General features: G+C 41.0%; 1 protein-coding gene and 2 long non-coding RNA genes across 17 annotated transcripts; 1 reads left to right on the forward strand and 2 right to left on the reverse strand.

Annotated features, from left to right (window-relative positions):
• Positions 1 to 2,285: 2,285 nt before the first annotated feature.
• Positions 2,286 to 96,416, reverse strand: MARK3 (microtubule affinity regulating kinase 3). Of its 15 annotated transcripts, none has more exons than XM_079130084.1 (20): positions 95,792 to 96,415; positions 95,396 to 95,631; positions 76,582 to 76,773; positions 61,151 to 61,204; positions 49,312 to 49,383; positions 45,168 to 45,216; positions 42,742 to 42,807; positions 38,138 to 38,208; positions 30,729 to 30,785; positions 28,223 to 28,459; positions 27,931 to 28,050; positions 27,366 to 27,465; positions 26,935 to 27,047; positions 26,273 to 26,378; positions 21,182 to 21,399; positions 16,540 to 16,643; positions 9,561 to 9,818; positions 6,285 to 6,311; positions 4,935 to 4,979; positions 2,286 to 2,824 (listed from the first exon to the last, which is right to left on the reverse strand). In XM_079130084.1, exons 2-20 carry the CDS (start codon positions 95,606 to 95,608, stop codon positions 2,479 to 2,481), a joined length of 2,448 nt encoding a protein of 815 aa, XP_078986210.1. In that variant the 5' UTR covers positions 95,609 to 95,631; positions 95,792 to 96,415; the 3' UTR covers positions 2,286 to 2,478. The 15 variants fall into 15 exon arrangements, with proteins under 15 accessions (XP_078986210.1, XP_078986201.1, XP_078986212.1 ...); XM_079130075.1 differs by having other exon boundaries at positions 26,273 to 26,426; positions 95,792 to 96,414; XM_079130086.1 differs by lacking the exon at positions 95,396 to 95,631 and having other exon boundaries at positions 26,273 to 26,426; positions 95,792 to 96,416.
• Positions 52,426 to 60,680, forward strand: LOC306655552. The gene is made up of 2 exons (XR_013762289.1): positions 52,426 to 60,172; positions 60,276 to 60,680. It is a non-coding gene; the product is annotated as an uncharacterized lncRNA (long non-coding RNA).
• A 4,603-nt stretch (positions 96,417 to 101,019) lies between the features above and the next one.
• On the reverse strand, positions 101,020 to 105,113 carry LOC306655557. Its single transcript, XR_013762293.1, has 2 exons — positions 104,359 to 105,113; positions 101,020 to 101,226 (listed from the first exon to the last, which is right to left on the reverse strand). It is a non-coding gene; the product is annotated as an uncharacterized lncRNA (long non-coding RNA).
• Positions 105,114 to 119,164: the final 14,051 nt, after the last annotated feature.

Genomic DNA, 119,164 nt, shown 5'->3' on the forward strand with positions numbered 1-119,164 from the left:
AGACTTCAAGCTACAGACAGCTGAGGACTCCTCATGTGAGCAGCAACACAGTGAAATGCAGCCACAATGACAAGCAACCCAAAGGATGGGAACATCTGTGTGCACGTAGGAGTGGCCACTGCACCAGGGCACGTGGTGAACTCACTTCCTTCAAGTCTGACTTCCAGTGTTCCACTCGCCCTGTGAATGGTAAAGTGGAAAACCATTCCAAAGGAGCCCATTTCTCCAAGTGTCTGCAGGGTGGCTGCGCGCAAGTCTCAGGGGGCCAGCCCCACAGCGGTGGGCTTCAGAGCAGCTCAGAAGCCTCTGCCCTGAGGAAGTGATTTGTGGCTGCCTGCTCAGAGAAAGGACAGGGGCCAAAAAGGATTCCAAGGGGTGCAGACTGCATGTGGACCTCCAAAAGAGGCCCATTGTGCCTGGACAGTCAGCGGGATACAAACACCCACCAGGCCATGGTGGACAGTCCTCGCTCAGAGTGCTGAGCTGTTGCTGAACTTCACTGGGAGGGGGTTAGCATTCTCCATTAAGCAGGTCAGACAGGTCTGGAGAGGTGAGTGACACTCTTCACTGCGAGGTCATGGGCAAGTGGCCGGCCAGCCCAGCCCCTTCTCCCCATCAGCCTGCAGAAGCCCTGGGCGTTCCTGGTTGCATCACACACTTGCCCTGCTGCGCTGAGGTTCCTCCCTCCCTCCAGAGTCTCCCATCAACTTCCCCCTTGAACTCACAGCAGCACCCTTCTAGCTGCTCAGATCAAAACCCACACTGGCACCCGCCTGCTTCCCCTCACTGACTTCAGATCCAATCCGAGGGAAATGCAGTTGTCTCTTATTTCAAAGCATAACCAGGACCCAGCAAGCGTCTGCAGCGGGCCCATGCTTGCCTGGACCAGCATGACCTCCCGCCCGTGTTACTGCCAACAACCTCCGCAGGGCTTTCCTGGCTCCTCCTTGCCTCCCCTACGATGAATTCCAAACATAGCTCTGGATGAGCAGTCCTTCATCACCGAAGGTGTGCCACTCTTGCTGGATCCCCAGAAGCTCCCACGCAAAGGCATCTACAATGGTGCACAAAGCCTAGTGACGTCTTGATCTTGTCCCCACATCTCAGATCTGCCCCAGGAGGGTTCTTGCTATCAGGTTCTGCAGTGCTCTTGCCTCCTCCTGGACAAGCTGCTGTTCAAGAAGCCCTGTACCCACCCAAGTCAGCCTGAACGCTACGCCCTCAAGAACCTGACCTGTGCTATGGGGTCCGTCCTGGCATTTCTGTTTTACACTAGGTAACTCATTACTTCTTGTTGGTTGACCAGCTGTTGGAATGTATGTTGTAGCTCAACAGGGGTCTGTTTTCTGTTCACTGACGTGCCTTGGCCAGGGCAGACAAGACCTATGACTGAAGAGTCGCCCAGACTTTCATACTCCTGGTAATGACAATCCCAGGATCTGAAACAGCACCCTGATCAATGTGACAATTTAAAGCATCAAACTAAGTGACAAGTTCACTACCTCCTTTCCATAACCATGTAGGTGATGTAAAAAGCCGTAGGTCTGCTCGTGTGTTATTCACAGGAAGGAGAGAGGAACATCATACACTGCACAACAATCAACCCAGAGGTGCCTAGGCCTGGCATCTCTTCACCCTGAGGCCTGAGCTGCCCACCACCTCTGATGCCCCTCCCTCCTCAGCGCACTAGGAGGACTGGGGAGAAAAAGAGACTCAATGCCAGGATCCACACTGAGGACACGGTGGCCCTGAGCCTGCAAACCTGCTCCTTTGCTTTTATCCTACTTGGTGATGGAGGCAAGAAAAGTGCTTTTAGGGGCTGCCTTAGTCTAAGTCTTAAATACAGCATTCGGAGACAGAGCAAGATTTACTGAGAAAAAGTGAATTTTTAATTATCTTGTGAATCTACTTAGAAAAACACACACAAGCAATGTTCACAACTATAAATTTAAACCTTTTGCACTAAAAAAAAAAACAAAACAAAAAAAAAAAAACCACAAACAACAAACACAAAACCACAGGCATGAACTGTAAACCTGTATTAATTATCAACTAGTTTTAAGGTTAACTCTTAGCAGTAATTCAGTATTTTCCTCCTTGGCAATTGTAATGTTTTAGCACCAAATGATCTCCCACAGAGGTACTAGTCACAAGCTGGCTGCCAGTGTAAGGAGATGTTTCCACACACGCTCCTTGCACACACACCTTCCACTCACACCAACAAGGAGACACGTGCAGGTGGTGTCACACGCTGACTCCAGGGCAATGGAAACAAGACAGAGGCACAGGGTCACACGACTTTAATGTAGTGCATTCGTAGAAAAGGCCAGCTTCTGCTCCCAGGCGTGCGCTTGTCCTCAGACTTTAATGTCATGATTTAGATGCAGACGTTATTGCCTAAATATTACTCTATACATTTCCATCAGTGTTCAGGAAAACACTTGAAATTGCTACTTAATTTACACCATAATGACTGGGTTACAGCTTTAGCTCATTGGCAATTTTGGAAGCAATATTTTTGAAAGCTATGGATGTCCCTGATATCCGCTTGAACCGGACCCCGTTCAGAGAGAGTCTCGGCAGCTTACACACCTCCATCTCCCACTGCACCATGTTCTCCGCGTGCCCGTCGCCCTGGACACAGAAGAGCAGGAAGCGCTCCCTCTGCTCGTAGTCACAGTTATTGGCATCCAGCACTTTGCGGATTTCCCGCATCATGTCGCTGGGATCCATGGAGCTAGTGGTTTTCATGCTCCAGGTGAAGCGGAGGGAGCGAGGTTTTGCTTCTTTGTTCTCATCCTTTGGCTCCGCATGGACGTTGCGACTGAAATGCACAGGGGCAGGGTTACTTTCAGCCGCACAGGAAGTGAGCCCTTTTCTCTTCAGTGAGCTCATCACCACCACCTCCAACGCAGCATGACGACCGACCTCTACCTCTTCCCTTTGCAGACTTGCATCTGCTAAGACATGTTTGTCTCTTCCCACCACTCCCAACCAAGAGCCACAGCACGAAAATCTACCTGGCTGAAAAATCTTCACCGGCCACCTCTACTGACTAAAATCAAGAGAGTAATTTACTAAGCAGAGTCCTTGGAAGTCAGCACAGTGAAGACAGAGCCTAGGCCTGGGCCTGGGCGGTCCTGGTGGCCAGCCTCTGCTTGCTAATCTAGTCCTACTCACCACGACTGTAGCAGCAACAGGTACTCAGGATTACTTGGGGACTCCATGCCTATAGCTCAAATCACTCTTCCCTACAAACAGCCCCAGATGCAGAGTGAACAGCCAGGCTGGTCCTCCTCATGGTCACCTCCACTTCAATGTTTTTTTATTTTCTTTATTTTGCTAAACTACCAATTTCATAGTTAAAAACAAAACAAAACCCCAAACCAAACATTTGGTGGCATGTGCCTGTGAAGTCCCAGCTACTGGGAGGCTGAGGCAGGAGGGTCACCTGAGCTCTGAGTTCCACATCAGCCAGGGCACTACAGAGAGATCCTGTCTCATTGCCCCAAAAAAGAAAAAAGGAAGACTTCTTACAACTGGAATAGATGGGAAAATGAAAAATTTCAGCTCCGATGTGCCACACTGGAATGATCTACACAGTGAGCACATTATTCATTTCAGAAGCTAAAACGCTATGTTGAATTATTTGAAAAATTATAAAATGAGCCCTAGCTCTCACAATTTTGGGATTGGGAAGTCTGGAGTGAGGAAACAGCACCAGCTCAGGAGAAGGTGGGCAAGCTGTGGGAGGGGAGTCTACCTTGGCAAGAGTGAGACCAGGCGGGACAAGGAGAAATAGCCTGCTGGGGGCAGCCTGAGCACTTGGAAGAGCCCCTACATGGCATTTCAACAAAATACCACTGAGCTAGGGATGAGTTTTGTTTTGAGCAGAGTGACTGTCACAACCCCAAGGTACGGAGGCAGGAAGTACAGGATGTTCCTGGGGCAGAGTACACAGGCTGCCTGGTACAGGCACAGTGGTACTCAGGACAGCTGCAGGCCCGTGCTCAGCACTTGTCATGGTGGGCCTCTTCTTGCTTGGCATCAGGAGGCAGGTCCCATCACTACCTTTCTAATGTGGATGGGCAGGCCTGGGGGAGGATGCATGGCGCTCTCCCCAACTCTGCTTCAACAGGATAGCTGTGCTGGCTGGGCCTGGAGGCTGGAAAGACCAGGAGGCACAAAGGGGTTGGGGAGGTCTTGACTTAGCATGGTGGTGACTGGTGTGAAGCAGGCCAAGTGAAGGAGACCTACAACTACAGACACGGTCGTAGGCCCATCTGCGACTCCACATCCATGCAATGATTGCTACACAAAACCCAAGAAAACATGACTTCTATAATCATCTAAGAAGAAAATGTATCTGGCTGGAAAAATGAAGATTCTACTCAATGTTCTGCATTTGCTCCCTGAGAAGAGAACCATGTGAGAAATCAGGCATGAATCCAGGGCCGCCCCTGACTCCCCATCGAGCTCAGGGCCTTAACACAGCCATGCCACCTGTAATCCCAGAGGCTCAGGAAGCTGAGGCAGGAGGAACATGAGTTCAGAGCCAGCCTCTGCAAAAGCAAAGTGCTAAGCAACTCAGTGAGATTCTGTCTCTAAATAAAATATGAAAAAGGGCTGGGGATGTGGCTCAGTGGTCAAGTGGCCCCGCGTTCAAGCCCTGGTATGCAAAACAACAACAAAAAAACAAAACCCCAAAACATGCACTCCACACAAAAGCAAACTGAAGTGGGGCTGGGAAGGCTTCCATGGCACGCCAGCGCCCTCGTGTGGCTGCCAGGGTGTGGCTCTGCACCAGGCCCACCTCACAAGTCCTCTCCAAGGACCAGTAGGACTAGGCTGCAAAGCATTCAGAAAAGGTCAGCTCTGCCACAGAAATGAGGCAAACACTAGAAAAGGTTTTAAGTAGAAATCATTTCCCTCACCTTGAGCCCTCATATCTCCCGTTCCTCTCATACTCAGTTGGAAGCCTCAATGAACAGAGTGTGGAAGCAAAGAGAAGTGGGGAGAGAAAAGAGATCTTACACAGCAGTTCAACACTGTCACCAACAAAACATCATGCAGTGAACACATCTGAGCACTTTCCAGTCACACTGGGCCTGCAGCAGTGCTGCAGACTTCTCTGGGAGGACGCAGGCATGCGCAGGGCTGGGCAGCATGCCACACTGTCCTCCGCCTCTTCACCTGGGCACCTCCACACTGTGGACCAGAGCTGCTCTGGCGTTGAACCTTGCCCACAGAGGAATGGCTTTCCAATTGAAAGGAAACAAGGCTATCAACTGAACTCTAGATTCAATTATAACAGTTTCTGCCCAAGGAAAAATTTGACGAGGAAGATCAACTGAGAAAACAGTTGAGGAGTGGAATTCCCAGCAGGAAGAAAACACTTCTCCCACAGCTTCTAATACAGAGCTCATGTTAACAAACCCTTCCAGTGACCCATCAGTTTTGTAAACACAAAAACTGGCAGCCTGGCCTTCTGGCGACGGACAGGCACAGGCATGCTGTGGCCGTTGAAGGCAGACTTCCTGAATCATAAGTGTGGATTCCAAAGGCAGCAATATTTTTGGTTTCTTGATCGTCAACACCACAAGCATGAATGAAATCAGAATGTCTCTTACTGGAGTGCTCTAGGGAAGCAGCAAGATGTGCTTCTTCATTGTGGTAGGAAGGGCTTTAGATAGAACACTATTTACTCTTCAACTCTCCAAAAATATTAAAACACTTCTGCTCTGCAGCTGTTCACATCTTAATTTCTCAAAAAGTCAAACCTATCGAGGCTATAGGTTTGAATTATATGCTTGTCTCCTATATCAGAGTATTAGCCAACTTCTATCATTTCAAAGCCTTTCACCAATCCAATCCTCAGAAAAATAAAAATGATGACTAACACAATTACCACTTACCTTTTGCATGCTTGTGGCTAATCATTAATTGTACATTCATGTTACTGAACATCCCGTTCTTCAAACAGGAGCATGCTAAGTGTTATTAGTATAAAGACAGAATTATTTGGATGCTAAATAATTCTACCAGACAGGAAACGCAGAGCATGCACAGGACTTTCACTGCAGGGGCGCCACAGTTCTTTCCAAACTCTTGACAGAGTTAATCTATTTCTTTCGTTTCCCCTTGAGGAAATAAGTATTTAGTTCTCAGCAGAAAGTTTAGTTTTTAAAGAAAAAACAGGGCCAGAAAGCCAAACCTGATGTTAATTGCAGGAGCCATTTGGTGGGGTGAGGATTGGAAAATAAGTGTGCATATATAAATCCTACCTTTTGATAAACCTGAATGACATGTTTCTAAAAGAAATTAAGCCAAAAAAAAATTAATAGAAAGGTCTTACACAAATTAAGTAGAAAATCTAATCAATTATAGAGAGAGGGAAAACAAAAACAAAAACCCTAAACAAACACGGCTCCTCTTCTGGCCAATAATCAATAAGACAAATGACATTCATTGAAAAAGTAAAATTATTACAGATAAATGAGTATGTGATCTCGTAATCAGAAATACCAAAAAACTACTTGTAAGAAAAAGTTTAGCATATCGACATTGGCTGTAATCAAATTTAAAGTTGTTCAGATGGATAAACTTAAGATAAAATTCAATGTCTTAGGTTAAAGAAATGATATGTCACTTGCAACAAACTCGTAATAACAATTCTCAATTTTCTTCAGAATGTTATGAACAAAAATCTTGCTTTCTCATACATAAACATGAAAATCTCACAACAAAAGATTTAACTATTAAGAGCATCATTAATTATTTCAGGCAGATGACCTAACAGAAAGTTTGTTACAGTGGTACGACATAAATCACTTTTTAGGTTATTGAGTTTTAAATCTCAAAATGAATGAAAATAAAGTACTAAGGTAATAGTATGGATTTTATCTTTATGTAACAAATTGGAAGAACTGTATTTAAAAGGGGTCACTATGTTCACTGAAAGAAATTTAAGGAGATTGTTGTGCTGAACAGACTCTGGCAAAATATTTTTCAAGCTGTGGATCAGGCTTTCCTGGTCATGTGATTAGCTACCCTGGGCAAGTGCAGGCTGGAGAGGCTCAGCTCCAACAGGACACGGGGCCCTCACACGTTATCTGCTGGAGACTCAACTAATGAAATCCCTGGATTTTTTTTTCCCCCTAATTTGGGTTTAATGCTGGTATTGCTTCAGAGATTAACTGACAAATTAAAAAATGTTTACTACTATAGACAAATGCCAATCACTTCATACAGAACGAATGTGGTATACGGCAGGCTACCTACTTTAAAGAAGTGCATGTGAAGTATTTTAGAAATAATACTACGTAACTACAAGGGGGTATTACCTGAAAAAATATTTTAGTTGAAAAATTAAAGAGTAAAAAGTCTTTAAAATACATTTTCATTTCTTAGTCTTCCGTCTGGGAAGTCAGAGTTACTTTTAAGACCTGTGAGAAGGGTGGGTGGAGGGTGCTGGCAGAGGGGAGCCCTTGCATCCTGAGGGGGAACAATCGGGGTCTGCAGCTCTCCAAAGCCATGCCCTGTTCACACCTGACCCAGCATGTGAAAGTGCCAGTAATTTAGCTAGGGACATTTACGCAAAGTAAATTCAAGGGTTCTAATAATGTGCAAGGTCTTATTTTAAAAGCCCATTACAGTCAGGCACAATGTTGCATGCCTGTAAAAGCTTGCAAGGTTGAGACAGGAGGACTGCACATATGAGGTTAGCCTCAGCGATTTAGCAAGACCCTGTATCAAAGTTAAAAACAAGAAGGACTGGAGATGTAGCTCAGTGGTAAACTGCTGTGGGCTAAATTCCCATTATTAATCAATCAATCGATATAAAAAGCTCATTACAAAACTGGGCGTGGGAGCACACATCTGAATTCCCAGTGACTCTGGAAGCTGAGGCAGGACAATCACAAGTTTGAGATCAGCCTGGTCTCAAAATAAAAAATAAAAGGGGTTGGAGAGGTAGCTCAGTGGTAGAGCACAAAGCCCTGGCTTCAGTTCTAGTACTACCCCCGTCCTCCACAAAAAAGACAATTATAGAACAAAGCTACTTTTTCTGAACTTTGCTAAACCTTACTGTTGTACATTCCCTCTACTAAAGGTGTAGAGGGGAAGACACCTGTTCATATTATACAGGGACAAGAGGTAAACAGCCAGAAAATTATAGTATCTGCCTCCATCTTGTGTCACTCAAGCTTCAGAGGCTGGTTGTATTTCAGCCTAGTCCCTGAGGAAGGAGCTGGGGGACACGAAGGTCTGGGATAGGCTGACCCTTTCAGGGTGACCCTGGAAGGAAGGAGGGAGTTATTCTGGAACTCCCAGACTGCCTGGACTGAACTTCCTTCCTGGTTGGACACATGCCTGGGGTTGGCTCTTTCAACCATTCTGTTCTGCCCACTCTGGAATGGGATGTCTTACTAAAGGGGCTGAAAGGAGAGTAAGAGTCAACTAAAACCTCCAGCTCATCTGACTTGTGGTTAAAGCTAGCAGGACTGGAAGTCCTCCCTCATTAGGTGACCGATGTCCTAACAACGAACAGATCTGACTGTTTAACAGACTCAAGTTTTAGTTGACTGATCTACAATGAAATAAAATTACTGGAGGGATTAGGGAGACTGAAAAGTGACATTTGGCTTACAGTGTAAATAATGGAGATGGTATGAAATTGCGCAGGGAGCTAAGGGACCACAGAGGAGGAGGGGCTCTGGCCGCCTCCAGCCTTGAGAAGACCTTGTTGTTGCTCCCTAGGACATGGGGACAAGCAAGAGCAAGAGTGTCTGTACAGGTGGACCTGCAGGAGACCCTGGGCACACTGATCAGAGAGAGGCTGACTTCAAAGAATTTCCTTGGGGGGTCCTCAACTCCAGGGCTTTTGGGTTTCAGGGTACCATGCTGCCTGATGGTGCCTTCACTGTTTACTTATGGGGCAAGCAGCAGCATTTCTTTTTCTCTTTTATCAGCCAATGTCACTGTTTTCTGCACCTCCCACACTAGATTAGAAGTTTAAAACCACCTCTAGAGACCTTGGTTTCTCAGGTTCAAGGCCTATTGGATACTTAAGCATTGTATACACAATCAGATATTATTGAGAATAAGCTGGGGTTTTATCTCTAAAACCACCCTATTTAAGAAAGTTACCTTGCTTTCAATGTAATTTAGCCTCTGAGAAACTTAGTGCTCATTACTCAATGACGATGAAGTAAAAGATAAAATGTGTCTCTTTTCTGTGTCTCAGGATGATCACAACGGATGTGTTTTTGTCTGGTGACTGTTACAGAATGCCAACCCCTTGCCCTACTGCACTGATCGTGCCATGTGGACAGATGTGTGATCAGAAGTAATGGTAATTAAAGAATGATGAAAACCTCCCAAGTGCCAGGCAACTTGTAGGGCTGTGAAAAACTAAAAGCTCGGAGCTCTATACTTCCACTTTTAAAGTTAGATATATATAGAACAAAAAACGAAGCACCCAGCATCAGCTCTCCACATGGGAAATACATTTCTCCTTTTGCTTTGTTTGTTCTAACGCCCTAGTACCAGCTGGTACTTACCTTCTTGTGAGTTTTGAAGTTAATTTACTAAAAAGATTAGTGGAGCCTCTGCTTCGAGTCTGAGACAGTGGCGTGGCTTCGTGGGACAGGCTGGGTGAGGCAGGAGGGCCGTTGTATGTTGCAGTTCGCCGTTCCCGGGGCTGGCCGTGGAAAGTGCTGCGAATGGCAGTGCCTCTTGGGAAGCGGATTCGGTCTGGGGTGGTGGCACTGCTAATGCTGTGGGTTGAGGCAACTGGAGTTCTCTGATCGGGAATGGCGCTAGGAGACCAGAAAAGAAGAGACTCTGACATCTTTGTTCACAAAATCATGGCACATGAAAATTTATAATCACAATGTGGAGAAAATCAGGTATAGAGAAAACAGTGGAGAAAGTCAGGTATAGTGAATCCAGATCTGAGGGGAATTTCATAGGACTTAGGAGCAGAAGGTACGCTCAGTGGGAAAGGGTGCTGAAGGAGAAGGACAGAATGAGACAGCCTCAGAGCTGAAGGGAGAAGCACATACACATGTTCAAGGGCAAAGTTACAGCAGGGGAATTCTGGGGCAGAGAATGGCTAACTCCGACCTTACCCCTTTGCTTCCCTCGCAAATTGCTCACACACAGAGAGCCGTGCCAACATGAAAGAAAGAACTGCAGGTCCTGAAGAACAGGCAACTAAAAAGCTTGAAAGCACACAAATGGCATGAAGTTCTGCATGCTGAAGGAAACTTGGGGAGGAGGGGGAATGCCTCGTACCCCCGAAATACGCAGACACACACGACCACCAAGGACGCCATGAGCAGGACGCACTTAACTAAAATCAGACAGGGGGACGTCCTGTGGACAACTGCAACAACATCTTGACTATAGAATCCACGGCACAGAATTAAGCAGCAGCGGTGCACACTGGTTTCACGAGGAATGTGCGTATTCTTACGTAGCCTTGGAGTTATCTCCTTCACTGTCTATTGGAGGTAACATCATCTTGGGGTGCCCAGAGGCTGACATGGACATCGACTTCTGATGTCTCAGCCGACAGGTAGAAGATGTGGCACAGACTGAGGCAGGGCTAGCTGCGTAAGCGAACACTTCCGTCAGGCTGGGGGTGGGTCAGGCAGAGGCAGAAACAACAGCGTGCTGAAGCAGTGGCCACGGAGCAGCCTGCTGTCTAAGCACACGCCGCCCTCCCCAGGCCCCTTCCTGCTGCTAGGGAGTAAACACCTCTTAGACATGTTCTGGAGATTTTGGGGCAATTGCTGACCTATTTATTAGCTGCTTTTTCTAAACAGTAATTTTGAGTTTATTACTTAAAGACACTAAAAGTTCACGTTTGGGTATTCATGTGAGATGGATGGTGTCTTGTGAGATTTGCATAAAATAAAATCTACCCTAAGAGAGGATGTCTCAATACAAACCCAGGTGGTAAAATGAATAAGTGATGAGAACACCATGCTCTCAACCTAATCCTCAAACATAATGACTATTTATTTACTGTAGTCCTAGTGGTTGAACCCAGGGCTGCTCTACCACTGAGATACACCCCAGCCCTTTTTGAGACAGGGTGACAGTGAAAGATGTGGCTGGCCCTAAACTTGCAATCCTCCATCCTCCTGCCTTGCCCTCACAAGTTACTGGGATTACTGGTGTGTGCTACCACACCTGACTATACTGGGGGTTGAGCCATAACCCCAGACCTTTATAAAATTTTGTTTAGAGACAGGTTCTCGCTGAGTTGATTAGGGCCTTGCTAAGTTGCTGAGGCTGGCTTTGAACTCATAATCCCTGAGCTGCTGGGATTACAGGAGTGTGCTACTGCACCTGGCAACAATGAAATATTTTAAATGGACAGATGAAGTCATGGGTGACATGGGTGAAGTCAGCAGTTAAATATCAAAATATTCTATGTCATATGAACAACAGTTTAGACCCTCCCTACTTAGACATTTGCTCCTTCATAAAGAATAGCTGACATTCCTAATAGGTCAAGAGTCTCTCTCTTTTTGGTACTCAGGGGCGTTTAACCACTGAGCCACAATCCACAGCCCTTTTTAATATATATATATATTTTTTCCTTTTTAATATTTTATTTAGAGACAGGATCTTGCTGAGTTGCTTAGGGCCTTGCTAAGTTGCTGAGGCTGGCTTTGAACTCTGTGATCTTCCTGCCTTAGTCTTTTTTTGTTTTGTTTTCTAGTTGTAGACAGAATGCCTTTGTTTATTTTTATGTGGTACTAAGGATCAAACCCAGTGCTTCACACATGCTAGACAGGTGCTCTGATACTGAGCTACAGCCCTGGCCCCTGCCTTAGCCTTTTGAGCTGCTGGTATAATGGGCGTGTGCCACCCAGAACATTAAAAAAAATTTTTTTTCAGTTGTAGATGGACACAATACCTTTATTTATTTATTTGTATGCGTTGCTGAGGATCAAACCCAGTGCCTCACACGAGCAAAGCAAGTGCTTTACCACTGAGCTACAACCCCAGTTCTACCGAGAACTTTTAAAGATACATGAACCACTAGATGCACTTTTTTGTTTTTATTAAACCCAGTTTGGACTGTCACACAGAAGATAGCCTCCAAACTTAAGTATCTGAAGAAATGACTGACTGTTCCCTATACATGTTTTATAGGTATATACACATACTAATTATTTTCCTAGGACGTCACAGATGAGAACAATTGCCTCTTATCTGTTCAGAGCAGGTCAGTGGTCAGTCAACACATGTGGGTGCCCTACCCAGCTGTTGACATTTTTGCCAAACTGGGAGCTAGGATCAATGACTGCACTGAGAAGAGCAGGAAAGGAAAGGCAGGAGTTGTCTGGCCTTTTCCATGGAGAATATAAATGGTTCAAAGTTTTTGGAGGAGGATGGTGCTTTCAGGCAGTGTCTGGCCCAGGAAGTATACAGTAGTTGCCTGGACTGCAGCTTAGGCAAAACCTAGAGGGCATGAGAGTGGATGCAGAGGAGCCTTGCAGCACAGACCTGATCCTCTCTGAAGGGAGAGGACTTTCTAAAATGGAAGTGTAACTGATATTTTAATTTTGAATTATTATTAGTATTTTACAGTTACTGGGGATTGAACCCACAGGTATTCTACCACTGAGCACATCCCTGGGCCTTTTTTATTTTGATTGAGGGCCTTGCTAAATTGCTCAGGCTGGCTGCTGACTTGTGATCCTCCTACCTCAGTCTGAGTAGCTAGGATAACAGGTGTGTGCTACCATTCCTGGCTCAAATAATTTTTTTTATTTAGAAATTTAATCCATGTTACATCATGAATTCCACAAAGCAAGTAATGAAACAGGTATGTGTTGCTGACTTCTATAGCAGGCCTAGCACCCTGCTTTGGAAATAGTAAATTCAATAAATGTTTGCTGCATTTCAAGCTTGTAAAACTAAATTCCAAAGCACTATTTTCAACATACAGACTCTACACCATAATGGGCTAATACATATTCTACAAGTTCATTAAGTTTGTTGTTGTGGAAGTTTAAACAATAGTTCCCTAAGAAAAGTATTGAAAATGATGGTTATGTTTCATAGTTTATCCCACAATGATATTCAAATGCAAAATAGTATACTGCATTTGTCTTAGAAGATATGGGTTCACAGTTCATGGTTTAAGTTGCATGAAGATATGGGTTCATGGTTTAAGTTGCACGAAGTCAAGTTTCTACGATCCTTCCCAACTGTTTGGTATTTATGATTGATAACTTCTTCTTTCTGAAATTCTAACCCACTTTCAGCTGCTAAGGGACAGGCGCTTTGAATTGTTTGCTACTCAGACTCCTCTACTGCATCAGAACATTTTGATGTGACATGTGCTGACTAAAAGCATACTCAGACCGGACAAAAGCAGAACTAAAAATATAACTGTACAAAAGGTTCATGTATTCACTGTCATTAGTCCTTTTCCCCTTGCCAGACACTAACCAAGGAGATAAAACAGTAAAGCCACTGTAATATTAAAATTTTAATCTATGATACCCAGTTCCCAAACTTCTTTGAAGACTCTGTTGTGTTATATTTTAAGGTCATAATATTAATTCCTTGGGACTGATACAACTCATCCTTCACAGTCTCACACAGGAATCTGACAGCACGGGGCTAACGGGCAGAGTGCAGTGGGGTGGGCTGTTCAGCAGCATTAACAACTTTTGAAGTTAGGCATAGTCTATGGAAACCAAGCAAGTCTTCACATTTCTGAGCAGTATACTCATAACAAGAGCTAAAGTTTGTTGAGCACCGCATGTTAATGTTTTGTTAAGTGGTCCTGAAAGAATCGGTTCACACTATTGAAGATATAACCCAATACTTCTGGCCAGTTTACACCCACTGTGGGTCAATGTTAGAACTGCAACACAGCAGAAAGTAGGCAGACCATCAGCACACGTGGCTTCAACATGAGTCCCATGTAGAAACCACGCACAGGAGCTTGTGCCAAAGCAACAGACTGCCAAGACCCATGCTTCCCCAGACACCAATGATGAACTCTATTTCTCACACTTGAATGCTGATGAAAGACTGCACTAAAATCAGTACATAAAGCTAATTTTAAGAAGATGAAGAAGGAAAAAAAAAACCCTCTATATAAAAACTCACTTATGCTGTCCTGTGGCAAAAGGAAAAAAATTTGTATTTGGCGACCCTTTGAAACATCACCCCATGTTCAGAGTAGAATTTTGAAGGTGGTTAGGGCTTGTTAAGATAGACATAGGCCTTGGTTATTAGCCACGATCACTTATGTTGGAATTCTGTATAAACAGCTACATACAGAGGAGAGTCCAACATATTTAAGGTTGAAAGTGGAACAATGTTGCTTGTTCCAGAAGTTAACAGGCCCAGGCATCCTGCAGCTCACTTGTGTTTTAAACCACTGAAGTCATAAGATATGAGGTGGGAGGGGACAGGACAAAGCAGCCAGCTGTTGAGTCGTTGATGCAGAGGGAAGCTTCTCTGCATCTAACTCAAGACCCAACCATCAATGTTAAGACCCAACCATCAATGTTAAAGGAGAGAAAATCGTCACATTAGTGCCTTAACAAAGTGAAAAACATGAACTGTAGTTTACCCTTCAAACCCAATACTTGTACACACTCTTTCAAATACTCTATAAAATAGAAAGAAAAACAAAAAGCAGATATTTTGAAAACTTTGAGTCCTGTTTTGTAGGGATGTGGTGCTGATGTTCTGTTTGGCTAAAGACAGTATCTTCCAAAGCAAAGTATTTCAATGATTGATGCTGAGAGAAGCAAGAAGGCCCAGATGAGTCACAGGGGAGTGAACCTAAAATGGAAAGTAGTCTACAGGGGATGCAGAAAGGAAAGGACTCATAGGAATTAAAGAAGTTTTCAAAGTACTTCCATGAGTGAATGGAGTAATTTTAAGAGAGCTGAAGGAAGAGAAGGGCACACATGCACCTGGCCTGAGTATACAGTGTGTGCACTCAGACACAAGGGTGTAGCCAATGGAAGACTTAGTCTGAACACCCACCTCCCCCGGTTTTGGTAGTGGGGATTGAACCCAGGAGTGCTTAACTTCTAAGCCACATTCCTAGCCCTTTTTAAATTTTTTTTTTTTTTTACTTTGAAGCAGCATCTCACTAAGTTACTTGGGACCTCGCTAAGTTGCTATGGCTGAGGCTGGCTTTAAATCTGAGATCTGCATGCCTCAGTCTCCTGAATTGCTGGGATTATAGGTGTGTGCCACCATGCCTGGCTCTTAATAGTTTTTAATCATAAGGAAAAAGATAATGTTATGACACACACATAGGAGTCAGAAAATAGGACACCATAATGTAAATATTTCTTAAAATTCATTGACTGATTAACAATCTCACATAACAAACAGCCTAACATCAGTTCAAGCCTAAATGACCTATGAAACAGGGACATGATAAGACAGGGTTTAAGCAAGGGAGGGTCTTTCTCAGAGGACACAGAAATTATGGGTCACATGTCATCCAACTAATGGAGATAGAAACCTTCAGTGCAATTTCAGAGTTAGTGTCAGAAGGAAAAAAAGAAACAACTTTGATGCTAGACATGACCAGATGATGTTCAAGTCCCTGGGAGGTCAGGGGACAACAAAAAATGATATGAATTTATTTCATGGACTTTACTCCAGGACTCAATTTTATCTTTTCACTTGGAATTTAGTTTATACAATACTTTTCCAAAAATAAAGAAGAAAAATTCATGTCAGTTTGGGAAAACTGTTCTCTACGGAACATATGCTTAATTTACACTCTACCAACAAGTTTCTCTTTTTTTCTCTCTCCCTGTACTAGCCCTACCTCCTGGCCTCTGGACCTACTTTATCCCACTTTTCTGAGTCTACTTATTTTATTTCATAACCCAAGACAGTTGTTTGCAGTGGTCTGATGCTCCCCTTATGCCTTACTCTATTTAAACCATTCAGAACATTGGATGTCCTTTTTTCTGGATGCTCCAATGTGTCTCTCTGAGGGAGGGACTCTGCTACTACCATGGCCATTGGTACCTTCATGGCACCTTTCTCTGAATACTCACTGCCCTGCCTCAGGTCCCCAACCTCCCACTTTTAGCCCTGCTCAAGTTACTAACGTGCACAAAATTTTGACCTCCCTCATTCTGTTCACTGTTCTTTTTTTTTTTTTTTTTGAGTGCTGGGGATCAAACCCAGGGCCTTGTGCTTACAAGGCAAGCACTCTACCGACTGAGCAATCTTCCCAGCCCCCCGTTCACTGTTCTGCAACAAGCCCACAGACATGCTCTGCCTCATGGGGAGACCTAATCCAGTCCTATTCTCATCAGGTCCTGCCAGCCAGGAGGAGGGCGCTTGAGACAGTAAGAACTTGGAAACCTAGCATCTTGCTTAAATTTAGCAATCAAATTTACTTACCTTCTAAGAATACTTACTATTATTTGAATTTCTGATTATAAAAACTGAGAAGTAAACAATGTTTCAATTTTCTTAGGAAAAAGAAATTTTTGTGCCAACAGGTCAATGTCATACCTGTTCTCCTTGCCATTCTGGATCACTGAATGTCTGTCCGCTGTGGTTCTCTCACTGCAAACGTAAGTATTCCGCCGCGTCATCCCTCCAGATGCTGTGTTACTCTGTAAGAAAAGGGTATTTCTCTCTTAAACTATTTGGTTAAGTACAGACCAATGAGGGAAAAAAAGAATTCATCTATGTAAACACAGATACTCAGTCTTTAAAAACATGCTAAAATATCAACAGCAATTGTCAAAAGATTAAAAAAAAATGGTGGAGATGATAACTTGTATATTCTCATCTGGCAGAAGCAATGAAAAACAGCTATGTCAGAGTGACTTTGCAAAGCTGGTCTATAATAATAAATAAAATAACAATTCACAGACTACTTGAAATCAGGACAACAGGGTGATCCACTATTTTTGAAAGCAAGTACTTTCCAAATAAAAAAAGACTTATAAATATATGAAGTTAAAAAAACTTAAGACATAAAACATCTGCATGATATTGGATTTGATAACAGATTCATAGATATGACACCAAAAACATAAACAACTAAAGAAAAACTATCAAATGGAAACTTGCTGGGTGCGGTGGTACACACCTATAATCCCAGCAACTCAGGAGGCTGAGGCAGGAGGATCCCAAGTTTGAGGCCAGCATTAGTGATTTTGTAAGGCCCTATGCAACTTAGTGAGACACTGTCTTCAAATTGAGAGAGAGAAAGAAAGAAAGAAAGAGAGAGAGACACACACACACACACACACACACACACACACACACTTGGGGATACAGCATAGTGGTTAAGTGTTGCTTATTTGATCCCTGGTACATACCCCCAAAATGGAACTGTGTGCATCAACGGACATTATCAAGAAAATAAAAAAGAGAAACAATGAGAAAATAATGTGTGTGTCCTAAATTTGATTAGATACCAGTGTTCAGAATACACATAGAATTCTTACAACTGAACCAGAAAATGACAACTTTATTTTTGAGATGGGGGTTCGCTATGTTGCCCATTTAGGCCTTGAATTCCTGGGCTCAAGTGATCTTCCTGTCTCAGTCTTCCAAGCAGCTGGGACTATTACAGCCACACCACCACACCTGGCTTTACACATGCAATCACAGTGACTCAGGGGGTGCCTCAAGTTTTGAGGCCAGCCTCAGCAGTGAGCAGCGAGACCCTGTCTTAAAATAAATAAAAAGGGCTTGGGATGCAGCTCAGCACCCCTAGGTCCAAACCCCAGTACCAAAAAATAAAAAGGGCAACTTGAATAGAAATTTATCCAAAGAAGTTTTACAAATGGTCAAAAAGCACATGAAAAGCTGTTTGATTATCATTGGTCTTCAAGGAAATGCAAATCAAAACCATGAAATACCATTTCATACTAACTAGGATGGCTATAATAAAATAAGAAATGTTGGCAAGGATGTGGAGAAATGGAACTCTCATATATTGCTGGGAGGAATGTAAAATAATGGAGATGCTATAGACAGTTTGGTAGCTCCTCAAAAAGTTGAACACAGAATTACCATATGACTCAGAAATTTTATCCTTAGGTGTTATGCCCAAGAGAAATAAAAACCTAAATAATCCATATGGAAATTTGCACACAAGTGTTTGTAACACCTTATTTACAATAATCAAAAGGTAGAAATAGCCTAAATTTCTATTGACAGATGATCATATACACAAAGGAATATTTGTCAGCTGTAAAAATGAATAAGAGTATTAATACATACTACAACTTATAAGAATTCTGAAAACATGCTGAGTTAAAGGTGGCAGATACAAAAGGACATCTACTATGTGGCTCTACTCCTGAAACATTCGGAACAGGCAAGCCTGGATGGTTGCTGGGGAGGAGGAATGGAGTGACTACTTAATGGGTGAAGGGATTCTTTGGGGGTGTTGAAAACTTGTGAAACTAGAGAGAAATGTGGTTACCCAACACTGAGTACCGTAAATGCTACTGAGTTGCATACTTTAAAATGGGTAACTATGTGTCATATGGATAACGTATCAATTTAGCTCTTAAAACAAAAACTTTTTAAAAAGGAACTATAGTCAAAATGATGAATTTTATAATTTTCTCCCTCTTTCTTTCCCTCCCTCTTCCCTGTCTGTACTGGGGATTGAACACCTAGGGGATGTTTTTGTCACTGAGCTACAACCCAGTCCTTTTTAATCATGAGACAGGGTCTTGCTAATTTGGCTAGGGCCTTGCTAGGTTGTTGAGGCTGGCCTTGAACTTTTATCCTCCTACCTCATCCTCCAGTCACTGGAATCACAAGCAGGTACCACCACAACTGGCTTCATATAATTTATTATTATTATTACTTTTTGCAGCACTGGGGATGGAACCCAGAGATGTGTACACGTTTGGAAGTGCTTTACCACTGAGCTACACTGCCAGTTCTTTTTTATTTTTTGATACAGGGTCTCACCAAGTTGCTGAGGTTGGCTTCAAACTTGCAATACTTCTGCCTTAGTCCCCTAAGTCATTGGGATTACAGGTGTACAACATCATGCCACTTCAATCATAATTTTTTTTTCTAATCATGTAATTTTTAAACAAAGATAAAGCACTCACCTTTAATACAGCATGAGTGGACCATGTACAAGAAAACACTGAAGACTAATAGGAGAAATTATGATAATGTTGCTGCTATCATTTCGATGACTGTCCTCCCAAGTCCAGGTGTTAAAAGACTGGGTTCCCAGCATGGCAGTATTGGTGGTGGGAAGTTCTCAGGCCATCAGGGGTTGTGGCCCTGGACCATTCATTCTCTTTGTGTTTCTTGGCTAATGAAATGAGTGGTATACTTTGCCACATGCTCCTGCCACAATGTGCTGACCTCACCAGAGGCCCAAAGCCATAAAGCTGCCCCATCCTGGACTGAAACCGCCAGAACTATGAGCCAAAATAAACTCTTTCTCTATATAAGTTAGTTGCTTCAGGTATTATGTTATAGTAATGCGAATACAATGGCTAATTACTCTTCTATCTACTTATAATGCTCAGGATATCCTTTCACGACAGCAGCAAGCCGAAAGGTAAGAGCAATGACAATGGAAAAGGCATGAAAGCAGAGAATGAAGTCCTTCCTTGTCTTCTCTGCTGTCAACAAAAATTGAAGAAAGAAATTAAACCAAATGGCCATGGAATGACAATCCCATTTTATGGCATTCAGAAGGCAAAATACAGCTGGGTGTGATGGCGCAACCTGTGATCCCAATAACTCAGAAGGCTAAGGCAGGGAGATTGCAAGTTCGAAGGCAGCCTCAGCAACTTGGCAAGGCCCTGTCTCTAAATAAAATATAAAAAAGGACTGGGAATGTGGCTCAGTGGTTAATAACCCCTGGGTTCAATCCCTAGATATCCACTCCCCCATAAAAAAGAACCAAAGACAACAAAAAAGAGAAGGCAAAATACATTATTTTTAACACAGTGTTTACTATGACTAAACACAATGTTAGAGAATGGAAAAGAAAAACTCTGGAGCTCCTTTATGCACCTCAGTCCCATTCAGGATATGATGAAGGGCTCCCAAGGGAGCAGCAGCTTGCTTGGGGCTTCTCTCTTGGTTTTCCCTTTGTAGAGAAGACATGCTTACTGAAAAACCTTAACAATGTTCACTTCTCTGGAAATTATTTCCAAAAGCACTTCTAGCAGTTCTAAAAAGAGTTACTATTAGCTCAGAGAGAACCACTTCAATTCACAGAAAAGGCTTCTGAAGCAAAATGGATTCAATTTAATTGAACAAATACCACCTACTCACTGGGGATATTTTTACTAAGGGCAGAGATTAAGAGCTGGATTCAGGTTAGCAGTGTAACTTCAGCCAATTACCAACTGCCCTGCGTTTTCTTTACCTTATAGTTCATCTAAGCCGTGGACCTTGGCACAGGGCACACACGCCCTGCTAGAGCACAGCCTCTGGGTGTCATGCCCACCAGGCTTCTGCTCAATGTCACCTGTCTGCAGTGCTGCTGTTTTTTACTAATTTCCTCTATTAGACTGTGCGGTCACTCCACCTCTCAGCTCCAGACACAATCTAAAGCTCAGATGTCTGCACAGTTAATTGCAAAATGTTCTTACATACAGGACCTGATCACTCATCCAGTGTGTGTGGCATGTGCTATGGCTTAAATGTTTGCATCCCTCCAAAATTCGTGTTAAAGCATCATCTCCAATGTAATAATAGTAAGTGGTGCTTCAGGAAGTCATTAGTGCCTTATGAATGGGCTTTTCAGGGGTGGATTTGCTCCTTGTGCTGTGTGTGAACAAGTTCTTCCCTTCTGGAGGATGTAGCAACAAGGCACCACCTTAGAAGCAGATGCCAAGGAACCTGGTGATGCTTTGCTTTGCCCTGGAACTTTCTGGCCTCTAGAACTACAAGAAATGAATTTCTGTTCCTTATACTCGGGTACTGTGTCACAGTCGCAGAATGAATTAGAACAGGAAGTGTCAACAAGAAATATCTACAATGTAGCAAGTGGGATTTCTACAGGTGGTGACTGCATGCAGCCTAGCGGAAGGGTGTTCCAGGCAGAAGAGTGCACAGGAGGGAAATGGGCAGACTCAGAACAGCTGTGTCTAACTGGTTCCAGCCCAACAACCTTAGGACTACTCCTCAGGCCAACAATACTTACGCTGGGGACAGCAGGGCTTTTCTTGCGTTCAGGAATATCTGCCTTGTTGGGATTACTTGCATTCCCAAGCATGGGACTGGCTGGAGCAATTCCCTTTCCTCCCACAGCACTGCCACCTGATTTCCGGGAGGAAATTCCGTCTTCTTTGAGGTCACTATCTGCAGTGCTGGTCTGACTCCTCTTCGGATATGCCACAACCGAAGGAATAGCTGGTCCAGCTTAAAAAAAAAAAAAAAAAAAAAAAAGAGTTCATGCTTTAAAAGACAGAAAGTAGCTGGGTGTAGTGATGCACGTCTATAATCCCAGTGGCTCAGGAGGCAAGAGGATCACAAGTTTAAGGTCAGTGTGGAGAACTTAGTCAGCCCAATCTCAAAATAAAATAATAAAAATAATAATAATAATAAAAGGGGCTGGAGCTGTGGCTCAGTAGTAGAATGCCCTGGGTTTAAGGGAAAAAAAAAAAAAAAAAGCAGTTAGGCAGTTTCACATATATTCTGTGAAAAAATTTGTAAGATACTCTAAGATTCATCTAAAAAGTATAAAACAGTAAAATCCTCTAAAATGTTTCCCATTTACATATATTGTTGGCCTTGCCCTATGAAATGAATTTAATTTTGAAATTTCACTTACTAGTCCTTAACTTCCAACTTTTCCTAAGGATATTTTTAAAATTAGTAAACATCTAGAGTTGTCCTGTAGAAAAAAAATTTAGGGGGGGTGTCACTGTATAGGTAACTAATCAAATTAACTAGATGTGCATTCCTCATTCTGAGCGAACTGCTCACCTTATACATCAGAGCTAATCACACCCTTTTTGTAAAAGAAATGCTGCCACCTTTTGGAACAGAACAGTACAGATTTCAAAGGTCTTTTTTTTTTCCCCCAAGTTCTATCTTGGCTTCTTAAAAAGGCACTTCTAATCTTCTAGATAAACAGGAATTTGAGGAGACAGGGGAAGGTGGTAGAAGTGGAGGAAAAAATGTCCCTCCTGCAAGTGGCAAGGAGGAATTGGGCAGAGGTTCCTGGTCACAGCCCCAGTTCAGGAGGAGCAAACCCAGGGACAACTGGAGTGAATCCTGCAGTAAGCCATACAGAATCCTTGACGACACCACAAATCTGGAGTTTAAGTGGCCTGGAAATTCCCTGTATTCATCAGATATGGTGTCCAGTGGTTAATGTTAAAGAATATTACCAAACGCTCATCATTTATTCTAAGGTAGAAGAGACTATATTTTAGGTCTAATGAAAGGAAGGGGGGCACATAAAGTAGCACTTCTTGGACAAAAATAAAAATGCTAACTGTGTTTGGAATTGAATTAAACAAGGGGCCTGGGGTTGTGGCTCAGAGTAGAGCGCTTGCCTGGTATGTGTGAAGCACTGGGTTCAATTCTCAGCACCACAGAAAAATTAAAAAACTTTTTAAGATGTGAGATTCTGAATGGAGATAGATACTGATCCACCCTACAGCCTCATTCAAATTTCCCATTTTACTTGCACTCATGTGTGTCTAATTCTATACCCTTCATCACATGTGTACATTCCTATGAGCACAGGACAGTTCCACCTCAAAGACCTTGTGGGCCACCCTTTCATGGCCTCGGTCACCTCCCACCCCAATGTCCTGGTCCTTTATACCTGACAACCACTAACCTATTCTCCATCTCTATCATTCTGTCATTTCAAGAATGTTATATGAATGGAATCAATAGCATGTGACCTGAGATTTTCTTTTTTTTAATATTTCTTTAGATGTTGACAGACCTTTATTTTATGTATTTATTCATATGTGGAGCTGAGGATCGAACCCCGTGCCTCACACGTGCTAGGCAAGTGCTAGGCAAGCGCTCTGCCGCTGAGCCCCAGCCCCAGCCCCTGAGACTGTTTTCCCCTACTGGGTATAACCATTCTCTTGGAATCCATCCAAGTTATGTAGGTATCATGGTCAGTTCCTTTTTATTATGTAGCAGTTGGTGGTATGGATATAGTACACAAATTGATAAGTCTTTTCCTTTGGTATCTTTCTCATTCATTCATTCATTCATTCATTCATATTTGGTACTAGGGACTGAACTCAGAAGCATTTGACCACTGAGCCACATCCCCAGCCCTGTTTTGTATTTTATTTAGAGACAGGGTCTCACTGAATTGTTGAGTGCCTTGCTTTTGCTGAGGCTGGCTTTCAATTCTCCATCCCCCTGCCTTAGCCTCTCAAGCAACTGGGATTACAGGCATGTAACACCACATCCAGGTTTATATCATTATTTAAAGACTTTTACCAGTCCAAGTTACAAAACAAATTATCAGTGTTTTCTCAGCCTTTTTTTGTGGTGCTGGGGATTGAATTCAGGGCTTTGCACATGCTAGGCAAACGCTAACACAAGTTAAACCCACAGTCCAGGGGTTTCATTTTTTATATTTTCATATCATGACTCCTAATTGAAATTTATCCTTATATAAGATATGAGAAAGGGATCCAATTTTTTTTTTTTTCTGGTAACTTCCAAATTGTTCATTATCAAATTTATTTATTTATTTAGGTTTTAGGGATTGAACTCAGGGGCACTCAACCACTGAGCTGCAGTCTGAGCCCATTTTGTATTTTATTTAGAGACAGAGTCTCTCTGAGTTGCTCAGTGCCTCATTGCTGCTGAACTCGGGATCCTCCTGTCTCAGCCTCCCCAGGCTCTGTGATTACAGGTGTGCGCCACCATGCCTGGCTTCAAATTTATTAATAAATCAAAACAAGACAAAGAACCCTCGAATGTCTGATTGGGATCATACTTCTTAGCAAAGTACATATACAGACACTGGGGTTCACACATGGGTCCCACATTAGGAAGCACTGTGGCTCAGAGAAGAAGGCGGGTCCACCTCTAGGTAGTGGTATAGAGGCAGGGGACTCTCAGTGCTTTTCAGTGGGCCTGCTTTACTGGGAGGCTCATTGGGACCTGTCCTGCTCACAGCACTTGAAAGACAGTGCTAGAGGGCAGAGTCAGATCTTTCTTTTGCAAATTATTATCTTCATTTCCATAAAGAGGTAAAAAAAATTGCCAGGGACATGGTTAGTCAGTGATTTTTCTCTATAAATAGATTTCTGGAAACAGTCTTGCATGAACTTCCTTTTAATATTAGAAGGTACAAGAAAGGATTTTGAAATCCTTTGAAAATTATAAAAAGACCACTCTAATGAGGTGGTTTAGTGGACAAGCCACAGGATCAGGAACCAAGTGTCCTGGGTTCTGCTCTAGGTGTTCTTTGCTTGCTCTGCGACCTCAGGAGACTTAGTGACCTTTCTTGACCTACTTCCTCATTGACAAAATGGCGGACTGGTGAGTGTATGGCATCAGGTCCAAAGTTCTGTTTTATTTCTAGAATTTTATGAGCTGGGGGAAAAGGCATTAATAATACAGATGGAACCTATGGGCCTAAGGAAGAACAAACAAGGCGGTGCCTAGAGAAATGAGAAAATTCTATTACTAGGTTTCTTCCAGCATACAGAAACAATTCCCTTTAAACTGAGTATTTTAGGGAAAAACAATGGGCATCTGCTAGCTGCCATGCAGGCCACAGGTCTGAAATCCCTTCTCACCAGCAACTAAAATGAACACACAAGGAGACAGGCCTGAATTTTCACTTCACTTACAGATGCGATGAGCACAAAGCCTTGTGTTAGAATGGGTTCTGAGCTCAGTTTTACCCTGGCAGAGCAGACACTGCAACAGCTTCAGTCCAGCCATGCAGGGACATCCGCTGGCAGGAAGAGCAGTGGAAACCAAGCAAAGCAGCATCATTTAGAAAACAAAAAAATTTGTTTTTTAGTTGTAGGTGGACATAATACCTTTATTTTATTTTTATTTATTTTTATGTGGTGCTGAGGATCAAACCCAGTGCCTCACAAGTGCTAGGTAAGTGCTCTGCTACCCAGCCAACAACCCCAGCCCCAAGCAGCATCATTTTCAATGCAAAACCAAAGCATGCCTGGAGTGCTCTGTGTAGCTAAGTTTCAGATTTCAAGATCAAAGAATGGAGGTAAAAAATGTCCAGAGAAGGGAAATGAAATGAACAAGGATAAATAGGGAGTCCCATAGCAAGTCGGGCTTTTAAAAAATAAGGACCAGGGCTGGGGATATAGCTCACTTGGTAGAGTGCTTGCCTTCCATGCACAAGGCCCTGGGTTCAAGCCCCAGCACCACAAAAAAACAAAAAATTAAAAAATAAGGACCAGGTCAATATAGATTTAGTTTCTGAATCCAAGGATGCTGGAGTTAAGGGAACACCTGCAACTTCTACATTTATAGTTACACATATGCTAGCATCTCAGGACCCGAAAAGAGTTGCCTTGAAGGTAGAATAACAGCAAGTGAGTAAGTCGGCATACTTACCGGGTCCTTCAGCTTCCAGTTTCTAGTGAAGTTGAAGAGTGAGGGTGGCTTAGCCACAACAGCAAGAGTGAGGATAAGAATGACATCGTAACAATTAAAGTCAGGGGCTGGGCTGTGGCTCAGTGGTAGAGTGCTTGCCTAGCATGTGTGAGGTACTGGGTTTGATCCTCAGCACCACATTTAAGTAAATAAATGAAATAAAGGACCACCAACAACTATAACTAAAAAATATTAAACAAAACAAATAAAACCAATTAAGATAAAACTGGGGTACCACAGACTCTCTAGGATTGCTCTGACCAGCATGATGGTCACTGGCCACATGCAATTCTATATATTTACCTTAAGTGAAATTTAAAAACATTGTTAACTTCACTTGACTGGGCTGTATAGATAAAGAACATTGTCAGCAGCACAGAAAATTCTACCAGAGAATGCTACCCTAGAAAGTAAAACCAAGGCAGGGGTGGAGAAGAGATGGATAGAACTCCAGACTAAGGCAGGGGTCTCAGAGGGTAAAGGTGGAGGTGGCGGGGCTGTTCCTACCAGCTGAGCCTTACTTAGCCAGAGTCTACCAAATGTATCAAGGAGGTAAGAGCCTCGATTGTGCCAGAACCTGAGGGAAGGCCAGGCAATGCCACCAAGGAACATCCCGCCAATCTGGCAGACCACATGCAAAACTGGAACTGCTGAGCAGCCTCAGACTTACCATGGTCACTGTACCGTCTCTGCTTCTGGCTTGAAGAAACGCTTCTCTGCACTTTGTGGTGAGGAGACTGGCTAGTGCTGTTGCTGAGGTCACTGCTTGGCCGCACCTTAGCAAGTGAAAGGTTGCTGCTAGAACTGGAGTCGCTAGCGTCCAGCTACGGGAGAATGAGAAGAGCGGCAACCACACACGGACCCCAGTGGCTTGTCAGGAAGCTCAACTTCTCATGACCACACAGCTTTCATGAACATTCACTTAGAGAGGGGCACTGCGATGTACGAGGTAACAACCCTAAACTCAGGCAAAAGCATTTTTCTGACTGCTGGGAAAACTCACAAAAGGTTATGTATTAATGATCTTTCTAAGCCTTTCAAATTAAAGATGCTTAATTTAACGCTTTATATCATTTCCAGTCATTACTAATGACTATAGGCTAATTTATGAACACTCAAGTTTATGACAATATCTACTTTAAGGCACTGTTATTTTCAAGTTAAAATAGCTCATAATGGTCATAGGAGTTAAGATTTGTTATTTGTAGGTAAATTTTAAAAATAATGCATCAAATGTTTTTATATATTAAAAAAACAAAACCAATGAAAAGTTTATATAAGCTGATCATTCACGAAAAAGATATTTTAGCTCTTCCCTTTGATTAATCTTACCTCTGAAGATTTTCTTCCCAACAACAAGTATGTAGCTGTGATTTCATCATATTTCATTTTGCTGAGAGATTCTTGAATTTCTTCTTGTGAATATCCCATTCCTACCATAATATCTAAAAGAAGGGTATAATATGGTTTATATGTTTTATTTGGATAAGAAATCATCTGTTACAGAGTAAAATAATTTTCCTTATTTGACCTAAAATATCACACGCTTCCTAACAAATAAGTGGCTAAATGTGTTTCTGAATTACTGGGTGCTGACACAGGAAACTGCAGGTGGTGATTCCTGAATGGGGCAGAACGGAGAAGCTGGCCCACATGTCTTATGCTTCATTTCCCATTCTTCACATTTGAGGTGCACACACAGGAGTGAAGACAAGAAGTCATATAAGCAGACACATGCAAACTTGTAGGCACAGAGTAATTACCTATTCTCTTTTGGTCTGAGATGTCTAGTTCTGGTTCAACAAAGGGTTTAAGTTCATCTTCCTCATGCCCTGCGTTGATCCATCTGTCCTTCATGATTTGCTATAAAGATGAATGATTCATTTGTAGCATAAAATAAAACATCCCAATAACCACAATTTAGGAAAATTTATTTTCAACATTTCACTGATTACAGTTCAAAAGGTAACTTATGCTGGGCATGGTGGTATGCACCTGTAATCCCGGCTATACAGGCGAAAGACTGAGGCAGGAGGATGGCAGGTTTGAGGCCTGAGTAGGCAATTTAGCAAGATCCTGTCTCAAAATAAAATTTAAAAAGGCTGGGGATGTAGCTCAGTGGTAGACCGCTTATCTAGGATGTACAATGCCCCTGGGTATTTGATCTCAGGTACCACCCTCCCCGCCAACCAAAAATGGTAACTTAAAAAAAATACATTTCAGTTTCACATTATGCTTAAAAAAAAGTCTCAGGAAAGATTTCAGTATGTCATACAAACCAAGGCAAGTTCTGAAAATACTCAAGACTCTCCAAGTCATGGTGATTACCTCTAGAGTGCCTCGTTTAATTGGGTTTAGCACCAGGAAGCGTTTGAGAAGGTTTTCACAGTCTGTGGACATGTAGAAAGGGATTCTGTATTTCCCTCGTAACACCCTTTCTCTAAGTTCCTTGGGGGATGTAGAGAAGAAAGAAAATAAGTCAACTTTAAGGTTAAAAAAAGAAAGAAAAAGAAACCCACTAAAACTTTCATACCAATAAAACATACAAATATCAATCCATACAACTCTATAAAAATTCTCTTAGTTTGGTGAAGAACATGGCTACAGCAGTTTCTTATACCTTCAGATTTTGCCCATCAAACGGGAGTGACCCGCTGACTAGGGTATACAGAATAACGCCAAGACTCCACACGTCGACTTCCGGCCCATCGTACTTCTTGCCCTGGAAGAGCTCTGGGGCTGCATATGGAGGACTACCACAAAACGTGTCTAGTTTACTGCCAAAAGTAAACTCATTGCTAAAACCAAAATCTGCTATTTTAATGTTCATATCCGCATCTAACAACAGATTTTCAGCCTAGAGGAAAACAAGATAAACACAAAAGTTAATCAAAAACAAATTACAATTCTGACAGAGTAAGCATTTCATGAAAACTTTCTGTAATGACATGAGGTCATTATCTCCTAATTATAAAAATGAGAAAACACTGCTTCTAGAGAAAAAGCAGGAGACAAATTAGAACTCCTAATTTTATAACATTAAAAATAAGTTATCAAATACAGATTAATTATAGCACTAATTTAAATATTCAATACCCCAAGATCCAGAAAAACATAATAGCCTTTTTGATTAAGAATGAGTGCTTTTAGTAATCAGAACAAATTTTTAAAAAAAGTTATACAACTGTACTGGCATTAAGATGAGTAAAATCCAACTCCAATTATATTCATTTTTTTCTGATTTTAAATAAAATTAAAATATTAAAAAGAACAAGGGCTTTTAAAAAAGTATAGGTTCTTGCTTTAAGTAGACAGCTGTAGTTTATAAAAACTCCTAGAGCTGAGAAATGGCTATTATTGGGAAGGGAGACTCCTCAACCTCACTCAAGAGACAAACCAGTCACTTTCATGACTTTTGACAGGCATGTACCAAGAGGCTCCCACACATCAGGCATTAGACTGGTGCTGGAAGTGTAAGGCTGAGCCAGACAGGGCCCTCCCTCAGTTCAGAAGAGGAGAGGAGAGGGGCTGTGGCTGTGGCTCAGTGGTAGAGCGCTTGCCTAGTACATTGTTAGGCATTGGGTTCAATCCTCAGCACCACATAAAAATAAATAAAATTAAGGTATTGTGTCCATCTACAACTAAAAAAGAAGAAGAAAGAGGAGGAGGAGGAGGAGAAGTGGAGAGGAGAAAGATAAGCAGCTGCCTGAGACCCATGCACTGTGGCAAAGACCTACACACTAGGGGCTCAGCACTGGAAGAGGCAGGCAGCTTCCCAGAAGTGAAATCAAAGCCCGAGACAACTGATTGCAGAGGGTGGGTTTGCAGGCAGAACGGTCTGAAAATTATTCTTTCTAGTACCTGAAATCCAGTGTATGTGAGATACACAGACATTTGCACAGGTGGCCAGGCTGAACTGCAAAGGGCTTCCAAGTGACCTGTGCTTGAGAAGTACGGGTTTTCATTTCTGAGGGCAAGAGGAAGCCACTGTGGAGTTGTTAAGCAGAGAAGTGACAACCTTATTTTTGTTTTCAAAAGACTACTCTGGGTGCAATGTGGAAAACATACAGACGAGGAAAGGGCAAAATCAGAAACAGAAGACCAGGAGACAGAATAGTGTTATGTTATAATCTAGTACAAGTGACGGTAGTCTGGCCCCAGAGAGTGGAAATGGGGCAGAAGAGACACTAATGAAAAGGCAGCAAAAGGAGCTGGTGACCAAGTGAAGGGCTGAGCTGGGTGAGACCCCTTAGTCACCAGAATGAGAAATCCACACCTAGGTTAGAAAGGAAGAACTCAGGCTTTGGATTTGCAGCACTTGAGGTGCCAGAGGGTGCTCAGGTATAGAGGTCTTCCTGCCAGCTGCATCCTGGGAAGAGACTGAAGGTCAATGGCACACAAGCAGCCTCCATAGCTGTTAGAATACAATCAAATGCACTGGAGGTGGGCAGCAATAGGAGCAAGTAAGAAGACAGTAATTGCATGAGAAGGGCACAGAGGCAAGTGCCACATCAAGACTGAGTACCTAGCAAATGTCAGGAGAATGTGCTGTGAAGGTAGAAAGAAAAGAGAATATCTAGAAGGTACCTGACTGGAGAAATTTTCTGTTAATATGGGGTAAACTCCAGCATGTGGAAATGCTGTTGGTGAGAAGGTGGAAAAGAGAGTAGACGAAGAAAAAGCAGCAGCAGAGAGCACAGCCCTGCTGGGAAAGTGCTCTGCCAGCCACACACCCTCTTCCTCGTCCACAGTGAGGGCAGAGGTGCAGGACCACGGGAGGCCTCCAGCAGAACTGCTGCTGGCAGGGGAGAATGCGCACTCGGGCAGACAAGGTGTGAGGCAGCACTGGGTACACTGTCAGGTGCGCCTGTGCATTTCTGAGCAATCTTTTCTCTTTGGTGTTGACCACTGTCCTCCAGAGATCAGCTACCAGTTACTGTCACTGAAACCTGAAATACTTTTACTAAACTTCACTTTTATTTTTAATACTTCTTACTATGATTTGATGAATAGAATTCAATTATTATAGGATTTATTTTTTTCCTATTTAATATTTAATAACATATCTAATATATGCCTCATTTGTGAAATGACCACTGAGTGAGTGGAAGGGCACTTGAACGTACCTTGAGGTCTCTGTGAACGATCCGCTTTTGATGGCAATACTGTACTGCAGACACGATCTAGGTGGGAGGGAGACAAATGTTAGTTATCCCTGGTGCGGACGTGCAATTAAGATGAACGCTTCATCAATGTTCCCATGTGCAAAAAACTCAGCAAGCACCTGAATGTGTGAATTTCTGAAAAAAATTTCTTACACTTTGAACCTTTCAATCTTGAGAAATTCAAAGGTGAAAGCAGGAAGGAAAAGGTGAGGATTTTTTTCCACTCTTTTCTAGTTCTCACTGAAGTCTCTTCTTGGACCCAACTGTTAAAATTACGTTTATTTTTCAGAGGGGACAGACCTAGTGCTCCCAGGCACCTGTCATGACCTGCAAGCTAATCCACCACCAACCAGCAATGGCAGAGGGTACCCTCCATCCAGGTGTCCGCTCAGCACCCCTCTTCCCTCCTCCTCCGCACAATGCCCACTCTTCCTTTCAGCTCACGTTACTTACCTCTCCAGTGTTAGTTTCCTCTTTCTTAAAATGGAAGAATGAATGCTGATCCGTATGCGACCTATCAACTGTGAAAACTACTACATGCATCAACAAGGGTTCCACCCACTTTCAGAAATGATCTGCTTTTATTCAGTCAACTTGCAATTATTACTGTGATTAAAACTGGTAATTAAACAACTGTTTTTACTAACATTTCACAATTACTGGTAACCTTTAAAAAGTCTAATCAGTAACTTTATATGCTCATTAAAAGAAATTTCAGAAAAAAAAAGAAAAATACATATAAGTATATGTTCATAGTACACCATCAAGTATTGAACACCTTCTGCTATTTTGTTGAATTTGCTTCTAGTTTTTTTTTGATATTTTGCATATGCATTTAGATGTATATGATTAGTATATACAGAACTGGGATTACAATGAAAATACTGATTTTATGAATCATCACCATCCTATAAATATAAAACACATGGATACAACTATGCAGACAAACTCACAGAGAGGACTGTTGTATATTTTGGTTCAAAATAAGCAGCAATGGGCTGGGGAGATAGCTCAGTTGGCAGAGTGCTTGCTTAGCATGCACAAGGCCCTGGTTCAATTCCCAGCACCACCAAAATAAAATAAAATAAAATAAGCAGCAAGGATAAGTGGGGTTGGGGTCAAGGATGGGATAATACCAGAGTAAGCACTTCATTAAGAAGCTTTACTACTTTATGTAAAAAATGAATATTCAGAATATGACACCCATTCATAATCAACTAAAGGGACAAACATTCCAATGCCAAAATATGGGTTTTAGAGCATGTGTTAGTCTGGATTAACAATACTGCTATTTAATTCTATTAATATGGAAACAAGGAGACACAATAGCTTTGCTTTCCTAAAACAAAATTTATGAACAACACAGGTAAATCTTACCCTGCGCTACCTGGGTCCAATTATTTCCCTTTTCCCATTCAGCATTTATATTAGTTTTCCCTCTGATTTTTTTTTTCCCCTCTCATTTTGAGATTTCTGCTTTTGAATCACACCTGATAATTTCCTGCCCTTTCTCAGATCATTTCTCTTCCTTTAGCTCCAAACAGCTCCAAGTTAACCTGTTGCCACAATCCCTAAATATATGCAATTTAAACCCACTGTTTTCTTGTGTTCTGTTATTAGCTAGAAGCAGCTATCTCTAAGGAAGGCTGAGATTCTGGATGTTTTCCAGGTTAAAATAAGAATGCTTGCCTAATTCACTTTTGATCACTCAAGAAAGAGAAGCATCAACATTTATCAGCTTACCAAGAAACAGATAAGGAAAGAAGATGCAGCCAGGAGTCTATTTCTTGTCTTTGAGAAAAGCAAGAATGCAACTAAGCGACTGAGATGGCAGATGCAGTAAGGAGGATAGGAATGGGGAGCAGCAGGAAGAGGGACCCTCCGAGGAGGAAGGTAGAACTGAAGGCCTTTGCATGGCACAGAAAGGATCACACCTGGCACTCTGTGCATAGAGCACACCTTCCTCTTTGACATAAACAGGAAAACTTAAAAATTTTTTTTTTTAGTCTAAGTTGTGATGACTTATAAGCTCCTAGAAGGCACAGCAACTAGAAAAGTAGAAACACAGTATTGCACATGACACTTGCAGGTCTGAAGGAGCTAAGGCTAGTACCCCACCAGGAGAAGGGACAACAGTCATTCTATGCACACAAATCAAGTCATAAACTGCAAAGGCACAAACACAGAAGTCATCTTTCCTGGTCCAACTAACAGGAGGTTCCTCAAACAGGCTTCAAAATTTGTGTGGGAAATTTCAAATACAAATCTGAGTAATTTTTTCAACCTTTAGGTTAGTAAATGCCCAAGTCTTCCTGACAAATCTGAGACCTGGGGGGATGGGTGGAGGTGGGAGGGTTATGGTACAGGCCCTCAGCTGCTGCCTGCTCTGGCTATCTAGATACTACCTCTCCCTACGGTCAACAGATCAACTGTGCAAGTCAGATTCTATTGGATGGAAAGAAATTTAAGCTGAAGGAGGGAAAAAATCTTAGCTTTATGGTGGCCAATTTCTTTTTCTTTTTATCATTTTTTTAAAATTTATTTTTATTGTAAACAAAATGAGATACATGTTGTTTCTCTGTCTGCACATGGAGTAAAGACATACCATTTGTGTAATCATACATTTACATAGGGTAATGTTGTTTGATTCATTGTTATTTTTTAACCCCCCCACCTCTCCCACCCCTCTTTTCCCTCTATACAGTCCCTCCTTCCTCCATTCTTGCCCCCTCCCACCTCCATTATGTATCATCATCTACTTATCAGTGAGATCATTCTTCCTTTGTTTTTTTGAGATTGGCTTATCTCACTTAGCATGATATTCTCCAATTTCATCCATTTGCCTGCAAATGACATAATTTTATTCTTCTTTATGGCTGAGTAATATTCCATTGTGTGTGTGTGTGTGTATATATATATATATATATATATATACACACCACAGTTTCTTTATCCATTCATCAATTGAAGGACATCTAAGTTGGTTCCACAATCTGGCTATTGTGAATCGAGCAGCTATGAACATTGATGTGGCTGCATCTCTGTAGTATGCTGATTTTAAGTCCTTTGGGTAGAGGCCAGGGAGTGGGATAGCTGGGTCAAATGGTGGTTCCATTCCAAGCTTTCTGAGGAATCTCCATACTGCTTTCCAGAGTGGCTGCACTAATTTGCAACCCCACCAGCAATGTATGAGTGTACCTTTTTCCCCACATCCTCGCCAATACCTATTGTTGCTTGTATTCTTGATAATCGCCGTTCTAATTGGGGTGAGATGAAATCTTAGGGTAGTTTTGATTTTCATTTCTCTTATTACTAGAGAAGTTGAACATTTTTTCATATATCTGTTGATTGCTTATAGATCTTCTGTGAAGTGTCTGTTCATTTCCTTAGCCCATCTGTTGATTGGATTATTTGTATTCTTGGTATAGAGTTTTTTGAGTTCTTTATATATTCTGGAAATAGTGCTCTATCTGAAGTATGAGTGGCAAAGATTTTCTCCCATTCTGTAGGCTCTCTCTTCACACTGCTGATAGTTTCCTTCACTGAGAGAAAGCTTTTTAGTTTGAATCTATCCCAGTTATTGATTCTTACTTTTATTTCTTGTGCTATGGGAGTCCTGTTAAGGAAGTCTACGGCCAGACTACCAAAAGTGCTATACAGATTCAATGCAATTCCAATTAAAATCCCAATTGACGTACCTCACAGAAATAGAGCAAGCAATCATGAAATTCATCTGGAAAAATAAGAAACCCAGAACAGCTAAAGCAATCCTTAGCAGGAAGAGCAAAGCAGGGGGTATCGCAATACCCCTATACTACAAAGCAATAGTAACAAAAACAGCATGGTATTGGCACCAAAATAGACAGGTAGATCAATGGTACAGAATAGAGGACACAACCACAAACCTAAATAAATACAATTTTCTCATACTAGACAAAGGGGCCAAAAATACACATTGGAGAAAAGATAGCCTCTTCAACAAATGGTGCTGGGAAAACTGGAAATCCATATGCAGCAGAATGAAACTAAACCCCTATCTCTCACCCTGCACAAAACTCAACTCAAAATGGATCAAGGACCTTGAAATCAGACCAGAGACCCTGCATCTTATAGAAGAAAATGTAGGTCCAAATCTTAACATGTCGGCCCAGGATCAGACTTCCCTTTTTTATTAATGAGAATGTTCTGTGGTTTCAAGTCTCGAAGTGACACCATTCTTTTGTGGTGATAAGTTAATCCATGTAGAATTTGGCATAGAAACATCAGATACTCAAGGACCAGAGTCAAAGAGTTATCTGTGTAAATGATGTCTTGTAAGGTTACATACATGTCTGCATGTTTTAAATCCTTTAAGAGTGAAACTCCATTGAGATCCATCTATGTTTTCTGAGACAACTGTTGGTGACTGGACTTCATCAGATGACTTTCCAGAAGATCTGTCACTCTCAACATCTGATCCCATTTTTAGATATTTGTGATCAATATCTCCTTGGGGATGGCCAGATCTGCAGTTGAAGACACCACAGCGCCAGCGTCCAACTCCATGGCCCCGTTGAACAGAGCCTGGCCCAGCTCCGCGCCACCGCCGCCACTCAGCGCCGCCATCTTATAACCCTATGGTGGCCAACTTCTATCAAGAACACAGTTATGGAAAGAGCCATACTGGTTTGTTTTCTAATAAATATCTGAGTTTCCTTTCATATATAACTGATGAAATAATATTAGAAATGGAGAAGAACTATAGAATTCATCAAGTATAATTTTCTCTTCTTATGCCTAAAAATAGGATCAGAGAAGTTAAATAATAACCATAACCAGTTAGTTTCAACTTCTGATTTTCTTTTTTTTTTGGTGGTGGTTGTAGAGATAGAATACAGGGGTGCTCTACCACTGAGCTGCATCTCCAGCCCTTTCTGTTTTTTATTTTGAGACAGGGTCTGCTAAGTTGTCCAGGCTAGTCTCTAACTTGTGATCCTCCTGCCTACTCTTAACTACTCAGCCTCCTAAGTAGTGGGGATTACAGGCCTGCACCACTATGCTCAGCTCAACTTTGATAGTTAACGGATTTTTAACTCAAAGTACCATTAGTATTTCTTAAACTTTTAAATTAAATTTAAGCAACAGCAAAAGTTAAGAAACTTATAGATGAGTCCTTAACTGTAAACACCAGACTAAGCAAATCAAGGAAATGTTGTCAAGAGAAAGCTAGAAAACCAGCTAACGTCAACTTTCCAACCATGAAACTTTTAAATGTAGGACTTGTAACTAACTGTGAGAGCACTGAGTTAATAAAGTGATTAATTTTTGGTGCTAGAGATTGAGCCCAGGGTCGTGTGCCTGCTATGAGCACATACTCTACCTCAGAGTTACATTTTCAGCCCAGAGTTAATTTAAAAGAAATAAAGCATCTGTGCCCTTTCCTTTAAGTCAGCTGGCAAATTATGGCCTATGTGCTAAAATCTGGCCCAGCCCTGATTTTGCAAATAAAGTTTTATTGGAATATAGTCACACTCATTTGAGCAGTGTTGTCTATGGCTGCTCCTGTACTACAGAGCAGAGCAACAGAAACCACATGGCCCACAGAGAGTGTAATATGCACTGCCTGGTCTTTTCACAAAGAGTCTGCTGATTCCTAATCTTCACATTAGGACAATGCAATGATGAGCACATTGTGTTGCATCATCCCCTTCCCAGAACAGGTAAAAAACTTAAACTGTGCAACAAATATACCACTTTTCCTAAGTTTGAAATAAATGCCTGTCTTTAAGAGTTTTATTCTTGAGATAACATTAATAGGTGAATAATTACTGATAATATTCATTAGTATTATTTATGATAATATATCAGATTATGATTTCCAACCTATTTTAATGCAACTGTGTCAATTTCACTGAAATATTCATAAAATTGGAAACTTAGAATTCAAAGAGTTAAGACTGAGTTTTGAAGTGAGAGAGCCTGGGTCTGAATCTAGATCAGGTCTGCTACATGACAGACACAAAAATTCAGGGTAAGTTGTTAATTCCTTCTATGCCTTAGTTTCTTTAGCAAATGGGCATAATACTAATCCTTAATCTACACGGCTGCTGCAAGATTTACATTAATTTGGGGTTGGGGATATAGCTCAGTTGGGAGAGTGCTTGTCTCCCAAGCACAAGGCCTTGGGTTCATGCCCAGCACAGAGGTGGGGGCGGGGGAAGGATTTACATTAATTTATACCAGTGTTATACCACTGTCTGACAGGTGATGGTCAACTGATAAATGATTATTAATGAAGACAAGAGTTATGCTACCTTTATACTTAAAATCAGCTAATTAAAATGAGAGTCTCTTTAAAGAGTGGGGTAAAGAAAAAATTAAGTGGATTTTGGGACTCTGACACTCTTGCTAAAAACTCTGAAATAGTTTGCTTTAAAAAAGTTTTTTTTTAAAATTTTTATTGTACTAGGGATTGAACCCAGGGGTACTCTGTCACTAAGCTGAATCCCTAGCCCTTTTTAAATTTTGAGATAGGGTTTTGTTATTCTCCAGGCTGGCCTAGTACCTGAAATTCTCCTGAGTAGCTGGGATTATAGGAGCACCCTATTGTGCTTGGCTGAAATGGTTTTAATTAAATTAATCACAGGCTACTTTGAAAGGTTCTAACTGTTTGGTATTGGGGATTTAACCCTGAGGTGCTTAACCACTGAGCCACATCCCCAGCCCTTTTTTGTATTAGAGACAGGGTCATATTGAGTTGCTTTAGGGCCTTGCTTAATTGCTGAGGCTGACCTTGAACTCACAATCCTTCTGCCTCAGCCTCAAGAGCGGCTGGGATTACAGGTGTGAGCCACTATGCCTGACTTTACTAATTTTAAAAATCTTTTTAAAAAATAATTATTTTATTTATTTATTTTTAGGTAGTGCTAAGGAACGAAATCAGTGTCCCTCACACACTAGACAAGCACTCTGCCTCTAAGCCACAGCTCTTGACTGACTTTATTTTTTATTTTTGAGACAAGGTCTCATTAGGTTGCTGAGGCTGGTCTTGATTTGCAATCCTCCTATTTCAGCCTCCTGAGCCTCTGGAATTACAGGCGTGCTCCCTTGCGCCTGGCAAAGCTCTAGATTTCTAAAGTTCAACTGCCAAAGGACAAGGTTTAGAGTGAGACTGATGTCTCAATTACAAAGCTCTGAGAGAACACATGGCTACCTCTAACACCCTGCCTTAGGCAGGAAAGGTACTTATAAATTTTTGTTGAACAAAATGGCCAACCTCTGCTCTATCCACTGGGTGTCATGAGCACTCACAGAGGCAAACACTTGTTTACTTCAGGGTTTGTTGATATAACTAAAGTAAATTAGTATGCTAAAGACACATGAATTCATACCTGTCTAAATTTAGCTCTTGCTTCTTTTTCCTTCATTCTTCCATGTGCAACCAAATAGTCAAATACTTCACCTATAATTGAGAGAAATAAAAGTAAGCAGAAGTCCTATTTCTGAGCATTAATTTTCCCAGAAATTGATAATGTTTAACTTTTAGCAATACTCTAAATTTGGGGGGTGGGTAACTGGGAATTGAACTCAGGAGTACTTAATCACTGAGCTACATCCCCAGCCTTTTTGAGACAGGGTCTCACTAAGTTGCTTAGCGCCTTATCAAGTTGCTGAGGCTGGCCTCGAACTTTTGATCCTCCTGCCTCAGCCTCTTGAGCTGTTCTGATTACAGGTGTGTGTCACCATGCACAGCTAATTTTTATTTTTTGATACAGGTATAAAGTTAGCCAGAAATACATGAAATCTGAACTAAACTAGGCTAAAGTTTATGGGTATTTAAGTTCACCAGTAAAATCTTTAAGCTGGAGAAAGTCTTAAAATTAAATTCTCATATGCTTAAATTATACAACTTTCATTTTATAGGTTTTTCATTTTACATGTTTTCAATATGCTTTAAAAAAAACTGAGCAATGAAAATGGAAAGTTAAAGCAGATTAAATTATTTGTGTTAAAAGAAGATATTCTCCCTGTTGGATTATGACCACAAAATATTTCCTGAGTGTGTTCATTCAGTCAACAAATATTTATTGAGTGCTTACTAACTGCCAGACACCGTTCCAGGCTCTGGAAAAATGCAACAGTGAGTTTGGTAAAGCCCCTTCCCTTGTGAAGTTTGCCTTTTAGTAGGGAGACAGACAGTGAACAAGCATGCACCTAGTACATGAGAGGACTGAAGTGTGATGCAGAAAAGGTGGGAATAAACAGGAAGTGTGTGCTTGCTTGCACTCTGCTGGCCACCTGAGAGAATGAACAATGAATGTAGTTCTCTGCAAAGAAGAGTCTATAGCAAATAAGAGAAGGAAGCAAGGTAGCCATGTGGCTAGAGAGGCATAAGCAAGGGGGAGAGGGCAGTCTCAGAGGACCAAGACTGCTGTAGGCTTTGGAGAAGACTCTGGCTTTACTCCATATGAGCTGAGAAGCAGGGATGAGAAAGTGACTGAACTCTTAAAAGGATCACTGGATGTTACAAGGGGGAAGAGTACGACAAGGGGGAAGGACAGAGGACCAACTGCAAGATCTGTGCAAAAATCAAGCCAAGCATGACAGTAACTGGGCCCAGAGTGGGATGTGCAGTGGTGATTGGCAGTAGGACTCAGGACATAATACAGGTGACACTGGCAGAGCTCGATGCTAGACATTCAAGTGCAATCCCTACACAGTGTTAACTCCTTGGGGAAGAGGAGATACCTCAGAGAACCCAGTATTAGTGTTAACTGCTCATCAATTTAGAATAAGAAAACATCACCTCTGCAATCCACAGAAACAATCCTCATTTTTAAAAGGAAGATTTTTTTGGGAACCATATCTACCTAACACATGAAAGGAAGACAGACCCCCATTAACTTAGTGAAGGCGTTTAACTAAAACATTCTGAGATTTAAAGTCATTCTAAATTATAAATGAGTACCTCTGGCTTTAAAACTATTGACCATAACTCTGAATAAATACATTTTAAATAATGCAAGGGCAAAAATATTTCCATGTTATCACTGGACTGCATGGTCTTTTAAAAAGGCTTTACATATGTTAACTTATACTACACAATGCATTTAACTACGATGAAGTATGAGCTAAATGTCAGCTCAGTAAAGTGTCAGCATTTCTAAGTAAATGACTTTTCTATTTGCAGAGAAGCATACATCAGCAAACAAATAGTTTGTGTTCCTATTATGTATATGGAAGGCAGTATGACTTAAAAACACTAGTGGGCTCACTTGCTGTCACAGAGGAACAATGACAAGGTCCAAATATGTCAGTATAATTTTAGCTGTAATTCCAAATGCAACGTAAACCTCTTCTGAGATTTCTGGAACCATAAAGCACACATACAATTACTAAGTTATAAGTAAGGAATCCAACTTATAAACCAGGAATTCAACCAAGATCTTTTTTGTCTTTATTAGAAATGTATTAACACTCAGATCGAACAGCTGAACTAAAAACATCTAAAGGCTATTTACCAGAGAAAAAAAGCAGAGTGGCACTCCTGCCCAGGCCAGGGAACACATAGTTGGTAGGCACTGGACAGAGCAGTTCAGAAAGCCCTTAGCTCTAGTTCACATTCCACAACCAACTAGCAAGAGACCCCTGGCAGAGGACAATCTTTTGGAGACTAGTCTCTGTAAAAATTAGACAGCTGTCCTGGGTTATTTACTTCTCTTCTTTTTTCTTTTGCCCTGGATGATGATTTCTAAGATTCTTTGCAATTCTATAATTCTACCAAATCAAAAGGTACCAAGCTGGAGGAGAAGGGGTAGTCAATTTATGTTTTAAAATAAAAAAATTTTTGTGGGCTAGGGCTGTAGCTTAGTGACAAAGCCCCACACCTGTGAGGTATTGGGTTCAATCCTCAGCACCACATAAAAATAAATAAGATATTATGTACATCTACAACTAAAAATAATGAAAAAAAATTTTTTGTGTGTGTGTGGTGCTGGAGGCACCTCGAGCAAACTAGCCAAGAATTCTACCACTGAGCCACACCCCAGTTCAAGGGTAATCAATTTAATGAAGCTTTTGTTGTTTACTTGTCCTAGAGCTCGACAGTGTTTGCTGAGGTTGTTACAACAACCTAATTGATGAAGTGCTGTTATAAATGCTGAGGGCTGTCAGCATGCTCACTGTGCAGCTCCTGGACATTTTACTCCTTTGGTCATATAGTCAAAGAGGGTCACTGGCTGGATTCACAAACTATCTTTTCCAAAGTCCATCTTTTTCTACTAAACATGATGCTTCTCAAGACATTTTTGTCTTGGCCCTATGTAAGAGTAATCACTATGGCCTGGGCACCTAAAATAGGTGGGAACAGAAAGCCAAGACCAACAAACTGGAGAGATTACATGCTGTCAGGCGTGGCTCCAGCTGTGGCAGTGTGACTATGGTGAGCCTACCCAGTTTCCATTTCCTTAATGGTAAAAGCCTTGGCACTTACTGCTTGACCATGTCACAGAGTTGCTATGAAAGTCAAAGAGGCCAGATAGAATAAGCACCTAGGACAAGACCACACAAATGAGGAGGTTTTGAGGGTTACTCTCTGTGGTTTGCCTGTGGGCTAAGCAAGTGCTAGAACTCCATACCGATTTTTGTTTCTGATTAACCTTCAGCTCTTCCTACTGCTCCTCGAGTTTGAAAATCCCAACAAAATTCCCAAATGGCAAATTTAAAATATACAATTCAATTTGGAGTACAAAAGAGTGGTGTCAGAGGTATGCCTACAATAATTCTTTCTTTCCCAAAACAGATTTATAGTCTTTTAACTTTAATGGTTAACTTGCTACAATGAGGCTGTGATTCAACTTTCTATCCTCAGGTTTTGTAACCTTGATCAAAGTTTAACAATAAAATAAAACTATGATCCTGTAGAGTAAAAATGGATATATCTCCAGGAGTTTATAATTTCACAAATTCAGCCTAATTCTTATTTGTTTAGTATCTACTATGTGCTTATTATTGGCACAGTGCTAGAAGCAGGGAACACAAAAAGATGAATGGGAAAGCTTCTGCACTACGTGGGCAGAAGCCCCATCAACCTCAACCCTGAAATGAGAGTTCTATAAAAGACGGCAGCTACATTCATGCACTGAAGACAATATCTAGTTTTTACATCCTGGTAGGCAAATAATTAGTAGCATTTAATCTTCATTTTAAAGAAAATCAGTCATCTATACTGTAACCAACATTTCTGGTCTTTGCAAAGAGGGATATCAATGACTTAAAAATCTGATAAAGCATCCAACATGTAGTACACATTTTTTCTCAATATGCTAACATGTTCATATATCAAAGAACTCAAAACACTTGTGATTAACAAAATATATACAAACACACGCACATACAGGGAGGAACATTACTCGACCTTAAGGAGGAAGGAAACTCTGACACATGCCATGGTGCAGATAACCTTGAGGACATTACGCAAAGTGAAGCAAGCCAGGCACAAAGGACAAACATTGCATGATCCCATGATTCCATTGCTACCTAGAGTAGTCAAACTCACAGAGATAGGAAGTAGAAGGCTGGCTTCCAGGGACTGAAGAAGAGGGAAATGGGCTGTTAGGGTTTAGTGGGTAAGGGTATGGCTGTAGTTTGGGAAAACAGAAAAATTTCTGGAGATGGATATTCATGAGGTATAAACAACAATGTGAATATACTTAATGCCACTGAATCATACACTCGAAATTGATAAGAATGGTAAATATTATGTGTTGTATATTTTACAATGCAAAAATTCAGGAACTTGGATATCATTAATGCTAATAGTGAAACATTTACTGCAATCCACAGAACTGCTAAGAGTCAGTTTTTCTGGCTCCTACCCTAGAATATTATGACTGGATGTTAAATGAAACCTTAATGATTATCCCTATGGGCAGCACAGCTGTGCAGTCTTTTCAAAGAGGAGAAAAACAACCCTGATTCACACAGATGTGCTTACCTCCACTTGCATACTCCATGATTAAGTAGAGTGTTTTTTCAGTTTCAATGACTTCGAACAACTTCACTGGGGAAGGGGAGAGGATGCAAGAGAAAAAGAAACAAATATCTGTAAGCATAAACTATGCACATACAAACTTCAACTATGAGAAGCCAATTTTTCCCCCTTAAATATTTTAACAGTTGGTCTCTAAAATAATGCTTTCAGGGAATTTTTACCATACTAAAACAAAAGTTTTTATAAAGATAAAGAATTCCATAAAAACAAAGACTACTTATGGGGCTGAGATGCTGCCAGGGTGCTGCCAAGTGTATGTGCTCTATTTCCTCTATCCCTGTCACTGTCCTTGATGACTGTGTAGGCCAGCTACACTCCTAGCACCCTACCACTCATGCCTACTTCTCTCAGCTAGCAGATGTGGCCTAGATCTACTCCAAGTGTGAGTCTGCTCACTTGTCCTCAGAGCCTGAAAAAGGTGATTCCACCTCAGACTTTTGCTGTTTGTGGAGCTTCTGGTAACTCTCAAAGAATAAGGTTTCTTTATCATTATGCTGAGGCCAGAAACAGAAAAAGATAGAAGGGATTACAAGGAAATTAACTGAAAGAACTTTTTTGAAGAAGAATGATTTTTAGGGGGTTAGAGTAATTTAGCTATAACCAGTTGTTGTCACAGATTGAAGTATATCTCTAAAACTATCGAGTCATCATTTTACATATTTATGCTGTTATACTGTCTTTAAATTTATCCAAAAGAGAGGTATACTCATCTGTTACAATGTAGGTCATTTTTTTGATGCCTTAGCAGAATATCAAAGTCAAAGTTCACAATGGCACAGTCAGGAAATGTCAGATGAACTGAACTCAGATATATTAAGATTGTAAGAAAAACCATTTAGGAATGTTAAGGTATATGTGTTGATAAACAAGCAACAAAAAAATGAAATCCCTTTAATATGCTAATGCAAATTTTAGCTCTTCTGGGGAAGTTTTTTTTTTGTTTTTGTTTTTGTTTTGTTGCTGGGGATCAAACCAAAGGCCTCACACATGCCAGGCAAGCTTTGTACCACTGAGCCACATTCCCAACCCTTGAAAAATTACTTTAATGTAATAGAAATTTAAAAAAATTTTTAAATTTAATATCAAAGATATGTCATTTAGTAAGTAGGAAACTCTATAACCAGGATACAATTTAAATAATTAAAGGATAAATTAATATGTTCAGGTTAGTTCTAGGTAACAGTGATAAAGTTTTGTTTTGTTGGTGAAAAACTGAAATGTGAAGCTCAGAGTTGGCTGGCTAACCTCAAAGGGTTGAAATGAAAAGGGAAAAAAGGAGGCTTTCTTCCCATTGTTACATTCCTTGTGATCTTTCTTCTCTTCAAGCATACAGTTCACTGATTTCTGAGACATGCATTTGTTTCACATTTTAATTACTATCCCCTGACATCAGGATGATGGGTTGGGAGCATTGTCCTTCTACTCTTGTGCCTAGATGTTCACAGGCTGTCCTTAACACTAAACATCACCCCTCTCATTTACTATGTTTAGATTACAGGAGCTACTATTGTATAAAATGCAGTTATATTATTTAAAAAGCTCTATTATGATGTATATGACAATAAAATTTTCACTGGGATACATGTACAGTGGGGTCAGATTAGATACTTTGCACATTTACTCTTATTCCAACAATTACTATGAGGGCAGGAAAACCATATTACTTCCTCATTTTCAAACACCTGGTAGTGTTGTGTACACAGAGGACACATAAAACAAATATCTGCTTTATAAAAATTCCTATAAAAATGTTTTTTTGTTTTGTTTTGGTAGTACTAGGAATTTGACCCAGCAGTAGTTGACCACTGAGCTACATCCTCAGCTTTTTTATTTTGAGATAGGGACTCACTAAGTTGCCAAGGCTGGCCTCAAACTTGTGATCCTCAGCCTTCTGAGTTGCTGGGATAATAGGTGTGCACCACTGTCCCTGGCCTCTAGTATCCCTCTTTGAAATATGACTCAGCATACAAGTATATTTGTAGGAATATAGTCACAGCAAAAAAGTATATTTTTGAAAATATTATTCTGACTTCCTATAATTCCATCCTACTAATGAAATAATTATATTTTCTAAAAATTAAAAACTTAGGTAATTGTAGTTTGACTATGGATGTTCCTACTACATTAAAACTTTAAATTCAAATGTTCATTTAATGCCTGAGCTTTTTAATCTTTTAACCTTTAATTAATTCAGTAATTTTGAAAAGTTAACACAAATGATCAACTTGTATACATATTTCATTAAAAGTGTACCTGGGCTGGGGGTTAGGAAGGAGTCTCCTATCACTTTGGGAATACCTGTTTAGCTTTATGACATACTTTTCAAGAATGCAGTTAGACCCAAAAATATTTAAGAAAGCAGAAAGTACCTATGTTTGGATGATTTAAAATCTTCATTATTCTTACTTCTCTGAAGAGCTAAAAAAAAAAAAAAGAAAAAAAAAAAAAAAAAGACAACCCCTCAAGTTATTAAACATACTCCACTGTTGCAACAGAAATTTAAATTTCTCTTAGCTGCTGATTCATTGCTAACGTTTATTGTCCCATACCTAAGACAAACATGAAAGTCTGGAGTAACCTTAAAATAGGTTTGTAACCTATTACTGAACATTTCCAAATACTTCCATTTATGGACAACAGCAGTGGTACCAATGGGGAGAGTACCACACTTTGAATTTTTTTTTTTTTTTTGTGGTCTAGAAAACATAAGATCAGACTTAAGTCTAATCACAGGCTAAATCGCAGGTTAAAGTTTAACTGCTAAGTTGTTGAGGCTGGCCTGTGATTAAACTTGGTTTGATTCAGCATCTGTTCAGGAGTTACAATTCTGTAAATCAAAACTTATGCAGTCCCATGACCTGTATCATGAGCATATGAGACTGACAACTCCAAAGGGTTATGTGACAATATTCTGAACAAAACCAACATGGGAAATCCTCACTGGAGATGATGGGTCATGCAGCATGGAGGCCGTGGTAGAGTGCTACATTAGGGACTCTCATGAGCCAGGCCTCCCTGGGCACGCAGTTGTGCAGTACCCCTTTCATGCTGAATGAAGACTTGGCTCTGTTACTGGCTTTGGTCAATGCAATGTTAGATTTGAAGCAAGGAGGGGGTGGATAAAATGCTTGGGCATTACAGACTGCTCTCTTGGACTGATATAAAGCAGCTAGTCTAGCCTCTTTGATGATGAAAGGTAGTATGTACAAAGAGGGATCCACTGTCCCTGCCAACCTGCCAGCTGAAAAGAGTCATACCAGTAAACCCAGGTGAGACCTCCAAGTTGGATACCATACCAGGACAGATGGGGATGCTGCACTTAGAATTGAGCCCTGCCCGTGGCCTGGCAGTCCAATACCTTGCAGCTTCTGTCCTTCCAACACCCATGCCAGGCACCCTGACTCCTTTTAGTTGCTAGAACATGCTAAGTTCTTTTAAGTCTCTTCTTTTTACCCTTCAAGTCTCAGGGAGATTCTCTGAAGCTCTGGGTAAATGTCCTTTGTTTTACAGCAGAGCCATCTATTCACTTTTTCCTTAGAATATCTTTTAGGTTGTGATTATGCATTTTTGTGTACTATTTATTAACCACTTTGTCATCCACAGGAGCTTGAAATCAAGCCTGGCACACAACAGAACACATTTGTTTGATAAAAGCCTGTAGGAAAGCACTAAATACCAAGAAGTGTGGTTTGAGCCTGCCTCCTTGGCATTCTAATGGACACATAGCCTCAATCCTGATAGGAGAATGAATGCTTGCTACAGAGCTGTTGCTACTCTGCTTGCTGGCAGGAGTGCAGGTCAAATGAAGGCAATTATTTTTCAATTCCTACTAGTAGTGCAGCAGAATTGAAACAAAGTGAATCAAAGTCAAGATCAGGGGAAAGATGAAATATAGAAATTCAAGGGGGGAAGAACGTCTGTCTAGAGATTTATGCAGGACTTAAAAAGGATGTCTACCTCTGAACAGGGGGTTCATGCGCTCTTTGTAAGTGAAGATGGAGAGATGTGACTAATTCAGGCATTTAAGGAAGACCAAGTGATCCCATTCTGACCAAAGCAGTGTGTTTCCAGGTGGGGACTCCCGGCTACCTGCACCACTCAACAGGGTGCTTGTGACAAAGTACAGATTCCTGGCCCTACTTATCATTCCATGTGAAATGGGGTATGAGAATCTTTGTGTGTGTGTGTGTGTGTGTGTTGTGTTTTCTAGGGACTGAACCCAGGGCTTTGAACATGCTAGCCAAGTGCTTTACTACTGAACCACATCCCCAGCCCTTATTTTCGGTTTGTTTTATTTTGAGAAAGGGCTTCATTAAGTTGTACAAGCTGGTCTTGAACTTGTGATGCTCCTGCCTCAGGCTCACAAGTAGCCACCATATCAGGCAGAATCTTACTTTTCAACAGGCACCTCATGTGTGGTCGTTTCAAAATATGTCCATAATTCTTCCCCTTAAAAGGTAGAGTTACTGGGGATAGTCATGCATGCCTATAATCTTATCATCTAGAGGCTGAGGTAGAAGAATCACAAGTTTGAGGCCAGCCTGGGCAATGTGGCAAGATCCTGTATCAAAAGAAAATAAAAGAAAAAGGTCTGGAGGGCTTACTAGCATGCACAAGGCCCTTCAATCCCCAGTATGGGGGTGGGGCAGAGGGCAGGGCTAACAGGAGTTACTTGCTCCTAAACAACAGAATATGGCAAAAGAAAGGAGGGTGGGGCTTTGGAGGTCAACAAGGTCCCAGACAGTACTCCCTCCTTGTTCTCAGACTGCTTGATTGAGCATCATAAGGACATTCAAACACCACTGTGGACAGGCCCATATGGCAAGGTAGTAAGGGAACATGCCCCCAATCAGTGATGAACTCAAGTCCCAGCAACAGTCACATGAGAGAGCCCTCTAGCAAACATCTGCCAGCACCAAGCAAGCCTTCTAATGGTGGTAGCTGGGCTTACATCCAACCAAAATCTCTTGAGACGCCAAGTCTGAGCTACTTGTAAAGACAACACATAAAAGTTGAGAATTGCTATGTTGAAGCAGGAACCAAGGATTCATGATAATACATCATGAAGGGGAGAGAGAACAAGAGAGAGCATGAGAGAGAGGAGAAAGAGAGAGGGCGGGTGGGCTTGTACAAACTTAGATCTGTAGGCAGAAAGGGCAGCAAGAGTTTGTAACAGGGTAGGGTCGGAACATGTTTCTCTATCAGAATTATGTACTAGGCAGAAACTGGCAAGTGGCAAATGAGTTAATAAATCCTATGCCAAACTACACAAGGACAGGCAGAGGCAGAAGCTGATAGTCACCCAGTCCCTCCAGTGTCTCAAGTAGAGGATTCAAATCTATGATATCATCTAAATCCTATAGGCTAAAGGGGGATATGATCATCCCTACTTCACAGTGAAGGAAGATAAGAAAGGCCAAGGATTTGTCCAGAGACTTGAGTTGTTGGTACTCAAAGATCCATGCTCTGAGGCTGCTGCCCTGGAAACTGACAACCAAATAATTAAACAACTTACAAATTATACACTGCTGATACAGAAGATCAAGAGCAACTGGTGGGCTCTGTGACAGAAGCTTTGTAGAAACTGATAATTTGCATACAAGAAAGATAAAAATGCCAGATATTTCACAATCTGTGAACCTGAGAGCTGGAGATCATTAAATGTGAACAGGTGATCTCTTCAAAGGCTTAGTTCACTGAGTGAACAAGAATAACAATAAAAAAAAAAAAAAAAAATTGACGAGAACACTTAAAAAATGTGAACAGGAATAATTTATTAAAAGGGAAACATGCACTTTAAGTTCTTAGAAGGACTGTACAACATACTTTTAAGTTTTGTTATCTATCTACATTTCCTTTTCAATTTATTTTAAAGAGATACTAGTTGGAAAAAAAAAATAACACAGAAATATATAAAGTTAAAGAATTCTTCCCTCACTGATCTGCATCCTTGACACATTTTCACTTACCTTTGAAGGCAAGTACAGGATCCTGGTGATGGGAGTATCAAGGACCCTAAGTCTATAGTACCAGAGGAGTAAAGAAATGTTCCCATAGCCAGGACTTGGTATGCACAGGTGTTATCTTTGGAAAAAGACAGTTTTACCAACAATAGCAAATTAAAACGGTATTTAAAAGCGCATGGGGGAGTTACAGATACAGCACTGATCTAAATCACATGCCATGTATTTAGGTTCCCTTCTCCAGATGTATAGGTATAGAACAGAACAGGCCAGGGCTGCTGAGTGGCAGGCTGAATGACACCTCAGGTGCTAGAAATCACGGCAGGAGACACAATGACAACCAGCTTCTTCTTACCAGGAAGTAGGCAGCACAAGCACATGCCCTGCTCCTGGCCTAAGCACACCAACTCCTACAGCCTGCCCATTCAGGTTTCTTCCCCTCCTCTGTCCTGGTGGAAGCTGGCAGCCTATTTTCTGAGAAGGCTGAATCAGAGCACCTAGGCACGGGGACCCCATCCTGAAAATAGGAGCCCACTGAGTGGTGACATACCCTCTGTACCCACTTTCTTTGCATGCCTCTCAAGACTCTTCCAGCCCTTCTTGCATCATATTGAAAAAGAAACTGGAGAGAAAAAAAAAAAAACAAAAAACAAAAAACAAACAGCTTAAATGAAAAATATAAATATGGACATTCTAGTACCTTTCAATGGAGTGACTTAATCTCTGCCTAGTCACCTATTGTCCAGTGCTCATGTATGTAACAGCTCTGAGCTTCTTCTGTGTCTTGCTCTCAGCCAATAGTCTTGAAATATTTGTGATTAAAGAGAACAGAAAACCAGGTGCCATGGCACATGTGTGTAGTCCCAGGAATGTGGGAGGCTGGGGCAGGAGGACAGCAAGTTTGAGGTCAGCCTGGCCAACTCAGTGAGACCCTGTTTCAAAAATAAAGGCTGGGGGTAAAGCTCGGTTGCAGAGTGCCCCTGGGTTCAATCCACATAATCCCAACAAACAAACAAACAAACAAACAAAGAAGGAAAAGGAAAACCAGAAGAAGAAACAGGATTACTTCAAATAAAAACAAATTGCAGTTGGTGTTTTTTTAAATGAAAGTCTATTTTTTTTTAACTTTATTTATTTTTATGCAGTGCTGAGGATTGAACCTGTGCCTCACATGTGCTAATAAGCAAGTGCTCCAGCACTGAGCCACAGTCACATCCCCAGCTGGTGTGTTTAAAGATTTAGAAATGAGGAAGAAATAATAGCAACTATCACATTCACAAAAAAAGAACATTATGCACCAAGGAAAGGTTACTCATTTGGGGATGAACTGTATTGAAGAAATTCAATGAAAGGGTTTGAAAGCAATCAATGATATCTCTTAGAAAGCAGTACAAATTCAGGGGTGAAAATTAAGACTGGATATAAAAACTTGGAAGTTCGATGTAAGAGGGTGCAGTTTATGATATAAAAGAATATTCTGGAGGGGAAACTATCAGGGACTAACCAGAGGTTGGCAGAACTGCACTGTATCGAATCCAACAGCAAGGCTCAAGAGTGCTCAGTGTAGTAAGCACATCTGATCTGGCTGTCTCTTCCGACTTACTAAGCTACACGTCACCTGAAGAGTAAATTTTAGTCTCCTGTGTTTCTAATGTAGCTCAGGTTTTTACCTTAAAATGGTCATTGTGAAGTGAACCAGACTAATCACCTCTGATGAACAAATGTGTGTATGTGCTGTGGGAAAGAATGTGTACAAGTATGGAAACTCCATACTGCAGAGCAGCAAGGAAAGGAGAGACAGGTCACAACCAGTGCACATGAAAACCCATGCAACTGGATCCCTGCCTCTTAACATACATGACTTTCAGGTGATTTAAAGATTATAAAACCTTGAAGACAACAGACAAGAATGACAACAGGTTGGCAAGAATTTCTTAAGAAAAGTAACAAACCCCAAAAACTACAAACCATAAGAGAAATTCAATTGCATTGAAACTAGGAACCTTTCTGAAAGTTTTCACCATAAAAAAATGATAAAATGTGTGAGGTGACAGATGTATTTAACCTTATCTAAATATTACAAAATGCACACAAGCATCAAAATATCCTATTAGTATGTAATATTTTAATGCTTTACCTATCAGTTTAAAAGTAAATTTTAAAAATGGTTAGCCTGGCGTGATGGCTCACACCTGTAATTCCAGGGACTCAGGAGGCTGAGGCAAGAGAACTGCAAGTTCAAGGTCAACCTGAGCAACTTAGTGAGGCTCCTAAGCAACTTAGTGAGTCCCTGTCTCAAAATTAAAAATAAAAAGGGCTGGGGATGTAGCTCAGTGCTTAAGCACACCTGAGTAAAATTCCTATCACCCGCCCTGCAAAAGAAAAGGTTATAAAAGATAACAAACAAAAATACTAGGAACCTTTTCTTTTCACTGAAAATATCAAGAAAGTGAGAAAATAAACCATCAAGTGGCGAATATTTGCCACGTACAACAGTATTCAGAATATAAAATGACCTAAAAGGAGTAAGGGAAAAATCCACTAGAAATTAAAAAAACAGCTGGGCACAGTGGCACACACCTGTAATCCCAGTTACTCAGGAGGCTGAGACAAGAGGATCCCAAGTTCCAGGTGAGGCAACTTCCTTGGGGAAAAGTAAAAAGGGCTAGGGGTGCAGCTCAGTGGTAAGAGCACCCCAGGGTTCAACCCCCAGTACCACACAAACCAAAATAAAAAACAAAACAAAACAAAATAAAAACCTGAACAAAAGACTTAGGCAGGCACTCACAAAAGAAGAAAGGCATGCACAGATGCAACCTCACCAGCAACAGTGAATTAACGTTAGAACAAGATATCAGTTTTATACCCACCAGAATGGTGGCAAGAATTCAGAAATCAGAAAAAAATCAAACTTTGACAAGGATGCACTATTACTTGCACCCTCTCATCTATGCCACTAGTGGGACTAAAAATTAGCACAACTACTCTAGAAATAATTCTGTCTCTAATGAATGAGGATGTGCACACCCTGTGAGCTAAGATTCCACTCCTGAGTTGGCGTCCTTAAGAAACTCTAGCACAAGTGTGTCAGGGCACATACAGAATGGCTGGCAGCATGTTTGTGATACAGACAGCATCAGCAATCCAAAGGCCCCTGAACCACAGTGTGGATAACACATGTGGCTCATTTACATGTAATTTTGAACATGGACATAGCAGTGAAAGAAGATTACAGAGTACAGTGCAGGCGGGCAGAAAAAGCAAACGCAAACAGAAAAAGAATGTGTAGCACGATTGCACTTATATACCACAGGTGAATTTAGGAATTCTCCTATATACACTGTATTGATGGGAGAACCACATGTGGTAAAATTACAGATAAGCAGAGAAAACAGTAACTCAAAATTCCTCTTAGTGGTTACCTGGTTGGTGGGAAATGAAGAGGAGGCTCAGGCTGGGGAGGGCTCACTAGGGCACTGATTTAAGGACAATGGTGAAGATCTGTTTCTTGAGTCACATGGTATGTGGTTGTTCATTTGATATACATGTAAATGTACACATTTACCCCCTAAATATGGAATGTTCCTTTGTACAGTACTTAATAAAAACTAAAAACTCAATTAAAAAAAAGTTGCTTAGATTCATTTGATTAATAAAATGAAGCACATTTTTTAAACATTAAGAGTAGCAGTGGCTGGAGGTGGTGGCAGAAGCCTATAATCCCAGCAACTCAGAAGCCTGAGGCAGGAGGGTTCCAAGTTTGAGATCAGTCTAGCAATTTAGTGAGGTCTTAAGCAACTTAGAGAAACTGTCTCAAAATAAAAAACAAAAAGGGCCGGGGATGTGGCCCAGTGGTAAAGCAGCCCTGGGTTCAATTCCCAGTACCAAAAAAGAGTAGTAACAATGTTTGTTTTTTTGTGATCAAATATTTCAAAAACAAACCATGCAATTCCATCCCTCAAACCTGAGGTTCTGGTGGTCAAGCTTCCTAGGATCAGTGCAACACCAGGAAAATTAATTTAGTATTAAAATAAATTTAGCACTAACGAAACAAACAGATTTAATGGGCATCTACCACATGTGAGTTGAGTGTCAATACAGTCCTGCCATGGGGAAGATGAACACGGAAAGGAAGCTATGTGGAGTTAGGATGAAGCTGATTCTGGCTCAGTCATGTACTCACTAGGTGCTGAACAAGCTTTGAAACTGTAGGGCTTCAACCTACTCATCTATAGAACAGATTAATAAAATAACCATATCATAAGACGACTGTGAAAAGGACATGAAAAGATGCAGGTTAAAGGTACAGTTACTAAGAAGTTTACCTCTAGAGCCACACTAGCTGGTTCCAGCCTGGTGCCACCACTCCCTGAGTCTAGGTGACTGAACTCCAATGGTCCTGTTACCCTGCAGTGGAGGAACGCCCCATGCAGAGAGCATGGAACAGCACCTGTACAGAATAAGCACTAGATACAGAATGGGAATTTGAGCTGATGTCACTGTTGTTATCTCCTGGTTCCAAAGGTCTAATCTGTGTCGCATTTTTTTTTCGAGTTGCAAATGGGTCCATGCTATACTAAGTTTAACTCACTTAAAATAATTGTTCTTTGGTGACTTTCCTAAAATAGCATAAAGAACCTATGCTATCTAATAAAGCAATATTCTAATACATTTAATTCATAACCTATTCTAAATAACAAGATGTATTATGTCTTGCCAAAAGAAAATAAGTCTGGCAACAAATTTAAAAGTTCTCTATAAAGAAGCAGCAAAACTGAAGTTTATTTTCTTCCATTTCTACTACCTCTTGAGAAATCCAGAAGTAATAAATCATACATTTTTGTTCTCAGGACTTTAAGGATGTACAACTATGGCGTGTATTGCAATATTCCCCATTTGTATTACTTGGCCAGATTCATTGCAATGACCAGAATGCAGACACCATATTGAAAATAATAGGCAGGGACTATTTTAACTACTTGTGTTAACAACATGAATTGTTGGGTTGCTAAATGTCAATATAAGACAAGGACAGAGGGAGGTAAGAAGAAAGAAGAGAAGAAGAAAAGAGATGAACCCCTGTTCAATGACTCAGATTCCCTCCATGACCTGTACTTCAGCTGGTAGGGAAAGGTCTAGACGCCAGGTGTCACAGGAGTTCCTGAGAGTTCCAGGAGATAGGGAATATTTAACAGTGGAGTTGAGGCATTCTGTGAGGTGTTCAGAACTGGGGACTGCAGTCATTCTCACCAGTTGTGCTCTGGTTATCACTACGCCCCTACAACCACCCAGCCAGGACTTCTAGAGAGGAAAGTACTGGAGCTGTGAGGGAAGTGTTTATTTCTGTTTTATTTTGGAACTCCACAAATGATTCCAACATGCAGCAAGGGCTAAAAACTACCAGTTTAAGGAAACTGAAGCAACAGTGCCCTAAATACCACAGAGATGGCAGCAGTAAAAGTAATCATACTGCAGACCACATAAAAATTGTGAACTGGTTCTCTCTCTGCCTTCAAAGCAGACAGGTCCCCAACTACCCCACAAATAAGATTCCCTAGAGCCAGGCATGAGGATCATAAGTTCAAAGTCAACTCAGCAACTTAGTGAGGCCCTAAGCAACTTAGCAAGATCCTGTCTCTAAATAAAAAGGGCTGGAGATGTGGCTCAGTGGGTAAGTGCCCCTGAATTCCATCCCCAGTACAAAAAAAGAAAACCTAGAATGCCAAAAAGGTCACTAATATTACAGAGCTCTAAACACCAATAGTGGTTCTAAAACACTAGCCTTAAAAAGAGTAAAGTGAGTGTAAGTAGGATCTCCCTACAGAAGACCCTGATGAGATCTAGTCAATAATGCTTCAAAAACATACAGCACCTTACTGTGCATCCTGCATATCCTTATGCTTAATAAATTTGTAAATTTAGTAAATTTGGTTAATTTTTTTTAAAACACAGGGATTTTCCTTTCTCACTAAAAGTTCAGATTTAAGAATAGTAGCTGAAGCCAGACATGGTGGAACATGCTTATAACACCAACTACTTGGGAGGCTGAGGCAGAAGGATCTCAAGTTTGAAGCCTACCTGGGCAATTTTGGGAGGTCCTATCTCAAAATAAAATTTATAAAGGTATGGGGCTGTAGCTCAGTGTAAAGTGCTTGCCTTGCACATGCAAGGCATTGGGTTCAATCCTCAGTACCACATAAGAAAAAAGAAATATATATATATGATGTCCATCTATAACTAAAATATATTAAAAAAAAAAAAAAAAGATTCCTTAGGGTGCTTGACTAGCATGTGTCAGGCCCTGAGTTCCATCCCCAGCACTGTCTCCCTACACCCGCTACCCCCCAAAAAAAGTCCCAATAGAAAGGAATTATGGTAGAAAGTCAATTACTCTTAGCAAGAATCATCAAACTCAGTCTGCACAGTGGTACAAACCTATAATTCCAGTAGCTCAAGAGGCTGAGGCAGGAGGATATCAAGTCCAAAGATAGCCTCAGAAACTTAGGGAGGCCCTAAGCATCTTAGCAAGACTCTGTCTCAAAATAAAAAATAAAAAGGGCTGAGGATGTAGCTCAATGGTTAAATGCCCCTGAGTTCAATTCCTAGTATTAAAAAAAAAAAAAGAAAAAAAAAAAATCCATCCAACTCAGGTAAGAAAAACAACTGTAAGTGAGGAATAAACTAAGTCTATGTTGAGGGAAATTCCTCTAGTGGCCAAAAGGCTGAGGGCTGAGACTAGCTATTCTGGAGAAGAGAAAATTCAAGAAAATCCAAAATAGTAACCTCAAGGGGCTGGCCAGGTTTGGATAGTAAATTTTGCCTCTATACCTCCAAATGGCAAAATAGAGAATAGTGTTACAGAAGTTTCTAGAAGACAGATGTTGGTCTATAGCAGGGAGGAACTGTCCAGTAACAAAGCTGCTGAACACTGAACAAGATGCTGTGGGAAGGATCCATTCCTGGATGTGCTTAAGGCTGACTAACAAACCAGCCATCACAGAACTATTTCTTAAAAATTAATTATTTTATTAACATTACAAATTTCTTGCTTTTAATTAGGTGATTCCAGTTTAAGAAAAAGATGGGCCAGGCATGGAGATGCACACCTGCAATCTTAGTAACTCAGGAGGCTGAGGTAGGCAGGTAGCAAGTTTGAGGCCAGCCTCAACAACTTAGTGAAGCCCTGTCTCAAAATAAAAGGGGCTGGTAGAGCATCTGGGTTCAGTCCCCACACCCCTGATAAGTGTTTAAACTGGATGTATCACAGGTTAGTGATAATTAAGTTTCTGCCACAAGAAGACAGAATCAGGACCTCTAGAGCCTGTGGTTGGTACTCCTCAGGCTATGTGTCCTCCACTGTACCTTACCAAAACCCCTGTGCCAAGTTCTGCAGTGAGGGCTGCAAGGTGTTCTTCCTCTCCTGTTCATCTGATATGGAAGACTCTTTGGGTCTCTCAGGACCCAGGGAGAATCTTACTGTATATCACATGGGTTGACCCGGAGTCAGCTGACTTATCTGACTTATTGGAGTCTCCCACAATTTGGTTCAGGAGGACAAGGATGCTTCCTAAATGGATTTCTAAGAGGATGCTCCTACAACCCTACTTGTCACCTGAGGCTGCTAGATCAGGGCACAACTGCCATTGAAAAGTCAGTTTCTTATAGTTCCAGGAGGTGGGGACCCACAATACATGCAGGGTGCAAGAAAGCACTGGAGTGAGTCAGGAGGCAGAAGGTGTCAGAGAAAAGCAAGGACAAGGATCTTGGGCACAATGGGCCATATCTCCTGTCCAGAAGGCCTTTATTATGATTTCTGTGGGAAAGGCAAGGCACAATAATACTTTGGGCAGGCTGTGGGGTGCAGGAGCTGTCTTTGGTTGCCTGGTGCCTGACTCTGGGTGATTAGGGCAAAGGAATACTGCCTCCTGGAGTGTGCTAGCCAGATAGAGGACTGGTGCTTTGAAGTATGGGCTCCAAATCAGCTGGTTGCACACTGAAAAGCACACCAGGGCAGTAGTTTGTTATCTCTAGGAATCAGCTCTCCCTGGGAGGGGACAGCAAGGCCCCACACACTGGAGCATCTAGATTACAGAAAAAAATAATACAGTTAATGTGCTCTGCTCTACTTTTCTTCATAGCACTTATTTGACATTGCATGTGTATTTGTTGCTGCTCCCCACTAATGTCTATTCCATGAGGGCAGGAACTTCATTTTTGTTCAGTGTTATATCTGTGGTGCACAGAACAGTGTGTGACATACAGCAGGTGCTTAGTGTTTGAATGAATGAATAAATAAACAAACCTGGATAAAAACATGGCTTTTCCAGTGTTTGGAAGGGGAGGTAGGGCACAAGTCCCTGTTAAGTACTTGAAATATTCCCCCAAATTTGAAACTATTAACATTCTTCCTTTTTTTTAACAATACCTTTCTTTATTTAGGTTCTGGGGATTGAACCCAGGGGAGCTTAACCACCTGGCTTACGCCACATTCCCAGTCCTTTTTATATTTATTTAGAGACGGTCTCACTGAGTTGCTCAGAGCCTTGCTAAATTGCTGAGGCTAACTTTGAACTTGGTTTCCTGAGCTGCTGGGATTACAGCCTATCTCTTCTCTCCCTCCCTCTCTCTCTCTCTCTCCCTCTCTCCCTCTCCTTTTCTCCCTATCTATCTATTTATTTATATGTGGTGCTGAGGATGGAACCCAATGCCTCACACATTTGAGTCAAGTACTCTAACACTGAGGTACAACCGCAGCTCCTTAATGAAGATTTTTATAGCTACCTCAATGGAAGACAAGTCATTTCCCATTCAACTTTCTGTAAATCCGAATTAGGGGAATTTAATTAATTATGGTAAGGCAGCATAAGGAAGTGGAAAAAGTCCACATTTTGGAGTCAGTCCAAGATTTCTATTTTTGCATCACTTACTAGCTAGAGGACCTGACTACATCAACTCGTTAGTCTGTTTCCCCAGAGGAAAATGAAAATGGCAATGATATCCACCTACCAAAGGTGAAGATGAAAGAAGTCTATCAGACTAGCTAATGTGAAAAGTTCAGGGCTTGTAAGGATAAGGGCAAGGGAGGCACATTACCTGACAGCAATGAACTCCTGTGCTAATGATCCAGCCTGTTACCTACTGTCAGTTCTCTATCACCTCAACTGTAACAAACCTGCTTGACTCAATGCCAACTCCACCTATTATATTATAGGTGGAGTTCTAGTTAAGAGAGGTTAAGAGGGCTCCCTTTTCTGAAGAACAGAATTGACCTCATGAAGTTATGAGTAAAAAACTCAGAAAAGTGCTCAGCATTCAGTCTGTACACAGACTAAATGTGCAAATGTTAACAAGTGTTATTATCAGTACAGCTAAGTCCTACAAAAGAGACCTATCTGGAATCTACTATTCAATTATTAAGCTTTACTTACTTCCTATGAGGGGGAGGTTTTTAAACAAACAACATTCTCCACCCTGAAGAAACCTAGCAAACAAAAACCAATTATTCAGCTGAGCACATGATAATGTCAAACACTCAGAGTCTTTATCTTGTGCCAGGTATTGTTCTAAGCTCTGCTATGGGCTTAGGATCTTACTTCTCAGTACAACCCTCTAAGGTGCTGTAATGAAGACAAAGGGAGGTTAGTGGCTCATCACACAGCTAGGCAGGCTGAAGCCTAGGTTTGCACTGATGCAGTCTAGCTGCTCCATACTCCTAAGCATCACTCTTGGGTTAACAGTCAGTTTATTCCCAAGACTGAAAGACAACATTAGGAACTTTAGATGGATTACCTCAGGTGTTCTAACAAGTCTTAATAAAGTCTAATATTTTTGAATAGGTATAAACATTTTCTTGAACTGAGCCATGATTTGCTTCTTAATGACAGACTTGGAGTTAATAAGACAATACTCAGTAAGACTACCTGGTATAATCAAACTGAACCTAAAAATAACTTAGACTAACATTTTTGTTATTCCTGATGTTTCCAAAACCATTATAGGTATACATTACAGAGTTCTTTAAAAGTTAGCTGTTTAGGAACAGAACAGTACCCCAGTAAAAATAATTAGAAGTTGAAAAGTACAAAAACAGTGGGGAAAAATAAATCACTTATAGAATCTACTGTTTATAAACTGGACGGCTGGAAAAACACATGGGAAAACTGAAGTGACTCAACTGTGGGATGATACCAACTTGCAAATATACAATCAACTCAGGTTTTTATATGCTTTTAATAAAGGCACATGATTCAATGTGCCAGTCTAATATTGTGAACTTGACATCATTTTAATACGTATGTTCAAATATTGCCTGAGCCAACCAGTGCACATCCTCTAGCAGTGGTAGTTCAAATGGACTGCATGGTGTTGCTGGCAGAATGTTCCTTAAAGTGAATTTATCTTCTAGGGCTGCTCCAGGGCTTTAAATCACCATCTAGAGAGAGAGAGAGAGCTGTTCCTGGTGCAAGTAAGATACAATTGCGGATGGAGCCAAGAAGAAAATAAGCTGTCAGAACATGCAAAGACAGGTGGCCGCCATGTATACTACCCTCTTGCTATTTTCCTATGGAAAAGAAGTTAATGAAAAAGAATTTGAAGTCCACATATAAGTAATGTTTCTAACATACAAGAGAAGAACTTATTATACACATGATTTAAAATAATGCCTTATAAACTGAATATATTACACTAATCAAGTTATTTGACTTGAATAGATCAAGCTTTGGGATAAGTCTTCGGCAGACAGTTCATACTTTATACCACAAACTAATCCTAAAGTTTTAATTACAAGATTATAATAAGTCAAAATTAATGTTGTACAAATATGCATAAACACACTATTGGGCTAACCAGACAACCTACCACGTACTAAAAATGATAATGGTGTGATCCAGAGTAATTTGCAATAATAAAGAATAACAGCGATTAAAAACTATGACCCAAAAAATGAAAAAAGCAAGCAAGAAAACATGAGGAAGGAAAGAATGCAGCTGACACAAGACTATGACAGAACTTCCTGGAAAACTTCTGGAGTTCCAGTTCTCTCTCCAGGCACACATGAGTTGGGGAAGATTTCTAACACTGCAGAACACTGAGTGAAGTCCTCAGTAAACCTTGTAACTTGAGTTCTGAATATTGCATTTTAATAATCCTTAAATGACTTATTAGAATTAAATCCTTAAATACATGAAAAAATTAAAGTTTGAGAAAACAGGTAAAATTCATTCTTTAAAACAAAGGACTAGGGCTGGGGTTGTAGCTCAGTGGTAGAGCACTTGCCTCGCATGTGTGAGGCACTGGGTTCGATTCTCTGCACCACATATAAATAAATAAAGGTTCTGTGTCCATCTACAACTAAAAAAAATTAAAAAATAAAAATTTCAAAGGACTAGAACACTGGGATTCGTCCCAGTGTTATGTTGAGAAACTTTTTATTTTTTTTTGCAGTACTGGGAATCGAACTCAGGCTCTTGTGCTTGCAAGGCAAGCACTCTACTAGCTGAGCTATCTCCCTAGCCCATGTTGAGAAACTTCAATGCCCATTCTGGGCTACAGATCATAAAGAACTACTTGTTTTAATACTGTTTTTGTTTTCATTTTTATCTTCTGCAGTGCTGGGAATTAAACATGCCAGACAAATGCTCTACCACTAAGCCATGTCCCCGGTCCTCAGTATCATTTTCGTGTAAGATCAAATTTATCTCCTTCCCCACCTTCTACACATTAAGAGCAACACAGCTTTAAAATTGCCAGAATACAAGTAACCACTAGAATCCATTAGTAATAAACAGTGGGCATTACACTTATCAAAATACCTTACGACTACAGAGTGTTTGCAGTTTACAAAGCTCTTTTATATATATTATGTCATTAATATATCCATCCTGAGAAGACAAAATTAGCACTTTTTAAATTTTTTTTTTTAAGAAATAGGTTTTCCCTATGTTGCTCAGGGTGGTCTCAAACTCCTGGGCTTAGCAGTCTTCCTGTCTCAGTCCCAAAATACCTGGGACTACAGGTGCATGCCCCATGCCTGGTGAAACTGACTGCCGCAGCTTTAATGATTTCAGTATTAGTTATAGGAAACCTATACAAATCTGCATAATAGATGAAAATATATTTGTATGCTATTTTTAAAAAACTGAATGCTAGTATTTAGAATATTCTATTTAAAACCTGAGCCTTCAGTTTGTGCCATTAAGAACATTTAAAATCATTATTTTCAAATGAAGATAACCCTACCATTTTTATAAAATATTTCACTTAAACTGTATTCATTTGAAGAACAAGAAGTTTTACTGCACTAAACATAAATAAATAACAGTTAAAGAAAAAATTAAATGGCAATTAACACCAAAAGTCATTTAAAAAAACCTGGATATTGGTCTTACCTTCTGTAGACTTGTTGGATTCAACTGAGTTTTGTCAATTATTTTTATTGCAACCTAGAAAAAAAAAATACACATAATGGATTTTAAGAATTGATAAGCACAGACTACCTGGTAACAGTTTTATAAATGTCCACACATATGGCACTGTTAAAAAGAAAGCAAACAAGCAAACCTTGGCTGGTTACAAGCAATCAAAACTTTATAAAACTGTATAATTGGGGCTGGGGAGATAGCTCAGTTGGTAGAGTGCTTGCCTTACAATCACAAGGCCCTGGGTTCGATCCCCAGCACCGCCAAAAAAAAAAAAAAAAAAAAAAAAAAACAAAAACTGTACAATTGAAGACAGGGGCTTTGTGCAAGTAATGGTATTACTATAACGTTTTATATTTAAGTTACTTATACAAACAAGGAAAAAAAATATCTTCTGACTCATCCCCCCAAATAGGAGTGACAGATTATACAATGAAAACAGTTCTAAAATATATGCAGTGAAGCAAATATCTTTAGTATTTATTGGGGGTAAAGGGGCATGGAGTGGACAGTGCTAGGGATAGAACCCAGGACCTTGTGTATACCAGGCAAGTGCTCTACCACTGAATCCCAGCTCCAGTCCTCTTCACTTTACTGAAACTAATTTCAGTTGACCCTAGGATGTGGGGGCAAAAACTGTACTTTGACAGGGATGTATAGCTCAGCATACCTCACAAGGCATCTTGAATACAATGAGGGCTTAATAAATAAATATACAAACAAATAGGTTGATGTTGACTCCAAAAACTTTAAAAACACTAAAAAAACAAAAACAAAAAGCTTGGCATGGTGGCTGTGACAGTAATCACAGATTTCAGGAGCTTGAGGCAGGAGAATCACATAAACCCAGAGTTACAGATCAGCTGGGCAGCACAGTGCAGACAGTATTAAAACAAAAGAACAAAAATCCCTTTAGGCAATTAAAGAAAGAAGACTAGTTCCAGACCAATCTGTGGGTTAACCCATGTGCACAGGCAACAAATGTGTCACCTGGTAACCTTTGTTCAGAAAGGGGTGAGTACACCTCCAGGCAATATAAAAAGAGTCAGTAGGACATAGGAAGGAAGAATTCCAGCTGCTGTTTATGTGCATTTCTTAACTTTAAAAAAGGAAATCAGTTCTACCAGTTGTACTAAGTGAACCTGCATAGGCATCTTTGCCTAGTAGCTCATTATCTGTTGCACAAAAATGATTTCTACAGGGGAGGGTGGGGAGGAGAGCTTAGTGTAGAGCAGTGCTTAGCATGCGTGAGGCCCTGGGTTCAATCCCAGCACCAAAAAAAAAAAAAAAAAAAAAAGAAAGAAAAAGAAAAGAAAAGAAAAAAGGAAAAAAAAAATCAGACTATGAAAGGGAACATATAAGTACAGAGAGGCTTTGCCATGACCAAGGAGGATGAATTAACTCAGCTGGCACTCAAGGTTCAAAACAGCCCATGGGCCACGCTTCCACATCCTACAGAATATAGATCCAATAAGATACAACACTAAAGAAAATGCCTGGAGTCAAAGTCTGGGAATAAGGGTTTGAAGATTTTGTATGTCAATGGTTCTCACACATTTTGGACTCCTTTACTATTTTAAAGATTATAGATGACCTCCAAATGTGTATAAATATCTATCTATCATAGATAGATAATATTACAAATAATATTATTAATATTAAAATAATATTAATAATATTTAATATTATTATTAAAAATATTATAATAATATTACAAATGAAAACTGAAAAATTATAAAAATAAGCCCTTATCTATTCATTACTTTTTCTGTAGTGCTGAGAACTAAACCCAGTGCTAACTAAACTCCTGAATGGTAGGTGTTCTACCACTAAGCTATAGCCTCACCTTTTTATTCTAAGATAGAGTCTAAGTTGACCAGGCAGGCCTCAAAGTTGTGATCTTGTTGCCTAAGTCTTCCAAGTCACTGGGATCATAGGCATGTACCTCTATGCCTGGCAACAAAACACAATCTTTTTTCCCCCTTTAGTGGTACTACTTCCTCCTTTAGTGGCAATCTACCACTGAGCTACATCCCCAACCCCCAATCCCTTTTTTTAAAATTTTGAGATAGGGTCTTCCTAAACTGCCCACACTGTCCTCAAATTTACAATTTTCCTGCCTCAGTCTCCCAAATGGCTAGGTGACAGTGTGTACCACTGCACCCAGGTTAATGAAATTTTTCTGTGTTTCTGCATTCAATCTGTTGTGATAATATAGGTCATATGGCCTCTGAAAAATTCCACTCACTTGTGAGAGAATGAAAGTGATTGACTTAATAGTATTAGAATATAAAAATAGTGTTGACTTGGCAGCCTCCAACAGGGTCTCAGTAAGTCTTCAGCCCCATTCCCCACCATGCTTTGAGAATGGCCTACACGATGTATGCTAATGCAATGTTACTTTAAAAAACTGATAAACTTGGTCTAAAGCCTCCACCTGTCCAAAATACTGATTCCCCACAGACTTGTTAACTTCCAGAAGAGTTAGAGAGAGGGAAATGCTACAGCATGAGTTTGATCCTGAAGTAGAGGAACCATACCCGCATCTCTGGGAGTCAGAATTGGAGGCGCAGAGAGTGTGAATGTGTGTGTCCTTGGAAAGAATTTCAGTTCTGTATTTGGAAAATGAAAGAAAACACTGGCTGCTAAAATATGTGAAAACTGACTATCTGTGTCCATATCAAACGGGGAAAAGTCACCTTTTCATCTTTACAGCCCTGGCATAGTGTATGGGCACAGTACTTTAATAAGAGTTTGCTGAGTTGATCTGAGTGAGACCTTGAATACTCACAACCAGTAACCTCTCTCACATGAGAGAGAGGACAGTGAGTAGAGTGAGTTTCTGGTGTTAAAACAGAGAGGAATATGGTTTTAAAAAGGATTATAATTTTCTTCAAACTTTCCTTTTCTAAGTAATTTTATGTGGTATACTTGGATCTTCCAATTTCCAAGAAACCCCTTAGCTATACTGTCCTTTTATGACCACGATTCTGTTCTCATCTTCCAAATACAACAGCGCTGCTGCCCTTCCCACTCCTCTTCCCTCTGATCTTCTGAGATCCAGTTTCTGGTGCATGACTAGACTCACAATCACCAACTTCTTCTGATTCTGTGCCATGTCCTCTTCTTATTCTACTCTGCTTCTGTTCTTACACACTTCCTCTTCAGGAAGTTTCTTCAGAAAGAAGCTCATATATTTTGCATTTGGTTTCCCAGAATTGGAGAAAAGTCATTCTAACAAAGCCATGATATTCCCAGAGTGAAACACTATCACTTAATGTGACATGTGTATGTGCAGCAATGAAGCCTGAGGGGGACATTTCTAATCCCTTCTTCTTCCCAATTCCTTGCTATGATGATTCAAATATCAAATTAACCTTGGTACAGACCTGGAGAGCTCAGAGATGAGACCTTTAAGGTCACTCAAAGAGAAGGTAACTCTGGGACATTGCTGTGGCAATGCCTTGGAAAGGTAGAGACAAGAGAGGAGACAACCTACTCACTGCCATGGTTGTAGACAGACTAGAGGATAGGGACAAAGGGGACATAGTGAAAGCCAAGGGGGGTCACTAGGTATGGAAAGAGGAGTGTCCCTGCCCTTTACTGTGAAAGTTCTGGGAAAGTTCATTTATTCACCCAGATACCAGAAGCAAAGTGGAAAAATACAAAACAGGGATAAAGATAGTTCATGCATGAGAAGGGATTCCCCAACATGCTTCAACAGATCGGATCTGCTAGAGAACAATCCTTATTTTCCACTTCCTGTCAATTCACTGCAGGTCAAATGATCCTAAATTCTACCCCTGAAAGGCGTTAAAGCATTCATAACTGCTAAAAGAGCAGGTTTAAAAAAAAAAAAAAAAGATCTCAAGTCCCTTAAGGGGGCATAGTAGCCTGAAGAATGATGTATTAGTCTGCTTGGTCTATCATAACAAAAAACTATAGACTGGGAAAATAAACAGAAATTTATTTTATCACAGTTTTGGAAACTAGAAGTCCAAGATCAAGGTGTCAGCAGGATAGGTTCCGATGAGGGCCACTTCCTGGCTTGCAGACAGTTATTTTCTCACCGTGTCCTCACATGGTGGGAGAGTCAGTTCTCTGTTGTCTTTTCTTATTAATAAGGACACAAATCCTATTGATCAGGGCTCACCCTTGTAGCCTCATTTAATCTTCTATAAAGACTATTACCAAACACTGTCACAATTCACCATACATAAGGTCAGGGCTTTCCCATATGAATTTGAGGGGTTACAACTTAGTCTATAATGGTTAGAGACCAAATTAAAAAACTATAACAGTTGGATGCAAAATAAAATTTCAAATTAAAACCTAACAAACACAACATGGGAGAATGTTATAAGCAGGAAGTAAAAGTGGCAGACACAAAGTAACATACTGTATGATTCCATTAGTATGTTAAAAAAGCCAAAGAGACAAAACTAACCTACAGTGTTAAAATACTGCTTCCCTGGACATGAGGGACTGTGAAGTGACCCGCAGGAGGCAAAGAGAGGCTTCTAGGCAAGGGCATAGAATGTGTCTGCCCTGGGTCAGGCTTATACAAACGCATACTTTTTCTGTATGTGTGTTACATTCCAATAATAACAGTGTTTACTTTTTAAGTCAATGATGACTTTAAAAGTCCATAGGTTATGCCTAAGCTGGAAAATAAACACACATAACAATGGGCATATCATTAAACACAGGAAAGTAAAACCTAAAGAATCAGTATGAATGGGGATGTCTAGGGCAATACTACTTTTTATATTAAGTCTAGACTCTCTAACTTGTGAAATACAGAACTTAAAATAATTAAATGCAAAGTTTTCCATAACCACAATGAGGAAATTCAGTTAAACATGGCATACTGATTGATCACATGCATCTCTCTCTTCTCTCACCTGACAGGTCAAATGAAGCACTGACAGAATGACAGAATGGAAGAGGTGCCATTAGTAGACAAGTGACTTCCAACAATTTCTATAGTGACACAAATAACAGGCTCAGGAAGACAAGAATACAGTGTGCTTAAAGAAGGAAAAAAAGTAACAGTCCAGGAAAAATAACTGTGTCAAGCAGAATGTGGAAGATCCCAGGAGAAGGGCCAATGCTTCTCCCAGCCACTATGAGGCTAAGCTGGGCACTCAACAACCTTTCAGACATCCCACCTGTGTTCAGAGCTCTCTCAATTTGCCTCCTAGGGCTCCACTCTTGCAAACATAAACAGAATCGGACCTCTTCAGACAAATGAGGAAAGCCTATGATGTTTGCTAACACCTTCCTGCATGTGTGGGATATGAAGGGAAACTATCAGAAATCATTAAGTCTCTTTTTTTCAAAAACATACAGACAATTCTTATTATTCACAGAAATGCTCTATGAAGTTGCTATGAACAGCAACTTAGTAAATGCTGAACCACTGCTCCCAGGGACAACACAGGGTTCCTGACAGTGCTAGCCTCTGGTCACATTTTCAACAGTGAGCACACAAGCCTGCTGTGTGTGAGGGCCTCCCTAGGGACCTTCTGTGCTCACAGCTGGTTAATGCTGAACTCATGCCTGAGTGAAGCTCTTCTAACACACGTATTTCCTCTGCAAGGCACATCACTTCAAGTGCTGATTTGGAACCACAATGAAGAGGAAAATCAACAAAAAACATTAAAAAATGTGTTCCAGGGTAGAAACTCTCCTGTCTTGAATCCGTACTTAGATGGGTAGACACACAAACAACATGAAAAAGCAAGGGGGAACAAACTGCCCCAAACAAACCAAGATACTCCAATAATAGAATCCACTGATACCACAGTGGGAGAAATGTTAGAGAAGGAGTTTAGAATGTACACAGTTAAACTGATCTGTGAAGTAAAGGATTGAAAAGATGAAGGCAGAGAAAATATAGGAAGTGAAAGATTACTTCAATAAAGAGGCAGAGATTCAAATAAATAAATAAATAAATAAATAAATAAATAAATAAATAAATAAATAAAATAACATATCTTCAAAATGAAGGAAACAATAAACCAAGTTAAAAATTCAACAGAAAGCATCAACAACAGACTAGACCACTTGGAAGACAGAACCTCAGGCAATGAAGACAAAATACATAATCTTAAAAATAGAGTTGACCACAGAGAGAAGATGTTAAGAAACCATAAACAGAACTTCCAAGATTATGGGACAACATGGAAAGACCAAATTTAAGATTTATCGGGATAGGAGGAGGCATGGAGATATAAACCAAAGGAATGTACAATCTTTTCAGTGAAATAATATCAGAAAATTCCCAAACTTAAAGAATGAAATGGAAAATCAAATACAAGAGGCTTACAGGACCCCAAATGTACAAAATTATAACCGATCCAAGGCACATCATAATGAAAATGCTTAATATACTGAATAAGAATAGAATTTTAAAGGCTGCAAGAGAAAAATATCAGATTACATATAGGGAAAAACCAATTCAGATCTCAACTGATTTCTCAACCCAGACCCTCAAAGCTAGAATGTCCTGGAATAACATACACCAAGCTCTGAAAGAAAATGGATGCCAACCAAGAATCCTATATCCAGCAAAATTAAGCTTCAGATTTGAAGATGAAATTAAAATCTTCCATTATAAACAAAAGTTAAACGAATCTGCAACTGAAAAGCCTGCACTACAGAACATTCAACAAAATATTTTATGAGGATGAAATGGGAAAAAAAAAAAGTGAATACCAGCAAAGGGAAAAACTACACTAAGGAATAATCAATCAAAGGAGAAATTAATTCAAAATAAAACTAGGAATAAACCCAAATGATTGGGAATATAAATCCTATCTCAATAATAATCAACTCATCAATCAAAAGACACTGACTGGCAGACTGGATTTAAGACCAAGACCCAACAATATGCTGTCTCCAAGAGAATCACCTCACAGGCAAAGAAATCCACAGACTGAAGGTGAAAGGATGCGAAAAATGTATCACTCACAAGGATTGCATAAACAAGCAGGGGTTTCCATCCTCATATCAATGTGGACTTCAAAGTTAGTTAGAAGGTACAAAAAGGGCCATTTCATATTACTTAAGGGAATTTATACATCAGCAAGACATAACAATTGTAAACATTTATGCCCCAAACAAGGGAGCATTTACATACATCAAATAAGCCCTGCTCAATTTTAAGAATCAAACAGATCACAACACAATAATACCAGGTAACTTTCTATCTATCCATACACACACACATATATACTTTTTAAAGTTGTTGCTGGGCCTTTATTTTATTCATTTGTTTATATGTGATGCTGTGCTGAAAATCAAACCCAGTGCCTCACATGTACTAGGCAAGCGCTCTACTACTGAGCCACCACCGCAGCCCAGTACTGGGTAACTTTAACATGCCTCTGTCACCACTAGATAGATCCTCCAAACAAAAACTAAATAAAGAAGCTACAGAATAGTCAGGCATGGTGGTGCACACCTGTAATCCCAGCTCCTCAGGAGGCTGAGGCAGGAGGATTGTGAGTTCAAAGCCAGCCTCAGTAACTTTGCGAGGCCCTTATCAAGTCTGTGAGAACCTGTCTCTGAATAAAATATAAAAAGGGCTGGGATGTGACTCAGTGGTTAAGCACCCCTGGGCTCAATTCCCAGTACGGGGAGGGCGAGGGGCTACAAAAGTAAAAAAAAAAAAAAAAAAAAAAAAAAAAAAAAAAAAAAACTACTGATAATTCAGACTTAGACATACACAGAATATTTCATCCATCAATGACTGAATACACTTTCTTCTCAACAGCACACAGATCTTTCTCTAATACAGACCATGTTATGTAAGCTATTACATACATTGGCATTCGATTGTTAATATTACCTTAATATATTTTTAGCATCTGTAGGGTTGTTTTGATAGCTCCCTTTCCATTGATAATAATTCTTGTGTTCTTGCTTTTTTATTATTTCTTCTCTATTTCATATATTTTTAATCCTCGTTTTTTTCTTCCTAATACATAATTTGAAAATAATTTGTTATTCTAGTTTCTTTCTGACACAAGTGCTTTGTTATAAATGTTCATATGAATACTGCTTCATCCCAGAGATCCTGATATTTTAAGCTTTTATTATCACTTAGTTCAAAGCACTCTTTATTTACTTTTCTTGTGGCTTCTTCCTTGACCTCTGAGATATTTATAAGGGTGCCATTTAATTTGAAAGAGTTGACATGTGGAGGTGGGTTTCTATATATCTTAAGGTGACTGAATTCTAATGTAATAAATCATGCAGGAAACAGTCTGCATGATTTCAAATTTAAAAAAAGTAATGGAAATGATTTTTATAGATTGTATTGGTTACATACATGTCAAAACTGATCAAATTGCATACTTCAAATATGTACATTTTATTGTACTTCAATTTTACTACCATAAAGCTATGGGGAAAAAAATGTCATTAAATAGTCTGCAAAAATGACATCTGTTTACAGTATAAGGGCTGAAACAAGACAGCAGAGCACCACCTAACTGGTCCTCAGCTTGGGGATGTGCATTTCTCACCACTCTGTGTATATCCAAGAATTACTGTCAAAGCCCTGTGAGGATTGACTTTGGTGTGACAAGTAACTTATATCGAATTGATAAATTTGCAATATGAAATGCGCATAAAATGAGGACTGATTACCTATTCTGGAGTGGATGGTGATGGTTGTTCAACAATACCAAGTCTTTAATGCCACTAAACTATACACTTAGAAATGGTAACAATTGTGAATGCTATGTTATGTATATTTTACCACAATTAAAACAGTGTTTCCATGAATGTAAATCAGTGATTGTTAATTTGTAGGTTTACATGTTCATCTTTCCCTGTACTGATAAGTTTGATGCTTTTTAGTTCTGTTATAAGAATATAAAGCTTTCTTTCACCCTGTTTGCTTACTTCTAAATCTGCAAATTTTGAGCTGAAACAAACTGTTGTATTAACTTTTTTTGATCTATTGATTAATCAGTGCCTGCATAAAGAAACTACTACATCCTGAGTTTTGGTACAGTGTTATTAAAGGATAACACTCACAAGAATCTGAAAGAGTATTAAGACCCTCCTCCATGCTGGGCATTGTAAGTGCACACCTGTAATCCCAGCAACTTGGGAGACAGAGGCAGAAGGACTGAAAGTTCAAGGTCAGCCTCCACCATCTAGTAAGACCTTCAGCAACTTAGCAGTGCCCTATCTCAAAACAAAACAATAAAAACAAAAAATACTTGGGATGGAGCTCAGTGGCGAAAGTGCTCCTGGGTTCAATCCCCAGTATCCAAAAAAGGGAAGACACTCCTCCCTTTTCTTGCTGCATATTTTTTCACATACTTCAATGAAAACAATATACCCAAATAGTTTGCATGCAGAGCAGATATGAAAATCCAGAAAATCTTTCCAGACAATAAAGAGATTTGCATAAAATTTAAACAATGTTACTCTTCTCATAATCTGTTTTGGAAAAGTTGTTTTTCATAAAAATATATTATACATTAACCTGACAAAATACAGTTATCTCATACTAGACAAAGGCACCAAAAATAAACGCTGGAGAAAAGATAGCCTATTCAATAAATGGTGCTGGCAAAACTGGAAATCCATATGTAACAAAATGAAATTAAACCTTTCCCTCTCACCCTGCACGATTAATCAACTCAAAGTGGATCAAACACTTAAGCAACAGAATAGAGACCTTGCACCTAACAGAAGAAAAAGTAGGCCCAAATCTTCATCATGTTGGCTTACTACCTGACTTCCTTAACAAGACTCCTAAAGCACAAGAAGTAAAATGAACAATCAGTAAATGGGAAGCTTCTTCTCAGCAAAGGAAACAATCAATAATGTGAAGAGAGAGCCTACAGAATGGGAAAAAAATCTTTACCACTCATACCTCATATAGAGCATTAATCTCCAGGACATATAAAGAACTCAAAAAACTTAACACCAAAACACCAAATAATACAATCAATAAATGGGCTAAGGAACTGAACAGACACTTCACAAAGAAGAAACACATCAATCAACAAACACAGGAAAAAAACGTTCATCATCTCTTGCAATTAGAGAAATGCAAACCAAAACTACTCTAAGATTTCATTTCACTCCAGTCAGAATGAATACAAGTAAGCACTGTATTAATGAATACAAGTAAGCACTGTATTATCAAGAATACAAGTAAGCACTGGCAAGGATATAGGAAAAAAGGTATACTCATACATTGTTGGAGGGACTGCAGATTGGTGCAACCACCATGGAAAGCAGTATGGAGATTCCTCAGAAAACTTGGAATAGAACCACCATTTGACTCAGTTATCCCACTCCTCCATTTATATTGAAAGGACTTAAAATCAGCATACTGCAGTGATACAATCACACCAATGTTTACAGCAGCTCAATTCACAACAGCTGAACTATGGAACCAACCTAGAAGCCCTTCAACAGATGAAGGGACAAAGAAAATATGGTACATATACACAACGGAATATTACTCAGCCATAAAGAAGAATGAAATTCTTGGATGGAACTAGAGACTAACATGCTAAGAGAAATAAGTCAATTCCAAAAAACTAAAGGCCGAATGTTTTCTCTGATAAGCGGATGCTAATCCATAGTCGGGGGTAGGTATGGAAGAATGAAGGAACTATGGATTATGCAGAGGGGAGTGAGGGGAGGGGTGGGGTGGTGGGGATGGGAAGGACCTTAGAATAAGACAGACATTATTAATTTATGTACATGTATGCAAAAATTTTTAAAAATGACAGAACTGTTACCATATTTTAAGCTGCTTAGTGTTAACTTCTAATATAGTAAATATCAATAGGCTTTTGGCGTTTGTAGGAGTTCTGAGACCGCCTGAGAAGAGCTGTTCTAATCAATAGCACTGCACATGACCATCAGGAGTGGAACATTAGCAGCAGCACGGAAGACTACTAGGGTAACATTCTGAGGGGGATAAAACAGGATCCAAGAGTGTGACCAAAAGGATAAAGAAAAAACCTGCATTGGGTTGGGGTTGTGGCTCAGTGGTAAGAGCACTTGCCTAGCACATGTGAGGCACTGGGTTCTACCACATAAAAATAAATAAATAATAAAGGTGTTGTGTCCATCTACAACTAAAAACAACAACAAAAAACTCCACATATGAGGAACATACACACACAAAAATACTTGCATATAAGGGACATACACAAAAATGAAAATGGTATTCAAAATACTAGATTCTGGGATTGGCCCCCCACTTTATTCTCTAAACTTACCATCAAGATGTTAACATAGTCTTCACCAAAAAAATTGTGACTAAAAGATATAACCATTTATATGAAATCTCAAGACATTAAGTTTACCCCAGGATCATGGTTTTATTATTCTTATTTTTTAAGTCATTGATGAACCTTTATTTACTTATATGTGGTGTTGTTAATTGAACCCAGTGCCTTGCACATGCTGGGCGGTTGCTCTACCACTGAGCCACAAGCCTGGTCCAATTTTATCATTCTTATAACTGAATTTAAAGCAGAGAGTAAACAAGGTTCAAGACCTTACCCCGCCCCTTTTCCCTCTCCAGGACAGGACAGAAAAGAGAGGATGAACGCTTCCCCCAAAATGCTGAGGGCTGACAGCAATGGGACTTAGCTGTAGAAGTAAAAGAGCAGGTAGGAAGACAACAGTGAGAAAGCTGTGTTCATATTTTCTTAACAGAGAGAATGAGGAAACATCAAGCAGAGATAGTGTGGTCAGCCAGCATTGCTAGAAAAGGCTCCAAGCCTGGACCCAGATGCAGAGAAAATGTGGGACCACTGGGCTAACCACAAGGTCAAGAGTCATTACACAATGTCTGCTGCTCATTAACCTCTGGCTCTTAAAAAGCTGGAGAATGAGAGCTGGGGTTGGAGCTCAATGGTAGAGCGCTTCCCTAGTATGTGTGAGGCACTGGGTTTGATTCTCAGCACCACATACAAATAAATAAAATAAAGGTCCATTGACAACTAAAACTACATTTAAAAAAATAAAAGCAGGGCTGGGGATATAGCTCAGTGGGTAGAGTGCTTGCCTTGCAAGCACAAGGCCCTGGGTTCAATCCCCAGCACTGGAAAAATAAAACAAAATAAAATAAAAAATAAGTAAATAAAAGCAAGCAGCAGCAGCAGCAGCTAGAAAATGCTTCTGTGGAAACAGACAAGGCTCTGGACTCAAGATAATTGGCCAAGCAGGGGACAGGAGAGAGGAACAAAGACAGAAAATGGGTTTGACAGACTGCCACCAAGGGCTAAGACAACCAGATGCCCCACTCAGCCCCTACCAAGCAGAATAAAGGATTCTGGAGAAACTGAAAATTCCCAGAGAAGAGACCTAAAGACACAGGTATCTGGAGTTCCCCAATAAAAGTGGACAATCCTGAACAGGTGAGCATGTCTCCTGTGCTGCCAACAGCTTCTGAGCAGCTTCTCAGGGCTCTGCCTGTAACACAGACGGACAACTAGAGATACCAGACTTCCAAAGAATGTCTCTATAAAAGAGAAGAAAGAGCCTCAAGGAAATAAACAATGCAGGGAGCAAAAAAACTACTTTATAAAAACAGAAAATTTTTTTTACTATCCTCAAGAAGATACCAGGATGGACAATGCAAGAGAGTAACAATTAACAGATGAAAATAAGCAGAGAAGAGGGAACACACGAACACGAACACGAACACACACACACACACACACACACACACACACACACACACACACACACATACACCCCAGAGTTTAGAAGATAAAATTAAAACCACCTCCCCAAAAGCAAAAATAGAGACAGAAAACAGATTTTTTTAAAAAGTCAAAGCTCTATTCAAGTTTCAGTCTCACTGGCTGGCTGCAGTGGCACACACCTGTAATCCCAGCCACTTGGGAGGCTGAGGCAGGAGGAGGGTAAGCTCAAGGCCAGTCTGGACAACTTAAGGAGATCCCTGTCTCAAAACAAAATATAGAAAAGGCTGAGGATATGGCTCAGTGGTAGAGGACCTGTGGTTTAACCCCACTACCATCAAAAAAGAAAACAGACAATCCCTAGAACTGAAAGACAAAAATTGAAAGGGTCTAAAATGCACTAAAACAATGAGTGAAGATCAACTCCTTGTACCTCACTGTGAAATTTCTGTGAACCAAAGATAAAGTTCCAGAAAAGAAAAACAAGATGTATCCCTAAACCACTCACATGGCTGTACCCCCAACCTCTCAAGACCCTGTGAACCCACTGTAGAGCTGCCCTACTTGCCAGCCAAGGTCTCCTACCCTACCGCTAGCTCAGTGCAGTCACTCCTTCCAGCCAGCCTGAGCTCCCTGCATTTGTGGTCTGTTTCCCGCTTCAAGTTCCTACCTCTACCCGAATCCCTTTGATGTTCCCTAACAAGACCCAGCTCCTTCCTCCAGTCTTCACTTCTGTGTGACACAGTCCCAATTCTGAAAATGTCCTGCCTGCACTGGGCAACTGACTGGCTGGAGAATGAGTGCAGCCGTGCCAATCTTCCCACGTCAATACTTTGTCACCAACCTCAGGGAAGCCTGAGGGCTACCTGGCAATTTACAGCATTTCTCTACTCCATTTACTCTTTGCTTGCCTGGTAATTATTTTAGTCTTCTCAGATATGTCCTCAATACTCAAACTCTTAGCTGATGATCTGGCTTTCCATTTTACTGAAAAACTAAAAAAAAGAAAAGAAACACACACACACACACACACACACAAATCTGTGGGAATAGATACTTAATCTCTCTCTGTAAGTGATTCTCTTGGAAATTTCAAAGTACTTTTACTTTCTACATAATGAATAATGTTTACACATTATATGATTCTGGGTCATACCTACAATGTTGGTAAGGGAACAAGAATAAAGTGACTTTGTTTAAAGTTTAAAAAAACCCAAGGGTATTTTAAAATTAAGCCATGATGGCAGTCATATTCAAGCATTTTTGGAATGAGAACCTAAATATGGCAGGCCAGACTCCAGCATGGGGGGATCTGTCTGTCTCACTACTCTCCTGGCTTACCATCTGTGCCACATGAAAAAACTTGAGTAATCATTTGGGATCGGTGGGAACTAAACTCAGAAGTTTTGTTCCTTAAGGAAGCTTTTGATCAAGGAGAGCTCCAATCACTCATGTTGTTTACAGATTCCAAAAGCAGTCCAGGCATCTCAACAAGGAATCTTAACCAAAAATCCAAAGGATTTATTTTGTCACTGAGACTACTTGTTAACAGAATGACTAGCCCAGAGTTCCTGCACCAGCAGCCCCAGGCCTGGTGAGCTGCAGGCATCAGTGCCATGGCACTTCTGTCAAATGGTCAGCAAATATTAGGATAGCCTGGCAATGGGAGATCATTTCTCTTAAGGCTTTCTTCAGTAGTAGCATAGTCATTTAACAATATTTATTAAGTATATAACTGGCACCAAGCACTATGTTATGTACTGCCATCTATGCTTACAGACATGGGTGGAGACAAATAAGCCAATTTCAATACAGTGTAAACAGTGTCATATAAAGGGAAGTGTCAGTATTTTTAATAATTTCATGGGTTCAATTTCAAATACCAAAAAACCCCCGCGAAAACAAAAAAGAAAAACCAAAGATATTAAATACAGTTTCTGATTTATGATTCAACTGTACCACAGTACAAAGTGACACACATTTAGTAGAAACTGTACTTGGAATTTTGAATTGCCTAGCGGAAGAAGGCAACAAATATTTCCCAAAAGTGATCACCACACAGAAGGGCGAAGAGTACTCAGGATGTACTTTTGATAAGGAATGCAGTTGAGCAGAAAGTCAACATCACAAAAGTTGGAAAAGTGTGTGCCTTCCTAAACAGAAACTCATCAGTCACAGGCTACCAGAAATACTGAGCTAAGGAAACCTATGGGAATAAATCTGTAAATAAAACAATTCTATTGGTTTCCAAGTACCATGAGCTCACACTTAAGTGCATGCACGGAGTTAAAGATAATTTTTGCAGTAGGACAATTCTACTGAAAAAGAACACACTACTCATTTTTATTTTAATATTCTTTTTTAATTGTTGATGTACCTTCATTTTTTATTTATTTACACGAGGTGCTGAGAATTGAACTCGGTGCCTCACACATGATAGGCAAAGACTCCACCGCTGAGCTATAATACCAGCCCCAACACTACTCATTTTTAAAGGTAAAGATTATTCACTTAACATTAATATTTACAACTTTTACAGTAATGTAAATGTAAACAGGAAAGCAAAAAGATTCCCAGATAATTAATGTTTCATTCTTTTAAAAGAAGTTTAATTAACTTAGAAATAATCCTAAATATGTACATTCTCTTCCTCTTTCTCCCATGTACAAAGTAACAGAAATAGGCACAGTTCATATTTACCTCTCTGCCTGTAAGGATGTGTCGTGCCAATTTCACTTTTGCAAAGTTCCCCTTGCCGATCGTTTTCAACAGTCTGTAGTTTCCGATGTGAGGCTGCTCATCAGCACAGGAAGCTATGGAGTTTCTACACCGAGCTCCAGAGCGCCCAGTGCGGGAGGTGACTTCTTGCCGCCCATCTCCATGTGAGGTGTGCTACAATGCAACATACACAAAGAAGGAAATGAGGGAACACTTAGTGCCTGCCAAGTTTTAAGAGCTCCTAGCTGAATAAACAAAACATTATCACTTTAATTTTAATCCTAAAGTATCTAGCACTTCAAAGGAATTAAACCACATAATATATACATTTATGAAAACCCAAGAGAATGCTAGAAGAAAAATACAGTATTGCAGTTCAATTGAGTGTTCAAAAAAGATATTAGAGCCTGGGGTGGTGGCAAACACCTGTAATCCCAGAGACTTGGAAGGGTGAGCATCATAAATTCAAGGCAGCCTCAGTAATTAGGTTTTGAGCAACTTAGTGAGACCCTGTCTCAAAATAACATATAAAAAGGGCTGGGGATGTGGCTCAGTGATTAAGCACCCCTGGGTGCAATCCCCAGTGGGGGGGGGGGCTGGCAACAAAGATATTATGTAAACAGTTTCTGATTTACGATTCAAATTTACCATTGTACAAAGTGATAAGTGTTCAGTAGAAACTGTACTTGGAATTTTGAATTGAGAGCTTCCCCTCAGGCTGTGCAAGCAGCATGAACTATCACAAGAGGGCTCCCCAGTCCCCCTGGCAATCGTGGGAGTAAACAAGAATGCAGTGCACTGAAATGTTAGCATTTTTGGGATACAGGTATTCAATAAATTACATGAGACGTCCAACAATGTATTATAAAACAGCCTTGTGTTAGATGATTTGGGCAAACTGTATGAATATGAATACTCTGAGCACATTTACGGTAAGCTAAACTAAGCTATGGCATTTGATAGGTTAGGAGTATTAAGTGCACTTGTGACTTAATGGTATTTTCAGTTTAAGATGGACTTATTAGGGTGTAACCCCACCATAAATTGAAGAGAATCTGTATTCTGAATATGTGGATATCACATAAAACGGGATGGGAGTAACAGGACTGCCTTCTGGTCACCCAGAGCTTAACTTTTCTACAAGCTAGCAACAGTACCTGCACATCCGATCCTCACCCCAGCCTGTAAAGCAGCAAAAGCTAAAGCCACCATTCACCATTTATCAGATGAGATTAAGGCCACATAACAGTTTAGTGAGAAAACCAAGAGGAGTCTACAATCCCAATTTCTTTCTACCTGATGCTGCTAATAATAATTTACTCCATTTTTCTACTTCACATATTAGTTCTTAAAAACTTTGTTCATTATAATTATTATGCACCAATAAAAATAAGGGGAACAAACTTTGTTCATATTTTAAAGAGTCATAGATCATAAACATTACATAAGAAAACAAATTAAAATGTTGCTTAGGCATACCTATTTTTAAAATCTTTTAAACTATTGTTTTAATATAATCAATATGATCCCCAAATTGTTTTACCTTTGTTCATATGGGGCAGAGAACCAACCTGAATTTGAGAAGACTAAGTACCTCCTACATGAAAAGAAATCAAGTCTCCAAGTTTAAAACAACTTTATACTACATTTCAATCCTTCCTGAACTGAGCAATTAGTCTTTTCCCTAAAACAGAACATATATGCCCATATGTCCTTTCTATTCCTTAAAATAACAAGCCACCTCATTAATACAGGACAGGTTTTTCAAATGTAAAAAACCTATAAAACAAATTGTAACAAATGGATCTCTTCCAAGTATTTCATACTTCAGAGATATTTAAAAAGTTAAATTTTGGGGTTGGGATATAGCTCAGTGGTAGAATACTTCTCTAGCATGCACAAAGCCCTGGGTTCAATCCCCAGCACCATCGGAAAAAAAAAAAAAAAAAAAAGGTTAAATTTCACGTTTGAAGTTAAATTTCACTTTTGAAAGAGCCAGGCAATTATCTCATGCACTTATCAGCTACAGGATGTGTGATTTAAAAACAAACAAACAAACAAACAAAAAACCAAAAAAAAAAAAAAAACCTCTCAGCAACCTAGGATTAGAATGGAATTTACTTAATTTGATAAAAATCATAGATGAAAGAAACTTTCAGCAAATACTACACTAAATGGAGAAATGTCATAATCATTTAAGAAACAAGATAAGGCTGCCCATTATCATTACTGATGGAGCTTCTCAAATCCAAAAATTAGTCTGAAATGGAAAACTGAGAAAGTTTCAGATTTCTGAGTATTTTGGACTTAGGATGTTTGGATTAGGGATGCTTAGCTGGTAAAGTCTATGCAAATATTTCAAAATCTGAAAAACTCTGAAATGCACTTCAGATAAGGGCTACTCAATTCATAATATTACAACACAACACAACATAATATTGGAGGTCAAGGTCAATGCTTTAAGGTAAGAAAAAAACTGTAAGACATGAGAATTGGCATGGAAGAACTATGACTGTCATTTGTCCTCTTTTGATAGTTTTTCTGTAAATTTAAAATTATCTCAAAGTCAGAAGTTCAATAGAAGCAGGGTGTGGTTGTACACATCTATAATCCCAAGGACTACAGAGGCTGAGGCAGGAGAAATTGGCTAGTCTCAGCAATTTAGCAAGCCCTGTCTCAAAATAAAAAGAAAAAAGGGGTGAGGCTATAGTTCAGTGGTAAAGTGCCACTGGGTTCAATCCTCTGTACTGGGGGTTGGGGGCGCTCAATAAATAGACTACAAAGCAACAATAATTAAAAAGAAAAACTGTGAGATACTGGAACAAGATCAGAAAAACAGAACAATGCAACAGAATATAAAACTGAAAGATATGGGAACATAAGATACGATGAGGGCTTGGGTGGGTTGTGGCTCAGTGGCAGATCACTTGCCTCGCATGACTGAGGCACTGAGTTCAATCCTCAGCACAACATAAAAATAAATACAATAAAGGTCCATCAACAACTAAAAAAATTTTTTTAAAAAGATACAATGAAGGGGAAGCCATATTAAAAATAAAAGGCACCTAAGAATATGACTAAGAATTGGGAACTAACACTCAGTTTCACTTTTTTTTTTTTTTTTTTTTTGGTGCTAGGGATTGAATTCTTTGCATGTGCTGGGCAAGCACTCTGCCTCTGAGCTATATCCCCAGCCACCAGTTTCACTTTTAATAAAATAAGTGTTACAGATAAAGTAGGTGAACTAAAGTGTAAAGAAAAATAATTATCTAATCCTCAGAAGAACTATAAGGCATAATAAATGAGCCAGGTGACTATGCTAGGGACCTAATAAGTGCCAGGCATTACCAGGAGATGAAAACAGAAAAGTATTGTGCCAAGGCTTCAGAGCACTGGCAATCCAGGTGGGGCACTAACAAGGGGAATGGTAACTGAAGGTGGGGCAATCTCTGCCTTATAAGAAAATCTGAGTGAATATTAATGCTGTCCAATAAGCATATAAAGTAAATCAAACACATATAATTTTCAATTTTCTATTTGGCCACATCAAATAACATAAAAAAACAGGTCAAATATATTTTTCTCAACCCAATACATCCCCAAGTAATTCATATAAAAAGGTATTATACATAAGTTTTACATATACACACACACCACACACACATTTTTTAAAATGATACTGTCTTTGAAATCTGGTATATGTTTCATGCTTATGGAATGTCATAATTCAGACAGGCCACATTTCAAGTGCTCAGTAGCCATACGTGGCTAGCGGTTACTGTGTTGAATAAAGCAGCTCTAAGCACATGGGTTAGATGTGTTGAATAAAGCATCTAAGCACGTGGGTGAGATGGAGAAAATAAGGTATCCTAGAAGTGAAGGGAGGAAGTCTTAGAATGACAAGCAGAAGAGTTAGAATGGGAGATGAGTCATTTCAAGCCAGACACCAGTATGAGACAAGAGGGCAAGCCTTCCCTGGCACGAGTCACACACCACAAGCCAAATTTACTATCTATTTCTCATAAGCCTCTCAATGTTATTTATTATTTATAACAATTGACAGTAAAAATTCAAAGAGATGAATTGACTTAAAAATATCTAAACCACTTATGGTTAAAGATTATGGTCACACGTAGTTCTCTCTTTCCCCAACTTCATTAAAAGGAGTTTTAAAAAAATTAAGGTCTAAGTCAAAAGCCCACAAGACAAAGAGAACAGAATGGCAAAACATTCTTTTAGAAACTAGAAAGCAGAAAGAAAATGCCTTGACATATAAAAGCAAGTTGTGGAGGAAGGGGAAATGATGTTCTGCCCTTCACAACCCCCAAGGCCCAGAAGAACTGGCAGCACCTACTGCCTCTGCTAGTGGAACAGAAGGCAAGGCTGGAACAGGATGAGGTGCCACTCTTGAGTGACATCCCTGGCTCTCCTTTCCTACTCTGCAAACAAAACTGGAGGTTCCCCAGAAAGGGTAAAATGAAAGATCTAATGTACTTGGTCACAAGGCACAAGTAAGGACAAGGATACTAAAAACAGAAAAGGAAGCAGAAAGCAGAGACCTTTCCTCTTGCCCTTTTCCCTGGCTCAACTCCCTGAAAAGTGGTTAGCTAGGCATAAACCTATACTGGAATCTGACCAGTTCAGAGAGAGGACAAAATATATGGAGAACACAAGTTCCCCAGGAGAACTCCTTTCTAAGGCCTAGTTTGTAAAACCCACCAAATGCACAGAACCTTCAATCAGCCTTTTCATGTCTTAGTCTTAAATATGGGCAGAAAAATAAGACTGAAAATGGCACTGAACCTCTGAAAGCTCAAAGACTGAGCTTTGAGACAAACTTCTGAGAAAAAAGGCTATTCAGTTTAGAATTCTATAGGCAAGCACAATATCAATCAAGAGTGAAAACAGAATAAAATTGTTTTCAAGCATGCAAGGATTTTTAAAAATTATTTCCCGTAACTTTCTCAAGAAATACTCTGGTGCTTGCTTCGGCAGTACATATACTAAAATTGGAACGATACAGAGAAGATTAGCATGGCCCCTGCGCAAGGATGACACGCAAATTCGTGAAGCGTTCCATATTTTTTCCACCCTAAGATTCCATCTCACCCCAATTAGAATGGCGATTATCAAAAATACAAGCAACAGGTGTTGGCGAGGATGTGGGGAGAAAGGTACACTCATACATTGCTGGTGGGGCTGCAAATTAGTGCAACCACTCTGGAAAGCAGTGTGGAGATTCCTTAGAAAACTTGGAATGGAACCACCATTTGACCCAGCTATCCCACTCCTTGGTCTATACCCAAAGGACTTAAAATCAGCATACTACAGAGATACAGCCACATCAATGTTCATAGCTGCTCAATTCACAATAGCCAGATTGTGGAACCAACCTAGATGTCCTTCAATTGATGAGTGGATAAAGAAACGGGGGTGTATATATATATATACAATGGAATATTACTCTGCCATAAAGAACGATAAAATCATGGCATTTGCAGGCAAATGGATGAAATTGGAGACCATCATGCTAAGTGAGATAAGCCAATCTCAAAAAACTAAAGGACGAATGATCTCGCTGATAAGTGGATGATGACACATAAGGGGGAGGGCGGGAGGAGTTAGTGTTAGGGTTAGGGTTAGGGTTAGGGAGGGGGGCAAGAATGGAGGAAGAAAGGACTGTTTAGAGGGAAAAGAAGGGTGGGAGGGGTGGGGGGGAGGGAAACATAATAGAATGAATCAAACAACATTACCATATGTAAATTTATGATTATACAAATGGTATGCCTTTAACCCATGTACAAACAGACAAACAACATGTATCCCATTTGTTTACAATTAAAAAAAAAAAAATACTCTGGAGGAGCTGGGTGCAGTGATGCACACCTATAATCCCAGCATCTTGGGAGGCTGAGGCAGGAGGATCGCAAGTTCGAGACCAACCTCAGCAATTTAGCAGGGACCAAAGCAACTTAGCAAGACCTGCCTCAAAATACAAATAAAAAAGACTAGGGATGTGACTCAATGGTAAAGCACCTCTGGATTCAATTTCCAGAACAACAACAACAAAAAATCAATCTCTGGAGGAACTGCTCCATTGAGACCTGACAATGAACCAAAAAAAGAGGAAGACAAGAGGTCAAGGAAACAGGATCTAATAGGAAAGGCAAAGGGAGTCCTGAAGAAAAAAAAAAAGGGGGTGAGGGGAGATTCTGGGATGACCACTACCTAGCAAGCACAAATGAGAATGTCTGATGCCTCTAATACAGAGGAGGTGCATAAAGGTACAAGTCACAAAAATCTAAGCAAATCATTAACTCCAGGAAGGAGAGAAAGTGAAAAGAGGTCATCACCGCCCACTATACACCTTGGATGTGAACAGCTCCACAGACCTCCAGTATGTGCAGACTGGATAGTGACCTAACCACAACAGTGACACATTTATAGGCGGAGGCTAAAGACAGATGGATGGAAGCAAGGGAAAGGGACAGTGGGTTAACTGGCAAACCTCATCTTCTTTAGTAGGAAGTCAACAGAAAATGTCTGAAATGGTGGATGGCAGGGGAGGGAACCAAGTAGCAGTAGCAGTATATTGAGTTGTTTAGAATCACAGACATATATGTTGAAATAAACAACTGAAAGAATAAAAGAGACTTACAGTCATTCTCTTTCAACTAAGTCTGTCTGCATTATATAAATTCTCAATCACCCTGGATAGAGTCCCTCTTGCACTTTTGCACACTTGTGGTCCTCATTCATAAAGCTGAGGGTGTACAAACTGGTGAAAGGATGCACCCATATTCAGAAAGATTATTATAATGGATAATATTATGAACATGCATATATTATTACCCATATATATGAATTCATGAAAAAGTAAACTGTAAACTGGTTAAAAACAAAAACCACTAAAAGATAGGTAAAGTTAGAAAAGAAAAGGCAAGGGCTGGGGCTGTAGCTCAGTGTAGAGCACTTGCCTGGCAGGTGTGAGGGGCACTGGGTTCAATCCTCAGCACCACATAAAAATAAATAAATAAAATAAAGGTATTACATCCATCTATAACATAAAAGGGAGGGGCAATTAATAGTCCTAAAGATATTGAGACAAAAGGAGGAAAAGAGGATTAGAAAGGTATCAATATGAACTAAAAAAGACTGTCAAATGAAATGCCAAAATATTGGTTACTGGTGATGAAAATATTTTTCTGAATACTAAATATAATAATTTTCTCATGACCCTTAACTTTCAACAAATTTAACCTTCCTTTTAATGAAAATTAACCAACTAGAAAGGCACAAATCTTTAAAAGCTGTTAAAAGTCTCATTTAATACCAACTGTTGGGAAGTTTTCTAAGTAATTTGAAAACCAATAAAATTCAGTTCATCAATCATTTGAATTGGTCATTCAGCATACTGGTTTTGAATGAACTGACTTTTTGGCAAATCAACTTTCCAAAAATTGACCTAGATGAAGGCTTTAGTGCAGTGACTCTCAACCAGAAACAGGATGATTTTGTTCCCACAGGGGACATCTGATATTATATGGAGACATTTTTGGTGGTTATAACTAAGGGGATGCAGCCAGGTACAGTGGCACATGCCTGTAATCCCAGCAATTCTGGAGGAGGCAGGAGGATTCCAAGTTTGAGGTCAGCCTCAGAAACTCAGTAAGACCCTCAGCAACTTAGTGAAACCCTATACCAAAAAAATAAAAACGACTGAGGACGAAGCTCAGTGAACCCCCTGGGTTCAAACCCTAGTACTAGAGAAAAACAAAAACAAAAAAAATGACTGAGGGGATGTTACTGGCATCTGGATGGTAGAGGTCAGGGATGCTATTAACATCTTACAATGCACATGACAGACATACACGACCAAGAACTGTTTGTCTCAAATGCCAAGGTTGAGGTAACCTGCTGAAGGGAAATGAAACTGATTATCCCCACCTCCCCAAGCCTGAAACTCCTATAGGTTTTTGGGTTTTTTTCCCTGTTGATGAAACATGATCTATCTTGTGGTGTAAATGAGAAACTTAAGGGGGTCATTCCTCCCTTACCCTCTCCCCTCACTTCTAAATATTACACTTGTGGTTTTATCCCTTGATCCCTCCAATATGTTACTTCTCCATTTCTACCACCACTGGGCTCATCTTTGGGAGTAGTCCATAATTCAGGCCCCGCCTCCCCTGTGGTCTCTTCAATCTACTTTCCACACTGCGTAGGCTCTCCCTACCTACATGTTAAAGCCACTTTCATCTTTCTCAATTCTCATTTCACGTGCCAATAACACTAGGAAGAAAGAAAAAAAGGCTTTATAGTTCCTTGACCTTGTGATTGATGGCAATTCCTTATCTTTATTTTTTTCACTTGGCATTTCTTTTGCTTAGTTAAATTCCTAGCAGCACAGCACACATCTATAATTCCAGCTACAAGGGAGGTCAAGGCAGGAAGATCACAAGTTTGAGGGAAACGTGGGAAATTTAGCAAGACCTGTCTCAAAAAAAAAACCTAAAAATTGCTGAGGATGTAGCTCAGTGGTAAGTGCTCCTGAGTTCAACCTCCTAGTATACCCTGTTAAACAAACAAATAAAACTTCACTATGAGCTCCTTGCAGGCAGGTCTGTCTCACCTCTGTATTCTCAGTACACAGGCACTGGCATGCAGCAGGTGAGAACACTGGAAGAATATGTGGCCACGCAGACTTGCTTGCTGGAGTATGAAGTGTATGTAAGTGAGTAGTTAGACATAAGTAGAAAAAGTACATCTACTGATTTAGTTTATTTCTAAATCAAAAGGCTATGAATTACTCAGATTTTGCATTATTCAGTTTTAACACTAGAATACATTACAAAAGCTATCCTATGAGGGAATAACATTTATAGAATACCTACCATAGAGAGTGGACAGGACCAAAGCACTCTGATATTTTCTTTTCCTCTTTTTTGGGATGGGGGTCTCACTACGTTGCCTAGGCTGGTCTCAAACTACCAGGCTCAAGTGATCCTCCCACCTCCGCCTATTGAATAGCTACGACTATGGGCCTGGGCCACCATGCCTGGCTTATGTGTTATTTTCTTTAATCACAATAATGCTCAGGGGTAGATGATACCTTTTTTTTTTTTTTTTTTTTTTTTAAATACAAAAGATGAGGCAGGGCTGGGGATGTGGCTCAGCGGTAGAGCAATTGTCTAGCATGCAAGGGATCTTAGGTTGAATCCCCAAGAACTGCAGAAATGAATAAATAAATAATAGAAGGCATAAATTAAATCTGTTTCAAAACCAGGCCTGCAACTCCAAATCCCAACTTCTCCCTTTCTGTGTTGCTGCTCCTTCTTTTTTGCTCCATCTCTTGTCCACTCTACTTCACAAGTGTCTTCAGATTTTCCCTCAACCAGTCTCAGGCTCTCATCTCTAGCCCAGACTCTTTCCATCATGAGGCTCCTTAAGAAAGCAGCCCAAGGTTTCAAGAAAAGAGAAAAAGGCCATATCTCACTGGAGTGAACTGCGGAAGGCACACAGGTAAGACAACCCAGAAGCAGACCACTGATGCCAGTGGTGACCAACATTTATGTATCACTGCGTATGGTACTGCTTTGAGTGTTTGCTCATTTGTTTCAATCACTCAGTTCAACCGATATTTACTGATCACACACAGTAAATGAATGTAAGTTCTAGGTATTTGGAATAGTATCAGTAAACAAAACAGTCATGCTTTTATGGAGCGTTTGATATGCCGGGGAAAAGGACACAGCACAATAAACAAAAGAAAAATGTAAATCATGTGATATGGCAGAAGGTAATAATGCAATGGAGAAGAAAACCTACATCAGAGTTGGGAAGCTGAGAGGGCGATGGGTATTCAGAGAAAGCCTTCCCAAGATGACAACTGAGGAGGTAAAAGCATCACCCATGTGGACATCTGAAGAAAGGTATTCCAGGCAATCAGCAGATCCAGAGGCTGGAGTGACCATGGTGTGTTCAAAGAACAGCAAGGGGCTCCCCAATGCAGTGAGCAAGAAAGAGAGGTATGAGATGTGGACAAAACGGTAAAGGAGACCAAGTCATGAAAGACCTCATTCTAGGGCTACTATTACAAATTGTTTCACAGGCGGAGTAACTGAGTCACAAAGAAGTTAATAACTTGCCTAAGGCCACACAATAAAATAGTAGGTCAGATATAAGCACTATTAATATGACACCAAAGTCTGTGACACACCTCCCACAAAGTCCATGTCCCTTCCCCTTGAATCTGAGTAGGAGTGCTTCTGTCAAGATAGAATGGCAGAAGCAACACTGTGACTTAAAGTTATTTGAGAAAGGCATCTGGGCACCACCATATGCCTGTAATCCCACTAACTAAGATAAGAGAATCACAAGTTCTATGCCAGCCTTTGCAACTCAGGGAGGCCCTCAGCAACCCTTTGAGACCCTGTCTCAAAATAATCAGGGTTGAAGGATGGAGCTCAACAGTAAAGCACCCCTGGTTTAAATCCCCAGTACTTAAAAAAACCCCAAAAAACAAAAACAGAAGATAATGATGAAGAAGAAGAAAAGGAGGCAGCTTCTGCCTTGTTTGCTGAACACTGAGCCTGCACAGAAGCAGCCCAACAGCATAGGAGAAGTATGGACACACAGAGGCCTCCTGTGCAGCTTGCTCTGGCAAAAGTCCCAGCTGAGCCAGTATTCTAACCACATCTGCCAAGGTGCCAGATAAGTGAGCCATGAAAAGTCTAGAATGTGTTCAATCCTGCTAGTCTTTCAAGATCCCTGCAACTGAGGCCTTTTACACAATCTGTGAGCATAATAAAATGGTTGTTTTATACTACCCAGTTGTGGGGTGGTTTGTTCCACAGCAATAGGTAAAACTATGTGAGTAGTAAGAAACAAATGTTAAGAACCTGAACTAAGTTAATAAAAATGGGGAAAAAATTGGAATACATTACCGTGCTATATGCAAGTTTTTCACTGAACATCTTCAACGTCTTTTGATGATTTAACAGAAGAAAAAATAAACTCCTAAATCTACTAGACTAGCAAACCTAATAAATGCCTGCGGGTACCACTGGCAGGCTTCTGATAGGTAAAGGTTAAGCAAGGGAAGAGGAAACAAGGAAAGAGTTGGAGATATAATATGAAAAGAATGTTATCAAAAATAGCCTCAAATGTCTTTCATAACAAAAGATGCTTGCCCAGTTTAAAATTATCCTTCTGGGTAAGTCTAAGAGCAGAAAACAAATGAGGATTGGTCCTAGGTCTACTCATTTCCAGGATTCTGATTCTAGAATTTGCTTATGCAGTCAATGCTGTCATAAAGGTACTGGCTGGAGCTGGGGTTGGAGCTCAGTGGTGGAGTACTTTCCTTGAATGTGTGAGGCACTGGGTTTGATCCTCAGCACCATATTAAAAAAAAAAATTAAATAAAGGTATTAAAAAATAAAGATACTGACTGCATAAAGGATGGTTAAACATAATGCTTGGATCAGAACTTCTGGGTTCAGCTTATGCAAAGTTCATATCAAGTTCTTCACCTCAGATTTTCATGTCAAATGTCCATAACACAAACCCCACAATATTTAGACTCCATTCAAAAGCAAATGCCTAACTATTAACAAGAAATGCAGATAAAAACATCTCCTGCTTTGTTTGAGCTTCAACTTTGAACACCAACATCCCACATAACCCACAGGAACAACACCTTAACTATCTACATAAGATTATATAAGACTAACCACTGCTGAGAAGTTTAGGTGGTTAGAAGGCAGTGCTAAAGAACCCTAGGTTGAAGAAATAACTGGATTCTCTTGCTGTTGCTCTAAAGAAATACCTGAAATAATTATAAAAGGTTTATCTGGCTCACAGTCCTGAGGTTCCAGTCTAAGACTGGACAGACATTGCTTTGGGCCTCTGGTGGGGGTGTGGGATGGCAACAGCAGAGCAAACAAATCACTTCACAGCCCCAGGAAGCAAGAACAAATGAAGAAGCGGGCAGAGTTCCATAATCACCTTAGAGGGATGCCCTGATGACCTAAATAAGGATCTCCCAATAGTGCTACCTAGTGACCAAGCCTTTAATACCTGGGCTTTGGGGGACCATTCAACACCCAAATGATAGCAGATTCCAAAAGAGAGGAGTCTTTTCTTTTTTCATGGGAAATATCCTCCCATGCCAATATCCACTCTTCCCGTTACTTCACACAAGAGGGTGCATATGGGCCAGTAGATCAAGTCCGTGCATATTCTTTAACCTCTTGACATTAAAGTTTTTTAGCTAAGAAATTTATTTTCTGCTTCAAGTTTAACTTGAATTTGTAAAATGGATGGACGAAAAGTCATGTCTGCCTTAGTCTTCCCCATGGTGATGGGAAAGGGTTGCATCCCCTGACTCTTATCCTGCCTGGGGACAAAACCCAGGTATAAAATTTGGCTGTATCTTAGAATGATAAATTCTGACCAATCCTCTTTGAAATAAAGCTAATAGGCACTACTAGTTTATAGGAGACTCCATATGTCTATAAGTAGTTACAATGTAAACCATGTGCTACTATAAGTCCCCTGTAAATAACTACAATGTACAATATGAACTACATAAATAATTAAAAGGACCAACAGTTTACTTAATATAAATTTCAATATTCACCTGATTTAAAAAAAAATTTTTTTGGTAGCTGTAGATGGACAGAATGCCTTTATTTTATTTGCTTATTTTTACATGGTGCTAAGGATCGAACCCAGTGCCTGACACATGTTAGGTAAGTGTTCTGCCACTGAGCTATAGCCCCAGCACAATACCCACCTAATTTACATAAAGATGAAAATAACCCTCAAACTAAAATTGATAATTCCCTGAATTCTCTGATCCAATATAAAATATGAATTCTTCTAAGGTCAACTTTCTTTTTAAAGGCCCAAATAGCTTGATTCAATAAACAGTGTGCTTAGAAATTAAAAAAGCATATTAAATTGAAACCATTATTACATGTTCTAAATGAGATATTATATACTTTAGTACTGTTGCTGTGTACATAGTAAGTGATTAACAGCTATTTTCTATAACTACACTCACCCATAGCCCAAGAAATAAAAGCAAGAATCAATAAATGGGATAGATTCAAACTAAAAAGTTTTTTCTCAGCACAGGAAACAATCAACAATGAGAAAAGAGAGCCTACAGAGTGGGAGAAAATCTTCTCCACACACACTTCAGACAGAGCACTCATCTCCAAAGTTTATAAAGAACTTGAAAAACTTCACACCAAATATACAAAGAACCCAGTCAATAAATGGGCTAAGGAAATGGGCAGACATTTCACAGAAGATACACAGGTGATCAACAAATTTATGGAAGAGTTCTCATCATCCTTGGTAATTAGAGAAATGCAAATTAAAACCACCCTAAGATTTCATCTAACTCCAATTAGAATGGCTATTATCAATAACACAAGCAATAATAAATGTTGGGGTGGATGTGGGGAAAAAGGCACACTCATACATTGCTGGTGGAGTTGCAAATTGGTGCAGTCACTCTGGAAAGCAGTATGGAGATTCCTCAGAAAGCTTGGAATGGAACCACCATTTGACCCAGCTATCCCACTCCTCAGTTTATACCCAAAGGACTTAAAATCAGCATACTACAGTGATGCAGCCACATCAATGTTCACAGCAGCTCAATTCACAATTGCTAGATTGTGGAACCAACCTAGATGCCCTTCAATTGACAAATAGATAAAGAAACTGTGGTATATATACACAACGGAATATTATTCAGCCATAAAGAAGAATAAAATTATGGCATTTGCTGGTAAATGGATGAAGTTGGAAAATATCATGCTAAAGTAAAATAGGCCAAGCCCCAAAAATCAAAGGCCGAATGTTTTCTCTGATAAGTGGATGACAATACATAACGATGGGGGGTGGCGGGGGGAAGAGAAGAATGAGGGAACTTTGGATGGTGTAGCAGAAAAAGGGGTTGGAGGGGGTGGGAATGGAAAAACAGTAGAATGAAACAGACAGTATTACCCTATATATATATGTATGATTACAAGAATGGCATGAATGTACACTGTGTACAACCACAGAAATGAAAAGTTGTACCCATTTGTGTACAATGAATTAAAATGTGTCTGTAAAAATAAAAAATATTGTAATTTAAAAAAAAAATGGAACCTGAAAATGCCATTAAGTTTACCTGGATTTTCATTAATCCAACCTGAAATTTCCATTAAGTTTACTGAAAAATCTCTCTTGTAGAGCTATAGTACAGTTGGGTGCAGTAGTTCATGACTGCAATCCCAGCAGCTTATGAGGCAGAGGCAGGAGGATCACAAGTTGAAGGCCAGTCTCAGCAACTCGGCAAGGCCTTAAGCGACTTAGTGAGATACTGTCTCAAAATAAAATAAAAAGCGCTGGGGATGTGGTAGAGCACCCTGGGTTTAATCCCCAAAACTGCAAGGGTGCATACACATGATCTAGTTAGCAAGCCTTCAATGAATACTAAGGTAGTGATTTTTCCCCCCTTTGTGGGTGTGTTGGGGGGTCAAACCCAGGACGTCATGCATGCAAGGAGGCACTCTACCACTGAGCTATATTCCCAGCCCAGCAGTGATTCTTAAATGTAGTCCCTGGACCTGCAGCATCAGGGAATTTGTTATAAATGCAGTCTAGAGTACCAACTGTAGGGTCTATGGTCTGGGGGTGAGGCCCAGACATTGACACTTTAACAACCCTCTAAGTGATTCAAATGTTTGCTCAAGTTACAAACTAGTTTCACAGAGCACTATGTGATTTGTTCTGCAGGGACTAGCAAGGCCAAAAGGGCAGGTATAATCTGGTTCCCAGGTAAACAGGATATCCTATGTAGCACCTAGCCCAGTGTCATACACATAGTAGGCGCTCTAATTTGCTCAACACACCCAAGTAACAGTTGGCTATACAACAGCATCAGTTTATCTATTCCACAGAAGAATTTTTGATGACTTTTTGCATTAACTTATAATAAGGACATGATGCATACATATCCAGAGTTGTTAAAGAAATAACTAGAAAAGCTCTAGGGCCTCTGGTCCTTTAGCAAATAACCCAGGCATACAAAGTGTTATATGCTTTGAAATTTAAGTGAATAATGCATTTCTAATTTTGCAAAATGTAGAACATAAACTAAAACACAAACTTCCCTGTTGCCTTTTAAAAGCACTCTATTTCTAATAGTAAAAAATGGATTCAAGATGGATTCTAATTTGAACAGTTTAAAAATCAAAACTGAGAAACTTTAATAATGACTTTATATATGTGATAAAAGTACTAGTTATATTTTTAACAATAAAAGTTTGAGAGATGAAATGATATAATGTACTAAATTTGCTTCTTGGAAGAGGAAATAAATAAGACTGGCCATTGAACTGCTGAATACATAGAGCTCACTACATACCAATACAAGGGTTTCTTAACCTTGGCACTAGTGACCTTGTGGGCCAGATCACTCTTAGAAGGGTGAGGTGGGGGTGCTTTTCATGTATTCTAAAATGTTCAGCAGAATTCCTGGTCAGTAGCAACCTCCCCTTCAGCTATGACAACCAAAAATGTCTCTAGACATGTCAAATGTAGCCACTGGAGGGCAAAACTGACCCCAGTTGAGGATTATTATTAAATACCATTGTCTCTACTTATTTAAAATTTTCCAAAAGAAGACTTTAAAAAAAAAGTTTTACTTTAAATTCTGGTAATTGATACAACTACATCCCCCTTTTTAATAATTTGCATACAAGCTCTTGAGAAACAGCCTAGTACAGCAAAAAATCAAGACACTGAGTCAGAGATCTAAAGCCTAGGGGAGGATTTCCTTTTAAACAGTCCAAAGTTTCAAGCAGCTCTTGTCACATCTCTGAGCTTCACAACCTCTCTGGGTCAGATTATTTGACTAGTTCTCTTAGCTATAAAATGTGATGACCATGAATTTTTATATACCCACCACCTGAAAGTGGATATTAAAAATCAAATAAAACAATTGTATACAAGGATGAAAATATTCTTGTCGCAAATTACCTATTTGTTAAATTCCTTCTTTTTCTTCTTCTTTTTTTTTTTTTTTTTTTTTTCTTTTTTACCATACTAGGGAATGAACTCAGGGACTCTGGTGTGGTAGGCAAGCGTTCTACCACTGAACCACACCCTCACCCCTATTTTTTAATCTTGATCTAATAAGCAACATTATTATCATAAACATATACAATCATTTAAAATTTAAATGAAATTCCCAGGATAAGTAAAAGGGAATGTCTTTCCACAAAATAAAAAAATTATAATAATCACAATAGCTACAATGTTCATCAACTGGTGAAAGGATAAAAAACAAATGTGGTAAATCCAAACAATCAAATGCTACTTAGCAATAAAAAGGAATGAACCAGCTGGGTTAGATGGCCCACACCTGCAATCTTAGTAATTCAAGAGAGGCTGAACAGGAGGATGGCAAGTAGGTCAGTCTCGGAAACTGGGTAAAACCCTGCTTCAAAATTACAAAAAAAAAAAAAAAAAAAAAAGGGGGGGGGGTCTGGGGATGTGGTTCAGTAGTAGAGCACTCCTGGGTTCAATTTCTGGCACAGCAAAAACAAAAACAAAAAGTATTATACTAAGTGAAAGAACTCAGATACAAAAGATTATACACTACACAACTCCATTTACAAACATTCCAGAAAAGGTTAAACTACAGAGACAGAAAACAAATCGGTGGTTGCCAGGGGCGGAGGAAGATAGAGGGAATTGACTGTAAAGGGCCACAAGGGACCTTTCTGGGTGACGGAAAGGTTCTATATCTTGTTTGTGGTGGTGATTACGTGATTATACATTTGTTCAACTCATCAAAGCATGCACTTAAAAGTGTGGACGTCATATCTCGACAAACCAGACTTTAACAAAAGAACTTCTCAACAGACTGAGAGCTCCCATTCATTCTTGTACACTCACCACTCAACTGGCAGGAAGGGTAACACTAGTTGTCCAGTAATGACACTTAAATACTATGGGCTATGCAGAATGTGAACCTGAGGTGTAACACTGACACACGCACTACAGCTACCTCCAGAACATGCCAACACAAGAATTAAAAATGGAACGGGGCACCAGACATGGTGGCACATGCCTGTAATCCCAGAGAATCCAGGAGGTTGAGGTAGGAGGTTCACAAGTTAAAGACCAGCCTAGTAAGACCCAGTCTCAACATAAAAAGAGCAGAGGATATAGTTCAGTGATAGAGTACCCCTGGGTTGAATTCCCGGTACAAAAAAAAAAACAGCAGCAGCTTAGATGGCTGAGGCAGTAGGATTGCAAGTTCAAAGTCAGCTTCAGCAATTTAGGCCCTAAGCAACTGAGCAAGACCCTGTCTCTAGATAAGATAAAATATTTTTAAAAAATGGGGAGGTGGGGCAGCAGTGCTGGGGATATCTCAGTGGTTAAGCAACTTGGGTTCAATCCCCAGTTTAAAAAAAAAAAAAAAAAAAAACCAAACTAGGCAAGGTAAATGAATGCAAAGATGTGCTATGAACCTCTTGATTTTAACAGTATCAATGCTTCAATTTTAAATACTTTACATGAGATTAAAGAAAGGCACACACCACACCCTAGGTTATTTTTAAAGAACAAAGGTAGTAATTCTAACAACTTGTACAAGAATTACCAAATAATTGAACAAAATAACCAAAGAACAGGTAAAGAATGAACAAGTCTGTCAATAATAATCACAAATACCACCTAACCATGTATGCGTGACTGAAAATAGCACATTTCTTCTCTTAATGTCCCTCACTGAAATGTATACTGAAAGAAGACCTAACTGAAAATCTTTATCAGAAATCTGCTTTGATGCTGGCTTCAAGTATGGAACTCCTGCTCTGGCTCAATGTAAGGTTTCGACTCTGAGTGAAGATCAAAAATCAAAGCAAACCAAAACACCTTTTTGTTTGTTCCATACATCAGGATAGTCAAAGAACAGGGAAATGCTCAGGTCAGAAGTGGGTTTCTTCTATAAGACCATAAATAAAAGCCACATGAAGCCAGGTGTGCCAGATCCCTTGAGTGCAGGAGTGTTCGAATAGACTGGACTACACAGCAGGAACTCCATCAGAAAAAAAGAAAAAGGTCATAGACCTAGTCTATTACTTTTAATGTGATTTTCTAATCCATCTTGAGTAGGAACACAAACCACTGTACTACTTCGCAGGTAAAAAGCATTAAATACTACACATTAATGCACTGAGGGAATGCTTTAGACTACAGTTTACATAAACATACTAAATTACCCAATAGCTATCCAGCAACCAAGTGGTATTTTGAAGATTAAAATGAAGGCATTTGATGCCACCCCACCACAATATCTCAGTGCCCTACTGAAAGCATGAAATCACTCTGAGCGAGGAAGGTTTTCCTAAGAGATGGCATTTTTGTGCCAACAGCTACCCCATAATACTTACAATGAAAGGCCAGTGAAGTTTCGTTACGAGTTATTTGCTACATGTTTTGCTGAAGATAACCAACACTTCTGAACCCAATGTTAGAGAACAGGTCGGAAAACACTGGGGCAGAGCAAACATTTCTTCAATGGAATTTCTACTACAAGCTGTCATTCCTGAACAATGCTCTTCTGGCAGCTTTTAAAGGTCCACAAGAACAGAATCAAAGGGTCCTTTTACAGACGCACGGGACGTGAGCGCTGGAAGGGACCTGAGAGTTCTTCTAAGCAAACTTTCTAGGGTGGAGGGCTGTGCCTCCGCCGGGCAGCAGGCGCAGACGGAGCTTCACCACACACCTGCCTCCGGAACGCTGAGCCAACTCCTCCCCACCGCACCGGCCGGGACGCGAAGCTACTCCGCTCTCCCCGGACAACTCTTAGGAGCAGAGCCGCGGACCAACGAAGGGGGTCACAAGGATCCCTCGTGGGCACCTGGTTTCCACGACTGTCATTAAACTTAGTTCCAGACCATTTTAAAGAACGAGGCGGAAAGACCCGTCCACAATCCATCGTCCGGATGGATTCCCACCAACCTGCACGGAGGACACGAGCTTTTAGCCTGCGTTCAAACGCGCGCGGCCGCCGCGGCCACCCCACACAGCGGGGCGACCCGCCGGGCGGCCGCGCCGCTCCAGAGCGCAGGACGCCCGCGACCCGCCCGCCGCGTCCGCACCGGCAGCGCGGGCCACTCACGTTTTCAGTGTCTCGTTCATTCACGGTTGGCAAAGGGGTCCTAGTGGACATCTTACTGCGCTTCGACTCTGCACCACGCGAGGGCGAAAACAAAACCGCCCAGCCCCGGGCGGCCGGCGAGCAGCGGCCGCGAGTCGCCGGCCCCGCGGCCTCGGTCTAGATCCCCGGCCTGGCCCGGGCCGTGCCCCCGCGGGCCCCGGGGCTCATTCTCCCCCGGCCCCGGCGGCCGCGGCCAGGAGCCCGGCGGGGCGCGGTGGGCAGCCGGCCGGCGTCCCCGCGCCTCAGGGCGTCCCGCGGGCCCCGGCCGGCTCGCCTCTTCCGCCGCTCCCGCCCGTCGCGCCGCGGATCTCAGCGCCGGGGCCTCCAAACAGCGCCGCCGGCAGCGCCGGGAGAGGAGGAGCAGGAGGATGTGGAAAAGGTTGAGCGCAAGACAGGCCGCCGCGAGCTGCGGGCGCCGACCATTGGAGGGGGCCGCGGGGGAGACGCCTGCGCCCGGCTGCTTTCCCTTCTCCCGCCGCTTTCCACCTCGCCTCCGCCCTGCCGGCAGTCACCGTCGCCGCCGCCGCTCCCCAGCACCGCCGAGCCTCACGGACCCAAGATGGCCGCCCCTCGGCTTCCTCCGCTGCCTCCGGATGCCGGAAGTGACGACATCGGCGCCTCCGGAGTTCGCCAATCAGCGGGGCCCGAGACCGCCGCCCCGTTGCTGTTGCTAGGGGCGACTCGGTCCTGTCGGGCTGGAGGGGGCGGGGCCGAAGGCTGGGCAGGGCTGACCGGTCTCCTCCCGCTCCCGCGGGTGGCGGGTTCCCACAGTCCGGGAGCGCCGGCATCCCAGACTGAGCCGGGAAAGGGCACTGGGCGGCTTCCTGAGTCCAGCTGCTGGGGTGGCATTTACAGATTACAGATCCGGGTTGACTGGATTACAAAGGGAGCGCCTACTGTGTGCAAAAGTTGCGGTCGCACCCGCGGACCCAGCTGCACAGGATGGAGCCACAGCAGCAATTGTAGGACCAGGGGTGCGGGAAGGAGGTGGGCTCCTGCATCATTAACTGTGATCCAGGCGTTAAGCATTCAACCAACGAACTTTCTTGCCTCTGGCTCTGGACACCAGGGACTGAGTTGGTCTTTCAAGGGCACCGGGCACATCTTTCCTCCAGCAACTGTCAGGAGGGACATAGACCGGACCCAGCTAAATGTCATTCAGAGGGAAGAGTGTAATGACAGGGTGGCACACAGGGGATGGGGAATGGGCCAGTTCCTAAATGTCTGTAGAGGGTTTTTAACCAGGTTCTTATAGCCAGTGTGCAGCTAGCTGTTGGAGGGCCTGAAGCAGCCCCGGGTGCTAGCCAGGGTCCAAGTTCAGAGGACACCTTCAGCTGGAACCTTGGAGATGGTGCATCGCCTTTAATTCTTCCTCACCTTGTCACCTCTTCCTGTCCTCGCTGGATGGAATCCATTGGTACAGGGTTCCCAAAGGGAGGGCAGTGTGGGCTGGGGTAACATGAACTGTTACTGAGCGGGTATTTTGTGGGCACATTACATGTATTACTCATTGAAGCCTAAGGGTGACCGTATAAGATGGGCGGACACTTGGTGTATTCTGAAGTCTAGACAAGTTAGTGATTTGGCCAAAGCACCCGGTAGGTTAGAAACAGAATTGGGATTTGAATGCCAGTTCCTGCAGCCTTGATAATAGGTAAATATATCTTGTTTGCCTTTTCTTCTCTTCCTTCTTTTCTTTTTCTTTTGTTCCTCAGCATCCCAACATTTCGCTCTGCTTGGGACGTTTCCTGCCCTGTGAAACGTGTATCTTTAAACACCAGAAGCTCCCAGAGAGGCCAGATGCTCCCAATGCAGAAATAAAACTGAGGGTGGAAGTGTGGTCAGATATCCCGCTGCTTGCTCACAGAGGAGTGCTGAATGGGTCCACAGTGGCCCTATTTAAACTGTTACTTTCTTTCTCCCTCTTTAACCAAGCAGAGATAGTGGAATTCCTTTGAGTTACATTTGTGCTCCTCTCAGCAGTTCAACTGAAGTGTAGGTTATGGTAACTGGAATTGAGCAAACGTGCTGTGGGAGACTGGGCAGGGGCATGCAGCCCACCTCCACCAAGGGAAGCTTCCAGAGGAAAGCATGTTTATGCTGAGTCCACGTGAGTAGACAGCTAGGTGAGGGAGGGTGGCAAGGGCAATGCAAGAAGAAATCTGGCTGCACAGGGCACAGAGGTGACAAAGAACAGGGTGGATTTGGGCAAATGTCAAGGGTGAGGGAGGCAGAAGCCAGGCAGGTTTGGACATAGCATGGCACCCATTCTGCACCTGACCCTATTAAGTTGGGAAAACACCCCCAAAAGAGTTCAGAACTGAAGAAGCACATTGAACTTTTAATTGCACTTACATCAAATGACATCATGGCCCCATAGAGAGCTGGCAATGGGAGGTAAGGCATGCTGTGTGGGCTGTGCAGAAAAGGAAGAAGGAAGAGGAGGGAGGAGGAGGAAAGCATTGTTTTGCCCAAAGGACTTCAGGTGGTCCTGAATCGTGTGCACCTATGATGTGGATGGAAGAGGAGGGTAAAATCTGGAAGTGCCCTTTAGTTGCCTTCTTCCATTCCCTTTTCATATTCCTGTGTTCTACTTTCATGGTAAAATAATTTCTACCTGGAGCGCATTAAACTGAAAAGACGTAACTAAATATACCAAGTTGTGTATGTGCACAGACCTTACAGATGCTCCTTGACTTACAATGGAGCTAAATTCCTTTTAACAAACCCATGGTAAGTAAAATATGTATTCAATAAGCCAGGCATTAGGGCTGTTGGTGTAGCTCAGTGGTAAAGTGCTTGTCCAGCATGCGGGAGGCCCTGAGTTCCATTCCTAGTACTGTGAAAAGATAAATAATAAGCCAAATGTAGTGGTGCATGCCTGTAATCCCAACAACTTGGGAGCCTGAAGCAGGAGGATTGCAGGTTCAAGGCCAGCCTCAGAACTTAGAGACCAAGTCTAAATACATAGGTAAGTAAACCAATGGGACTGGTGCTGGATCTCAGTGGTAGAGCCCTCCCCCCCACGTTCAATCCTCAGTGCAAAAACATACACTCCATACACCTAGCCTTCTGAACATCAAAACTTAGTATCTATCGCCTACCTTAAACATGTTCAGAACACTCACATTAGTCTACAGTTGAGTAAAACCAGCTAACACAAAGCCTTTTTTATAACAAAGTGTTGACCATCTCATGTAATGCACTGTACAGCATTGATGGTTTCCCCTTGACTGACTGGAAGTGTGGCTCCCTGCAGCTACCCAGCATCACAAGGAAGAGTTTCACACTGCATGCAGCTGACCCAGAAAAAGATCAAAATTCAAAATTTGAAGTATAGCTTCTACTGAATGTGTATTGCTTTTTCACCACTGTAAAGTCAAACCATCATAATCCAGGGACTGTCTGTACTGACTTTCATGACTGGACATAATCTAGTTCTACCCTGTCCCTGTAGGACAGAGAGGAACTAATTCTCAGAGAGGAGAGTGCTACCTCACAGCCATTAGCATGGCAACTATGAAAACATGGCAAAAGAACAAGCCTGGGGCAACAGTGTGGAGGGGTTGGAACCTTAGTGCACGGTCAGTGGGAACATGAGCTGGAGCAGGTGCTACAGAAAGCAGAACGGTGGCTCCTCAAAAAAATAAAAAATAGCAACAGGTATGTGGCTCACACCAGTAACCCCAGGCACTGAAGGCCGAGGTAGGAAGATTGCAAGTTCAAGGGCAGCCTGAGCAACTTAAGAAGACCCTATCTCAAAAACTGAAAAAGGGCTGGGCCTAGGGCTCCATGCTTAGGTACCCCTGGGTTCAATCTCCAGGACTAAAATAATTTGAAATAGTATTAAAAATAGAATTACTATATGACCCAGCAATTCACTTCTGGGTAGATACTCAAAAACATTGAAAACAGAATCTTGGCAGCCAGATGTGAAGGCAACCCCTACTCAGAAAGCTGAGGCAGGAGGGTCACTTGATCCAAGGAGTGTGAGCCAGCCCGGGCAGCACAGAGGCGTTCTCAAGATTGCCCTTCTCCTCCTCCTAGTTCCTTCCTTTGTCCCCTCTTTCCTTCCACAATGTTCATTGAGCAACGACTTCATGTCAAGCAGTGCGTGAAGCACTGGGGATGTAGCTGTGGATAGAGAAGGTGCTCCTTTCACTCACAGGACACACATGAAAGAATTCATGAATGGTGTAACTTCAGGACGAAAGAACTGTAAAAAATACAATGTTAACTGGGACAGAGTGATAGAGACGAAGCACTCATTTTAATTTAAATTTCATTTTTTCTTTTGGAAATAGATGCACATCATACAAAATAAGGTGCAAAGGGATATACAGTTTTTAAAATGCTCCCGTCCCCCTTCAGCAAATGTTTTGTCTTTCAAAAACATTAAAAGGGTGAAAATACAAGCCACTGTAATAGACTACCCAAATCTGAGTGAACAACAGGAATGCATTCCTCACAGCTCTGGAGCCTGGGAAATCCAAGATCTGTGCATCAGCAGATTTGGTGTTTGGTGAGGACCATTCCAGATCCTAGATGGCTTTCTTGCCATGTCCTCACATGGTAGAAGGAAGGAGTCAAGGGATCTCTCCAGGGTCCTTCTACCAGGGCACTCCCACTCCTGAGGGCTACATCCTCATGAATCCATCACCTCCCAGGACCCCACCTCCCCATACCACCCCTTTGGGGTTTAGGTTTCAACATAAGAATTTGGAGGGGGACACTCAAAAACCACCATGATTACCATGTAACACCACCCAGATGGACAAAAATGAAAAAAAAAAAAATCTGACAATACCTAGTGCTGCCAGGGAAGTAATGCAACGAGAACATGACTGCTGGGACCAGGGAAAGTCTATAATAAAGGCAAGGGCAGAAAACAATGAAACCCAGCACAAACACCATAGAAAGGATCAATGAAGTCAAACACTGGTGCTTTGATAAAAACCAGTAGAACTGACATCTTAGGAAATAATCTGACATTAGCAAGTAAAGTTGAAGGTAAAATCCCCTAAAACCCCATAGTTCATACAAAATATTTACCCTAAGGAAAACCTGAACGTGCAGAGGGAACATGTATAAGAACATTCTTCACCCTGCAGTTCTTTATGGAGACAAGCAAGATAGCACCCAAATGTCCATTTTCTGGGTGAACAGAGATTATGGTATACTCGCACAAGGAAGCAGCAGGAACAACATCTTTATTAGAGCTTCACACAAGGGGCAGGCATCTCAGGAAGTCCTTGGTGGAAAACAGGAGACTCAGAATCCACACAGCAAGACCCAGGCCATACACAAAGTTCAGGAACAACATGGGGCTGGTGTGGGGCTCAAGGTACAACAGTGTTCCAGCATGCACAATGCCCTGGGTCCCATCCCCAGCACTGCTAAAAGGAAGAAAAGAAAACAACATGAACGCCAAGCCACATACTGTTCCAGGAGGCAAACGCAGGGAGTAAAACTACAGAAGAAACCAGGGAGCTGATGACCACGGCAGAGCAGTGGTGGGCTGAGGAGGGGCCCGTCCCTGCAGATGCTCTGGATATCCTGCATGTGCTGAATTAAGAACCATGGAAGTGAAATTCACATAATAGCAAGCAACAGTGGCTCACAACTACAGTCCCAGTTACTCTGAAGGCTGAGGAGAGAGGATGACTTGAGCCCAAGTGTTCAAGGCCAGTCTGGGCAACATAGTGAGACCCTGTCTAAAAAGAAGAAAGATAAAAAAAGAAATTCACAGAACACAATCATTTTCTTTGCTTCCTTTTTTTCTGGGGTGTGTGTGTGTGTGTGTGTGTGTGTGTGTGTGTATTGAACCGAAGGGCACTTTACCACTGAGCTACATCCCCAGTTCTTTTTAGTTTTTGAGACAGGGTCTTACTGGATTGTGAAGCTGGCCTGGAATTTGCCATTCTCCTGCCTCAGTCCTCCAAGTGGCTGGGATTGCAGGTGTGTGTCATGCAAACCTGGCAAAATGATGATTTTAAAGTGAACAATTTCATGGCACTTAGTACGGTGGCATGTCTGGTACTACAGCCAGTTCCAAAACATCACTCCAAAGCCAAGCTCATAAGCCATTTCTCCACCTTGCCCAACATCCCCTTCCCTGCCTACCCTCCACCAGCCTCTGGTAGCCAGCATTCTCCTTACTACCTAAATAAGTTCCCCATGTAAGTGAGATCACAGCTTGTCACTTCCCATAATGTCTTCTAGGCTCATCCACATTGTTGAAAATGACAGAAGTTCTTTTTAAAGGTGGACTAGTATTACATTGTGTGTATATACCACAGTTTCTCTTCATCCATTCACCTGTCTGTGGGTACTTCGGTTGATTCCGTATGTTGGCTATTGTGAATAATGAATAATAAAAAGGAGTAGAGGCATTTCTTTGACTTATTGACCTAAATTCCTTTGGCTATATGCCCAGAAAAGAGACTGCTGGATCATATGATAACTGTTTTTGTTCTAGTGCTAGGGATTGAACCCAGGGACGCTTAACCCCCAAGCCACATCCCCAGCTCTGTTTATATTTTATTTAGAGACAGGGTCTGGCTGAGTAGCTTAGGGCCTTGCTAAATTGCTGAGGCTGGCTTTGAACTTGTGATCCTCCTGCCTCAGCCTCAGCAGCTGCTGGGATTACAGTTGGGCACCACCACACCGGCGATTTTCATCTTTGTGTAATAGTCATTCTAACAGATACGAGGTGATATCTCACTTGAGTTTTAATATGCACCTTGCTGATGATTAGTGAGTTATGTTGAGCACTTTTGTATATGTGTTGGCCATTTGAGTATTCTATTGAGAAACATTTAATCAGGTCTTTCATCCACTTTAAAATCAGAATTTTTGTTTTCTTGTTTAGTAGTTTGAGATTCATGCATATTTCGGGTATTAGCCCCTTATCTAATTCGTGATTCAAAAACATTTTCTTCTAATCCAAGAGTTGTCTCTTCACTCTGTTAAGTGTTTCCTTTGCTGTGCTAAAATTTTTTAGTTTGATTCATCCCTTTGCCTATTTTTGCTTTCCTTGCCTGTGTTTTTTGGGGTCTTATCCAATAAATCACTGCTCAGACTGATGTCATAAAGCTTTCCTCCTAAAAAATAAATAAACAAATAAATAAATAAAACAAAGTTAAAAAAAGGTCTCCTCCTGTTTCCTTCTAATAGTTTTATAGTTTCAGGCCTTATGTTTATGTCTTTAATCCATTTTGCACTGATTTTTATATAAAGGGTGAGATAAGGTTGTTTTTTATATATAATTTTAGCTGTAGGTGGACACAATACCTTTATTTAATTTACTTTTTTAATGTGGTGCTGAGAATCGAACCCAGTGCCTCACACATGCTAGGCAAGCGCTCCACCACTGAGCCACAACCCCAGCCCAATAGGTTGGTTTTTTCCTGCATATGGATATCCAGTTTTTCCAATACTATTTATTGAAGAGACTGTCCTTTCTCCATTCTGTGCCCTTGGCATCTTTGTCAAAAGTCAACTGACCACAAATGTGTGAGTTTATTTCTGGCTCTCTCTCCTGTTCCAGTGGTATAGGTGTCTGTTTTCATGCACGCTGTTTTGATTACTGTAGCCTCACAGCTTATTTTTAAATCAGGTAGAGTGATGCCTCCAGCTTCATTATATTTGTTAGATCCTTTGTGTTCAATAGTATTCTGTTGGGTATTTCTTAGGTTAATATCTAACTTTTTGGACATTTAAAAATTCTGTCCTGTGGGGTGTGATGGCCACACCCTTAATCCCAGTATTTGCAGAGGCTGAGGCAAGGATATCTCAAGTTGGAGGCCAGCTTCAGTAATTTAGCTGAGGCCTTAAACAACTTAGTGAGATTCTGTCTCAAAATGAAAAATAAAAAGGTCTGTGAATGTAGCTCAATGGTTAAGCAACCCTGGATTCAAAATTCAGTACCAAAAAACAACAACAACAACAAAAAAACCCACATCCAGTTTAAAACTGACAGCTCAAACTCCAAAGCCCATGTAACACTAACATCCAACCCCTCGCCCTCCCACCCCAGGTAAGCGCACACAGAGGCAGGGGGTGTCCTCTGGTCTTCACTTATCTCCCCTCCCTTCTGGGCTGGAGTTCCTTGGGGTGGTGGACACGGGCAAATGCTGGGGTGGGTCACATCTGCCCCAGAGGACACTGAGAGTCAGAGAAGCAGCAGCAATCCACCCAGGGAGCTAGGAGGGCACTGTGTCCAATGTCCTGTGACCTGGAAGATCCCCATTTTCCCCCAGCTGTCACATATACCCATGTACCCCATGGAGTGTCCTCCTCCTTCCCCTGCTATCCCAAAGGAGGTGCCTTAGAAGGGCCCAAGTCCTTCCCCCAGGGCCTCCCCAAATCCTCCCCTCAGCTGGATTTGATGGGTGGATCCTCAGGTGGATCCTCAGCTCCACCCTCCTTGCACCTCTCACTCCCTCTAGATCCTTCCCCAGTCACAAACCACTGCCTTTGTGTTTTAAAAAGAGGGGACCCTCAACCCCGTGTTCTCTGACACCCACCTTTGCTTTCCTTCCTGTCCCTTCTCTGCTGAGCTGAGCCCGGTAGTCGGTGGAGTCCCTTTAACCCCGCCAGGCCCCCAGACCTGCCCGGGCCGGACTCCCCCTCCCCGGTGCGCACTGCAGGAGGCGGGCAGGCTGTCTTCTCTCACTTGTCCGTGGTATCTGACGAGACTCTGGGGCCCGACTGGCGTCCTCTCATCTTCCTGGCCTCTCCTGGAAGAATGAGTTTCCATTTCACAGATGAGAAAACTGGTTCTCTAGGGTGAAGTCTTGCCGGCCATGAGCTGCTAAGTGTGGCTACCAGGTCAGCGGCAGGCCTGGATTCCTCCTGCAGAGCCGGGGCGGGGTGGCCAGAGTCCTCCAGGGAGCCATGGTGGCGACTTGGGGAGGCCTCTGCGCTACCGCAAGCCGCGTCTCCGACCGCGCCACACTCCGCCAGGCCGCAACCCTGGGCACCGACTGGAAGATCTGATGCCCTGGATGGTGGTCAGCGAGAGAGGAGCATGAATGGATGAGTGACTGATTACACCGCGTCGGAGCCGCGCGGGGCCGCCCGCTGCTCCTGAGGTTAGACCGCGGCTGAGCCAGGAGGAAGCGGAGGCCCGACCCGCCTGGGCCGAGGCTGGGGGCGCGGGCATCTCTTCCCCGAGCCTCAAACACCTGCCTGGGGCTGCAGCGCTTGGGCGACGGGGAAGGCTCCCTCTGCTGGGGGCGGGGCGCCACCTAGGTGTGCGGACTGTGGCCACCTGAGCCGTCCGCGGGCACAGACTGGGGGCCGCCGGCGTCCCAGCGTGCAGTGATGCGCAGGCTGATGCTCCCTGGGCATCTCCCACCCCAGCCCCGCACCTCACAGACAGTTGCCGGGGCCTCACAGACACACAGGTCTTGCCCTCTCCATTCCTTTTGGGCACTGTAACAAATGACCACAGACTGTGTGGCCTAAAACAATGGGAATGTATTCTTAGCTCTAGAGGCCGGAAGTCTGAAATCGAAGTGTCCGCAGGCCACACCTCTGGGCGCTTTAGGAGAAAATGGAATCTTTGCCTCTTCACCAGCCAGAGGCTGCTGGATGCCTCACTTTCATCCCTGGTCACATTTCCATCTCCTCTTTGTGTCTGTATATCCTCCCTGTGTACCTGTGATGGCAGTTAGGCCCACCCTCCCCCTTAAGATCTTTAAAGTAGTCACATCTGCAACGTCTTCCATACAACATTCACAGGTTTCAGGCACCAGGACCCAACATCTTTGTGGGCCATTATTCAGCCTACCACACTCAGGCTGAATGGAGCTCACTAGCCTGCCCAAGGTCACCAACAGTAGGTGACCAGATGGAAGCTTGAAGGTGTTGCACCAGGGCAGGGCCAACAGCAGGCAGAGGCCATTTCCAGCCTCTCTATGGTTCCGTGCAGGAAGCCGATGGGGAAGTGTGTCAGGAGAGGAAGCTGCCAAACTCAGGCATCTTTGTACCCGACTGGCTCAGTGGCCTTGCCTAAGCTCCTCCCTGCCCTCCTGAACTTCAGCTTTCCCATGCGCTGATCCTGACCATTCATCTTGCTCCCCAGCACACATCGACTGTCATTTGGATGTTGTTTACTGCCAATTTCAGGTCAAGGGCAAACCCCTCTGAGGTCTAGCTTTCCACCTCGATAAAACCTCACATGGAAAGCGCAGAAGGGGAGCACAGTGGACAGCAAGGAACTAGGGAAGCTGTTAGAACAGGACTCTGTTCATCGGGCTCTGTTGCCTGAGGTGTGACCTCAGACATGAGCTGTCCAGGGCTGGCCCTCTGAGTCAGCCGTGAGTCCCACCTACACGCCTTCCCCGTGGGGTGGCCAGACTCAAAGCTCCCTTTCACAAAGAGGGGCAAGAGAATGGATGACTTGGAGTGTGTAATGTGTCCCAGTGAAGAGTGAATAATTGATGTTTTGAATATTAACAAACAGGAACTAGCTTTTGTAGCCAGCAAAGCCCAAAAGAGATTCTTATACAGCAAAATCTCCAATCTAGACCTACAAATAGACAAAAATAAGACATACTAAGAACAACAATAAAACTCTCAAACTTTCTAAATCTACCATAAGAACAGAAACTGACTTGGAAGATGTCCTATTTTGTAAGCATGCTATTTTAAAAATTACCATTTCAGGACTGAAATAGAAAAAGGCTTATTGTATGTGCATGTGTATGCACACACCCCCATGGTATGTGTGAGTTAGCATCGCTGGTTTCCCACACCTTGGGCCAGGACCACAGCATCCTTGTCTCCTCCCTTCGCCGTCCTCTTCCAATTACATTCTTCCTCACCAGATGGAACCTGGTGTGGGGGCACCCGCCTGAAATCCCAGTGACTTTAGAGGCCGAGAAAGGCCAAGCCTCAGCAACTTAACAAAACCCAGTCCTAAAATAAAAATAAAAAGGGCTGGATATGTATCTTAGTAGTTAAGTAATTCTGGGTTCAATCCTCAGTACAAAACAAAAAACAAAAATAACATGTGACTTCCCTGACACATTCATCCAAACATTTAAAGAAGGATTAAAACCAATTTGTCACAAACTCTTCCCAAATTTAGAAGAGGAGCCTATATTTCCTTCTTTTCCATATTTTTATTGGTGCATTATAATCGTACATAATGGTGGGATTCGTGTAAGAGGTTACACTTCTCAACTCATTCTGTGAGGCAAGCATTACCAAAAGAAAACAAAGACAAGAACACTGAAAACCAATAACTCTTATAAATAAAAATGTAAAGATTCTCAACAAAATATCAATGTGAAGAATTCAGCAATATACAAGAAAACATGTACTATCACCAAATAGTATATATGCCAAGAGTGCAAGGATGGATTGATGTCTGAAAGTGAATTAATATATCAATAGAATATAAGGCAAAACCACATTATCATATTAATAGGCGCAGAAGGAGCATTTAACCAAATTCAGCACCCTTTTATGTTAAAAAAAATTGGAATAGGAATGAATTTGATCAGCATGGTAAAAGGCATTTAAATAAAACCCCACAGTTAACATGCTTAATGGTGAAAAATTGGATACTTTCTCCCTAAGTCGTGAACAAAACAACGATATCTGCTCTGGGCACTTGTATTCAGCATTGTGTTCAAGATTTTAGCTACAGAGCAATTAGGCAAGAATACAAAATAAAAAGCACCCAGATTGAAGAGGGAAAAAGGAAGACTCTTTCCATTTGCCAGTCTCATGATCTTGTATACAGAAAATACTAAGGAATCCACAAAAAACTAGTAGAATTAATGATCTAGTTAAGCAAAGTTGTAGAACTTGTTCAGTGCACAATGTAGCAAAATTAATAAAATGTACAAAAATATACAACATACAAAAATCAGTTGTATTTCTATAGAGCAGCAATGGGAAAATTGAAAATTAGGAAAAATTCTATTTACAGTATCATCAAAAATAATAAAGTACATAGAATAAATTTAACAACAAAAGTGAAACCCTATAATTTAAATTGCAGAAAATTGTTGAAAGAAATTTAAGAAGGCTTAAATAAATGAAGACATTCCAGGATCATAGATTGGAAGAATTATATTGATAACATGACAATACTTCCTATTGATTTGATATTCAATGCAATTCTTATCAAAATCCCAGTTGATGGGAAGCTGAGGCAGGAGGATCACAAGTTCAAGGCAAGCCTGGGCAACTTGCAAGACCCTCAGCAACTTAGTGAGAACTTGTCTCAAAAACACCCCCAAGCTATCAGGGAAGTAGCTCAGTGGCAAAGTGCCCCTGGGTTCAATTTCCAGTACCCACCCACCAACAGAAGGAAAATCTCAGTTAACTTCTTGGTAAAAATTGACAAGATGATCTTAAGATTCATATGGTAATCCAAGGGACTCAGATTAGCAAGGACTCTTTCTGAAAAAAGAAAAGCAGTGTTAGAAGACTCATACTTTCTGATTTCAAGAATTAATACAAAGCTACAGTAATTGAGACAATGTGGCAGTGGCATGAAGAGATACTTGTAAGTCAGTGGAGGAGATGTAACCTCCTTTACAGTCAACTGATTTTCAGTGAACATGTGAAGGAAATGCAACAGGAAAGAAAGGTGCTGAGATATGGGCTGAAGAATGAAGGTGGGTCGATTCCTCAAACCATAGGCAAAATTTAACTCAAGATAAATGAAAGACACATGCCAGCCTTGCTGACCAAGAACATAAGCAGAGAAAGTATAAATAAGCATTAGAAAATGTAAATAGTAACTACAAATGTTCAGAGATTAAAAAATAGGAGAATGCTATAAGCAACTGTGTATCAATAAATTTGAAAGCTTATATGAAACTATTTAATTCCTAGAAAACTACAATATCATAACAATCCAAGAAAATAGGAATAGCTCTTTAACTATTAAAGAAATCAAAGGAAGCCCAAACAATTTTACAGGTGAGTTCTACCAGATTGTCAAAGAAGACATTATTCCAGTTTTGCACAATTGCTTTTAGCCAAGAAGGAAGGCTACAAATCCATGAACTAAGCAAATATTTCAGAAAGCTAGAAAAGGTACCACAAGTATATTATAGAAAATCATAATGAGAACAAAATAGTGAAATAGAAAACAAACATATAATAGAATCATCAAATCTAAAAGTCTCAACCCTAATGAGGCTGATCAAAGAGGGGGGAAAAGAAACATAAATGACAATGTCAAGAATGAGAAGGTGGTACCCCTAGAGATTCCTACATGTCACAATGATAGTGTGGAACAGGTGTGGTTGTGGCTCAGTGGTAGATCGCTCGCCTAATACGAGTGAAGCCCTGGGTTCGATCCTTAGCACCACATAAAAATAAAATAAAGGTACTGGGTCCACCTACAACTAAAAAAAAAAAAATTAAAAAAGAAAGTAAGTGAATATTATGAAAAGCCTCATAAATACAAATTTAAAACTTTAGTTGATATGGGTACATTTCTATAAAGACACACTTCACCAAATTGACATGAAAAGAGAGAGAAAATCTAAATAGTCCCATAACCAACACACAAACACACACAAAAAAGAAAAGAAAAAGAAAGAAAGAAAGAAAGAAAAGAAAGAAAAAGAAAAAAAGAATCTGTAATTCAGCAACTTTTCACAAATAAAGCTCTAGGCTCAGATGACTCTACTAGCTACAAGACATTGAAGAGAAATAAGAAATGCCAATCTCACATAAACTGTCCAGAGAAAAGAAAAGGAGGAAACACAAGTTTATATTAATTGGACATTGAGCGTAGCCTTTTGCCTACATCTGAGAGTCATTACAAGAAAGACAAACTACATGCCAGTATTGCCGATGAACATAAATAAAAATAAAGAACACTTCAAGTCAAATCAAGTGAAAAATCGAAAACATACTCCACGGTCAAGTTGATTTGACATAGGAATATAATTTGACTTAACATTGCAAAATCAACCTAGCTGGGCAAGGTGGCACTTGCCTGCAATCCCAGGGGTTCAGGAGGCTGAGGCAGGAGGATTGCAAGTTTAAAGTCAGCCTCAGCAACTTAGAGAGGCCCTAAGTAATTTAGGAAGATGCTGTCCCCAAATAAAAAATAAAAGGACTAGGGATGTGACTCAGTGGTTAAGTACCCCTGGGTTCAATCTCAATACTCCACTTCGAATATATATATTTCCTAGATTGATCCATACAGTCAACACAATTTCAAAAAATCATGCTAGAAGGGTTGTGTGTATGTGTGTGTGTGTGTGTGTGTGTATGTCTGTGCAACTTAAAAGCTTATTCTAAATTTATGAGGAAATACAAAAGACCAAGAATACTCAATAACTTCTGCAAGAAGAGGATCAAAGCAGGACAATTGCCTCCTTGGATATCAACCTGATTATACAGTAATTGAGGCAGTGTGTTGTCCCTGAATAAATTCTAAAATTCTCTCAAAACTCCTGACTCTTTTTTATAAGGATACCCATGACTGCATGGTGGTTCAGGATAAAAGCTCCTCTCGAGGTCCTTTACTTAGTCACACCTTTTGCCATGTGGGGTAGCACACACAACTTGTAGGGACTGTCTCTCTTTTGGGGTGCATTTTGTGCCTAATACACTATCCTCACGGGTATGAAGTGGTATCTTGTGGTCTGATTTGAGTTTTCCTGATGGCTAATAGTGTTGTGTGTCTTTTCAGGTGTTTATTAGCAGCTCATATGTTTTCCTTGGAGAAATGTAAACAGAGATCCTTTGTCCAGGTTTTGAGCTGCTTGTCTTTTCATTACTGAGTTGTGATTTCTCCATATAGCTGTGACATCGTGGAAGATGATGGCATAGGAAATGCCAGGAACCTGTCTCCCATCTCGATGACACTCTGGAAGAATCAGCTAATGTGCCCATTCTGGATCTCTAGAGTCAGTGGGAAGCCCTGCAGATGCCAGAGGAAGGCTTGTGTCTTGGTCCATTTTGCACTGCTGTGATAGAATACTAAGGACGAGGTAATTTATAATGCACAGAAATGTACTGTCTCACAGTTCTGGAAGCTAGAGAGTCCACAGTTGAGGGGCCAGCATCTGAGAAGGGCCTTCTTGCTGTGTCATCCCATGGCAGAAAGGGCAAAGAGAGGATGAGAAGGAATGTAAAAGGAGATCAAAATTTCCCCTTTTACCAGGAACCCATTTTCCTATTCAAACAAACTTCCGTGGCAGTGATTTATTCACTGTGCCCTCATGGCCTAATCACCTCCTGAAGAGCCACATCTTATGAGTGCTACAAAGGGTGATCAGACTTCAGCGTGGGTTTGGGAGGAGACTGACACCCAAGCTGTAGTGGTGTGGCTGTAAACCTGGTCAATGCCAGTCAATTGCGTCTCTTAGCAGGGGCGGTGGTGGCTGTGACTTCCCAGCCCCCTCAGCCCTGCCACAGGCAACCATGCCTGAGTTCCTGGAGTATCTTTCAGGAGCAAGGGTGGATTTGTCCTCCAAATCTAGGTGTGGGTGTTCTCATCACGGGTTGTTGCTTTTGATTACAAAGAAGCACCAAGGTGGCCATCGCGGCTGCAATCTTATTGGCTAGAACAGTTTCCAGGGGACTTGAGGCAGCAGCTATTCTCCTGCCCCCACTGAACTTTCTCTTTTTCTTTTCTAGGGGGACCCAAACAGTGAAGGGTCAGGACTTTCAAAAGCAATGTATGTACAGGGTAATTTAGAAAGTTACATTTCATGCCCATGAAATGCATGGCTCAGAAAAAACCTGAGGTGAACTTTAGTTGACATCTCTGGCTGCTCCTCAATAGAGACACACCCTACAATTATGAAAATACCGACAGGGAAAGAGGAGAATCTGACTGCCAGAGTTACCACATTACAACTTTTAAAAATCCAGTTTTCAACATAACATCATAGTCATACAAAGAAACAAGAAAGTTTTGCTCCTTCAAAGGAAAACAACAGAAACCAACACCAAGGAAGTACCACATGGAAGATTTACTGGACAAAAACTTTAAAATGACTGTCTGAAAATACTCAAAGAGCTAAAGGAAAATGATGTATGATCAAAATGTAAACATGGAAAACATAAGAAGGAGCCAAAGGGAAATCTTGGGACTGAAAAGTAAAAAAAACTGAAACAAAAAATTCTCTAGAGGGATTCAAAAGCAGACTTGAACAGGTGGAAGAAAGAATTGAAAACAAGAAGAAAGGCCATTGGAATTATTGAACTGGAAGATCAGAAAGAAAAAAACCAAAGCAGAATAAGCAGAGTCTAAGGCACCTGTTGCATTGATCAAGCAGACCAATATTTGCATTATTGGTGTTCCAGAAAGAGAAGAGAGACAGGGAAAGAGATTTTTGTCATTTTAAAACTAACAAATGGAAAAAGAGATTACATAAAGAAATGATGGCTGGAAACGTCTCAGACTTGATAAAAGACATGAATACAAATATTCAAAAAGCTCAGTGAACTCCAAGTGGTGCAAACTCAAAAAGACCCTCAATGAAACACATTGTAATCAATAGGCCCCAAACCAAACACAACAGAAATGTAAAATCAGCAAGGACGAGTTGTTATATACAAGGGATCTCCAGTCATATCATTAACAGATTTCTCATCAAAAACCTTGGAGGGAAAAGGCTGTGGGTGGGTGGATATACACAAAGTGCTGAAAGAAAAAAGAGAGAAAAAAAAATTGACAATCAAGAGTCCCACATCTGATAGAACTGTCCCTCAAAAAAGAGGTGCAAATTAAGACAGTCCCAGAAAAACAAGAGTTCATTACCATTAGCTCCGCCCTATGAAAAATATTAGAGGGACTCCTTCAGGTTGCAATTAAAGAACAGCAAACAATAACTCAAAGCCATGTGAAGAGCTGAAGATCTCCTGTGAAAGTGAATACCTGGACAATCACAAAAGCTGGTATTACTGTAACTGTGCTTTGTGACATGACTTTTTATTTTCTATGTTTTAAAAGTCTAATGAATTTAAGAAAACAATTATTAGTCTATGTTTTTTGGACATGCCAACGTTGAAGATATGATTTCTGATAACGTAATGGAAAGGGATATGACAGAACAGTATAGGAGCACAATATGCTACTGAAGCTGAACTGGAGTAAGTCCACGTTAGAGCTGGGTGCAGGGCACACCCGAGTCCCAGCGGCTTGGGAGGCTGAGACAGGAGTCATGGGGCATTAGGACTTCAACGTAAGAACTCGCAGGGACGCAATTCAGTCCACGTCCCTGCCAAGACTGAGTCTTGAAGAAACAGAAAATATGAATAGAACCACTACTTGGAAGAAGATGGAGTCAGTAAAGAAAAACCTCCAGGCAGAGGAAACCCCTAGACTTTAGAACGGTTTTACTGGTGAATTCTACCACACATTTAAAGGAGAACTAATATGACTCCTTCTCAAACTCTTTCAAAATTTTGAAGAAGGCACACTTCCCAGCTCATTCTATCGGATCAGCATTACCCTGACACCAAAGCCCGATACAGACATTACGGAAAGAAAAAAAAAAAATTACAGGCCAATATTCCTTATGAAAAACAATCTAAAAATTCTCAAAAAATACTAGCAAACTGAATTCAGCAGCATATTGAATGAATTATACTCCATAACCATATAGAAGTTACTCCTGAAAAGCAAGGTTGGTTTAATAGGTGAAAAATGGCATAATACACAACATTAACAGAATGAAGAAAACATGATAATCTCAACCATGCAGAAATCCTTTCCTGATAAAAACACTTAATTAGGAATACAAGAAAACTAACTCCACATAATTATAATAAAGAGCATAAATCATCATATCTAGCATCATGCACACTGATGAAAGACTGGAAGCTTTAAAAAAAAAAATCAAGAACAAGACAAAAAGGCCTGCTTTCACCATTATATCAATAAGGCATTGGAAGTTCTTGTTAAGAGTGACTAGAGGGGCTGGGCTGGGGCTCAGAGGTAGAGCGCTTGCCTGGCATGTGTGAGTCACGGGGTTCAATCCTCAGCACCACATGTGAATAAATAAAATGAAGATCCACTGACAACTGAAAAAAAAAAAGAGAGTGACGAGATGGAAACAAAAGGCATCAGAATCAGAACTAAAAAATGAAATCACCTCTGTTCACAGAAGAGCTGAACCTGTACAGAGGATCTGGAAGATTCCACAAAGACCTGTGAGGACTAACGAATGAATTAAGCAAAATAGCAATAGCAAGGTTAAAAAACTGATATTCCCGAGTGTGGTGTGTACGCCTATGGTCTCAGGTACTCTGGGAAAGTTAGGAGGTTGGGCCACTGGAGCCAGGAGTTTGAGGCCAACCTGAGAAACAGAGCAAAGACTCCATCTCAAATAAATAAATAAACGGAAATAACACGAAAAGTCAGTTGTGTTTCTATACACAATGAATAATCTGAAAAGGAAATTACAAAAACAATTTAATTAGCATCCAAAGAATAACATACTTAGGAATTAACTTAATCAAGGAGTGAGATTCAAATAATTAAAACTACAAAATATATTACTAAAAGAAATTAAGATGGAAGATAAATGGGAAAATATCCCACATCGGTAGATTAAAAGATGACATCGTTAAGATGTCAGTACTGCCCAAAGCACTCTTCATAATTGACTGCAATCTCTATAAAAAATCTCAGTGGTATTTTTTGCAGAAATAGAAAAATTCATGCTAAATTCACATGGAATTTCAAAGGATCAAGAATAGCCAATATGGTCTTGAAAAGAACAAAGATGCTTCCTGATTTCAGGTCTTACTACAAAGTTTTGAGTCATGTTTCCTGATTTCAAAACGTACTACAAAGTCAGAGTTATCAAAACAATGTGGTATTGGCACAAAGGTAGACATAATAGTCCAATGGAATAGAATGAGAACCCAGAAATAAACTGCCCCATGTATGACCCAGTGAGGATGGAAAGATTATTCAGTGGGAACAGGAGAGTGGTTTCATTAAATGGTCCTGTATATCCATGTGCACAACAATGTAGTTGGCCCCTTACTATACACCACATAAAAGGCTGACCGAAAATGGACTGAGGGCTTAAACAGCACCCAAACTATAAGACTCTCAAAAGAGAACAGGGAGAAAGCTTCCTGAGACTGGATGTGGTAATGATTTCTCATATACAATGCCCAAGGAACTAACAAAAAAAGAAAAAAAAAATAGACAAATTGAATATAAAATGTTCAAACTCAATCATTTGTAAAAAAAAAAGGACACCGTCACAGAGTGAAAAGTAACCCACAGAGTGGGAAAAGGCATTCCAACTGCCTATCTGATAAGCAGTTACTATCCAGAATATATACATGATCTTCCAATCCAACACAAATGAGCGAAATAGAAATAGAAAAATGGCAAAGACTGGGGGTGTCGCTCAATGATAGAGAGTGTGCTTAGCATGCTCAAGGCCCAAACAGGGCAAAAGATCTGAATGAGCAAGTTATGGTTGGGATACGAGGTGTCCCACAAAAGCTCCTGTGTTCATGCAGAGGTAAAATGATTGAACTATGAGCATTGTAACCTAACCAGTCCATCCCAGCTTGAATGGACTATCACTGGTAACTGTAGGTAGGTAGGTGTGGCTGGAGGAAGTGGGTCAGGAGGACATATCCTGGAAGGGGGCAACCTCCCTAAGGCCCCTTTCCTTGGCTCTCTGCCTCACTGCCTGGCTGCCAGGAGGAAAGCAGTCCTCCTTCACCATGATGTTCTGCCTTTCCTTGGGCCCAGAACAATGGATTCTGCTTACTACAGACTGAACCTCTGAAACCATGAGCCAAAATAAACTATTTCTCATTTTTGTTCTCTCATTTTTGGTACTGGGGATTGAACCTAGGACTGCTTAAACACTGAGCCACATCCCCAGCCCTTTTTACTTTTCATTTTGAGTCATGGCTGGCTAAGTTAGTTACTTAGGGTCTTGCTAAATTGCTGAGGCTGGCCTTGAGGCTGCCTAGTCACGGAGAATACAGGCATGTGTCCCCACACCCAGCCTCTAAATTGTTCTGTAAGGCCCCCAAAAAGGAAACCCCAACTCTGTCCCATGGATCGACGGCAACCCCAATCAACCGCAAGAGGCGTCACTTGATGCAAACCGCAAGAGGTGTTTATTCCAGCGCGCTGGGACCCAACTCGAGGAGTCGAGTCCCTAGCAGAAAATCTTGTAGGTTTATAAAGGCAGAAACCACACATCGGGAGGGGTCGCACATGAAAGGGAAAAGGGGGACAAAGCTGCCGGGAAATTTCAAAGGGGGGTCTGGGTTTGCTGATAACATACAACATGTTTCACAATGTTTTACAATAGGGCGTAGATTCTGGTCAATAGTTTCTGGTAATCATTCTGTTTGATCACTATCTGGCTATCTGGCTCAATTTACCCTTTTATTCTCTGTTTGGGGCTGTTTCTTGGAACAGCTTTAAGGGCTTTGTTCCCACTCCTGGGAGGGTGACCTTAGGGAGTTGAGATGACTGGGAGGGTGACCTTAGGGAGTTAAGATAACTGGGAGGGTGACCTCAGACAGCTTAAAAAAATGTCCATTCTTTCAGTTCTTGTTGGATATTTTGGTCATAGCAAACACACAGCATTTCTCCATAGAGGGTATACAAATGGCCAATATGTATGTGAAATAATGAAAGGTGCCACCATCATTAGTTGTTAGGGAAATGCAAATTAAACCCACGAGGAGAGGACATTTCATACTCAGTAGAGTGGCCATTATTAATAAAAATAACTACAAGAAAGGCAAATTAGGGTTAAAGAGAATATAGAGACACTTGAGTCTTTGTGCACTGCTGGCGGGAATCTGAAATGGTGCAGCCACTGTGAAAAACAAATGGTGGTTTCCAGAAAAAAAAAAACAACAGATAAAGAATTTCTAGGATCCAAGGTGGTGGACTAGAGGGAGGCTGTGTTCCTTGTCACTCTGTAACTCAGGTTTCAAGCAGAGGCTAACTGTTTCTTGGTGAGGCAGTTTTTGCTACTTATCGATCCCCTGCTGTTTACCCCATTTGTCTACTGTGATCACCTGCAGTCTGCCAGTATATCAACACATTTTTGAGTGCAGATTGCTCACCATCAGGTGCCTATCATCCGCCATTTGCCTACCTCTTGCCTGTCCATCACCTGCCTTTCACCTATCCATCACCCACCCTGCAAGGTCAGCAAACTGACTTCAGACAGCCAGTGGAAGGCCAGCTGCCTGCTGTTGCCTGGAAGTTCACTGTCACAGTACCTGCAGGTTTGATTACACGTGACTACTGCCATTTTGAGATAACAGCCAGGCCCCGTAGAACCCCTGGTCGAACTGATTGAGCCCTGTCCCAGGATCCCTCAGCCCGACCAATCACTCCCTGATTCCAGGGCCCTCACATCGACTGACTGCTCCCACCACCAGGACCCCCAGACCGACTTACTGCACCCGGCCTCCAGGACCTCCAGCCGACCACACCCACACCCCAAACTGCAGCTGCCCATTTGCCAACACATTTGGAAGTCAGAGCAGTCATCTTGGATAATCCTAGAAGCTATAGCTCTAATCTTTAGGTGGGGCAAAACCCATCCTGAGATACCTGCTGGAGACTGGAAGTTCATTGTCCGGTACCTCTCATACCTCAGGCTACTGAAGACTGGGAGGTTTGAATACTATATGACTGTAATAGTGTAGATTTTCTTTTTTCTCCTTATTGAAAAAAATTTAAGTTTTTATTTCTTTACTTTTCTTGCTTTCTTTTCCTTTTGTTTACCTGTTCCCTCAGAGTCTCTTTCTCCTTTTCATATGCTAACAACCAACTTCTTTTGATTACACTCTCACTCTATTATGTAGAACTTCTATATATTCTATTCTTATCCCATTAACAGCTACATCCTACACCCCTTCACATTCTCTTTGTCCTCCATTAGAACTGAAGATCTTATTGCACATCTGTTTGTTATACTGAAGATAATAATTGAACTCATTCTGTTTATTATGAAATATTGTTAATGTCCTCATAGGGGCTATTTGGTCTAGGGTTGCATACTGTCTGAACTGGGCACTGCTAATATTGATCTCCCCCTTAAAAAAAAAAAGGTTTTGGAATCCTATAGGGCCACTATAAGCCTATAGGGGGGAAACTGCAATACCACAGATCTGCACTGCTAGAGGGGAAGATACATGAACAAGATGAAAAAACAAGGGAAGAAAATGATCCAAACAAATCTAGATTCTGTATTAACAGAATCCAGTGACAGTATGGTAGAAGAAATGTCAGAAAAGGACTTCAGATTATACATGATTAAGATGATTCATAAAGCAAAGGATGAGATAAGAGAGCACATGCAGGCAATGAATGATCATACCAATAAGCAGTTGAAAGAGCAAATGCAGAAAGCAAAAGATCATTTCAACAAAGAGATAGAGATTCTCAAAAAATACCAAACAGAAATCCTTGAAATGAAAGAAACAATAAATCAAATAAAAAACTCAATGTAAAGCATCACCAACAGATTAGCCCACTTGGAAGACAGAATCTCAGACAATGAAGACAAAATATTTAATCTTGAAAATAAAGTTGCCCAAACAGAGAAGATGGTAAGAAATCATGAACAGAATCTCCAAGAACTATGGGACATCATGAAAAGACCAAATTTAAAAATTATTGGGATTGAAGAAGGCACATAGATACAAACAAAAGGAATGAACAACCTATTCAAATGAAATAATATCAGAAAATTCCCAAGCCTGAAAAATGAAATGGAAAATCAAATAGAAGAGGCTTACAAAACACCAAATACACAAAATCACAGCAGATCCACACCAAGGCACATTATAATGAAAATGCCTAACATACAAAATAAGATAGAATTTTGGAGGCTGTGAGAGAAAAGCATCAGATTACATCTAGGGGGAACCCAATACAGATATCAGCAGATTTCTCAACCCAGACTCTAAAAGCTAGAAGGGCCTGAAACAACATATTTCAAGCTCTGAAAGAACATGGTTGCCAACCAAGAATCCTATACCCAGCAAAACTAACCTTCAGATTTGAAGATGAAATAAAATCCTTCCATGATAAACAAAAGTTAAAAGAATTTACAAATAGAAAACCTGTGCTACAGAATATTCTCAACAAAATATTCCATGAGGAGGAAATGAAAAACAGCAATGTAAGTCAGCAAAGGGAGGAACTACCTTAAAGAAAAATCCACTCGAAGGAGAAACCAAGTCAAGTTAAAAACCAAAAAATAAGCCCAAATGACTGGGAATACAAATCATATCTCAATAATAACCCTGAATGTTAATGGCCTAAACTCATCAATCAAAAGACATAGACTGGCAGAATGGATTGAAAAGAAAGACCCA

This window comes from Sciurus vulgaris (assembly GCF_902686455.1).
Source record: "Sciurus vulgaris genome assembly, chromosome: 2".
NCBI classification, from domain to species: domain Eukaryota; kingdom Metazoa; phylum Chordata; class Mammalia; order Rodentia; family Sciuridae; genus Sciurus; species Sciurus vulgaris.

What these genes read in the sequence shown, in the direction of transcription:
- MARK3 (XM_079130075.1), bottom strand. Translation starts at nt 95,608, where the DNA reads ATGGATTGTGGACGGGTCTTTCCGCCTCGTTCTTTAAAATGGTCTGGA. An exon ending in TTTAAATCATCCAAACATAG is followed by an intron (nt 42,808 to 45,167) that starts GTACTTTCTGCT and finishes CCCCTTCCCCAG; the next exon opens with TGAAGTTGTTCGAAGTCATT. An exon ending in TCGTTCACAGAGACCTCAAG is followed by an intron (nt 28,460 to 30,728) that starts GTACGTTCAAGT and finishes GTTTTCCTCTAG; the next exon opens with GCTGAAAATCTGTTGTTAGA.